This window comes from Zea mays, chromosome 6, assembly GCF_902167145.1.
Source record: "Zea mays cultivar B73 chromosome 6, Zm-B73-REFERENCE-NAM-5.0, whole genome shotgun sequence".
In the NCBI taxonomy this organism is placed as follows: domain Eukaryota; kingdom Viridiplantae; phylum Streptophyta; class Magnoliopsida; order Poales; family Poaceae; genus Zea; species Zea mays.
In genome coordinates, this window is record NC_050101.1 from 100,708,588 (window position 1) to 100,852,766 (window position 144,179).

At 44.8% G+C, this 144,179-nt stretch overlaps 2 protein-coding genes across 6 annotated transcripts; one reads left to right on the top strand and one right to left on the bottom strand.

Moving 5' to 3' along the window:
- Positions 1-6,315: 6,315 nt before the first annotated feature.
- On the top strand, positions 6,316-100,125 carry LOC103629638 (BEACH domain-containing protein B). Of its 5 annotated transcripts, none has more exons than XM_020539319.2 (40): positions 6,316-6,725; positions 6,876-6,939; positions 7,556-7,760; positions 9,177-9,353; positions 9,855-10,175; positions 10,869-11,088; positions 11,716-11,769; positions 11,928-12,332; positions 12,824-13,142; positions 13,318-13,764; positions 13,840-13,998; positions 14,105-14,254; positions 14,330-14,485; positions 14,588-14,629; positions 14,727-15,071; positions 17,216-17,389; positions 18,290-18,450; positions 47,229-47,517; positions 70,370-70,787; positions 70,877-71,213; positions 71,402-71,590; positions 83,836-84,097; positions 84,202-84,405; positions 84,479-84,700; positions 84,797-84,973; positions 85,101-85,213; positions 87,991-88,431; positions 88,503-88,710; positions 93,918-94,139; positions 94,256-94,714; positions 94,794-95,084; positions 95,154-95,606; positions 95,693-95,739; positions 95,821-95,914; positions 96,103-96,309; positions 96,736-96,861; positions 96,943-97,314; positions 97,405-97,636; positions 98,294-99,047; positions 99,758-100,125. In XM_020539319.2, exons 1-39 carry the CDS (start codon positions 6,586-6,588, stop codon positions 98,989-98,991), a joined length of 9,600 nt encoding a protein of 3,199 aa, XP_020394908.1. In that variant the 5' UTR covers positions 6,316-6,585; the 3' UTR covers positions 98,992-99,047; positions 99,758-100,125. The 5 variants fall into 5 exon arrangements, with proteins under 5 accessions (XP_020394908.1, XP_020394910.1, XP_020394909.1 ...); XM_020539321.3 differs by having other exon boundaries at positions 96,947-97,314; XM_020539320.2 differs by having other exon boundaries at positions 71,003-71,213.
- On the bottom strand, positions 91,925-93,867 carry LOC103629637 (uncharacterized). The gene is made up of 2 exons (XM_020539322.2): positions 93,121-93,867; positions 91,925-92,174 (listed from the first exon to the last, which is right to left on the bottom strand). The coding sequence occupies exons 1-2, from the start codon at positions 93,560-93,562 to the stop codon at positions 92,110-92,112; spliced, it is 507 nt and encodes a 168-aa protein (XP_020394911.1). The 5' UTR covers positions 93,563-93,867; the 3' UTR covers positions 91,925-92,109.
- Positions 100,126-144,179: the final 44,054 nt, after the last annotated feature.

Consider the following 144,179-nt stretch of genomic DNA (forward strand, 5'->3'; position numbering starts at 1 on the left):
AGAGGGTAGTTTTCCTTTATAACTTATCATGCATGTGTGCGGACCAACAGGCCGGGTTTATGGGGGCAGACCCCACCGGGTTGGCGTACACGTATGCGCTACCTAGTTACAAAAGGGAAACAACTCGACCCCTCAGACCTGCTTTATAGATAGAACTTACAGAGATGATCCAGCTCCGGGGGAGGTACTCCTTCAGTCGTAGCTAGACATTCGCCCTCGGGTCGGAGTATTCCCGTTACCTTGAAGGGTTCTTCCCAGCTGGGGAGTGTTGCGGAGCCCTGATTTGATTTGGTACTTCCGTAAGATTAGGTCCCGACCCCAGGTTTCCATCTGCGTTTGACGAAGGAGCCCCCGTCCTTGGCCTTGGTCACTCCTGGATAAACCTGTCAGAAGTCTGGACCCGTGGGGGACCCAGAATGGTTTCCGGAGGAAGGCAGGCTTCAGCTTCGTAGGCCGGGGGACATGGGGTCCCGCCGGTGGTTCATCTAGTCGCCATCGGAGTGGGAGTCTCTAGTGAAGACGTCCGTCTCTAGTGAAGACGTCCTTTAGGTCCCCCTCGGGTGACTGGTATCCGAGGTCTCGCTCAGCCACGGCTACCTCACCGTCGTCGACCTTTTCCTTGCCAGGGCGACGACGAGGTGGGGAGCCGTCCTTGGAAGACTGCTCACACCGCTCGCTGATGCGTTTCGCGAGATCAATGATCTCGCGGCACTCCGCGGCGCTGTGGCGACCATTGGGGTGTACAGGGCACGAGCCGCCGCTACCCCTTTGCGGCCGTGGGCGTTTGTTGTGGTCGCCCTGGCCCCCGGTCATAGCTGCAATGACCAGAGCGGTGGATCGCGGCTTCTGGTAGTCGCGATCCTTCTTCTTTTTCTTCTTCTCGTCCCGGGGGGCGGCACTCGAGCCGCCCGGCTGGGCAGCCCCGGTTTGTGGGGCCAAGTGCCATGCACGGCCCTCGGCGGCTCTGGCGCACTTGTCAGCTAGAGCAAAGAGCGTGGGGACAGTTTCCACGTCATGTGTGGGCAACTTCTCCAGCATTTTCTTGTCGCGTACCCCCTCCCGGAAGGCCGTGATGATGGAGGCATCAGAGATACGAGGTATAGTACCTCGCACCTTGGTGAAGCGTGAGATGAACTTCCGGAGAGTCTCCCTAGGCTCCTGCCTCACCGCATGGAGGTGGGCCTCCACACCGTGTTGTTGGTAAGCGCTGGCGAAGTTCGCGACGAACCGCACGCAGAGCTCTTCTCAGGTGTAGATGGATCCTGGGGCGAGGTTCATGAGCCAAGTCCGGGCAGGTCCAGATAAGGCGACATGAAAATGCGTTGCCATCACAGCGGTGTTTCCACCTGCTGCCGTGATGGCGGTGACGTACACCTGCAGGAACTCCGACGGGTTTGATGTCCCATCGTATTTTTCCGGCAGGTGCGGCCGGAACTTGGGCGGCCATGATGCCGCGCGAAGATGGTCTGCGAGGGCAGTGCAGCCCACGTCGGCCAAGGGGACACCCGTTTGGGACCGGGTGCCCATTGGTGTCTGCGGTGTTGCCGCAGCAATGTCTTGATCGAGGTTGCGACCCTCGATGTTTTGGCGGCGCTCGCACGCCCTTTCCAGGGAGATTCAGGCGTTCTCTCCCATACGCCTACAGTTGAGCTCTGCCCGGAGGTCATCAGTCTGTGCACCCCTTACGGAAGGCGAGAGCACAGACGCCGTGGCTTCGCGTTGGCGCCGGGATGACCGGGGCCTGGATCTGGTCGAGGTAGAATGTGCCATACCGAGTAGCTGGTCAACGTCGTCACGCCACTGCTTCATGGCCCCTGGTGAAGCCGTGGAGCCAGGGGGTGGCGTAGCAACTCCCTGGCGGCAGATAATGTCGTAGGTGTTGCCCTCGATGGAGTCCGGGACACTTGCGCAGGCGTGTGCTGTTGCACAACGTGTACAGCAGCAGCCCTAGACTCAGGACGGTCGGGTACTCGCGGCACAGAGGACGCAACTTATTGCTCCATCGCCAAATCTTCTGAAGTTTCGGCGCGGTGCTCGATGATTCGCACCATCATGCTGAGCGAGGGAACAAGTAAAAACTTCAAGCCTAGCCCCCTACCTGGCGCGCCAAATATCGGAGGGTAAATCTCTCCGGCCGGGTGGCAGATTGCACCCGCCCTAATTCCTAAAATGAGGAGGGGCCTAAGCGTCTTGCTTGTTACGAGATTGGTGGATGAACACACGAGAGCACACGAGGGTTTAGAGTGGTTCGGGCCGCCGGGGCGTAACACCCTACTCCACTGTGTAAAGTATTGTGAGCCTGAGTCTGGCTCCCTCGTAACGCTGCATGCCTCCCCTTTTATAGTTGAAGGGGGGCATGCACAAAGGCACTGAGCCCCGACATGTGGGCCCAGGGTCATAATGAATATAGCGCTCGGGACTATAAATATTTGCTGCTGGGGCAATCTCCTTGTACCCTGTCATCCGAGATCTGTGTATCTTCGGCGTGCAGGGGAAGCTTCTTGTAGAAGGGATAACACAGTGCGCTGCTTGGCACGGGCGCACTGTTCGCCAGCAGACCCAGTAGGCGCGCCGCCTGCTGGATGACCTTGACGCCGCCTGCCAGCGAATGGGACGAGACGCATTAAATGCTGAGAGGGCACGTCGCCCGTCAGCGCAGTGGCAGGCGGTGCGTCCTCTCCTCAATAAATGCAGGGGCTGCACGGCTTTACGTTAGGCTCGGCCCGATGGCTTATGTCATGGGCCACAAGCAGCGGGTCTCCGTCTGAGCGGGAAGTGAAGGGCAAGGCCTGGACACGTGTCAGCACCGGACCCCTACTCACGCCAGGGTCCTCCTCGTTTCGGGACCTTGCTGAGGTTCAGACCTTACTCGGAGGCTCCAGACTTATACGTATAGGGGTCCGGTGTCCTTCTGTGGAGGTTCGGACCCCACGATACATACTGGGATGTGTTGTCTTTTCTTGCCACGTGGTGCCCTTTGGCCTGCCCATGCGGTGGGGTCAGGCGCCGTCCTCCGCGTGGCCTGGAGACGTCGCATGGGTGCGGCGTCTTCATGCTGTAGAAGAGGGTACCCTTGATTTAGGGTACCGACAAGATGGTTTTCTGAAATGTGCATTGAGCCATTAGAAAACACAAGTGGGATGTAGTGATAACAAATCTTTTTAGTCACAAAGAATTTTTTTCTTGGAACCATTAATAGTTGGCTAACAGCTACAATGATACAAGCGTTTGTTTTAATATGTTGTGAATTGCAATGGTTACAAGTGCCTTTGTTTTTTGTTTTGCAAAAAACCAACCACTTATCTGGTCTCAAGGTTCTTCATGGCCATGACTCTCAAAGATCAAAGTATTCTTGTCAATGGGGATATTAATGAAGGTAAAGTTTCCACCCCTTTCTTTTTTCTCAACCTACCCATTTTCTCTAAAAGACGATAAAAAGCTTTTGAATTATTGAGTTTGGAAACATGCAATTCACATAACAAATGGAATTTGTCCTAAATTTGAAGAATTTTGTAATCTTCTCTTGCAGGCTTGCTTGGCCTTGTCACAAGCTTCATCGTTTAAGGAAAGAATATGCATACACATTTGAAAGCACAAGCTTATCTTATCAGTGTTCCGAGGTTACCATAATCCTGCAAGGTAGGGGCACCACAGTTAGCATTAAACCCACTGAACGAATATGCATAACTACATTTGCTTTAAACAGAAGATTGGACCAAATGAGCTACAACATAAGATTTTATTTGATAGAAGGGTCTAATGAAAACATTAGACCATGAGAGTGCAGAGGCAGGGCCATTGCTACTGCAAGTCGCCCCTAAGCCTCGTACTGAGAGTTGTAGGAGGCAAAAATTCACAGTTATCTTTGCCTACATGCTATTCTCTGAACACAATATTTACGAGCTTGATAGGCCTATTTTGGAATACAAATTATGAGTCTGATAGGTAAATAATTTATGCAATGATTCTTAGACCTTTGACTCTTACTGCTTCAAGGATTAATGTGCGAAGGTTTAGCCTTCAATCCAAGCTGTATGGCACTAACCTCAAAAATTGTTCCTATGCAATATTTACTTAACAATTTATAGATCTGTTGTTCCATAGAGATATTTTTTCATGTATTAGGTTATAAGGTTGTTCATGTCATATAGAGGTTTGTTGGTCATAACTTATACTTATGAAGATTATGGGAGTCAGCCCTAAATTCATATTTTCTGCAGTCTACAAATTCTTGTAAAAAGTTCAATCTACATCAACATTTCCTCAAAATGTCTAACAGACTTGTTTTCTTCAGGCCAGGGACCCAGGGGCTACACATCTTATAACTAAAAAACACATGAGCAGTATGCGGTTAACACTTTTTTTCTTGTTTGCGTTTTATAGATAGAGGCATAGAATATGGAGACGAACAATATTTAAACCATTAGAGACCCATGTAACAAAAAACAGATTGTTTAGCTATTATGCTCACTTAATATGGAGATCCTCAAGTATCTTAGAATCAGTTGGACAAACACAAATTTACAGTCATAGTTTTCTTTGATGGTTTTTACAAATACTTGGTTTGCACTATTGATAAAAACATGGTATTGTTCCAAGCCAACCTTGAGTATTCATCGGAGAAGTTTGAAAATGTTACTATCCTTTATGCTCTTAGTGAAATAGTTATTGGACTGTTACAGAATGATCAAATATTGACCTATGCTAATCAAGAGTTGAACGAAACAAGTGAAGATTCTTCTATGTGCAAACAACCAAAATTTTTATTCAATTGCTTCAAGATTGCTAATACATTTGTTGACTTACACTTCTAAATGGGACACATGTATCTGTCCTGCCTAAGTGCCCATGAGGATGACCCCAGTCTATTTTAGTAATCTATAAGCTTTTTATGATATGCAGGTTTATGAGGCTGTCAGGTTTTCATTTCAATGCAAATCGAGCTAGACAACACCATGTCACAAGCAGGTATTTAAGCATATTTACAAAATCTCAAAAGATTTAGACGATTTTAATGGAAGTAAGGTGCTATTAGTTGTGTACTGGAGTTTACATCTCAGTTTTTAACTTGGTTATGCTTCATGTTTTTTCTACTTTATCTAATTTTGTTGGGCATCTCGCATTAAAGGAAGATGTTATTCTTTTCGAGGTTTGTGCCATACTCATAGTACAAAGTAAAAATACAGTTGTTCATGTTTCTAAGGGCATCAACTTCATTTAGCACGAGATGCCTTCCCTGCTCCATGACAATAGTTGCACACATTATTTTTACCTTCTGCTGATCGACCGACACAAAAAATTGTCTCTTGCATCGAACAACATTGCTACAATATTTATTTCATTGATTTCAGTGTGCTTCTAGCTACAATTTAGTCTCTCAATATCTTGAAAGTAGACTTAAATGTCTTGGTGTCATGGAATCAATGAAACATGAAGTTAGAAGCACACTGAGATCCAGTGGCTTGTGACCCCTTGACCCTTTAGAGGAAGCGCGCTAGAGTCGTTCGCAAGAAGAAGAGGATCGCCAAGAAGAAGTCTGAGGCTGCCGACTACCAAAAGCTTCTTGCCTAGAGGCTGAAGGAACAGAGAGACCGCGAGAGCTTGGCCAAAAGGAGGTCCAAGCTTTCTCTACCAAGGCTTTTGTTATCACGTCCGCTTAAGAATGTTCGATGCTTTGAGATGTTTTTAAGACCTATCTTGCTATAGCTTAAATACCTTATGTTACTCTGGTTGTGTTACAACTTGCAACTGCCCCTGTACTTGACAAATTTGTATTAGATGCTCATGCTACATAGAATAGGTTCCTAATTGTGACCAAATGACCATATACTAAATTATATATATGTTGCTAAGTTACAATACATACAAAATAAGTTTACCCCGACCAACTTGTAGAAAAACGTGTTATAGTGACTAAGCATATCTAAATTGCTCCTATGTTACTTTTATATTCATGCTTGTAATTCCATTTACTTCCATGTGAATATTGTGTATAGTAGCCATGACATGATGATAGATTGTAGGGGTCACTCATAAACATTACGTGACGTCAAAACGCACGGGCACTCTACTAATTAGTTATTATGTACATATTTTTTTCGCTCGGACTCATAAGCTAAACAAGTCAGCTCGAGCTCGTAAACGAGTCGAACTGATTCTGTAGCTCGTTAACTTAACGAGCCGAGTCGAGCTGACTCATTAGCTTAACGAGCTAGCTCGAACTCGGATGAACTGAGCCGAACTGGTTCATTATTCACCTCTACCTGTGGGCGTCGAAAAGGCGCCAAGCGTGGAAGAGAAGGAAACAGTTTCAAAATAGTTAACGGGCGGATTAGTTGGATCTTTTTTTTTTTTTTTGCAAAGCACCTCTCTTGTTCCTTCGTCCTCGTGTCTCGCTCCTCGCCCATTCCGCGCTCTAAACAATAGGCCTGCCATCGCTCGCGGAAGTCTCCATTCCTGCGCGCGAATCTCCCTCCCCTCCCAAGCGATCCCCATTGTCGAGGCCCGATTCGGATCACCTAGGTTTTCTCTTCGCGACCGGGCAGGCGGTGGCGAGGATGCGGCGCTAGGCTCGGCTCTGTGGTGATGAACATCGTGCGGGGAGTCGCCGACCTTCTCCGCAAGGCGCCGCCACCTCCCCCCGCACCGGACGCTGGTGCGGCGCCTACCGCCTCCTTCTCCGCCGGTGACTTCGACGACGCGCCCACCCCGCGCGTCGTCTTCAGGTATGGCATCGCATTGAAAGTCACATTAATCTATATGCTGATCTTGATTCTATAAACAAATATGTCATCAGATATTTTAGCCTTTTCTTTTTGGTGCTTGACTTGATTGCGTGTGAATGTTTCTCCCCATGATCTGTTGTCTGGTTCCAGTGGTAGTCTGGAGGAGGGAGCTCTGAATGCACTCTGGAAGAATTACGAGAATGCGCTTGATAAGGTACTTTTCTGAAAGCCTGGTAGTTTCATTCTAGTTCTGCTTACAGTTAAGATATTAAACTAGACACATATTGCCAATCTAAAAAATTTGCTAGATGTTTCAATATTTCGATGTAATTTAAGAGCCTAGTGGACTAGCCATACATTTTAGTGTCCATTTGACCGTTATCCATGGCATGGCTTAGTAATGTGTCATCCAAGCATACCTTAGGAGATGACAGGAACACAAATTGTTTGAACAAACAAACATCTTTAACAATCATAGGCTAAGTCTAATGATTTAAATAGTCTGTGTTAATGCCTGTTAAGCATTTTGGGCACCATGATTAGAGTTTGTTTGTGTGCAGCAAATATTAACCTTTGCGGAGCAATATATGTTTATCTGAAAGTTGAAGTTTGGTTCAACTTTAACCCAAAACTAGCCTTAACATGATGATGATTCATTTTTTCTTCTTCCAAAAATGTAAAAGTCAATGCTTTGAATGCAACAACTCGGTATTTTCTTAATGGTAATTAGCATCGATGTTTTTGCTTCATGATAACCTAACCTGCTGCAGTAGGGTTTATGCGTCTACTTTATACAGTTATATGCTGCATTACACCTTGTGCTCTTACAGGTCGAGAAGGAAAAATCTCTTCAAATTTTTGTCTTGCAATTTGTAGAGACATTCAGAGATTGGGATCCAAACCCAATTGAGCAATTGGTTGATCAAGAATTGGGAAACAATGAAACAGTTGTAGGATGCTCTTGCGGGCATCCTTCTGAGGTCATTCTTATTTTGATTCAGGAGATTTCTCTAATTACATCAACTTTTACTGAAAGTAAGCGGCTTTACTCTATAGTGACTATTTATTGTCGGATATTCCTCCAATATTATTTGTTTATAGTTTTGATGTTTGTTAGTTCTACTTTGCATGTGGTAAGTCTCCCCAACTTTTGTTCTATGTTCACGAAACAACTCTTTCTTGAGCATGGATACAATGCTCTTCTTGGACAAATTTGGCTTCTTAAAATCATTTTTTGTGTGGAATTTGCTTCCTACAAACCTGTTTTTGCTAGTGGACAATACATATTTGTGCCAATTTGCATATGGACACTGCAGGCGCTAAAAGTTTGGAGTAATATATACTGCTCATAGGGTTGTGACTTGTGAGAAGAATGATGAAATGACAAAATTACCCCTACTTAAATTTGGCCACCAGCATAAGGGCTATAATTACAAACATTTGAGTTGACACTATTTTATTTTAATGCTCATCAAACATGAATTTCGCATAATATTGCTGTGTCCAACATCCCCACAGAGAAGACAGAAGACCACAAAGCTTGAAGCCCTTAACCCGAATTTTCCATCTTTTTATGCCCTTCAGGGCTTCAGGCCTTAATATATAATATGCTGATCGCTGAGAAACAAAACATGGTTGAACTTTCAGTGGCATAAGAGTGATCATAGCTTTGCTTAGTTGAAGAGGTCAAATCAGATTGGAATCACCGCAATAGATGCGTGTTTGATGGACAGACTCCCAGTCTCCCCTCTATCCTTCGGCAGGCTGATGATGAGAGAAGACTTTGGGAATTAGCTGGGGCCAAGGGTCTCTCCTTCTTGGCAGCTTCTTTGACAAATGGCTGAACCCTACTGTTTCTATTTTAGTAGTTTTTTGAGTCTGGCATTCTTAGACTCTTTCACTTATGTGCGGTACTGGCCTCCGTAAGGAGTTAAATGTTGTAACCCTGGTCTACTATAGACCTTTTTCCTCTTCTTAATATATTTTAAGGCGCAGTTCCCCTGCGCTTTCGAAAAAAAAGAGGTCAAATCAGATTTACTTCTTTTTACCATATTCCTTTTAAAGTTTTAAGTAGTTGAATAAGGAGGACGTTGTTCCGAGAATATTGCTAAAATGCCGAACTTTTGTTCAATTTGTTGAATGCCTAACACGCTGTGTTGTTGCATTGTGGAATGCAGTTCATTAGAGATAACCTTTACCGATTTTAAAATAAGTTAGCTTTTATGCCTCTGAAAAGATCAAAAGATGCTTGAGCAAGTTGACCATTGATCAATGTGATTTAGTGCAAAAGGACATTATTAGAATTTATTTTCTAAATGAACAATATCTAGCATAATGCTCACTTTGTGAACGAGAAATAGATTATCGATGATTGTGTCATTATATGGATTTTGCTTTTGACAGCTATTCTTATAATTTAAGTCATATTTGTTCTTGTCATTGCATTATTAGGTGGCAACAGTCCTGTATCTCCTACAAATCATTATTCAGGGCAACAAAATAACCTGGGTTTAAGCTCACAAATATTGCAAGTTCTGGAGTGTTTGGAAATTCTGACTCGCTCCTTGCATAACTGTAGAGTATTCAGCTACTATGGTGGTGTACAGAAGATTACTTCTCTACTAAAAGGTAGGAGTCAGTCAGCTGCTGGTCACCCATTCTGAGAACTGTGTGGGCACTGGATTCTTGTCTTGTCCTTTTAACCATTCTTCTTTAATGGAATGACTCACAGCTCTCCTGCATATTCAAGTTAACAATTACGCATCTCGTATTTTTTAAGCAACAGTTCACATCATGTATTCGCCCTCACTTTGAACAGTTGATTAACCCTAAACCCTCTTATGTACGCCCTTAGAACTTCAAGTTGCTAATTTCTTAACTAATGAACATACTTGAGAGCAGTTTTCTGCCACCCTCTCAGAAGCTCAGGCTTCATGTTTCAAATCCACCATGTTTTGTTTTATTTGTTTCGTTGGGATTTGAGCTTCTCACAACCTCATTGTATATATACCTCTTTGCTGTTCAGTGAAATGTACATCATTACATATAGCTTATCATTTCTCTAACTAACATCCGCGAGTTTTTTTTAATGGATTATATCTCATTAGCTTCCTTTTTTGGCATATTCAGCTGCTGTTGCTCAGCTCAAAAACTTGAACTGTTTGCTGGCTGCAGAAGACCAATCTGCAGATGAAGCAGTGAAAAATTCTAGGGTGATGCTAAATATACTTGTATGCATAATCACCATAATTTCAAACTTCATGAAGTTGGACATAACTGTTGGAAGGATTCCCCATATTACCGATACCACAAAGCATACCCCATCATGCAACCATTTGGCTGCAGTCACGTCTAGCTCTCCTGATAGAACCATTTCTGATACACTTCGACATTGGCAGCAGAAAGCAACTGTTCTTGTGATGGAAGCCAGATGTGTCAACTGGTTAGTAGGTAAGTTATCTTCAGTTTTCTTTTGGATTTATGTACTGTGATTCTTGGTGTTTCTTTTAGATCATCATTGTGATAATCATTTCTTGGGTATATTGTGCTGATGCTATAGTACCTACTGGATTGTCATATAGGCCTGTTTACTGGAAAATGAAAAGATTCACTACGGGTGTAGTAAAACTAGGACCATTTCTTTGCCTCTTTTCAGTAAATTTCTAGTCTACATATTTTTTTTTAAGAAACCGCAGGAGAACTGCGCATCTTATATATTAGAGAGGAAAAGAAAAAACATTACAATAGAGGAGAAGTTGCAGAGCAACTCTCCCAAAAACCCTTATAAACCCTAAGGTGATTACAGATTGTTGCTGAAACTTGACCCGACCACGCCCAGGGCAGCAACTGAGCCCAAGCTCCCAAACTTCTTAGCTCCTGCCATTACCCAGCAAACGTACTCATCCGAGAAACACCAGAAAATCCTGGGTAATGAGGGAGACTCCCCATGGAAAACTGCTCTGTTTCTCTGAAGCCATAGACACCAAGCCCCCAGGATGATCAGAGAGAAAAATACTAATAAAGAGGTTGTGCAATTAATAGTGCCACTTATTGCCCATTATTTTTTACAGAAAATCATATGTGCTATCATTGAATATTTGAATTTATACCATATTTTTTTAATCATCTCTAATGATACTGCAGAACTATTACACACCGTTCAAAGGTTGAATTTGAAAGAGCAATGCATTGACCTCTCACTCCATTTTATTACTTTGTGCATTCTGCGATCGACTGTTTCTGGTACTCGTGCTCAGAATCATCTCAGAAGCATTGGTGGGCTGGAAATTCTATTGGATGGACTTGGACTTCCTTCTAGTAAATTTTCAGTTCCGAGGCAATCTTCTATCTCAAAAAATGAAAGGTGCATTTTTGCATTTGTACTTTATACCCAAATGTTACTAGTCTGATATTATTTATTATTTAATTTGAATTGGTACACAAAAATTATTTATGCATCATAGCTAAATTTGGATTTTGAATGTGACATTCCCATTTTGGAATTTCAGCTTAAAAAATTTAGGTTCTTTGCTTTTATTCACATAATTGATATCTCTTATGGTGCAGAATGGCTGAAAGTTTTGAGTCTTCTTAGAATCCTTTTCTTCTTAATATAATGATATTATGATACACAACTCTCCTGCGTGTTCAAGAAAAAAGAAAGTTTGAACGATACTCTTTTGATACTGCACATATAGTTTCTCTTTTATACATTGGTTTTACTGTTTAGGTTGGTGTTTATTTACTTATAGAGGAGTCCATCCCTCCCATTTGTTTTCGACTTTTGACATCTATGCAAACTAACTGTATGGTAGTACGTTAACTTTGTAATGCACATTTTATCTTTTTTCTTATAGAAAGCTCCACAGATATATAAGAATCACAATCCTTTAGGGCCTTATGGTTGTTTTCAACTTTATTTAGTGCGATAGGTTTTACCTCCTTATTTCCCGCGCAGCTTTTATGTTCTAACATTTCTGTACTCTTATAGGGATGAAATACTTCTGCTCCAGATACAGTATTTGCAAACTCTGAGTGAGGCAGTGTATCCTTTGTTTTGAATTACTTTTATGTGGATTAGCATATGAGTTCCAACTTTCAGAATATTAATAGACTCTGTTATATAGTTCAGGTAGATTCTTGGACATGTCATATGAGGCATTGATGTACTAACTAATTGTTGAGTCCTTGACTTCTATTTAGATTTGGCAACGTCAACAATTTGCAAATTTTATTTGAAAATGGACGGGTACACAAATTTGCAAACTGCATTTGTTGGCCTGCATTTATGATTCAGATGTTCCATTGGCAAAATGACAGTACCAAAGCTTCACTTACACTAGATTCTGTCTCTGGTCCAACTTATTCTCTTGATAGAACTGAATGGATTGACTACTCTATAAAATTGAGCAATGCCTTTTGTTCTTTTGTTCTTCCTTCGGAGGATATCGGATACTGTTCCGATGAAATAGCTGTCAGCCAAATTGTATTATCCATCCCACTGGCATACCTGGAGCAATCTGTGAGATGGATCATAAGGATTCTTATGACTGTCTTTCTATGTATCAGAGCGTGTACCAAGGAAACTGAGCTGCCACACCACATCAAGTGAGCCTTTTCTTAATGTATTCACGAATCTTCCTTTGAACCAGAATAATTAATTGTCACACTTCATATTAAGATGCTTTGTTTCACCACAAATAAGATATACATTTTGGAATTTGACACATTTTCCCATCATAACGTTTTCTGAACAGTCAGTCTTTCATCAATGGTAGGTCAACATATTAATTAGTTATATTTATTAGGTGGACTGGTGCAGTGGTGAGAGTTGTCTCACCAAGTCACCAGGCCATGGATTCAAAGCTTCCTCCGTATTTGCGAGGGAAAGCTTGCCTCGGCTTATTCTTTCCCTAGGCCCCATTTAAGTGAGAGCCTCTAGCATTGGGTCTATCCTTTTTGTATATTTATTAGATGGCTATTAATCTTCTGAACCCTGTAGTCAACGGCAACTGCTTTCTGTGCAATAGATTAGTATATTACCCGATAGCAGTTACTACTGTACAAAGTACAAACCAACTCCTGAATTCATTCTGCAGGATTTTTGCAAAGACCCTACAATATTATGTGATTCGTATGTTCAAAAGAGTTCTTATTTCAACACCAGCTCTACTCCCAGCTTTTCGAGAGGAAGGTGTATGGGACCTGTTATTCTCAGGGAATTTTTTCTACTTTGGTTCATCTATAGAAGACACTTGTTTTCATACTGTTACGGATATTCAAAATGGTAATGTTAGCAGTAACCGAATATCTATTCATTCTGAAAGCTTGTATCGTACCGATGTTAAAATTCTTCAAGTGGAAGCTATTTCCTTCTTGGAGTTTGCTGCAACACTCCATGAAAACACATATAACATGGTAAGACTTTTGTCTTTCATTTTTTTGTTTTTCTCTCGAACACGCAGGAGAACTGTGTCTAATAATGTAATTTTGTAGCCTCAGTGTCTAATCACTAGTATTTTGTTGTTTATTTCTCGAACACACCAGTATTTTGTTCTGAATTTCTTGTACTTTGTTTTTGTTTTCATTGTAGCCAGAATGCTCAGCACTGCTAGATGCACTTGAGCATTGCATTTCTGATCCTTTGCTAGTCAGCACTCTTCTCAAAAGCTTCCGTGTTATTCTACAACTCGCGACAGAACATACTCTAGCTTCATTTGAATCATTGGATGTAATTACAAGAGTCCTTAAGGCTGCTTGCCGTCAGGCACAAGAGCTACGGAACTTCAGCAATTTTCTTTGTTCTAATGTCAGCATCAGTCAAGATAGTTCTCAATTTAAAAATATTGAAGGCAGAACTGAGGACACTCTTATATGTACAGAGTTAGCTTTGAGCCTCTTTATGGAATATGTCACTATATCGATAGATGGAAGGATTCTCGTTTTACACAATGCTGATTGTATTGATTGTTTATTTGACTTGTTCCATGAACAGAACATTCGAGAACATGTGCTGGAGCAAGTTCTTGCCTTATTTAGGGTATATCTATGCTTGTCTTTTGTTCTAAAAAAGTTTATGTTTACCATATGCTAAAATATGGTTCCCTGTAACCAGTTGCCTTCATCGTCAGCAGAAGATCATACAGCAAAGTTGCAGTTATGTTCAAAGTATTTAGAGAACTTAGCACGGGCAAATGAAAAAGAAAAGGTCAACACAGAGTTATTAATTGATCTTCTGGTCAACATGAGAGAGATCATAATGATGGATCACATGGTAGGTTCCATCATGGTTTTGTATGTAGTAGTTAGAATTACAATTGTTTTGCCATACCAGTAATGCATAATTGTTGACAAATGTGCTTCTATACTTCACTTCCTAGTACTATCAAAATCTATTCCGCGACGAAGGGTGCTTTCTGCATATTATTTCATTATTGAATGGAAATTTCAATAAGGTGACTGATGAGCGGCTTGTCCTTAACGTCCTTCAGACCTTAACTTTATTACTTGAAGGGAATGATGCATCTAAGGTAATTGTATTGACACATGCTTCATGGAATAACTCTGTTTGGTGTGTAACAACAATCTTGGTTCGTTTTGTCTAGGGTGCCTTTAGATTACTAGTTGGTGCAGGTTATCAAACATTACAGAGCCTGATACTGGATTTCTACAAATGGTCGCCAAGTGGGAGACTCTTGGATGCATTGCTTAGCATGCTGGTTGATTGCAAGTTTAAGTTAGATGAGAAAACAACTATAAAGGCTAGTAGTTATTAATCTTTCGAAAACTTAATACAATATAAGTGTTTCTGGGTTCATTTAATTAGCTTGACTAATGTAATGCTTCCCCTATTATTATTTCAGAATGAAGATGCTGTTGTATTACTTCTAAATATTTTGCAGAAGGTCTTTTCTCTTACACACAGAGATGATAGTACCATTTCCTCTTATAATTCCCATTTATATGCTTTTTTCTTGACGTCAACCAATTTCTAATTGGCAGAGCAGCACGTCACTTCAGCACTATGGGCTTGTAATCTTACAGCAGTTGCTCAAACAATCCATTACAAATAGAACATCTTGTTTCAGAGCCGGCTTGCTAAGTTTTCTTCTTGATTGGTTTTCGGTAGAGGAAAGGGATGATACAGTTATTGCAATCACAGAGTTAATACAAATACTTGGTGCACACAGTATATGTGGCAAGGACATCAGGAAAATCTTTGCCCTTTTGCGCTGTGAGAAGATTGGTGCCAAACACAAGCACACATCTTTGCTTCTGACAAGTCTCAGTCACATGCTGAAGGAAAAGGGGCCAGAAGCTTTCTTTGAGTTCAGTGGCCATGATTCTGTGCGTGTTGTCCTATTTATTTAGCAATTTAAAATGTCATCTGTTGTGATTCATAGTTTATTTCCAAAGATTATGCGCATAAAACAAATTTGAGACTGAGTTCAATGGTACTTTTGTGACCGCCTCATTGGTACGTGGCCTGAACTAGGTTTAAACTAGAACAAACTAGGAGGAACTAGGTGTCATATTATTTAGAAGAAATTAGGTGTCCAAATTTGACTCTATGATGACTTGAACCTAGGTGGTTTGGGTATACATCTACAACAACTGAGCTAGGCCATCAAGATAAAAATCCTGAATTACCACTAAATTTAGTGTGAAGTGTTGAAATGTATATGTGGATTGACTACCTTCTCCCATCAGCTTAGGTTTTTGGATTGAATTGGTTAGTGCGTCCACTATAACATGAAGTACTTAATTATTCTGTAAAAATGTGCATTTATTCAACACTAATGGTTCTTTAAATTAAAGAACAAAAGTTGTGAGGGTGTTGTTAGAGCATGCCCCTGAGATTTAGAACTATCTTTATATGCTCTTCTTGTAAAGTATTACTTTTTTTTGTATCTCATACTTTCTTTTGATGGTCTTTGGAAGTTCCTAGGCAGTAGGTACAACAACACCTTTTTGTTTTATTCTTCACTAGCAAAGTGTTTGTGCGTTGCAACGTTTATTTCTTTGACTGAAAAAGGTGAACTCACTACTCAAATGATAGTCACTGTATCCTGCAACAATGTTTATTATTCTTGGATACACTTATTTTAAAACACGTTTTAGCAACTCTTAATATAAGAAATTCATTTATTGCTAAAGATCAGCAATACACATGCACACATATAGGCATATTACATTTAAGAATTTTATGGCGGCTCTCCATCTAGAGCAACCTTAACCACACTGCAGTATGGATGGCACTTCCATAGATCCTTCATAAACTTAGACCAATCCACCCACCTAATTCGTCTAACTGGTCAAAAGGAAACTGGAAACCTGAACATGTTGTACATTCAGATGTAGTGTTTGAATCAGTACATAACAAAAACAACTTTGTATATCGGGATGTAGTCAACTTGTTACTCCACTAAAATCCATGAGCAGTTCAGAATGTGAAAGTACTCATCTCACTTATCCTGCTACAATGAAGCATATATATAGTTTGTTCGAGAAAAAAACATATATAGTGTCTCATCAAGCTGTACTTTGACCGCTTCTTGTCTCATTACATAAATGGGTCAATGCTAAAAGGCAAAGGTGTCGGCAAGAGTAGTCGGAAGCTATTCAGACTTGCGGAGCGCAAGAGAGTACAGGTGCTTTTAAAAGCAACATAAGAAGAAAATTAGGCTTTTTAATGTTAGGATAGATTCTATTTCAGCATGAACCTTTTAAGGCTTTTGATATATATATTCTGCCACCTAGAGATTTAGTCTTGAATAAGAGTGCATGGAGAACAACTATCCACATGGCTGAACTTTGACTTGTGGTTTCTGTTGAATTTCAACTCTAGCCTACTCCAACTTGCTTGAGACTAAAAGCCTTTGCTGTTGTTGAAGAATTTGATCCACCCTTATATAGGTTTTTCTTGAACACAAGGTTTTAGTATATATAACTAGTATGCTGTGAAGAGGACAGGAAGAGGCAATAAAAAGAGACATGGAAGGATGGAATATACCCGAAGATTTAGCCTTGAATAAGAGCGAATGAAAATAGCTATCCACGTGTCTGAACTGATTTGTGAGTTTTGTTGGGTTTCAACTTTAGCCTACCTAAATTTGCTTGGGACTAAAAGGCCTTATTGATCTAATTTTTTTTCCACTTAATGTGCTCCTTTGATATTTTATATACTGAGGAGTTGAGATTTTGGAGTTCCGCTGGGGCTCGAGGTGTCTGATCTCCTTGCCCTTGTGCCAATTGGCATTTAAAGTTTGGTCAGGGTCGTTTTTTCTTTGTTTACGAGCCGCTTGAGTCTTATTTTATTCTAGTGCTAGGTGTCTGTGTGTGTGATCAGTATGGAGGCTCTAACCACCTTCTTTTCTTCTTAATATAATGATACATAACTCTCCTACATGTTCAAGAAAAAACTTCCCTAGTTCTGCTTTTATAATATTTGATTTGTTGACTGACTGACATTCTTTCTTTTTTCTTGACAGGGTATAGATATAAAATCACCCTTTCTATGGCCTTACAATAGAGGGATATCTTTTTCTTGCTGGTTAAGGGTTGAAAACTTCCCAGACAGTGGTATGATGGGCCTTTTCTCCTTTTTTAAAGAAGACGGGAAGGGGTGCTCAGCTGTTCTTAACAGAAGTGCTTTAGTATATGAGGTATTGTGATTTTCTTCCCTATTTTTCGAATCAAATCAAGTTATTTAGTTTAGAAATATTTATTGGATGTGTATTTACTTTGCAACAAATAGGTGTGCCATTAATTAACTAGTGTATGCTAGTATATAAACATTATTTACCTTTAATGGAGCCACTCTTTAATTAAACTAGTTTGAATCAGATGGGTTTTGACAGAAATTGATGATTTGGTCTTCACAACTCAGCTTCTTGTGTAATATATTTTGGGTGTAGATGCTGATACTTTTTTGCTAAACTTGGTTGAAGTTAGATGAGTTTGACTTAAGATAAAACTAAAATGACTTAACAATTTGAAACGGAGGGAGTAGATGAGACCTTGGCTGCATCTGATCATTGATCTTGGTTACATCAGTTGACCATATTCCACCATTTATTGGTTTCCAGCTTGCTTGACAAATAAATGGAAGTTGAGATAACAAAAGCTCAGTAGGAACATACTTGTTTTGTAAGTAAATTTAAGAAATGGGTTGAATCCAATGGAACCATTTTGTGGGAAAAAGGTGCATCTAGGCCATATGGATCCATTTGTAATGTTACATGATTTTGATGTCTTTGCAATATGCATTTGACTCATGATGTAGTAATGTTGATTCCCGTTTGAAGAAATTTCAGTTATTTTTTGTAGTTTCATATGATATTTATGGGTTAAGACTGATTGTTTATAGGTTTTCAAACAAATCTCTAGCTGAGCTTAGAGACATTTTTTCCTTTAATATGGACTTTTGAGTCTCTAGAGTATAAAGTACTTCATGTTTGTTTTTCCCATAGGAGTTGTCAGTACCTTACTCTACACAACTTGAATTTGTAACTTTCGCAGGGATAACAAACCCATGCTAAACTCTGGTCTTTCCCTGTTGGCAGTCTATCTATCAAAAACATCAGTGTGTTCTGTTACCACTCAAGCTCCCACCAAAGCAATGGAGATTCCTTTCTATTACTCATACAATTGGGAGGGCTTTCTCCGGAGGAAGCCAGTTGAGGTGTTATGTAGATGGGGAGCTAGTATCATCCGAGAAGTGTGGGTGAGCAAATTCATCTATATTTTCAATTTCAAACAATTTTAAATTTGTTTGAAAATATTGTGAGCTCCATTCTCCATTTTAGGTGTATATAGTGCATGAATTATAGTCTTATGGGCCTTTTTAGTTTTTTTATCGAACACGCAGGAGAACTGCGTATCATTGTATTAAGAAGAAAAGGGGAAAGACCCCAGAACTAACATTACAAAGAGAAGACACCCACACACACATGCACACAAGAAAAACCCCACCCAGCCAAGCCAGAGTGCCTGTCAGCTGGCAGACACCCCAACAATAATAACAACAGAGAAACTATCCTACACGGCTTTGATCATGGAGGAAGGAAACCCCCTTAGCTCCGGCCAATGACCACATAATTGCTTCCTCCCTGGCCAGCCGAACGACCACCACCAGACTTGGGGAGGAACCATCGAAGACCACACCATATCTATGCTTCCACAACATCCAAGCACCTAGAGCGACCAAAGAGTCAAAGCCCTTCTTAATCAGCCCATCAAGCCGAGCACTATTGGAACGCCACCAGAGATCAAAATCGTCAATATCTTGTCCTGGAATAAAGCCCTGCAGTCCAAAAGGCCTGAACAATTCGAACCAGAAAAGACGTGCAAATGAGCAACCCACCAGCAAGTGATTAATCGATTCGTCATGTTGGTCACAAAGTGGGAAAATAAGCGCTTGAGTCAAGCCTCTTTTAGCCAACCTATATGCTGTCCAACATTTGTTGTGAGCCACCAGCCATAGAAAGAACCGACATGTGCTAGGGGCCCAAGTCTTCCAAATTCGACTGCCTGCTTGAAAAACACCGAGCCACAAAACATAGGACTAGGCCAACCTAGGCAGTGTTTATATATACCGCCCGAGAGGTTCAATGCAATACATCCATGTATTATACATAATCCTTCTGCGATTGTAATGATGGCTCACTGTAGGCATTGATGGGCTGCTGCACTACACGTCATCATCGTTAACTCATCCTTGAATTTTCCAATAGCAATGCCGATGTTCGTAGTCAAGCCATCTTCTCGGTCACTACCTACCCATATGATGGCGCCACCCATGCTACCGACCCTTGTCAAGCTGGCTCTAGATTCAAGTCCATGACCATTGACCCTAAGGGACATTGCCACTAATGTTGCTGATAGATGACACATGAGCTCTTGTTGATACATTTGAGAAGCCCCATTTATCTTGGTTGTTTGGTCATCTCAGCGTCCTGCTACAGTTCATCGGCTAGAAGCTAGTGATTATGTTTACTCGTGTATCTCTGTTGATTCTTTTGGACCCGCGCCTCCTTCCACGTCTTTGATCATGTCCAATTTGACCTCGGCTATTTCGGTGACAAAAAGGGCAAGTTTGACCATTTGCTTGCTCTCATTATGACTGTCTGGTGATGTTAGAGTATATTTGGCCCGTTAGGATTGTAAATTCAATGTCGCCATATGTATCCCAGGAGATGTTTTGCCCCCCTAAGTTTCTATACTCTATGTACCACTCGAGGCTTTTGAACGCAAACCACTCTAGGCTTAGTGCAATACATCAATCCTTCCTGCTTACAGAGGACTAGGTGGCTTTATATATTAAGTAGAAAATATGCACCAACATTTTCCTTGACGAGTATTTAACCTTAGGTGTGTTGAAGTGTATAAGTGGATTGGCTACCTTCTCCCATCATCTTAAGCTTTTGGGTTGAACTGGTTAGGGCGTCCACTCTAACATGGTATCAAAGCCAGAGGTCTCGAGTTCGAATCCTGGCAGATGCTTTATTTGTGCTTCCACCCATTTATTTCCACGTTTGCGTCTTTCTCTCTAGCTGCACGTGAGTGGGGGGGAGGTGAAGTGTAAAAGTGGATTGGCTACCTTCTCCCATCAGCTTAAACTTTTGGGTTGAACTGGTTAGTGCGTCCACTCTAACAAGGTGGTCTAGGCATACATCCATGCTTTCAACAAAGTGAGGTATGCTCTGAAATAGCCTATATAATCCTAGCAAACCACTTCACAAAATATTATTTGACAAATTAATGTAACCAAAGTTTTTCAAGAAGATGAAAATCTATCTGTATTGATTGAATCTACAAGGTTATAGAGTACAATTATAGAAGATAACTAGAGCTAGGATAGGAGAGACTAGAATAAAGAGAGTGGCAGCTAGGAGAGGAACCCAAGTTACACCAAACACTGAAGGCAATAATACACAAAGGGATAGTTCCTAGGAGGTTGCGGACAAGCAGTAAAGACAGTTGTAGACAGTGTAGGATGCAACATGTTATGGAAGGAGGGGCTTACTTCTTTCTCTCCTTTCTTGTCGTAGAGGAAATTCTCCGGCCGGGTGGCGGAACGCACCCGCCCTAAATCCTAAGATGAGGAGGGGGCCTAAGCGTTTTGCCTGCTAGATGGAATCGGGAAGAACACAAGAACACACAAGGGTTTAGAGTGGTTCGGGCCGCCGGAGCGTAATACCCTACTCCACTGTGTGCTGTATTGAGCTTGAGAGCTTGTATGAACTTGTGAGTTTGAGTGAGTGTGGGTGAATCTGCCTTGTAACGTCGTGTGCCGTCCCTTTTATAGCTCAAGGGGGGCACATACAAGGGTGCTGAGCCCCGACATGTGGGCCCAGAGGCAAAATGGAGGGAATACACTACAGAAGTATCTCATGCCAGCAACGGCTGGGCAATCTTCCGGCGCCATAATGTCCGTAGTCCATATAGTATTGATGTGTCGTGGCTGCCTCCTCGGTAACGCGCGAGTCATGATGAGCATAGTGTACGCCGCAACACGGGCGTACTGCTTGCCAACGGAATGGACAGGCACGCCGCCTGCAAGATGGCCTGGTCGCCGTCCGTCAGCGGAGTGGACAAGGCACATTAAATGCTGAGGCGGCACATCGCCTGTCAGTGGAGTGGACATGGCTCATTAAATGCTGAGGCGACACATCACCTGCCAGTGGAATGGACAGGCGACGCGCCTTATCCGCAATAAATGCAGAGGCCGCGCGGCCCAGGGGCCTTACGTCAGGCTCCGCCCGCTGGCTTACATCACGGGCAGTAGGCCACGTGGCAGCATCGGGTCTCCGCCTGAGCGGGGAGCGGAAGTGTATGTGGTATGATCTCTACTCCTTAGGTTGTATGAGTGGTGGGGGGTACAGCGCAGGCTGGAAGAACGGGGGCGAGAGGACGCCGTGCTGTCGCACGGCTGGGCACAATGAGAGGCAAGGAAATAATCTCTTCTTTAGATTAATTTCTCGCTGACCATCCTGGTTACAGAGATAAGACTTATATAGTCCCTGATCGAAACAAACTCCCCTAACAACTCCTTATTTCTAGGACTTATCTAATCTGTAACAAACTCCCTATCCTAACAAACTCCCTCTAACAGCTCCTTACTTCTAGGACTTATCTAATCTGTTTGCAACAGAAATTGCTAATAACTCTCTATGCTTTATCTGCGCCGTCCCTTACAATGGGCCGGCCAGTCGGCCTTTTAGACCTCCGGCTGTACACATTGCCGGTCATAACATCTCTCCCTCCCTCGACGAACAGCTCGTCCTCGAGCTGAAATTGAGGGTATGAAGCTGTGAACTGCTGCAGGGGCTCCCATGTTGCATCTTCTGGCTTTGCTTCACTCCACTGCACTAGCACGTGCCATTGTCCTCTCTTCAATCGGGCTCTAATAATCTTCTCTGGAGATGGCAGCAGTCGACCGTTTTCCATCGGTGGCATGGCTGGAGGCAGTAAGGGGGGACTACCCCGAAATGGCTTGAGGAGTCCCACATGGAAGACGTCGTGAATGCGTGTCCCTTTTGGCAGCTCCAGTCTGTACGCCACAGTGCCCACCCTTTCAATCACACGGAATGGTCCTGCATATCGTGGTCCCAGCTTCCCTTTAGGGTGGTCGACTAGTGACTGGGCATTTCGATGTAGGAGACGGAGCCAAACCCAATCATCAATGCTGAACTCGAGCTCACGGTGTCGCCCATCATAAAACCTGCGTGCGTGTTCTTGAGCTTGTAGTAGCCTGTCTCTGACCTCCCCAAGGAACAGGTCACGTTCCTGAAGCATCTGGTCCACAATTTGAGTTTCAGCAGTCCTAGGTTGATATGGAACAAGTGGTGGAGGATCTCTTCCATAAACTACACGAAACGGAGTTGTTTTCAGTGCTGAATGGTATGATGTATTGTAGCAATACTCAGCCCAGGCTAGCCAGTCCACCCAAGCCCTAGGTCGATCCCCCGTGATGCATCTCAAATACATGGCAATGGTTTTGTTGACTACTTCAGACTGACCATCTGTTTGGGGATGAAATGCTGTACTCATCTTCAATTTCACCCCTGCAAGTTTGAAGAGATCTTTCCAAACGTTTCCTGTAAACACCGGATCCCGATCACTGACTATGGAACTTGGGAAACCGTGTAGTCTTACTATGCCCTCAAAGAAGGCTCGAGCTACTGTGGCTGCGGTGTATGGGTGATTCATGACAATGAAGTGTGCATATTTAGAGAACCGATCAACCACTGTCAATATTACCGATTTTCCATGGACCTTTGGCAGACCCTCAATGAAGTCCATTGCAATATCTGCCCATACTTGTCGTGGTACTTCTAAAGGCTGAAGCAGGCCTGCTGGTTGAAGAGCCTCAGTTTTATTCTTTTGGCAGATGACACAGGAGCACACCCAATCCTTTACTAGTGCCTTGTCTTTGTGCATGAAGAAGTCTGATCTGAGCCTATGTAGTGTCTTTTGTACTCCACCGTGTCCTGCAGAATGTGCGGCCTCTAGTATTGCTGGAATGAGTGTGGAGGAGGCTGGTACAAACACCCGGCTGCCATGCATTATTAGTCCCTCCTGTGTATGCCATGGATCCCCCAAGCTTCCTTCTTTGATTTGTGCACTGAGCTGCTGCCCTTCCTCGCTGTGTGCACATTCTTCTTCTAGATCTTTGTACAGTTGGAAAGTGGGTGCTGTCAGAGCATAAATTGATTCATTGGTTGTATCACGGCGCGATAATGCATCTGCCACTGTGTTAAGTCTTCCTGCCCTATATTCTACCTTGAAGTCAAATCCAAACAGTTTACTAATCCACTGATGTTGTGGTACTGTTGACAATCGTTGGTCCAGCATATATTTGAGGCTAAAATGGTCGGTACGCACCACAAACTGTCTACCCCATAACTACGGACGCCAATGGCGTACTGCTTGTACCAATCCAATGAGCTCTCTTTCATAGGCTGCTAGCTTTATATGGCGTGCTGCAAAGGGTCGGCTGAAGAAGGCTATAGGTCCCTGGTCTTGGTGTAGGACAGCACCAAATCCTGACCCTGACGCGTCGCAGTCCACTATGAAAGGGCACTCGAAATCTGGGAGCTGCAGTACTGGCGCTGAGGAGAGTGCCTGTTTAAGTGTTTGGAATGCTGAGTCTGCGTCGGTTGACCACTTGAAGCCTTCTTTCTTGAGGAGCTTTGTTAATGGAGCAGCGATTACTCCAAAATCCTTGATGAATTTCCGGTAATAGCCTGCTAGTCCCAAAAATCCTCGCAGACCCCGTGGTGATTTTGGGATTGGCCATGATGTCACTGCCTCAATCTTGCTACTGTCCATGGCCACCCCTTTGGCTGATATTATGTGTCCCAAATAAGCAACAGATGTAGCCCCGAAGTTACACTTGGACTCTTTGACAAAGAGCTTGTTGGTGTGTAGCGTTTCTAGGACTGCCTTGACATGTATTAGATGTTCTGTCCATGTTGCACTGTGTATGAGAATGTCATCAAAGAATACGAGGACAAAACGACGGAGAAACCCTCCCAATACTTCATTCATTAAAGCCTGAAATGTTGCTGGGGCATTTGAGAGGCCAAATGGCATAACCAAAAACTCAAAGTGCCCATGGTGCGTCCGGAAGGCAGTTTTGTGGACATCATCTGGGTGAACCCGAACCTGATGATAACCAGAACGGAGGTCCAACTTAGTGAAAAATTTTGCCCCTTGAAGCTCATCGAGTAGTTCATCGACCACTGGTATAGGGAATTTATCCTTGACTGTTTTCTCATTGAGTGCCCTGTAGTCAATGCAGAAACGCTATGAATTATCTGGTTTCTTTACTAGAAGGACAGGTGCTGAAAAAGCTGAGGTGCTATATCTGATAATGCCTTGCTCTAACATGGTCATGCACTGTGCCTCAAGCTCATCCTTTTGAAGCTGTGGGTACCTATATGGCCGAACTGCTACTGGTACTGTTCCTGGCAGAAGATGGATCCTGTGATCACACCTTCTAGCTGGGGGAAGGCCACTAGGTGTGGTAAACACTTCCTGGAACTGTTGTAGCAAGCGGTCCATCATAGGTTTTGAATCTTCACTTGCTGCATTGACTGTTCGAACTGCCGGGTGCATGTGAATGTCATCTCGTGAGGAGCCCATGCCTTTCCATAGAATCCGCTTGCCTCGTCTCCAGAAGGCAAGACACAAGTCTTCCAGATCCCAAAGGGTTGGCCCCAGGGTGCGCAAAAACTGGACTCCGAGGATAATATCGAAGGAGTCCAGTGGAATGGCATATGCGTCCATTAGGAAGTCCTCGAGGCCGATAGTCATGCTAATGCTGTTTGGGAACTTGCAGCAGGAGACCTTGTCACCGTTTGCCACCGTAGCATGGAGACCTTGGCTGGGATTGTACTCCAGTTTAAGAGTGCTTGCAGTGCCTAAGTTGATAAAGTTGTGAGTAGAACCCGTGTCCAGTAGTGCTGTGAGAGCATGTCCTCTGATAGATACCTCTAGCTGCATTGTGCCCTCAGATTGAATACCAGTCAAAGCATGCAGTGATATCACTGGTTCTGGTTCCTCAAGATCGGTCTCCATGGCTTCCCCCTCCTCAAAATCAGTGACCTCTAGATAGAACAGCCGAGGGCATCGGTGTCCTCTGACATACTGCTCGTCACAATTGTAACAGAGCCCCTGACGTCGACGCTCGGCCATCTCAGCCGGTGTCAGCTTCTTGAATGGTCGTTGCGGCGCTGTACTAACTGCTGTTGGAATTTGTGGCTGTAGTGCCGGGACAGGTACTGATGGGCGATGGGGCTGTCGCAGAGCCTTGCTGGGTGTTGCTGCTGGATGGATGTCCAGGGCCTGGGATCTCCTTTCATATGCTCGCGCTAAGCTCAGCGCTTGATTAAGGTCTCGTGGCGCCATAAGCTCCACATCGATCTTGATCCGATCCGGTAGTCCTGCAGTGAATAGTTGCACCTGCTGCTCCTGGGAGAGAGGTGCTGTTTGGGCTAGCAGATCCCAAAATCTTTCCTGATAATCATCCACTGTCGTGCGAAAGGGTAGTCGTGCCAGTTCACCCAATGGATTGCTGCGAAGTGGCGGTCCAAACCTTTGCTGGCAGAGCTGTTTGAAATGAGACCATGATAATGGCGGTGCATCACGCTGGAGCTGTCCATACCAGGTTCGGGCGACCCCTGTCATGTGATATGAGGCCAGCCAGACCTTCTCCTCTTCTATCGTGCGTTGGCCATCGAAAAACTGGTCACACCGGTTTAACCACTGGATGGGGTCCTCCTTGCCATCAAACGTGGCGAATTCCAGTCGGTGGAAACTGGGAACGCCGACCATGGATGGTGGGAATGGGTTGCTGGGCATGTGTTGTGGAATGTTTGGCATTTGTGGCAGAGGTGATGGCGAGTGCGGCAAGGGCAGTAGGTGGATTGGCAGGGGTGTGGTGGTGGTTGTGTATGCGGCGGCGGAGGTGTGGATGGGCTACGGGGGTAAGGATCCCTCAGGGACTAGTGTGGTTGGCGGCAGGCCGCCGTACCCTGGCATGCCGTAGGGGCAGCCAGATGGAGGTGTATCAGCTGAGGTTCCTGGATTTTTTTCCATGGCCGTGACGCGAGATGAGATGGAGGACATCTGGGAGTTGAACTCCCCCAGCTGGCGCTGCATGTCGGCGAGCATCGTGGTGATCGACTCCAACGATGGCGGCACCGTGGCGGAGGCCAAACTATCGCCGGTGTTGGACCCTGGCATTTCCGATACCAGATTGGTATGATCTCTACTCCTTAGGTTGTATGAGTGGTGGGGGGTACAGCGCAGGCTGGAAGAACGGGGGCGAGAGGACGCCGTGCTGTCGCACGGCTGGGCACAATGAGAGGCAAGGAAATAATCTCTTCTTTAGATTAATTTCTCGCTGACCATCCTGGTTACAGAGATAAGACTTATATAGTCCCTGATCGAAACAAACTCCCCTAACAACTCCTTATTTCTAGGACTTATCTAATCTGTAACAAACTCCCTATCCTAACAAACTCCCTCTAACAGCTCCTTACTTCTAGGACTTATCTAATCTGTTTGCAACAGAAATTGCTAATAACTCTCTATGCTTTATCTGCGCCGTCCCTTACAATGGGCCGGCCAGTCGGCCTTTTAGACCTCCGGCTGTACACATTGCCGGTCATAACAGTATGTGTCATGGTCCGGACACGTGTCGGCTCCGGACCCCGCCTGGCCTTGATTAAGGCCTGGGTATTCTTCGTCCCAGAATCCCGGGACCCTGCTGTGAGTGGCCCGGACCCCACACAGAGGGGTCCGGAACCCATCCTAGGTGTCTGGTTTGCGCCCGTGGAGGTCCCGGACCTCTCCCGGAGGTCCGGCCTGCATATACATGGGTCCGACACTCCCATGGGGGTCCGGACTTACTGTTGATACCTTGGAGTATATCCTCTGGCCACGTGGCGGCCCCGGAGCTGTCCACGTGGTGGGTTCGGGTGCTGTTTTACCACGCGACTAGAGATAGCCGCGTGGGCACCGCGTCTTCATACTGTAGTAAGGGGTACCCCTGTTTCAGGGTACCGACACTTCTCCTTTCTTCCCTCCTTTTCCTTCTTCCACAAAAATGAAGGAGGGGCTCAAGAGGGCTCCACTGCACGGAAGGAGCAGGAGGGCTCGAGCTCTACCCACCCCACCGATGGATCTACCGTTAGAGGCTGCTATTGAGCAGTAAAGACAATAGAGGTTGTCGTTGAGCAGAGTGGACTGCCCATCCAGGTACCAAAAAATGCTCGAGTTCTCTTTAATTTGGCTGTTCAAACAACAGTGTGGGATGGTAAAAATACTTTGTTCTTGGTTGATAGATGGATGGAGGGCAAGACAATCCAAGAGATGGCTGCTAACCTCTTTAAAAACCATTCCCAAGAGAATAATTAAGCACCGAACTCTGTCCCAGGCGCTGCTAAACATGGGATGGGTGGCTGACATTAAAGGCACCCTTACCATTCATGTTCTTAGTGAGTATCTTATGATGTGGGACTTGCTGGCACCTACAGCAAGGGGTCGCTGATCAACACCTCTGGAATCTCTCTGAGAATGGGTCCTACTCCACCAAATCGGCTTACGACGCTTTCTTTGTAGGAACAATCCATTTTGCTCCTTATAAGAGGGTATGGAGATCTTGGGCTCCTCCCAAATGCAAACTTATTATTTGGTTGGCGTTGCGAAAGGGCCTCTAGCCGAGTTGGTTAGGTGGGTCTGAGTAGCACTCCTTAGGTCCTGGGTTCGACTCCCCGTGGGAGCGAATTTCAGACTGTGGTTAAAAAATCCCCTCGTCTGTCCCACGCTAAAGCACGGGTCTAAGGCTCAGCCTCGGTCCGGTTGTTCTCACATGGGCTTCGATGCCGCTGTGTATGGGTGGGACAGGGGTTCGGGGGTTTTCTCGACCTGTGTGAGAAGGTCTTCTTCTTAATACAATACTCTCGGGGGTTGTCTTACCCCCCGCAGGTCGAGTATTTGGTTGGCGTTGAAAAATAAGGTGTGGACTGCAGAACGGCTTGCAAAGCGAGGCCTCCCACACCCTGCATCTTGCCCGCTCTGCGACCAAGAGGCGGAGAATATACAACACCTATTGTTCTCCTGCGTGTTTACCAAACAAGTGTGGTTTCTAATCCTGCAGGGCCTTGGACTTTCCTCTCTACCTCAACCTGAGGAAAGAAGCTTTATGGGTTGGTGGAGTAGCGTTGTTTGTTTGGCACCTAAGAATATAAAGGACTCAACAGTCTCTTTATCCTAGTGGCTTGGGAGGTTTGGAAGCACCAGAATGCCTGTGTGTTTGATAGAGCTATTCTAGAGGTCTTAATGGTTCTTCAAAATATTGCCAACGAAGACTCTTTGTGGTGTGCAGCGGGAGCAATGGACCTTCGGTTCCTGCTAGAGGGGGCACGACGTAGGCTGGAAATCCTGGCTAATCTGCTAGTGGCATGGTCTTGTTTTAACCGCAGGCTTGTGAGGCTGGAGGTGGAAGAAGAGACAAATTCCTTATTGCTATAACCGTGCAGCATAGCTGGGTATATATGGCCGTCGGCCACCTACAAATGGAGCAAGTCTCCTTGATTTTCTCTAGCCTGATTGATTGCTTCTTTCCTATTCTTATCCCTCTTTCCTAATCTCAGCCCCTGCTATCTGTGGCTGATTTGCAGCACCTGATTTTAGCCCTCTTTCCTAATCTCAGCCACTTGCCATTGGTGGCTGATTTGCAGCATGCGCTGCTGCCTGCTCTGCGGCCGCGCGCTCGGTTGCTCGCCGGACATCACGCGCGCGCCTGCGCCTAGTGAATGTATTACCGTACATGACATCTCTCCCGGCCTCGAAAACCAGCTCGTCCTCGAGCTGGAACTGTGGAAAGCTGGCCGTGAAGTCTTCAAGCTCCTCCCAAGTCGCTGCCGTCGCTGGTTCACCCTGCCACTGAACCAGGACCTGTTTAACGCCGCGAGCTAGGCGGCCAGCCAAGACCCGTGCAGGTGCAGACACGGCGGCGCCGTTGAGCGTGGCTGGCAGCGCCGGCGGTTCGGATGGTGGCGATCCCACAAACTTTCTGAGAACCCCCACGTGGAAGACGTCGTGGAGTCTGGCGCCGGCCGGAAGCTGTAGGCGGACTGCCACGTCGTTGATGACTTCCTTGACGCGGTAGGGCCCGACATAGCGCGGCTTGAGCTTGCCTGCTGCCGAGCGTGGCAGTGTCGCGGACGGCCGCTGCCGTAAGCGAAGAAGGGCCCAGTCGCCCACCTGGTAGATGACTCGCCGGTGGTGTTGATCGTAGGCGCGGCGCTGGGACTCTTGAGCCTGGTGGAGACGGTAGCGGACGTCGTCGAGGAAAGCAGCGCGCTCCTCCATCTCTTGCGCCACCGCGGGAATGCGTGCATCGCCCGGCTCATAGGATCGGATGGTTGGCGGGTCGCGGCCGTACACCACCCGGAATGGCGTGTCGCGGAGTGATGACTGGAAGGCAGTGTTGTAGGTGTACTCCGCCCACGGAAGCCACCGGAGCCACTGTCGAGGGCGGTCGCCGGTGAAGCAGCGAAGGTACATGGCGATGACGCGGTTGGCTGCCTCCGACTGGCCGTCTGTCTGGGGGTGGAAGGCGGAGGACATGAAGAGCTTGGTGCCCGTGAGCTCCATCAGCTCTGTCCAGAAGGCCGAAGTGAACACGGCGTCGCGGTCCGAGACGATGGACTGCGGAACGCCGTGCAGCCGCACCACTTCGGCGAAGAACGCCTGCGCCACCGATTCTGCCGTGTACGGGTGCGCCAGCGGGATGAAATGGCAGTACTTGCTGAAGCGGTCGACGACGGTGAGGATGACCGTCTTGCCTTGGGCGCTGGGCAGCGCCTCGATGAAATCGATGCCGATGTCGGCCCACACCGCCGAGGGGATCGGCAAGGGCTGTAGAAGACCGGCCGGCCGCAAGTGATCAGACTTGTATTTTTGGCACGTGCCGCATGCCTTGACGAAATCCTGCACAACACGGCGCATGTTTGGAAAATGGAAGTCGCGCTTCAGCCGATGTAGGGTGCGTAGGACGCCTTCGTGGCCATCGTCGTGTATGGCAGCCACTATTTCCTGCAGGAGAGGGGACGATGCCGGGATGTAGAGGCGCCCATGCATGGCGACCATCCCGCCCATGATGGACCACGGCGCCGTACGTGTGCCCGCGCGAATTTCCTCGCAGATGGCGACGAGGGCCGGGTCCGTAGCTTGGGCTTGGCGTAGCCGCGTGATGAAGTCGAAGCGGGGTGCGGATATAGCCATCAGCGCGCCCTCCTCGGTGTCTTTTCGGGACAGGGCGTCGGCGACGGTGTTCGTGGCACCCGAGCGGTACTCCACCTCGAAGTCGAAGCCCAGGAGCTTTCCCACCCAATGGTGTTGAGGGATGGTGGCCAGCCGCTGGTCGAGGAGGTACTTGAGACTGAAATGGTCAGTCTTGACGGTGAAGTGCCGACCCCACAAGTATGGCCGCCAATGGCGAACGGCCTGGACCAAGCCGATAAGTTCGCGCTCATAGGCGGCGAGGGCGCGATGCCGGGGAGCGATTGGCCGGCTGAAGAACGCGACCGGGTGTCCCTCCTGGACAAGCACCCCGCCGAACCCTGTGGCGGACGCGTCGCACTCCACCACGAACGGCTTGCTGAAGTCCGGCATGGCGAGCACCGGGGCGGAGGACACGGCTGCCTTGAGTGCTGCGAACGCTGTCATAGCCGCGTCGTCCCAGACGAAGCCATCCTTCTTGAGGAGGGCCGTCAACGGGGCAGCCACGGTGCCGTAGTTGTGGACGAAGCGGCGGTAGTACCCGGCAAGGCCGAGGAAACCGCGAACTGCCCGGACCGAGCGAGGTGGCGGCCAGTCGCGGATGGCGGCCACCTTGGCCGGATCCATAGCCACCCCGGCTGCCGAGATAATGTGGCCGAGGTAGGAGACGGCCGGCGCGCCGAAAGAGCACTTCGAGCGCTTGACGAAGAGCCGGTGGCGCTGCAGCTCGTCGAGAACCGCCCGGAGATGGCGGAGGTGATCGGCCCAGGTTTTGCTGTAAATTAGAATGTCGTCAAAGAATACCAGGACGAAACGGCGGAGGAATGGTCGGAGCACGTCGTTCATCAGCGCCTGGAACGTAGCCGGAGCGTTGCAGAGTCCGAACGCCATCACGAGGAACTCGTACAGGCCATCGTGCGTGCGGAAGGCGGTCTTGTGCACATCCTCCGGCCGCATCCGCACCTGATGGTAGCCGGACCGAAGGTCGAGCTTAGTGAAGAACTTGGCGCCGTGGAGCTCGTCGAGCAGCTCCTCTACCACCGGGATCGGGAACGCGTCTTTGATGGTGAGGGCGTTCAGGGCTCTGTAGTCGACGCAGAAACGCCAGGAGCCATCGGGCTTCTTGACCAAGAGAACCGGTGACGAAAACGGGGAGTCGCTGCGGCGCACGATCCCTTGCTCGATCATCGCGGCGCACTGACGCTCCAGCTCGTCCTTGTGGGCAGCCGGGTAGCGGTACGGGCGGACAGCCACCGGCGATGCGTCGGGCTTGAGGAGGATGCGATGGTCGTGGGCGCGCTTGGGAGGCAAGCCCGAAGGAGCGGCGAAGAGCCCCCCAAACGAGTCCAGGAGAGCCTCCATCAACGCATCCCCCCCTGTCATGGTGCGCACCGCCGGCTGCGCTGCGCGTGGGGTACCCGTCCAGGAGACCGAGCGCCCTGGGCGCTGAAACGTCATGCGGCGGGTGGCGAGGTCCCACACGATCGGTCCCAGGGCCCCCAGCCAACGCGTGCCGAGGACGACGTCGTACCCGGCCAACGGCATGACGAAGAGATCGGCCGGGTATGGTTCGCCCTCGACGAGGAGCGGCGCGTTGCGGAGGACGCCGGCACAGGAGATCCGCTCGCCGTTAGCCACCATGGCCGTGAGACGTGGACGGCGCTGGATGGGGAGGCCCGACCGGTGTGCTGCCGTCGCGGAGATGAAGTTGTGTGTACTGCCCGAGTCGAGCAGCGCCACCAGGGAGGCCGGACCGAGGGTGACCGCGATCTGCATGGTGTCAGTCGGCGCCACCCCGGCCACCGCCTGCAGGGAGAAGAGCGGGGCGTTGGGCTCGGCCGCGCCCGTGTCCCCGTCGACCCCGGTGTCATCGATCTCCACCCCATCCACAAAAAAGAGACGCCTGCAAAAACGATTGTGGCCCCGAGAGTACTTCTCGTTACAATTGAAACATAAGCCTTGCCGACGACGATCCGCCATCTCCTCGGGTGACAGGCGGCGAGCGCCCTCGCCGCGCGCGTGTGCTGCACCCACCGGCGGCGCTGGCAGGGCCAAGGGAGGAGGTGGCGCCGGTAGTGTCGGAGCGGCTGGTCGTGGAGGGGGCGCCGGCAGAATACCCCGCGCTGCCGGTCTTGTCGCCGCCTGGACGCGGGCGATCTCCAGCTGTTCCACCTCCCGCGCCAGGCTCATCGCGGCGCTGAGAGTGTCGGGGTGTAGGATGCGCACCGAGTGACTGAGCGGCGGCAGCAACCCCCCCGTGTAGAGCTGGACGCGCTGCGCCTCCTCCATCGGACCGGCGTGGGGTAGGAGTTCCTGGAAACGGTTGGAGTACTCTTCGACCGAGCCGGTGCGGCGGCATTCGGTGAGCTCGAAGAAAGGCGCGGACCGGCTGGTCGGCCCGAAGCGCAGGTTGAGCTGCTCCTTGAACCGGCGCCAGGACGGGGTGCCGTCATCCTCTTGCAGCTGCATGTACCATAGTTGCGCGGTGCCTTCGAGACTGTATGAGGCCATCCACACTTGCTCCTCTGGCGAGGAACGATGTTGGCGAAAGTATGACTCACACTTGTTGATGAAGAGGAGAGGATCGGTCTTGCCATCAAACCGAGGGAAGTCCCATTTCTGGAACTTAGGCAGGCGGTCGGTGTCGCGAGGGCGTTCCTGCATGGTGCCGCCGGCGGACGACGACGCGGACTTCTCTTTGAGGCCGGAGATGTCGGCCTGCATCTCCTGCATCATCTTCACGACGTCGGCAAGGGTGTACTCCGACATGGTGCTGGGGGCAGAGGAGCGGGTGGGAGATGGTGGTGTTGTGCGGCTGGTGGGGGGTTCGGTGGACTGGGAATTGCTGGACGAAGATCGCCGGACTCGTGATACCAAGCTGTCAAGGACCTGGAATCCCCGACTTGCCGGACCACGGCTACGTAGCTCGTAGCCGTCGGCCGTCCTCTCCGGTTGGGGTTATGCCCCCCTAACCGCAGGCTTGTGAGGCTGGAGGTGGAAGAAGAGACAAATTCCTTATTGCTATAACCGTGCAGCATAGCTGGGTATATATGGCCGTCGGCCACCTACAAATGGAGCAAGTCTCCTTGATTTTCTCTAGCCTGATTGATTGCTTCTTTCCTATTCTTATCCCTCTTTCCTAATCTCAGCCCCTGCTATCTGTGGCTGATTTGCAGCACCTGATTTTAGCCCTCTTTCCTAATCTCAGCCACTTGCCATTGGTGGCTGATTTGCAGCATGCGCTGCTGCCTGCTCTGCGGCCGCGCGCTCGGTTGCTCGCCGGACATCACGCGCGCGCCTGCGCCTAGTGAATGTATTACCGTACATGACATGGGTGTTTTTTTTCATTTTCCTGTAATAGGGCATATGTTGTAAGTCTTGTGGGGTAAGCCCCATCTATTTCTTCTTAATGAAATGATACACATTTCTCCTGCATTTTTTTTCTCGAAAAAAGACAATAGTAAAGCATGGTGTTAATGGTGATAGGAAGTATTGCTAACACCCCCGTAGTCAAAATGTTGGCGACCCAGACGTTGAGGCTGAACCGAAACTCTATGAAGACTGAGGTCAGAAGCCCTTTGGTGAAGATGTTAGCGAACTGGGAGGTGGTCGAATACAAAGAACATGAACAACATCGATGGCAACCTTGTCTCAAGCGAAGTGGATATCAATTTCAACAGGCTTCATACACTGATGTTTAACTAGGTTGGTGGAGAGGTAAGCAACACTAACATTGTCACAGTAGACAAGAGTGTTGTGAGGAAGCGGTCGGTGAAGTTCTTGAAGAAGTTGACGCAACCACCAAGCTTCAACAACATCATTTGCTATTGCCTGATATTCAAATTCAGCATTGGTGTGGGAAGCAGTGGGCTGTTGTTTAGATGACCAGGAGATAAGACTGTCGCTAAGGAAAACAACACAACTGGAGGTAGATTTGTTGGTGTTTGTACAACCAACCCCAATCAGCAATCGACATTCGTGTAGACTATGAGCTTAGAGGCAATAGTCGGCTGAAGAAGAAACCTATGGGAGAGAGTGCCTTGGAGATAGCCTAGATTACAACAGACAGGTGGGGCTCCTAGGGACATGCATATGTAAGCGGACTTGTTGAACAACATGGACGACGTCGGGCCTAGTGAAATTGAGCTACTAAAGGGCCCCAACAAGGCTACGATCTTGTGTAGGATCTGTGACCGGAGTTCCGTCAATCATAGATAGTTTGGCATGAGTGTCACCACGTAGACCATGCTAGTCCATTGAATTATATTCATTGGATACTGCTTCCGGGCTAAGAACAGTCAATTGGATTTTCTCTCAACAGATATGCCGAAAAATGGTGCTGAGGACTGCAGTTTTTTATGGAAAATTCTTGCTAGAAGGTGGAGATGGTGCAACAGAGGCGAGAGGCACTCAGTGACTTCGAGCCACTGAGTATAATAGTAGAGAGACTGAGAGCACCTAGAGGGGGGGGGGGGGGTGAATAGGTGATCCTGTAAAACTTAAACTTATAGCCACAAAAACTTGTTAAGTGTTAGCACAATTATTGCCAAGTGTCTAGAGAGGAGTCTCAACAAAACACAATACCACAAGAGATCAAACACAGAGAGGACACAGTGGTTTATCCCGTGGTTCGGCCAAGACCAACGCTTGCCTACTCCACGTTGTGGCGTCCCAACGGACGAGGGTTGCAATCGACCCCTCTCAAGTGGTCCAAAGACCCACTTGAATACCACAGTGTTTTGCTTTGCCTTTCAATATCCCGTTTGCGAGGAATCTCCACAACTTGGAGTCTCTCGCCCTTACACTTAAGATTCACAAAGAAATACGGAGTAAGGGAGGGAATGAGCAACGCACACAAGACTTCAAAAGATCAGAGCAACACGCACACAAGCAGCAATAAGAGCTCGCAACACAACTCAAAGAGTACACAACTCCACAAGAGCTCTATATGCTATCACAATGAATCGAATGCGCGAGATCAATGTCTTGGTGCTTAGAAAGGTTGTAGGAATGCTTGGTGTTCTCCTCCATGCGCCTAGGGGTCCCTTTTATAGCCCCAAGGCAGCTAGGAGCCGTTGAGAACAAATCTGGAAGGCCATCCTTGCCTTCTGTCGTCGGGCGCACCGGACAGTCCGGTGCACACCGGACACTGTCCGGTGCCCGATTTATTTCCATAAACAGCGCAGCTGACCGTTGCAGACCGTTGGAGATCTGGGAGCCGATGGCGCACCGGACAGTCCGGTGCACATCGGACAGTCCGGTGCCCCCTTCCGACCGTTGGCTCGGCCACGTGTCTCGCGCAGATTGCGCGGCCGACCGTTGGCCCGGCCGACCGTTGGCTCACCGGACAGTCCGGTGCACACCGGACAGTCCGGTGAATTTTAGCCGTACGTCGTCGGCAAATTCCCGAGAGCGGCGTCTTCAGGTCGAGGCAGCCTGGCGCACCGGACACTGTCCGGTGCACCACCGGACAGTCCGGTGCCCCAGACCGAAACAGCCTGTTGGCTGTACACAGCCAACATTCTCCTTTTCTTCTTCTCTCTGTTTCTAACCCTTAGACAAATATATTAGTACACAAAACCAATGTACTAAGGCTTAGAAACATACCTTTACTTGTGATTTGCACTTTGTTCATCCATGGGCATAGATTCACATTTAAGCACTTGTGTTGGCACTCAATCACCAAAATACTTAGAAATGGCCCAAAGGCACATTTCCCTTTCAATCTCCCCCTTTTTGGTGATTTATGCCAACACAACATAAAGCAACTAGAACAAGTGCAAAATCACTTCAAATAGAACTCAAATCTATTTTGATTCATTTTTGGCATATATGGATCATCTTTTGCCACCACTTGGTTTGTTTTTGCAAATCAAACTCAAATCTCTATCTCTAAGTCAAACACACATGTTGAAGCATAAAGAGAGTCATTCCAAAAGAGATTGATCAAAGATTTCAAAAACTCCCCTTATTTCCCATAATCAACACTTCTCCCCACAAGAGGCCAACTTTTGACAAAAGAGACAATAAGAGAGTTTTGCCAAACCAAAAGCTCTACTCTACTATTTTCAAATTTTCTCACAAGTGGTAGCTGATCCATTTATTGCTTTGGCCACAAGTGGTAGCTGATCCATTTATTGCTTTGGCCTTTATTTTCTCCCCCTTTGGCATCAAGCACCAAAACGGGATCAATTTTGGCCCTTTAACCCCATTGCCTCACCAAAATCTTCAATTAAGATCAAATGGCAATAAGAGTTCATGAGATGCACTTGGAATAAGTTACCCTCTCATCGGAGTGCAGTGGAAGTCTTGCATGGTCCAAGTCCACCTTTTCCCTTTCAATTCCTTCGAGACTAAATCAAGCAAACTCAAGCATATGGTTAGTCTCAAAAGGGTCAAGTTGTAACACATCTCCCCCTAAACATGTGCATCACTTTGCAACGGACTTGTGAGGTCCAGGGAGTGTTTGTACAACTTGAGCACCACAATAAGCAACAAAATGCAGAATGAACATGATCAAAGGCATAAACACATGTATGCTACAATTCAATCCAAGTTCCACGAATCTAAGACATTTAGCTCACTACGCAGCCTGCAAAAGGTCTTCTCATCTAGAGGCTTGGTAAAGATATCGGCTAGCTGGTTCTCGGTGCTAACATGAAACACTTCGATATCTCCCTTTTGCTGGTGGTCTCTCAAAAAGTGATGCCGGATGTCTATGTGCTTTGTGCGGCTGTGCTCAACAGGATTTTCCGCCATGCGGATAGCACTCTCATTATCACATAGGAGTGGGACTTTGCTCAGATTGTAGCCAAAGTCCCTGAGGGTTTGCCTCATCCAAAGTAGTTGCGCGCAACACTGTCCTGCGGCAACATACTCGACCTCAGCGGTGGATAGGGCAACAGAGGTTTGTTTCTTAGAGTTCCACGACACCAGGGACCTTCCTAAGAATTGACACGTCCCAGATGTACTCTTCCTATCTACCTTACATCCAGCATAGTCGGAGTCTGAGTATCCAACCAAGTCAAAGGTAGACCCCTTTGGATACCAGAGCCCGAAGCAAGGCGTAGCAACCAAATATCTAAGAATTCGCTTCACCGCCACTAAGTGACACTCCTTAGGATCGGATTGAAATCTAGCACACATGCATACGCTAAGCATAATATCCGGTCTACTAGCACATAAATAAAGCAAAGAACCTATCATTGACCGGTATGCTTTTTGATCAACGGACTTACCTCCTTTGTTGAGGTCGGTGTGTCCGTCGGTTCCCATCGGAGTCTTTGCGGGCTTGGCGTCCTTCATCCCAAACCGCTTTAGCAGATCTTGCGTGTACTTCGTTTGGGAGATGAAGGTGCCGTCCTTGAGTTGCTTCACTTGGAACCCAAGGAAGTAGTTCAACTCGCCCATCATTGACATCTCGAATTTCTGCGTCATCACCCTGCTAAACTCTTCACAATACTTTTGGTTAGTAGAACCAAATATTATGTCATCGACATAAATTTGGCACACAAACAAATCACCATCGCATGTCTTTGTAAAAAGAGTTGGATCAGCTTTCCCAACCTTGAAAGCATTAACAATTAAAAAGTCTCTAAGGCATTCATACCATGCTCTTCGGGCTTGCTTAAGTCCATAGAGCGCCTTAGAGAGCTTACACACATGGTCGGGGTACCGTTCATCCTCGAAGCCTGGGGGTTGCTCTACGTACACCTCCTCCTTGATTGGCCCGTTGAGGAAAGCGCTCTTCACATCCATTTGGTACAACCTGAAAGAGTGATGAGCGGCATATGCTAGCAAGATACGAATTGATTCTAGCCTAGCCACAGGAGCAAAGGTCTCCTCGAAATCCAAACCTGCGACTTGGGCATAACCTTTTGCCACAAGTCGAGCCTTGTTTCTCGTCACCACCCCGTGCTCGTCCTGTTTGTTGCGGAACACCCACTTGGTTCCCACAACATTTTGCTTCAGACGAGGCACCAGCGTCCAAACTTCATTTCTTTTGAAGTTGTTGAGCTCCTCTTGCATGGCCAACACCCAGTCCGGATCTAGCAAGGCCTCTTCTACCCTGAAAGGCTCAATAGAAGAGACAAAAGAGTAATGTTCACAAAAATTAACTAATCGAGACCGAGTAGTTACTCCCTTGCTAATGTCACCCAGAATTTGGTCGACGGGATGATCCCTTTGAATCATCGCTCGAACTTGGGTTGGAGGTGCCGGTTGCGCTTCTTCCTCCATCACATGATCATCTTGTGCTCCCCCTTGATCACACGCCTCCTGTTGATGAACCTGTTCATCGTCTTGAGTTGGGGGATGCACCATAGTTGAGGAGGAAGGTTGATCTTGCTCCAAGTGTTCCTGTGGTCGCACATCACCAATCGCCATGGTGCGCATAGCGGCCGTTGGAACACCTTCTTCATCTACATCATCAAGATCAACAACTTGCTCTCTTGGAGAGCCATTAGTCTCATCAAATACAACGTCGCTAGAGACTTCAACCAAACCCGATGATTTGTTGAAGACTCTATACGCCTTTGTATTTGAGTCATAACCTAATAAAAACCCTTCTACTGCCTTGGGAGCAAACTTAGAATTTCTACCTTTCTTCACTAGAATGTAGCACTTGCTCCCAAATACACGAAAGTAAGATACATTGGGTTTGTTACCGGTTAGCAGCTCATACGAAGTCTTCTTGAGGAGGCGGTGAAGGTAGACCCTGTTGATGGCATGGCAAGCCGTGTTCACGGCTTCCGACCAAAAACGCTCGGGGGTCTTGAACTCTCCTAGCATAGTCCTCGCCATATCGATGAGCGTCCTGTTCTTCCTCTCTACCACACCATTTTGCTGTGGTGTGTAGCGAGCGGAGAACTCGTGCTTGATCCCTTCCTCCTCAAGGAATTCCTCCACTTGAAGGTTCTTGAACTCGGACCCGTTGTCGCTCCTTATCTTCTTCACCTTGAGCTCAAACTCATTTTGAGCCCTCCTGAGGAAGCGCTTGAGGGTCCCTTGGGTTTCAGACTTATCCTGCAAAAAGAACACCCAAGTGAAGCGGGAAAAATCATCTACAATAACTAGACCATACTTACTCCCTCCTATGCTCAGATAGGCTACGGGTCCGAAGAGGTCCATATGCAGCAGCTCCAGGGGTCTTGAAGTGGTCATCACATTCTTGCTGTGATGTGCTCCTCCCACTTGTTTACCTGCTTGACAAGCTGCACAAGGTATATCTTTTTCGAATTGAACGTTAGTCAGACCTATCACGTGTTCTCCCTTTAGAAGCTTGTGAAGGTTCTTCATCCCCACATGTGCTAAGCGGCGATGCCACAGCCAGCCCATGCTAGTCTTAGCTATTAAGCATGCATCTAGACCGGCCTCTTCTTTTGCAAAATCAACTAAATAAAGTTTGCCGTCTAATACACCCTTAAAAGCTAGTGAACCATCACTTCTTCTAAAGACAGACACATCTACATTTGTAAAAAGACAATTATATCCCATATTGCATAATTGACTTACAGATAATAAATTATATCCCAAAGACTCAACTAAAAACACATTAGAAATTGAGTGCTCATTAGAAATTGCAATTTTACCTAACCCTTTTACCTTGCCTTGATTCCCATCACCGAATATGATTGAATCTTGGGAATCCTTATTCTTGACGTAGGAGGTGAACATCTTCTTCTCCCCCGTCATATGGTTTGTGCATCCGCTGTCGATAATCCAGCTTGAACCCCCGGATGCATAAACCTGCAAGGCAAATTTAGGCTTGGGACTTAGGTACCCAACTCATGTTGGGTCCTACAAGGTTAGTGCAAATATCCTTAGGGACCCAAATGCAAGTTTTGTCTCCCTTGCATTTTGCCCCTAACTTCCTAGCAACAATTTTCTTATCCTTTCTACAAATAGCAAAGGAAGCATTTAAAGCACAATAAATTGTAGAAGGTTCATTCACTACTTTCCTAGGAGCATGAGTAATATTCTTTCTAGGCATAGCATTTTTCCTAGACATATTTCCATCATGCATAAAGGAAGAACTAGAAGCAAACATGGCATGAGAGTTAAAATCATCATATGCATTATAACTCCTATAAGCATTTCTAGTTTGTCTCCTATCATGATATATAAAAGCATGATTCCTTTTAGTACTACTTGCCATAGGGGCCTTCCCTTTCTCCTTGGCGGAGATGGGAGCCTTATGGCTTGTTAAGTTTTTGGCTTCCCTCTTGAAGCCAAGCCCATCCTTAATTGAGGGGTGTCTACCGATCGTATAGGCATCCCTTGCAAATTTTAGTTTATCAAATTCATTCTTGCTAGTCTTAAGTTGGGCATTAAGACTAGCCAAATCCTCAGTTAATTTGGAAATTGAAACTAAGTGATCACTACAAGCATCAACATCGAAATCTTTACACCTAGTGCAAATCTTAACATGTTCTACACAAGAATTAGATTTACTAGCTACTTCTAGTTTAGCATTTAAGTCATCATTAACACTCTTTAAAGTAGCAATGGTTTTATGACAAGAAGATAGTTCACTAGAAAGCACTTCATTTCTTTTAACTTCTAAAGCATAAGACTTTTGTGCTTCTACAAATTTGTCATGCTCTTCATACAAAAGGTCCTCTTGTTTTTCTAAGAGTCTATCTTTTTCATTCAAGGCATCAATCAATTCATTAATTTTATCTACTTTAGTTCTATCCAATCCCTTGAACAAACTAGAGTAATCTATTTCATCATCACTAGACTCATCATCACTGGAAGAATCATAAGTGACATTGTTTTGATTGCATACCTTCTTCTCCCTTGCCATAAGGCATGTGTGACGCTCGTTGGGGAAGAGGGATGACTTGTTGAAGGCAGTGGCGGCGAGTCCTTCATTGTCGGAGTCAGAGGAGGAGCAATCCGAATCCCACTCCTTTCCGATATGTGCCTCGCCCTTGGCCTTCTTGTAATGCTTCTTCTTTTCCCTCTTGCTCCCGTGTTCCTGGTCACTATCATTGTCGGGACAGTTAGCAATAAAATGACCAAGCTTACCGTATTTGAAGCATGATCGTTTTCCCTTGGTCTTAGTCTTGCTTGGCTGTCCCTTGCGACCTTTTAGTGCCGTCTTGAATCTTTTGATGATGAGAGTCATCTCTTCATCATTAAGACCGGCCGCCTCAATTTGCGCCACCTTGCTGGGCAGCGCCTCCTTGCTCCTTGTTGCCTTGAGAGCAATGGGTTGAGGCTCATGGATTGGGCCATTCAACGCGTCGTCCACGTACCTCGCCTCCTTGATCATCATCCGCCCGCTTACAAATTTTCCAAGAATTTCCTCGGGCGACATCTTGATGTACCTAGGATTTTCACGAATATTGTTCACCAAGTGAGGATCAAGAACGGTAAATGACCTTAGCATTAGGCGGACGACGTCGTGATCCGTCCATCGCGTGCTTCCGTAGCTCCTTATTTTGTTGATAAGGATCTTGAGCCGGTTGTATGTTTGTGTCGGCTCCTCGCCCCTTATCATCGCGAATCGTCCGAGCTCGCCCTCCACCAACTCCATCTTGGTGAGTAAGGTGACATCATTCCCCTCATGAGAGATCTTGAGGGTGTCCCAAATCTGCTTGGCATTGTCCAAGCCGCTCACCTTGTGATACTCGTCCCTGCACAAAGAGGCTAGCAACACAGTAGTAGCTTGTGCATTTTTATGAATCTGTTCATTAATAAATGAAGGACTATCCGAGCTATCAAACTTCATTCCACTTTCCACAATCTCCCAAATGCTTGGATGGAGAGAAAATAGGTGAGTACGCATTTTGTGACTCCAAAATCCGTAGTCCTCTCCATCAAAGTGAGGAGGCTTGCCAAGTGGAATGGGGAGCAAATGAGCATTTGAACTATGCGGAATGCGCGAATAATCAAAAGAAAAGTTTGAGTTAACCGTCTTTTGTTTGTCATAGTCGTTGTCGTCGTTGTCCTTTTGGGAAGAGGAAGATTCGTCGCTGTCGTCGTAGTAGACGATCTCCTTGATGCGCCTTGTCTTCTTCTTCTTCCCTTCCTTCCGTCTATGGCCCGAGCCGGAGTCGGTAGGCTTGTCTTCTTTGGGTTCGTTGACGAAGGACTCCTTCTCCTTATCGTTGATCACGATTCCCTTCCCCTTAGGATCCATCTCTTCGGGCGGTTAGTCCCTTTCTTGAAGAGAACGGCTCCGATACCAATTGAGAGCACCTAGAGGGGGGGGTGAATAGGTGATCCTGTAAAACTTAAACTTATAGCCACAAAAACTTGTTAAGTGTTAGCACAATTATTGCCAAGTGGCTAGAGAGGAGTCTCAACAAAACACAATACCACAAGAGATCAAACACAGAGAGGACACAGTGGTTTATCCCGTGGTTCGGCCAAGACCAACGCTTGCCTACTCCACGTTGTGGCGTCCCAACGGACGAGGGTTGCAATCGACCCCTCTCAAGTGGTCCAAAGACCCACTTGAATACCACGGTGTTTTGCTTTGCCTTTCAATATCCCGTTTGCGAGGAATCTCCACAACTTGGAGTCTCTCGCCCTTACACTTAAGATTCACAAAGAAATACGGAGTAAGGGAGGGAATGAGCAACGCACACAAGACTTCAAAAGATCAGAGCAACACGCACACAAGCAGCAATAAGAGCTCGCAACACAACTCAAAGAGTACACAACTCCACAAGAGCTCTATATGCTATCACAATGAATCGAATGCGCGAGATCAATGTCTTGGTGCTTAGAAAGGTTGTAGGAATGCTTGGTGTTCTCCTCCATGCGCCTAGGGGTCCCTTTTATAGCCCCAAGGCAGCTAGGAGCCGTTGAGAACAAATCTGGAAGGCCATCCTTGCCTTCTGTCGTCGGGCGCACCGGACAGTCCGGTGCACACCGGACACTGTCCGGTGCCCGATTTATTTCCATAAACAGCGCAGCTGACCGTTGCAGACCGTTGGAGATCTGGGAGCCGATGGCGCAACGGACAGTCCGGTGCACACCGGACAGTCCGGTGCCCCCTTCCGACCGTTGGCTCGGCCACGTGTCTCGCGCAGATTGCGCGGCCGACCGTTGGCCCGGCCGACCGTTGGCTCACCGGACAGTCCGGTGCACACCGGACAGTCCGGTGAATTTTAGCCGTACGCCGTCGGCAAATTCCCGAGAGCGGCGTCTTCAGGTCGAGGCAGCCTGGCGCACCGGACACTGTCCGGTGCACCACCGGACAGTCCGGTGCCCCAGACCGAAACAGCCTATTGGCTGTACACAGCCAACATTCTCCTTTTCTTCTTCTCTCTGTTTCTAACCCTTAGACAAATATATTAGTACACAAAACCAATGTACTAAGGCTTAGAAACATACCTTTACTTGTGATTTGCACTTTGTTCATCCATGGGCATAGATTCACATTTAAGCACTTGTGTTGGCACTCAATCACCAAAATACTTAGAAATGGCCCAAAGGCACATTTCCCTTTCAGAGACTTGCTTCAGTGACTTCAAGCCGAGAAGGTATGCACCAAAACAACTATACATACCATGCTCAAGAGGCTTATTTGAGGTTGTAGAGAGACTTGTTGAGGTGGCAAGTATGATCGAGCAGGCCAGAATCAACAAAACCAGTGGGCTGACTATAGTACACTGTCTCTATTAGGATCTCGTGAAGAAACATGTTCTTAACAGCCAGCTGATAAACATGCCACTATTGAGAGAGCTAGAGTGAGAATTGTTCAAATTTATAGTGATCCAAAGAGCAGAATAGGAAAAAGATACTTGATGTGGTATATGGCGGGGTGTCAAAAATCGAAGTTTTCCTCAGGTGGCCATTGGATGATGATTGGTCATCGGAGAAATAGGAACACCCGGTAGTAGAGGGGCTGGTCCTGAGAACCAAGAGTAGGTGAGGCTTGAGACACAGCTTGTTGAGAATTGTGACTCTTTAGGTGTAGGACGGTGATCCGTATAAACCTAGGTACTGTTGATACTGCTGCATTTGAAGGTGTAGCTTGTTGACTCTTTAGGTGTAGCTTGTTGAGAATTGTGACTTGGAGGTGCATTTGGTGGTGAGAAAACAACACCTGATACTGGTGCATTTAGAGCTAAGGCAGCTGCGCCAGAGGAAAACCAGGTGGTGGTATGGGGAGGCCGTACGGATGAGGAACAAGAAATGCATGCTGAGGAAAGCGGTGCCATCCCTGCTATCCACCTTGTTGTTGACGGTGTTGCTGACACTGCCCTCTCGAATTGGGACACATTGGAATGGACCTAGCCTGGGGGTGTGGAGGCATGGCCATTGCGCGCCTCCCTTGTTACCATTGTCATTGTTGCCAGTGTTGGTGCTACCATTGCCGTGGTGCGGCGACAAGTGCCATTAGTGTTGGGAGGAGCAAGTCCAGTGGAGCCGCTGGCGATGGCAGTTGCAAGTTGATATCTCTGGCATCATCATCAGAGGAGCCTAGGGCTAGATCAAGGTTTTAAAGTCGACTAGTCGTCTCTAGTCGCCCGAGCACTGATAAGGTGACTAATCACGATTAGTTGTCGATTTGCTCGATTAGTCGAGCCTAGTTGACTCCTAGTCGTCCTATAGTCGTCCACCTATAACTAGACCATATATATATAGCTGTAGTAGGACTACAATTGCTTTATCTTTGATGGAAGAACCAGCTGCAACATCAGATGAAGTTGATGCAACTGATTCACGTGTGGCATGAATTGTACCAGTGCCACTGCCACGTTCTAGGGCTGGGGTAACACAAATTTTGCGAAGATGACTTGAACATCATTACTCCGCCTCGTATTCTCATTTGCAGCGACACAACAATTAAGCGAAGCGCAACTCAAGAGGAGGCCAAGGCGGGCCCAATATTGCTCAATAAGTGAACATTGTTTCACTGAAAAACCAAAATAACAGAGCAATTACTGTCTATATAGGTGCTCATCTCGGTCTCTGAATTCTGAATAGAGGAGTGGTCGCCTGTTTGGGGTTGAACAGAGGAGGACGAGCATGCGCTGGAGCGGGCCTCTGCAGACTGCAGCGGTTGCGCGACAGAGGGGGTGCAGCTGACGCTCGAGCAGATGGCCGTCGGAGCACAGCAGGGCGGTAGGAGAGGAGGGTGGCGGCGATGGAGAAGGGTGGCGGCGCTAGAGAAGGGCTCACGCGCGAGCGCGACTGTGCACTGCGTAATGCGTGTACCGTATTGGTACAAGTAGGGCAAAACAATGTTTGTGTTGTACCGGTGGTGGGTCAGCCCATGTAACAGAGACCGGATTAGTGGCCCAAAACAGGCATAACCAGTCGACCATTACACCTAGTCGAACGACTAATCGCGATTAGTCGACGACTAGGACGACTAATCGCTTTCCAGTCGCTCTAGTCGAGTCGGAGATCCTAATCGAGCTCCCTCTAGTGATAAGGCCGACTAATCGTGACTAATCGCGATTAGTCGGACGACTTTAAAACCTTGGACAAGGTTTTAAAGTCGGCTAGTCGACTCTAGTCGCCTGAGCACCGATAAGGTGAATAATCGCAATTAGTCATCGATTTGCTCGATTAGTCGAGTCTAGTCGACTCCTAGTCGTCCTATAGTCGTCCACCTATAACAGGACCATATGTATGTGTGTATATATCAATATATATGAATATATATAGTTGTAGTTGTCTAGCTGGACTACAACTACAGGACTGCATGAACTGTACCAGTGCCACTGCCATCGTTCTAGGGCTGGAGCAACACAGATTCTGGGAAGATGACTTCAACATTATTACGCCGCCTCCTATTCTCATCTGCAGTGGCACAACAATCAAGTGAAGCACAACTCAAGAGGAGGCCAAGGCATGCACAATACTGCTCAGTAAGTGAACAGAGAACATTGAACAACCAAAATATCAGAGCAATTACCGTCTGAAGAGGTCCTCAATCCTCATCTCGGTCTATGAATTCTAAACAGAGGAGTGGTCGCCTACTCGCCTGTTCAGCCGCTGAACAGACAACAGAGGACAGAAGCATGTTGAAAGGGGCCCTCTGCAAACTACAACCGCCGCGCGATGGAGGGGGTGCAGCTGCTGCTCGAGCAGAGGGTCGCCAGAGCACAACAGGGTGGCAGGAGAGGAGGGCGACAACGATGGAGAAGGGGCGACGACACTAGAGAAGGGGTGGTTGCGCTGCAGAAGAGCGCACACGCAATAGTGCGTACCGTATTTGTACATGCAGGGGCGTAGGGCAAAACAATGTTTATGTTGTGTACAGATGGTGGGCCGACCCACATAATAGAGGTCGGATTAGTGTCCCAAAATAGGCATAACTAGTCGATCATAACCCCTAGTCGGACGACTAATCGCTACCTAGTCGCTCTAGTCGAGTCGGAGACCTTAATCGAGCTCGGACTTGTGACTAATCGCGATTAGTCGGACGACTTTAAAACATTTGTTAGAAACTTCATTTATACCATAATCACATCTTAGGAATCCTAATAGTGTTTGGTCTTTTATGTATTAATTCAAAATATTTTTATTAAAAAATGAGAAAATACACCGATCTAGATTGCTACACATCGGATACATACTGAATACTAGCATCTAATGTACCAGGTTCTTATTTTGTGAAGTTGCCTTTCATTGAGAATTATCTGTGTTTTATGCATATCTTATGATTTTTAAGTTTTCATTTAACACTATTTGTAGCTTGTGATACTGAAAATTTGTCCTTGGTATTTTAAGGTATCCAAAATTCAACGAAGCAATGACTTACTGCACCATTGGCACAAAATTGATACCTGTTGGTGATGGACCTATCTCAATTGGTTTCGAAAAAACTTCTGCCTTCACAGGTCAAATGGGCCCAGTCTATGTATTTTCTGATGCACTTTCTTCAGAGCAAGTAAAGGGCATATATTTTCTGGGACCAAGTTACATGTACTCTTTCCATGGCGATGATTCACTCTACAGGGGAATTGTTGATGCTAGAGATGGCCTTTCATCAAAGATAATTTTTGGTTTCAATGCACAGGTTCAAATTCTTTTCACCGATGTACATGATATATAACTTTTTCTCGAACACGTGGGGGAACCACGTATCATATATTAAGAAGTCAGAAAAAGGTCTAGAAAAGACCAAATACAAGGTGCCTAGAAAGCACCCACGAAAAGGAAAAAAGAAAGAAAAAACGATAATACACACCCAAATCTAATGAAAAAACACAACCAAAAAGCTAAACTATTGCCAAACACTCCTAAGAGCAGCAACCCCAGCAAGGCCCCATAATAAGGCATCTTCATGGATGGACAACAAGATTGCGTGGATGTTTGGGGAAGCATTTTCAAACACACAAGCATTTCTATGCTTCCAAATTTTCCATGCTACTAAACTCACAATAGAGTTAAAACCTTTTTTCTTTTGCTTAGGCACATTTCTTTCGGCCTCTCCCCACCATTCCTAGAACACTGCTGCATCATATGTGGGAGTAAGATGTTGCAGTTCCAACCTGCTTAGAGTTCTAAACCATACATCCCTCGTGAAGACACAAGCCACCAGAATGTGTTGCACTGTCTCATCCTGCTGGTCACATAGGGGACATCTATCCGTGTGACCCATTCCACGATGAGCCAGCCGATCAGTCGTCCAACATCGGTTGAGAGATGCCAGCCAAATGAAATACTTGCATCGCGGAGGAGTCCAAGTCTTCCATATTCTTTTGGCCGAATACAGCCCCGAGGAAGAAGGCAACCACCGGTGCTGGTCCTCAACATTTGGCTGCAGCGCACCTCTTGGATTAAATCCCAGACCAACAAAAACTCAAACAGCACCTGCGTCGGAAGGCTCCCAGAGAGATCATTCACCCATCCATTTGTTGCTAAGGCTCCTTGAAATGATCTGCTCTTCCTAGTTCTCTTGGAAACACGATTTGTTAGAGCAGGAGCAATCTGTAACAAAGATTGGCCATGTATCCATTTATCTGTCCAGAAGAGAGTGTTTGCCCCATTTCCAACAATAGAACAAACAGAAGCTACGAAGAGGGTTGTAGCAAATCTGTGCACCTTTATTTCAAAATCAGCCCAAGGCCTATCTGGTTCAGTTTTCTGGAGCCAAAACCATCTCAAATTTAAAGACCATCCCATCACTTCTAAATTATGAATTCCCAACCCACCAAGGGAGATGGGTCGACAGACCTTGGACCACCCAACAACACAATGACCTCCTCTTATATCAGTTATTCCTTTCCAAAGAAAACCCCTTCGAATCTTATCTATTGCCCTGATCACCCATCTTGGACATTGCAATGCTATGAGGTGATAAATGGGGTTAGCAGTGAGAAAACTTTAACCAAAGTTGCCCTAGTTGGTACTAGCCCTCATCGTCGTGACTCTTAGCGCCTTTGGGAGGTAGACTGGCTTTGTCTTCCTTTCGCCGCATGTGTCGGTCTTGTTGCTTCCGTTTTGGTTGCGTCGATTTTGTCTTTTGCTCAGTGGCGTCATCGTTTGGGTCATATTTGTGGCTCCAGGTTATCCACTTTGATTAGTCGTGGTCTTTTAGTTTCGGTTTCAAGTCATGAGTCTCTACATAAGTGTTACAGTTGTAGGTTAGGAAAGTAGATACAACTTTACCATTCTAGTGAGTCTGTTTCTCAACGTCCTTTTGATCTTGTACACTCAGATATATGCGGCCCTGCTCTTTTTGTTTCTAAAGGGGGACATTGATATTATATTATTATTATAGATGATTTTTTCTGTCACACATGGATTTAATTTCATGAAACATTGGAGGGAAGCTTTATCCATTTATAAAGCTTTTTCTGTCATGGTCCGCACTCGTTTTGACACTCCTATTTATGTCTTTCGTGCTGACTCTTTAGGTGAGTATCTTTCTGATGCTCTTCGCTAGGTTATTTCTGTGCAAGGTACTCTTGCCCAGTTTTTGTGTCCTGACGCTTATGCTCAGAATGGTGTTGCTGAGCGTAAGCATCATCGTCTTCTTGAGACTGCTTGTGCTCTTATGCTCGCTTCCTCTGTGCCCCCTCATTTTTTGGGTTGAGGCTGTTTGCACAACAAATATTTTGATTAACATTCAGCCTTCTTCAACTCTTCAGGGTAGGATTCCTTTTGAGTGTCTTTATGGTAAGACGCCTAAGTATTTTAGTCTTCGTTTCTTTGGTTGTGTGCTACGTGTTGCTTTCATCATGTGAGTGAACCAAATTCACAGCTCAGTTTGTTGAGTGCGTTTTCTTGGGTACAATGCTGAGCATAAGGGGTATCATTGTTGGGATCCAGTCGCTCGTCAGAACAGGGCTTCTTGGGATGTGATTTTTGATGAGGCTCATCCTTTCTATCCTCGTCCCCATCTGATGCTTCTTCAGCATAGTTGGTTGACCCCACCTCCTTTCTGTTCTTTCCTGATGCCCCTGCTTCTATTGTACTGGTTTCACACTCGTTGTAGTCTTCTTCTGTATCTTTTTGGAGCTTTCTTCTTTGCTTCCTGATTATTCCATGAAGCCTTCCGTAACACAAGTTTACACACACTACACGATGATTCCTTTTGATGCGCCATCTTCGTCTGATGAGCTATCTTATTCTGTTGATCCATCTTCTCCTGATGTGTTGGCGTCTCCTAGTGCGCCTTCTATTCCTATTGACTTGTCCTCTCGCATTGAGCCGGTTTCCTATCCTGTTTCTACATTAGAGCCGTCTCTTAGATGTAGCCAGTGTCTTCGTCAGCCTATTGATCGGTACTCTCCTTTAGCTTTTGTGACTACTGTTCTTTCTAAGTCAGCCTCTTATCATGATGCTATTCTTTATCAGGAATGCCAGCATAGGATATTGCTGCACTATAGCGCACTGGCACATGGGACTTGTTGTTTGTACCTTGTCCACCACATGTTTGTCCTAGACCTGCTCTGATGGTTTTCTTGAGTGTTATAAGACTTGTCTTGTTGCCTGTTGTTTTCAATAGGAATATGGACATGATTATGACGAGACTTTTTTCTCTTGTTGATTAGATGACCACTTTTCGCATCCTCCTTCTGGCTTCTGTTCGTGAGTGGTCCATCTCTCAACTTGATGTCAAAAATGCCTTTCTTATGGTGAGTTGCTTGAGGAGGTTTATATGCAGCCACCACCTGAGTATCCTATTCCTGAGGGCATGGTTTGTCGCCTTTGTCCCTCCCTTTATGGTCTCAAGCTGGCTCCTCGGGCTTGGTTTCAGCGTTTCGCTTCTATGGTCACTATTGCTGGTTTTTCTGTTAGTAGTCTTGATCCTGCTTTGCTTGTGCACACATCATCTCGTGGTAGGACTCTTCTCCTTTGTGTTGATGCCATGCTTATTACAGGAAATGATCCTTAATACATTGCCTTTGTGAAGGCATGTCTAAGTGAGCAGTTTCTTATGTCTAGTCTGGGTCCTCTTCGTTATTTTCTTGGGATTGAGGTTTTCTCTACTCCAGAGGGCTTCTATCTCTCTCAGTTGAAATATATTCCGGGGCTTCTTGATCGGGTTATCTTACTGATCACCACACTGTTGAGACTCCCATGGAGCTCAACATTTGTCTTCGTGCCACTAATGATGTGCCTCTTTTGGATCCTACTCGATACCATCACGTTGTTGGTAGCCTGGTCTACCTTGGTGTTACTCTCCTAGATATTTTATATCATGTGCATATTCTGAGTCATTTTGTATCTACTCCAACTCAATTTCATTACGGTCATCTTCTTCGTGTTCTATGTTATCTTTGTGAGACTATCTCTTACCATTTGTTCTTTCTTCATTCTAGCTCCTTGCACTTTATGCCTACTAAGATGCGACTTGGGCTAGTGATTCCTCAGATCGTCGGTCTCTTTCTGCCTATTGTGTTTTTATTGGTGGTTCTCTTATTGCCTGGAAGACTAAGAAGTAGTTAACAGTTTCCCGTTCGAGTATGGAGTGTTGGATTGTGACAAAACCTAACCCTAACCAGGGTTGTTGTTGTATTGATAGATTAGAGTACTTGGGCCTGGCCCATTACAAAGGGATAGTCTAACACCCCCCCGCAGTCACAACTCTATCCTGTACAGATGTTGAGACTGGATCGAAAGTCTAAAAATACACTCGTCGGTAGTCCCTTTGTGAAGATGTCGGCGAACTGGAGCGTGGTGGGGACGCTGAGAACCCGAACGTCACCGGCAGCGACACGCTCGCGGACGAAGTGCAGGTCGATCTCCACGTGCTTCGTGCGCTGATGCTGCACGGGATTGGTGGAGAGGTAGACCGCGCTGACGTTGTCGCAGTAAACGAGGGTGGCGCGCTGAAGGGGACTGTGGAGCTCGTGGAGGAGCTGGCATAGCCAGGAGGCCTCTGCCACGCCGTTGGCCACGACGCGGTACTCGGCATCAGCGCTGGAGCGGGAGACGACGGGTTGTCGCTTGGCAGCCCAAGAAACGAGGTTGGCGCCCAGGAACACGGCGTAGCCGGAGGTGGACTGGCGCGTATCGTAACAGCCAGCCCAGTTAGCGTCGGTGTAGACCACGAGCTCCAACGTCGGGGATGGTCGGAGTAGGAGACCGTGGTCGAGGGAGCCGCGGAGGTAGCGCATGATCCGCTTGAGAGCGGTAAAGTGGGGCTCCCGCGGAGTGTGCATATGCAGGCACACCTGCTGGACGGCGTAGGCGATGTCTGGCCTGGAGAAGGTGAGGTACTGGAGGGCGCCGGTCAGGCTGCGGTAGGACGTCGCGTCGGCGACCGGAGGCCCGTCGTCCTCAGAGAGCTTAGCCTGAGTGTCGACAGGCGTGGAGCATGGCTTGCAGTCAGGCATGCCAGCCCACTCCAGGATGTCGATGGCGTACTGGCGCTGGTGGAGGAAGAGACCCTAAGGCCGGCGCTCGGCGGTGATGCCGAGGAAGTGGTGGAGGGGCCCCAGGTCCTTCATCGCGAACTCCCGCTGAAGGGCGACGATCGTGCGCTGTAGAAGGTCGGCGTTTGAGGCCGTGAGCACAATGTCGTCGACGTAGAGTAGGAGGTAGACGGTGTCGTTGTCGCGCCGGTAGATGAACAGGGACGTGTCCGACTTGGCCTCGACGAAGCCGATGGAGGCCAAGTAGGAGGCGAAGCGGTTGTACCATGCCCGCGGCGCCTGCTTGAGGCCGTACAGGGACCGGTTCAGCCGGCAGACCAGATCCGGACGATCGACATCGACTAAACCGGTGGGCTGGCAGCAGTAGACAGTCTCCGTCAGAGTGCCGTGGAGGAATGCATTCTTGACGTCGAGCTGATGGATCGCCCAGGCGCGGGAGAGGGCGAGGGAGAGGACAGCGCAGACGGTGGCGAACTTGACGACGGGGCTGAAGGTCTCGTCGTAGTCCACCCCGGGGCGCTGAGTGAAACCCCGAAGGACCCAACGGGCCTTGTAGCGGTCGAGGGAGCCGTCCGAGGTCAGCTTGTGGCGAAATAGCCACTTGCCAGTGACCACGTTGGTGCCTGGTGGACACGACACCAGGTCCCAGGTGTGGTTGGTCAAGAGGGCCGCGTACTCCTCCTCCATAGCACGACGCCAATGTGGGTCAACGAGGGCAGTGCGAACGGAGGAGGGCACCGGGGATGCGTCGGGTGGAGTGGTGGATGTATCAGCAACGAGGATCAGCCGGTCGATGGGGCGAAGTACGCCAGCGGCGCACAGAGTCACCATCGGGTGAACGTGCCCGGGGTCGCGGTGGATGGCGACCGGGTGGTACACAGATGGCTCGGGGCGGACTGCCGGGACATCAGGGGGAGCGGGCAGGGCCGGCTCGCGGCGGTGATAGACGACAGCGAGGTCGGTGAAGCGGGCCGCGCGTGGCGACAGGTCCAAGTCAGCAGGCGCTGAGGTAGTGGCGTGGTCGCGACGGTGGTAGACGAGCGCAGGGTCGGCGAAGCGAGCCGAGGTCGACGGGGTCGCGCGTGGCGCAGGAGTAGTCGACGGGGCCGCGCGTGGCGCAGGCAGGGTCGACGGAGTCGCGCAAGGCGCGAGAGGGGTCGACGGGGCCGTGCGAGGCGCAGGCAGGGACGACGGGGCCGCGGGAGGCGCGGAAACGAGCGCAAACGGTGGGGTCGTGGCCGCACGAGGTGCAGGCAACGGCGCAAGACGAGGCACTGGGGGTGGGGGGGAGTAACCGGATCGGACTCGAGGAGGGAGTCGAGATCGGTTGGTGAGGTGGAGCCAGCAAGGGGAAACACGTCTTCGTCGAAGACAACGTGACGAGAGATGATGATGCGGTGGGAGGTGAGGTCCAGACACCGATACCCCTTGTGGTCAGGGGAGTAGCCGAGAAAGAGGCAGCGAGTGGAGCGAGGAGAAAGCTTGTGAGGGGTGGTAGCAGAAGTGTTAGGGTAGCAGGCACAGCCGAACACGCGGAGGTGGTCATAGGAAGGGGTTGTGCCGTGCAGGGCGAAGTGGGGGGTAGGGTGGCTCGTCGCCTTCGAGGGAAGACGGTTGAGGAGATGTGTGGCGGTATGCAGGGCCTCTGCCCAGTAGGTGGCAGGGAGGGACGCCTGGAAAAGAAGGCAGCAGATCATATTAGTGGTGGTGCGGATCATGCATTCGGCACGACCGTTCTGTGCGGAGGTGTAGGGGCACGAGAGACGCAACTGGACGCCGTGAGTGAGAAAAAAAGAACGAGCGGCGTGGTTGTCGAACTCGCGGCCATTGTCACACTGTAGGGTACATACCGAGCGACGAAACTGGGTGGAAACCCAAGCGAAGAATTGGGTGAGGGTGGGGAGCGTATCAGACTTCAACCAAAGAGGAAAAGTCCAAAGAAAATGGGAATAATCATCCAAAATCACCAAATAGTATTTGTATCCAGAAATGCTGAGTACAGGGGAGGTCCAGAGATCACAATGGATCAAATCAAAAGCCTGCTCAGCGCGAGAACTAGAAATACTAAATGGGAGACGAGTATGGCGGCCTAACTGACAAGCATGACAGAGACCCTCAAAACGTCCCCTACTACATGAAGGGTGTCAACTGCTGGTGAGCTTGGTCATGACGTCGGGTCCTGGATGGCCGAGACGACGATGCCACGTGGTGGAGGAGGTGGTGGAGACCAGGACGGGAGGTGGAGAGGCGCCGGTGGAAGAAGGCTGAAACGTGTAGAGCGGCCCCGAGCTGTCACAGCGGGCGAGAGGGGTCCTGGTGGCCAGATCCTTCACAGAAAAACCAGAGGGGTCAAACTCGATGGAACAAGAGTTGTCGGTGGTGAACCGACGAACAGAGAGAAGATTATGAGTAATGTGAGGAGCTACGAGAACGTCGTTGAGGTAGAATGGCCCAGGGAGAACCGGGACACCTACTGAGGTGACTGGCAGAGTGGAGCCGTTCCCAACAACGATCGAGGAGGGATGAGGGGAACAAAGGGGATAGGAGTGAGAGAGCGTGCCTGCGGAGGGAGTGGTGTGGTAGGAGGCACCAAAGTCGATCACCCAGTCGGAGGGAGGGGTCATCGCCATGGTGCTGAAAGTGGCGGCGAGGGAGGCGTTGTCCCAGCCTCCAGCCAGCGGGGACCAAGACGTCAAGGTGGGGTTCCCCTGGGGCAGGAGCTGGGGTGGAGCCGGAGGTGCAGCGGTGTCACACCCGGTTTTAGAAGGTAAACCGAATGCGAACCATGTACGTGCCAGGATCAGTTATTCACGTACACAGCGATTACATAAATGACTCATCATAGCACAATGCTTCGAATTACAATAAAGAGTAAGTAATAATATTACAGACTAGAGCCATTTACATAATATAAATCAAAGTACACAGAATCGAAACGTAGCCAATGTAAACAACCCACCACAGGCAGCTGACTGGGGGAGGTCGCTAGCCTAATCCTCGGACTCGTCGACGTCCTGGAACTCCTGGAGATCCGCCTCGACGCCTTCTTTACCTGAGCATAGATTGCACCAAAGGCAACCTGGTGTTTTGTGAAAGCAAGGGTGAGTACACATCAACGTACTCAGCAAATGTCCCGTTTGGCTGAGGTGGACTAGCTTTATGTGGAGTTAAGCTCAAGCAGTTGCTTTTAGTTGGTCAGGTATTTATTATTAGTGGAAGCCAAGTTTTAGTAATAGCCCACCCGTGAACAGCTTCCTCCTCGAGGAACATCATGATCATCATCGAACCAAAACATTAATAGAACCATTGAGTCTCAAACCAGTTGTATCTCTAATCAAAGAGGATCCCAAGGCCGCTCATAACCGTGAGCACGGCTGATATATCAGTTTCTAATCCTCTGCAGAGGTCGCACACTTTACCCATGAGCCGTGATTCCCGTTTTGCCCGGGGATCATGACTCCCCATTGATCACTTCCTAGGTGGTCCGGCAAGGTATCACTACGTAGCCTTTACAAAGATTTCCCAGAGGTCATAGCTGCCCGTTAGGTTTCTCCAGTTTGATAAACACAGTACATCTCCCCAAAGGAAGGGTGACTAACAAAACCAAATCAAGAACCTCTGCAACCAGCCTCGGCAGAGCAAGTACTGTGCCTGGACCCCATTGACGGCACGACGGCGAAGCAACTACACCTCTAGTTCCTCTAATTAATTAGCTAAGGGCACCCCATTCCACCCTCATGGTTGCACTGTTATCCCGGGTGGTCTCTCAACGAACAGGTCCTTACGGAGAGGTACTCGGGAAACAGCCCGAGTCCCCTTAAATGCCACAAAAATATCATCATATCCAGAATAAAACCATAGTATCATCATTGTATCTCATCATGTTCATTGATTAAAGTAAAGCGCTAGCATGAAGCTAACCATAGTAACCCGAAAGGTAAACAAGGATAAGGTAAATAGAAAGCTAGTAAATCCTTAGGTTGTTCATAGTATGCGGGACAGTGTATTATAAAGTAAATGGGACATAATGGGACAGAGGACACTTGCCTTCACCAATCAGATGCTCAGGGTCTTCAGCCTCGTAGAACTCGAAGAGCTTGATCACTTGGTCATTGAAGCCTGACCGTCGGTTCCTCGAAGCTCGGAAACAGATCGCGATCTAATCGCAACGCGAAGCGAAGACAAACAGGAACAAACAAACAAACATATATATACGCATAAGAACATTACACCATACAAGATAAAATGTAATAAAACATGCAATATGAAAACGGAACGCGTTACTACGGTCACGCGAGGAAAAAGAAACGCGACAGTCGAAGCTACGGTCGAGAAGATATCACGTTTACACTAAATAAATATTAACTATAACATTTAATTCGACATTATCAAATATAAAAATTATACACCGTTTAGTTCGATTAATCTGCTACACTAACAAATGTCAGTTAATTAAGTAATTTAATTAAAATGGGAGATTCTAAGCGAGACAAATTTATGACGCGCGAAACACCACGACAGCGTGCAAACGACACGCGGACAAGCGCGACATAGCACGCTGACGACTCACGAATCGGCACGCGACCACGAGCACATCGCGCACAAACAACTCGCAGACAGCACGTGCACGACGTGCGAAACAGCACGCCACCGCGCGCGGAACAACACACGCGATAGGCAAAGAAGAACTGATTAGATGTCGTGTTTTAAACTATACAAGTATCAAATAAATAAAAAGTATTTAAGTCAATATTAACCATGTTAATATTTATTCATAAAAATGCAGGTTGACAATTATATATTTGATTTAATTGGAATTCTAATCTAATAATCATTAGTCGAGCAACCATTAAATAAATTAATTAGAATGTGTGACCTAATAAGTTAATGTTATTAACATGAGTGATTATAAGCAAGAACAATTTATTATTGCGAGACGACGTCGTGCGACCAGCGTTATCGACACGCAAGATACGTGCGAACGATGCGTAGCAAGGCGAGCGACATGTGTAAGTGGCACACGCGACGTATGCAAACAACGTGTGACAACGCGTGCGAACCGAACACGTGACACGCGCGAACGGCGCGAACGCGTGCACGCGCAGGGGGGGTAGACAGGTGTAGATGGAGGTCGTCCAGGGGTAGACGAACGTCGTCCAGGGGGGGTAGACGGACGTCGTCGGGGCCCTGACGACGCGCTGCGCACAAGACACGCAACACGCTAAACACGGTGCGCGGAATGGCGCACGCGACAGCGCGCGTCGACACCCGAGGATCACTAACAGATGTCATGATTATACTAAGTAAATATTAATTCGAAACATTTAAGCATGTGATTAATCATGTTAATGTAAATTTATAAATGCGCACCTAATACTATAACCTAGTCTTAATCAAAAACCTATTTTAATTCCCAATAGATAAGCAAATAATTAATTAGAACATGCGTTGCGACAAAGAATAATGTTACTAACGTGTAATCAACGTTAATGTAAGCTGACGCGAGTGAAGCACATCGAGACAGGTCTATGGCGCAAAATTCATTGAATAACCAACGATTCATGGATTAAATGACATGGCACAATTCTATTGGACGAAAACGAGGCTATACCGGGAGTCGTAGAGGGCACAACCACAGAAGACCTGGATGGTGAGATTTCCTGTGCTCTTCTTCAATGAACACGCAGGAACGAACCTTCGCAGGGAGAACGAAATCGCGCACAAAGCGCTTGACGGTCCGCCGCGCAGGGAAAGCTTGCCTGTGCGCGGACAGGGGCTGGATTTGGCCACGTCTGGCGCTGGCAGGCCACGCCACCGCGTGCACAGGGGCGCGGGCAGCGAAACGACCACGTGCGCTCCCCGACACGGGCACGCTACGCCATAGCGCAGCCTCGCGCGGCGAGCGGGCGCGGGCACGGGCCGACCCCGGCAGCCGTGCACCCCGGCGCGGGCGAGCTCGGCCACAGGCGAGGCCACACGCGAGCGGGCGCGGGCCGACCCCGGCAGCCGTGCACCCCGGCGCGGGCGAGCTCAGCCACAGGCGAGGCTGCACGGCCAAGCGCCGCCACAGCGTGGGCGCGGCGAGCCCCGTCGCGGGCGGGTAGCCAGAGCCTCGCGGGCTAGTTCGCGGTTGGTTGAAGAAGACATGGGCGCGGTTGAAGAAGATGAGCAGGGGACCGGCTGACCGGTGGGCCCGGCGGCTGGGCGGCCGAATCGTGGGAGCGGTTGAGCGCCTGCGCTCCCGCGCGTGCATGCAGACGGCGGCTGGGGTTGGGCGGCGCTAGGGTTGGGGCGCGCTGGGCCTCGGATGGGCCGCGTGCGGCTGGTGGTCCGAGCGGGAGGGAAGGAGGTGGGCCGGGAAGCTGGGCCGCGGGAGGGGCTGCGCGCGCTGCTGGCCTGGGTGCGCGGCAGGCTGGGCGAGCAGGTGTGTGGGCCTGGCGGCTGAGCGGCCCAGGAAGGGGGGCATGGCGCTGGGCCGGCCAAGGGAAAGGGAGGGGGAAGAAGGAGTGTTGGGCCAGCTAGGGTCTTGGGCTTCTTTCTCTCTTGTCCTTTTTCTATATAACACTCATCCAATTTATATAAGAAAGAACCACCTAACAAATGGATACACTCCCAAGCAAAACATCAAACCAAAACAAACATATTCCAATAGCCCGCACCAATCATTATTTCCCATAGGGTTTTATTAACAACTATATTTTGACGTAAAATTCTCTATCGTCTAGAAGGAAATGAATAAAGAAGCGAAAAGGAAGAGGAACAAGGAGGTAACACCTGAATTTGCTGGTTATTTGAAAATAAATTTTATACCCCCAAATTCAGGGTGTTACAAGCGGGCACGCCATATGAAGGCGTCGGAGACACGCCATAGGGAGGCGCGGTAAGGAGGGCCGGCGCCGAGGGGCGAGAGGCATTCGGGGTCTGGCCCGACCACATGGTGATGGTCCCGGTCCAGGGATTGTAGAAAGATGACCACGCCTGGCCGCCACCCCGGCCGGAGGGACCACCACGTGAGGAGCCGCCACCCCCACGGCTGCCCTTGCGGGAGCGACGACCTTCGTCGGCGGCGGGCGTCTGACGAGGGGCCGCGGGGATGACAGGTGTGGTGCGGGTAGAGGCCCCGGTCGACGGGAGGCGAGTGGCCTGGCCCCCCGGGGGGCGCAGTAGAGCGCCGGGGCTGGAGCTTCAGACGCCATGGTGAGCTCCTCGAGGAGGAGCTCGTTCCTCGCGGCCTGGAAAGTGGGAAAGGGGACGATCCTCTTGATGAGAGCCTTCAGGTGGCCATAGCGAGGGCTGAGACCACGCAGAAGGTTCAACACCAGGGTCCGGTCGGCGACAGGCTCGCCGAGGTCGTGGAGAGTCCGCCATGCCCTTCATCTGGCGGCAGTACTCGTCCACGGAGAGGTCTCCCTGAGAAAACAGGTGGAACTGGGCGTCGAGGTGGAGTGCCCGCGCATTCCGGTTCCCGAGGAACTGGTCCTCGAGAGCGAGCCACGCCTGACGAGCAGTGTCCGCCTGGTCACGGATGATGTCCTGGAGCTCGACGGTAATGGTCCCGTGAAGCCACGAGAGGACCACGGTGTCCATCTGAGCCCACGATGGTGACGGCGGGGTGACGAGGTCGTCGAGGACATGGTCGGCGAGGGCGAACTGTCGTAGCGTGAGGAGCACCTGCCCGCGCCAGCGAGAGTAGTGGGAGGACGCCGGGTCCAACAGAACGGACACGAAGGACCGTATGTTGTGAACCCCAGCGGCCTGGGCGTGAAGGGCGGCGATGGTGTCGCCGTCAAGACCGGAGGCATGAGGAGACTCAGGTAGCGCCGGAGACGGCGCGACCGGGGGTGGCGATGGGTCACGACCGAGAAGGAGACGCTGGACGTTGGCCAACTAAGTGGTCAGGGCATGACCCATAGCGCGCTCCTGCTCCCAGGCGAGGGACACAGCATGCTGGTGCTCCAGAGAAGCGGCCACAACGGCCTGGATGGTCGCGAGGACGGAGACCAACGCGGAGTCGGTGGAAGGCGCCGTGGGGGCCCAGGTGACATTGGCGACGGGCTGGCGATTTGTGGGGAAGCCAGGGGCGGTTGCCGGGAGAAGCGGGCCGGTGAGAGCAGGCTGGACTCCACGGTGGTGGTGAGCGCGCCGGTGCACATCGGGTATCCCGGCAGGCCGAGCCCGTAGGGGAGAGGGCCGGCGGTGGTGCGAGCCGCAGCGGTGGCACTGGTCTGCGTGGCCGTGTCGAGAACACTGGCCGGTCCGGTGGCAGCAACCGCGGCGGCCTGCAGGGCAGCTGCAGTAGCGGTGGTGGGGTCCATCGCAGGGGTGCCGGCGGCGCCGGGGAGCCGACGGCAGGACACCGCCGCGCGCAGAGGACGACCGGCGACGAGCTGGGCTGGCTGGCGGCCGGACTGGTGAGCAAAGAGGATGCGGCGGCGGCCAGGGGCTGGCGGGCCGGCGGCGGCCGGAGGAAAGGGCAGCGGCGGCGGCGCGTCCAGGGGCTGGCTGGGCGGTCATCGGCCGGAGGGAAGGGGAGGGAGGGAGGGAGCACCGGCGACCGGCTTGGGGAGGGAGGGAACAGCGGCGGCCGGCGGGGGAGGGAGGGAGCAGAGGCGGCGGCCAGGGGTGGGTGGCGGCCGGCTGGGGGGAGGGAGAGAGTTTAGGGTTTAGGATGGCTCTGGTACCATGTTGGATTGTGACAAAACCTAACCCTAACCAGGGTTGGAGTTGTATTGATAGATTAGAGTACTTGGGCCTGGCCCATTACAAAGGGATAGTCTAACATGGAGGATGAGTTGCATGCTATGGCTCTTGCGACGGCAGAGACGACCTGGCTACGGTGGTTGTTTGCTGATTTTGATGTTTTTGTGTCTATGCCCACTCCTCTTTTGTCTGACAGTACCAGTGTTATTAGTATTGCTTGTGATCCGGTAAAGCATGAACTTTATCAGAAGGGACTGTCTCTGGCGCAGTAACAGTGAAACTGCACGCCGAAATCCTCTGGTTGCCTGGGACAAAGTGTGCTGCCCTAGGAATAGAGGGGGCTTGGGTGTCCTCAATTTGAAGATTTAGAACACAGCCCTCTTGCTCAAATACATTCACAAATTCTAACATGGAGGATGAGTTGCATGCTATGGCTCCCCTGAAACAGGTTCTTTCTGGTGGAAGGATGTTATCAGGCTGGTTGACTATTTCAGAGGCCAAGTTATGCCTTGGGCTGGGGATGGCAAGACAATCCTTCTGTGGCAAGATGTTTGGAACAATATCTCCCCCCGATTCACTTTTCCTTGTCTCTTTTCTTTCGCCAGGGAAAAAATATTGTTCGATTCAAGAATTTTTAGCCAACATGGATCTGGAACACAACTTCCATACTCCTTTATCTCCTCAGGCTGCTCAGGAATATCATGCTTTTCATGAGCTTGTCAGTAACCTTCAGAATTCTAGAGCTGTAAAGACAAATGGACCTATCCGTGGGGCGCTCATCCAAGTTCTACAACCTTACTTTTCAGTCAATTCAGCCCCCTGCTGCCTTTAACTGGATTTGCAGTCTAAGGTTGGTAAGAAATTCAAGATTTTTGTATGGCTGGTCTTCAGAGATAGAATTAACTCAAAGAACATCCTCAGAAGAAAGGGTTTTCTGGCACCTGACAGCAATCTTGGCTGCACCCTGTGTGACCCGCACTATGAGGAGACGACTTATCATCTGCTGTTTTGCTGTCCTTTTAGTACAGACTGCTGGAGTTATGTGGGTTTCCATTGGAATCATGATCTTGACTTCTTCTCGATGATTCAAGATGCCAAGGATGCCTTTTGCCAAAGTTTTTCATGGAAATTTTGGCCCTGGTGGTATGGTGCATTTCGAAGCAGAGGAATGATTTCATCTTTAGGAATGAGGCTCATTCTTTTACTTCTTGGTGATGCTACTTGCCTGCTTCAACGATATGTTGAAGTTGCAAACGCTGAGATTTAACATCTCTTAAAGCTAGACTGTTGTTTTGGCTAAATTCTCGATAGCCTTTTTTCTCGTTTTCTTTGACTCCGCCTGTAATTTTTCTTTTTCAAAAAAGTTTCAATAAAATCGTGCTGTAGGGGTTTCCCCTACAACCTTTTCCCCTAAAAAACTTACTAAACATATTGGTGTTGATGCTTCTTATACATGAGCACATGTTTAGGATGATGTCATTAATCTTCGGTATGTATCTTTAGAGCTTCAATTGGCTGATTTCTTCACCAAGGCACAGACCAGAGCTCAGCATCGGTTCTTTCTCTCCAAACTCAGTGTGGTTCATCCACCTTGAGTTTGAGAGGGGTGTTGATGTATATTTACACTTTCCTGTATATCCCCGTTGTGTAAGGGGTCTAGTGCATATTGACCCTCATGTATCTGTGTATATATACTGACCTTAGGGTCTTACATTGAATACAAGCCCTATTCATATCAGTTCACACCTACAAGGCAAGCGTACCCCCCTAATTTGCTCTAGCTTCGGCTTCGCCCTTGAACCCAAGTGAGTTGCTATATGTGTCCATATCTGCCCTCTTTGAAGCTGGATCTTGAATTTTTTTGAGCCCTCAGGTGTTGTTCTTGCATCAAGAGACAATATCTTAAGTTATGGATTGAGAAGATTGCAGACCGTCTGCCTAACTGGAAGGCTCGGCTTGCTGCTCAACCTGGGTGGGCGGACTGCGCTGGTGAAGTTTTTTCTATCAGCCATTCCGACCTATCTTCTTATTGCAATCAATGTCCCTCAGTGGGTTATTAAATCAATTGATAAAATTCGGAGAGGATTTCTTTGGAGAGGAAGAAAGGAGGTTAATGGTGGTAGCTGTCTTGTTCCATGGGAAGTTGTCACGAGGCCTCTGAAGTTTGGCGGGCTTGGAATCCCTAACCTTAAATTCAAAAGTTGGGCATTGCAGGCAAAATGGTTATGGTTGGAAAAGACGGATCTGAGCAGACCTTGGCATGGGCTGTCCCTCCCAGTGCAACGACAGGTTAGACAGTTTTTTGACTTGTCGGTTTTTACCATTTTAGGGAATGGGGCTACTACTCTCTTCTGGTCGGATAGATGGATTCATGGGAATACTATCTAGGACATTGCCCCTGAGGTGGTGGGTATGGTTGGCCGCAAGGCGTATTCTTCCAGAACGGTAGCACAGGCTCTGGATAATTGGCATTGAGTCAGTGACATTCGTGGCCCTCTTTCCTTGAGAGGGTTGCAGCAATATCGGTTGTTATGGGATACTTTGGGAGAAGTTTTGCTTTCTCAATATGCTGACAAACATGTTTGAATGCACTCTTCTTCTGGGATGTTCTCCTCGAAGTCTTGCTATAAGGCTTTTTTCATGGGATCCATTTCATTTGAGCCATGGAAACGTTTGTGGAAATCTTGGGCTCCCCCAAAATGCAAGTTCTTCCTCTGGTTGGCGATAAGGAATAAGTGTTGGACTGCTGATAGACTAAGAAGGAGAGGGATGCAACACCCGGTTGTTTGTGTTCTATGTGACCAAGAGCAGGAAACAGCGCAACATCTTTTGTGTACTTGCAGTTTTGCCAGGCAATTTTGGCATGCTATCCTTTTTCCCTTGAGTCTAGGGGCTCTCATTCCTGCTGTTGATGAAATCTCCTTTGCTGAATGGTGGAGGAAGGTGCTTAAGAAGGTGCACAAAAACAGAAAGAAAGGCTTCAACGGCCTCATTATTCTGGGGTCATGGTGCTTATGGCTGACTAGAAACAAAGTTGTTAGTGCTCCCGCTATGTGCTTCCCAGCCCCTACCCTCCCCTCCCTCCCTGGCGCCCCACCCTCACCACCCCACAGCCCCACGTCGGTGCCTACTCCAGGCCCGGCGGCCATTCCCTCCTCTCCCTTGGCGCCGGAGACTGCCTCTACCCCGTTGGCCGCTGGCCGTTCCAAGGCCCTTAGGTGGCGCGACGACAGAAGCCCAGCGTTCTCTCCCGTTGTTTCTCCGGGACTCCATCGACGTAGGCCATCATACAAGGAGGCTCTTCTTCTGCCCAGGGCTGCTCCCTGTCTAGGCCGGGAGGTCGACAATGGCGCTGGCTGGGTGAAGGTTGAAGGAAGACAAGCTCGTCGACGTCGTCTACGCCCTCTCAAGTCCCCTCCTCTTCTCCCCAGGGCCGTTCCATCCGACCTTAGGGGGAAGTGTTTTAACTGTCTTTCCTCCTCCCACCGAGCTGCTGTTTGTCGTCGGCTGGTGAGGTGCTTCTGTTGCCGGCTGCCTGGGCACCGTGCTTACGTGTGCCCGCGCCGACGATCAGGCGTACCCCAGCCACGACGAGGCCTGGTGTGGAGGCCTGTCTCCCAGTCTTCTGGGATGGCCGGCTCTGGGGATAATTCTGCTGGCGGAGTTGAGGTTGGTGGAGATGATGGCGATGGAAGATTGAAGAAGCGCACCCGCCGTGGTCAGAGGAGAAGATCCGGAAACCAGAGGGATAGCGAAGATCAGGAAGCAGCAGTCGAGGTGCCTGCCCAGCATTGTGCCGAACAAGGCCTTGATCATGCAACGGGTAGGCCCAAGCGGATCATCAAATACTCTAGGAGGATTCTCCAGGAAGAAGATAATCTTCGGCGGGCTCTGATCATCACTGTCATTGATCAGACGAATTCTGGCTGCGCCGCGGATGTGTCTGAGGCGCTCGCTGTGAGGTTTAACCTCGATGCGCAGACGCTCGACCTCCGTCGTGCTGCGCCGAATTCCTACGTCGTGTTCCTTCCCAATGAGGAGATTGCCTGCCGGGTCCTCAACGGCGGTATGCCTTTTGTCTCTCCCACTGTTCGCCTTCACATCAAAAGCTGGTCCAGACAAGCCATGGCCGTCGGCGGGAGAGCGTTGCCAGTACCAGTTGACATTGAGCTGCGAGGAATCCCTGCTCACCTCTGGGGGTTGGAAACAGCCTCGCAACTTCTTGATGAGCACTGCCTCATCCGTGATGTGCACCCAGCGTTCGCGGAAGGGGTCGATCTTTCAGTCTTCAAGTTGAGTGCATGGTGCGATGAGCCAGAGCTTGTGCCGGCGGAGTTGGATCTTCTTGCGGAGGAGCCGCAGTCGCGTGCCTTTGACTTTGGCCCCAGTCCTCGCACACTGGTATTCCCAATCTCCGTGCGAGTGTTCCGTTCAGACGGGATCCTGGACAGCAGCCCCTTGCCACCGCCGCCGCCTCCCTACTCCGGCGACGATCGCGAGCAAGACCATGACAAGCGGCGGAAGAATCCACATTCAAGTCCTACGGCGACTGTTCGCGGGCCTGTGCACGCGCGCCTCGAGCCTAGTGCCCGTGCCGGCTCCGCGCGCCTCGGGCCTTGTGTCCGCGCCGACTCTGCGCCTGATGGGACGGTCGCGCTCCCGGTCCCCTTGGGGGAAGAGTCTGCCGCTTCGAAATCTCTTCCTCTGGCGCGCGGCTCTGCGTCTGGAAGGGCATCTGCGACGGTTGAGTTCCCGGGCGCCTCGGAAGCAGAGGATATCGTGGGAACAGGGGTGGACGCTTCGGGCTCTCCAATTCCGACGTTTATCCCTTCGGTTTCTCCAGAGCCAGAGCCGGTGCCCATCCCTCCTGGGCCTGCCTCATTGATTGATCCTCCCCACGACGCCGCATTTCAAACGACGGTTATGGAGGAGTTGGGCGGTTACCACAGGATTGGACAGAACTCAGATAGTCTCTGTATTGTTCATTTAGATCGGGCCTCTGTGTCAAGCATGCAAGACCCGAGGGTCCCAATCGCCAATGTTGCGCAGGTCAGGGACCCCTGGCAAATTATCTAGTATAGTCTGCAAGTAAAACCACCTTGTTTGATGGTGTACTCTAGAAGAAGAGATGCCACACCGGTTCACTCCCAGGCAGTGTCCTCGGCAGCATCGCCCCCCTTGCAAGAATTTAGTCAGCACATTTCCAAGGCCATTAATGGTTTGTTGAGCCCACCGCCAGTCCCTAAACGCAGAAAGAAGACCCTTACAAGAAATTTCAAGCCTAGGAGATCCAGAAGGGTGGCCAAGTTTCCGCCTGAGTTAGGCTCTGAAGCAGCAGCCTCTGTTTGCAAGAAATTGGGACTCTGTGATGATCATGGCAATATCTCTCTGGAAGATGCTAGCAGATATGCTGCTCTATACAATTCACCCCTCTCCAGAGAGCACATCGCTGCCTTGGCAGCTCTGTTTGGATGGGATGCATCTGAGCTCGCGTAAGCTTGGATCGTTTGGTCTGGTCGTGTTTCCTTGTTCTCAATGGACTAGTGCAGCTTTCTAATTTGGAATGTAAGAGGATTGAATAGTAGGGCTAGGAAAGATAATGTCAAGACCTTAGTCCTGGACATCAAACCTTCAGTTATCTGTTTGCAAGAAACCAAAATGAGCAACATCTCCGATTTTGATATCCTTTCCATTCTTGGTGCTGGTTACAATAATTTTGTTTTCAGTCCAGCACAGGGGACAAGAGGGGGCATTTTAGTGGCTTGGAGAGATGGAGTTTTCACCCACAGCATTCATGTGATCAGGGAGTTCTCGGTCTCTATTCAACTGCAGGAGGCTTCAGGCCCACTATGGTGGTTCACAGGGGTTTACGGGCCACATCAAGATAATCTTAAACAGGCTTTTCTACAAGAGTTAAGTGAGGTCAGGGCAGGCTGTGATGGACCTTGGATCTTGGCAGGTGATTTTAATCAGATTTCCAGGTCTGAGGACAAGAACAACTCCTATATCAACAGGGCCCTGTTGGGAAGATTCAGAAGATGGATAGATGAATTGGAGCTGAAAGAAATTCCTTTGATAGGAAGAAGATACACCTGGTCTAACCAGAGACATGCCCCCACTCTTGTTAAATTAGATCATGTCTTCTGCACTTTGAGCTGGGAAGGGTTGTTCCCAGCTTCTACTTTATTCAGCAAGGCCTCAGAAGATTCTGATCATTGCCCTTTGATTTTAAAGCTGTGTGAAGAAGAAGGTACGGGGAAAAGGAGATTTCATTTCGAGAGTTTCTGGACCAAAATGCCAGGCTTTCGTGAGTTGGTGGCAGATTCCTGGAACCAGCCACTTCAAATTTGTGGTCATCTGGAGAGGATCTCTCTGAAGCTCAAGAGGCTAACCAGAGCCCTGCAGTCTTGGGGGCACAAAACAGTGGGCAACATTAAAATTCAACTGGGTTTAGCAAGAGAGATTTTACACAGGCTGGAAATGGCTCAAGACAGCAGGGTGTTATCCCCAGATGAGTTATGGCTGTTAAGAAAACTCAAGCAACAGTGCCTGGTCCTTGCTTCCCTGGAGAGAACTGTTGCAAGACTCAGATCTCGAGTTCAGTATCTGAAAGATGGAGATGCCAACACTTCCTTCTTCCATATGCAGGCCTGCTGCCGCAGGAAAAGAAATCATATATGTAGCTTACTGGATGGGAAGAGAGTGGTCACATCTCATGAGCAAAAACAGGAGGTGCTGCATGATTTTTACTCTAATCTGTTGGGGTGTGCCCTCCACCTTGGTAATTCACAAAAGTTTGGGCCTCTAAACACAACATATATTACTTTGATCCCCAAGAAGGCAGACCCCATATCTGCTGGTGATTACAGGCCCATCAGCCTCATTCACAGCTTTGCTAAGCTGTCCACAAAGGTCCTTGCCAATAGGCTTGCTCCTCTCCTCAACAAGTTGGTTGAGGCTAATCAGAGTGCTTTTATTAGGGGCAGATCTATTCATGACAATTATATGTTGGTCCAGCACTCAATTAAGTCCTTGCACAGGAGAAAAGTGGCCAGCCTTTTCTGAAACTGGACTTAACAAAGGCATTTGATTCTGTTTCCTGGGCATTCCTTCTTGAGGTTTTATCCTACCTTGGTTTTGGTAATAGGTGGAGGAATCTTATTTCTAATTTGCTGGCTACTTCCTCGACTCAAATATTATTAAATGGATTTCCTGGGGAGCTGATTAGACATCGCAGAGGTTTGAGGCAAGGGGATCCCCTCTCCCCAATGCTCTTTGTCCTGGTGATGGATGTGCTCAGCAGCCTTTTCAGAGTGCCAGAAGAAAAACAATTGTTGTCTAGTCTGGAAGGTGCCATTGTGAAGTCCAGATTATCTCTATATGCAGATGATGTAGTCTTGTTTGTCAAGCCCAGGGTGGAAGAGCTAAACTGTGTCAAACTCATTCTTGACTGTTTTGGAGAAGCTTCTGGCCTAGTAACTAATTTGCACAAGAGTTGTGCCATCCCAATAAGATGTGAGGATGATTTGCTGCAGGAAGGGTGTAACATTCTGCAGTGCACCCCTTCTTCCTTCCCTTGCACTTGGGGCTGCCTATCTCAGATAAGAAGCTTAGCAGGAATATTTTGATGACTTGGGTTGACAAGATTGCGGATAGGCTACCAAATTGGAAAGCTAGGCTCCTCAACCTTGCTGGTAGGACAGCCCTTGTGCGCTTTGTTCTCTTAGCCATCCCATTTTTTCTATTCCTTGCAATGAATGCCCCTAAGTGGGTGATTCACAAAATTGATAAAATCAGAAAAGGATTTGTGTGGAGAGGGAGAAAAGAGGTGAATGGAGGCAGCTGCCTTGTGGCCTGGGATTCAGTCACAAGACCTTTGAAGTATGGTGGGCTTGGGATCCCTAATTTACAACACATGTGTTGGGCCCTTCAAGCCAAATGGCTTTGGCTTCAAAAAACAGATCGGGACAGGCCTTGGCATGGCTTGTCCATCCCCATTCAGCAGCATGTTAAAGACCTTTTTGCAGCATCTCTGATTTCTCATGTGGGAAATGGCTCTAATACCTTGTTCTGGACAGATAAGTGGCTTAATGGATGCTCCATCAGAGATCTTGCTTCAGAAGTGGTGTCCAAGGTGGCTAAGCGAGCTCTTAGCTCTATGACAGTGGATCAGGCTCTTGAAAACAGGCAATGGATTGCACATATCAACCCCCCCTCCCATCCTTGATTGGAATTCAGCAATTTCTTTTCTTATGGGATACTTTAGGAGATGTGCAGCTTTCTCAGGAGGAAGACCGCCATGTTTGGAGACATGAGGCATCAGGGTTGTTCTCCTCTAAATCCTGCTACAAAGTCCTTTTATTAGGTTCTACTGTCTTTGAGCCTTGGAAGAGATTGTGGAAGACCTGGGCTCCTCCTAAATGCAAGTTTTTCCTTTGGTTGGCAATAAGGAACAAATGTTGGACAACTGACAGATTACAGTTGAGGGGAATGCCACACCCAGATGTTTGCCCAATGTGTGATCAAGCCCAAGAGACAATTCAGCACCTCCTTATTGCGTGCATTTTTGCCCGGCAATTTTGGCATACAATTCTTGCTGCTATTGGCTTGGGGCATCTCACTCCGACTGCTGATGAGGAGAACTTTGCAGACTGGTGGGGAAAGGTGAGCCTTAGGGTTATCAAGACCAGGAAAAAAGGACTTAACTCTCTGATCATCCTGGGGGCTTGGTGCCTATGGCTCCAGAGAAACAGAGCAGTGTTTCATGGGGAGTCTCCTTCCTTGCCCAGGATTTTTAGGTGTTTCTCAGATGAGTGTGTTTGCTGGGTTTTAGCAGGAGCTAAGGAGATCGGTAGTATGGGCTTAGTTGCTGCCCTGGGCGAGGTCGGGTCTAGTTTCAGTGCTACTATGTAATTCCCTTCGGGATAATGTGGGTCTTTGGATTTGCTCTGCAACATCTCCTCTTTTGTAATGTTTCCTTTCCTCTTTAATATATAAGATGCGCAGTTCTCCTGCGCGTTCTCAAAAAAAAAACAAAGCTGTTTTCGATGGTGTAAACCCTTCCCTGAGCTCTGTTAAAAGTTTGTTTTTGAATGAGTTAAGTTGCTGGGATAGGGCTGGGGCTAAGCAGCTAGCAGAGTTTTGGTCTTCCTGCTATTATGAGTAGGGTCTAGATTGTGGTCAAGTGTTCGGTTTGCCCTATGGGCATTGTATTTTGGTCCTCTTGGACCTTTTCCTCTCTTAATATAATGACGTGCAGTCCTCCTGAGCGTTCGAGAAAAAAAAGACAATATCTTCAGATTTACTAATAAAATATATTTTGTATTTTCCCCTTGTCCCTAGGCTAGTGAAGGTCGTAGTTTGTTCAGTGTGTCATCAGCACTCGATAATGCCGACAAAAATACATTTCAAGCAACAATTATGGGGGGGACAAAGTTATGCTCACGACACTTGCCTCAGGATATTATTTACTGTGTTGGTGGTGTCTCCGTATTTTTCCCACTCTTCACTCAATTTTTTGATGCTGCAAGTGATATTGAGAAATGTTGCCATACATCTGTTGTCAATGATAAATTGGTGGCTGAGGTCATTGAGCTAGTTGCTACTGTTCTGGATGGAAATGTGTCAAATCAGCAACAGATGTATCTTCTTTCTGGGTTATCTATTCTAGGCTTCTTGCTTCAATCAGCTACCCCACAGCTCTTAACCACCAAAACTCTTTCTGCACTGAAGTATATGTTTGACATTCTGAGGAACTGCAGTAATCTCTCTCTCCCTCCCTCCCCTCTCTCTTTTAGTTCGCATGCATGCAATAAGATGGACATTACTTATACTTTTCTGCATATCCAGGCATGTCAAAAGTCCTCCTCAAAGATGCTATCTCACAAATTTATTTGAATCCACAAATATGGGTATATGCAAGCTATGAAGTACAAAGAGATCTCTATATGTTTGTGATAAACTATTTTGAAACAGATGGAAGGCTTTTACCACTTCTATGTGGACTTCCTTGGGTTATTGATATTGTGTGCCGATATTACTGGGAAAAGGCAGATTCTAGGCATGTTGTTGCTTCCAAGCCTTTGTTTCATTCAGTTACCAAACAAGTTATTGGAGAGAGACCTGAGGTAGTTGAAATTCGCAAGCTTCGTCTTCTCCTCCTGAGTTTAGCAGAAATGAGCTTAAAGTAAGCACTTCCACATCCTACAAAGCCTTTTCCATTCCATAAGTAGTAACCTTTTGTTTTGATCCCATCTATAGAGTTTGGATATCTTTTAATATCAATTTTTTCACACATCACATTTTACATTTTCATATGTTTTCTTATCATTCTGTAGGCATTTTCTATTCTTAATATGACATATTGGTTCACAGGATAAAAGTTTCTCCTGATGACATAAGAGCGCTTGTAGCTTTTATTGAGAGGAGTCAAGACATAGCATGTATCAGCGATGTACTGGACATGATCATCCGTGCTCTTTCACAGGGAGAAGTTTTTTCATCATTTGTTGGGAACGTAAATTACCTTGGTGGTTGTTGCATTTTCATTAATCTTCTCAAGAGGTAATATATTCTTAATTTTCTCAACCTAAAGCTAATTTCTACTATGCTGTTTGAAACTAAGTTTCTTGATAATGTAAATTGTGAGCTGCTTGACAATCTGCAATACAACACATTAATTTCAAGTTGTTATTCTCTTTGCTATAATGAGTGTACTAGTGTTTATCCTAACCTCTAAGGAAAAGGGAAAATGCTGAAGTTGTAATGAACTTAGATCATTTCGTTGGTTGAATAGGCTCCTCTCCCATGCTAGGTGCTGGACACCTGACCAACTTACACGCTGAGGACTTAATTCATGCCAGCTGCCTCTTCCGAGACCAAGCCCTGAAGTCTATTTTTTTTTTCTTGAATGCACAGGAGAGCTGTGCATCATTATATTAAGAGAGGAAAAAGGTCGAAAGTGGACCACAGATTAAAAACCTTAAACATCAGGACTAGCCAATACCCTATTAATAGCAGCAGCAAGGCCAAGACTCGCTATATGCTTAGCACCAACCCTATCCCAGCAACTCAACTCATTTAAAAACAAACTTTTCCATTTAACTATCTATCCAACCAGAAGAGAGTATTATCACCATTTCTATCACAATGTACATAGACAACACAAAGAACTGCCTGACTTGACGCTGCACCGGGAGAAACAGCCTATGCCAAGGTCTGGACGGTTCTGTTTTTTCTAACCACAACCATTTCGCCTGTAATGCCCAACTTTTAAATTGCAAGTTAGGAACCCCAAGCCCTTCATAACTTAGAGGCCTTGTAATAATCTCCCAAGACACAAGACAATTTCCATCCGTTAGTGGATAAGGTTGCTGATCGTTTACCGGGATGGAAAGCGGCCTTAATGCATCCTGCGGGACGTGCAACCCTTGTCAAGGCAGTTCTCACAGCAGTGCCTGTTTACCATTTCATTGCCTTACAATGCTCCAAATGGGTGATTAAGGCAATTGACAAGATAAGGAGAGGCTTCCTATGGAAGAGAAGGAAAGATATTAAAGGGGGTCACTGTCTAATGAATTGGAACCAAGTTTGCAGACCCCTAGAGCTAGGTGGTTTGGCCATTCACAATCTGGAGTCTCTAGGTTGGGTGTTGGACATGAGGTGGCTTTGGTTGAAAAAAACTCAACATGATCGGCCTTGGTCTGGGTTAGATATTCAGGTGCATCCAAATGTTGCTGCTATGTTTGCAATCTCGGTGGTGACTTCGGTTGGGAATGGGGAAAGTACTCTTTTCTGGACGGACAAATGGCTGCACGGGGGCTCCGTGGACCAATTGGCTCCGGATCTCTCCCTGCTCATCCCAAAGAGGGTTTCAAAGAAAGGACAGTCAAGGATGCCTTGCTAAATAGCTAGTGGATCAAGGATATTAGAGGGGGTCTACATGTGCAAGCCTTTTTTTTGAACTACGCAGGAAAACTGTATGTCATTTCATTAAGGAAGAAAAAAGTTACAAATACAAGGAGGCGGTTAACATCCCCCAGGAACACTAGAGCACTTTACACAACAACTGAACACGACCTCAACGACCACACCCAGCCTAAGGAGCCTTCCTTTGAAAGACCTTCTTAAGGTTAGAAGCCCCAGCCAAGTCCCACATGTGGGATTCAACAGCCACTTGAGCAAAGATCACTTGAGGCTGAGGTTGAACTCCATCGAACACGCACACATTTCTATGCAAGCCTTGATTGAGTTTCTCTTGCTCTGGGATGTTTTGCTTGGCATTCAATCATGCCTGGGGTGCCAGAACACCATCTCTGGATACCGGCACCCTCAGGAATTTACTCCTCCAAATTAGCCTACAAAAGGTTTTTTGAAGGTTCTGTTGGGTTTGAACCCTGCCAGAGAATATGGAAATGTTGGGCACCACCAAGGTGTAAATTCTTTATCTGGCTTGCCACTCATAATAGGTGCTGGACGGCTGATCGTCTGGCACGATGAGGGCTTGACCATCCTGAGAGGTGTCCTCTTTGTGACCAGGAAGAGGAGATGATGCAACACCTTTTAGTGTCTTGTGTATTTGCTAGACAAATCTGGTGGCATGTCTTTTCCCCAATGGGCTAGCAAGTCTTGACTCCTATATCTCATGATCATGTTTTCCAGGACTGGTGGAGGAATGCAGAGCAGCAGGTGGATAAAAGTCAGCGCAAAGGCTTCAATTCTGCTGTCATCTTAGTCGCTTGGTGGCTGTGGAAACATCGGAACACTTGTGTCTTTGAGGGGCAGCCTTCGTGTGCCCAGCAGCTGTTGCGGTTCATCCGGGATGACACCGTTAATTGGTCTCTAGCAGGAGCTGCTGGGTTGGCAGGCATTTGGCCTGAGTAGTAGTAGTTGTAGGATAGTTCTTTCTTATGGCAGTTTTTATGTTTCTTTGTTTTCGTCCCCCGTAAGGAGGCTTGTATTGTGTTGATGACTGTTGGTCTATTTCGGACCGCTCTTCTTCTTAATATAATGGTGTGCAGCTCTCTTGCATGTTCGAGAAAAAAAACAAGACAATTTCCACCATTAACATCCTCCCTTTCCAAAGAAACACCCATCGAATTTTGTTAATCGATTTAACTACCTACAGTCGGGCCGCCACCCCCTTGGTGGCGCTCTGCGTCGTGATCTGGATGCAGTGTCAAGTGAGCAAGGATCGGGTCGTTGCTTCCTTAGTGACGCGCTACATCGGTGCCCGGGTGTAGTGACAATGTGCAAGGGTCTTCGCATCTGTCTCAACGGGTGCGAGGGGTAAGGAAGCTAGTTGAGCCGACTACGATCCATGTAGGTAGTTGGAACATAGGGTCCCTTTCAGGTAAGCTAAGAGAGTTAGTCAATGCAGTGAGTAGGAGGCGTGTTAATATCCTATGTGTACAGAAGACAAAATGGAAGGGGCAAAAAGCGAAGGAGGTGGAGAACACTGGTTCCAACTTTGGTACTCAGGAACAGTGGCAAACAAAAATGGAGTAGGTATCCTGATTGATAAGACCCTCAAGGATTGAGTGGTGGATGCCAAAAGGCAGGGAGATAGGATTATCCTAGTCAAACTAGTTTTGGAGGATGTAGTCTTGAACATTATAAGTGCGTATGCCCCTCAGGTTGGTCTCAGTGAGAGTGAGAAGAGGAAGTTCTGGGAAGACTTAGATGACAATGGTCAGAGGAGTACCCACCAATGAGAAGCTTTTCATAGGAGATCTTTTTTCCTCGAACGCGCAGGAGAACTGCGCATCATTATATTAAGAAGAAAAAAAGGGTCCAAAATAGACCCCAGTGCACGAATGCCCTCCTAAGGAGGTTTAAAACAAAGAAAAAGGAAACTATCCATGATTCTAGAAGAAACAATTACACCTCTACAACGAGCAGCTAAGAAACACGAGTGGTGGCTGCAAGAAAGGAGACCCTTAGCTCCCGCCATTTCCCACAACTGTTGTTACTCCCTTGCCTGACAGAGAGCTGCGGAAACACTAGGAGAGAATCCATCAAAGACAATTCTATTCCGGTGATTCCAAAGAATCCAGGCGCCCAAGGCAATAAGGGAATTGAGACCCCTCATAGCCATATATCCAGAACTTTTGTCAATCTTCTCCCACCATCCCATAAAAGACTCAGTACCAGGAATAGGAGCAAGACTATGCAATCTAAATTGGCGCATCAACAGGAACCAAAATTCCCTCGCGAAAACACAAGAAACCAGACTGTGATCCGAAGTTTCTGAATCCTAATCACATAAAGGACACCTCTCTAGGTGGTCCAGTCCTCTCTTTGCCAACCTATCAGCTGTCCAGCACCTATTTAGCGCCCTCAGCCAAAGGAAGAAGTGGCATTTGGAGGGGGCCCAAGTTTTCCAAACTCTTTCATAGTGACCGAAATGGACAGACCCAGTGAACATCCCTTCATATGCAGCCTTGGCAGAATAAGCCTCATTTGCAGCAATACTAAATATATGTTTATCTTACACAGGGGTGGTCTCATTAAAGTTCCTGGAAAGAATGGCCAAGATGGCTCGCGCCTCCTCGGGTCCTGCGCGCGACCCTTCGTCTCCCGCGCGCGACCCCTCCACTGCCCACAGCACCGCGCCTCCCAACAGTCCGGTTGCCTACCACCCAACTCCGGCCGCCGTACACTCCATAAACGGCGGCGCCGCAGCCCCCCTCCGCCCGAAATCGTCAACCTCCGCCGCCCAGGCACGTTCGGTTGGCCGCCATCCCGCTCCGGCCACCATCCACACCATATACGACGCCGCCACTGCTTCTCTCCGCCAGGTCGCCTCACCATCTGCCCCTTCCTCCCCTTTCCCGGAATCGTCAACCTCTGCCACCCAGGGGCGGTCCAAGTTCCAGAGATGGAATGAGAGTGCGGCAGGTTCCCCAGACGACGGTCTACAACCACGTTCTTGGGCTGGCCGGCCTCTGTTCCGTGATACTCTGCTTCACCCGCGGGTTCCTCTTGTTCCAGCACTGACTGCTTCGTCTCCAAGGGAGCCCTCCCCACTTGAGACCGGGACGTTGAACCCTCATCACGAGCATCAACATCGCTGGTTTCGTGGGTTGGAGAGTGCGCCGGAGACAACACTTGGTGGTTGGACCAGAGTTGAATCAAGGAAGGCGAAGAAGCGTCGCCTTCGTGCACTGCGGGCACGTCGCCCGGTGCCAAATGACTTGAAAGGTCGCTGTTTCAATTGCTTCGCGGATAATCACCTCGCTGCTTTCTGCCACCTTGAGCCAAGGTGTTTTCGTTGCAAGACAGTTGGTCATCGCTCCTACTACTGCCCCGGGCCTGTGAAAGCTGACAGGAAGGTTCCTGTACATCGACGACTGTTGAGAGGAACGGTTTGGAACAGACTTTCGACAGTTGAGCCAACGATCGCTGATCGTGTTCCGCAGTATCAGTTGCCTCGGGTCCCGGTCTGGAAGAGACTCCAGCCTTTTGTGCCCCTTTCATGCAAGAAGGTATGTATCTGGCGTAGAATCTCCCCTCCAGGCATTGAGAAGGGTCCAGCACATCACATGATGATAGCAGGGGGAGTGGATGCACATGTTTCTGATTCTCCACCCAGGGAGGTTGGAGCTGCGGCTAGGTCGGCTTCGCTGGGCACCCTCCCGCCTCGCCCGCGACGCAGGCGCCAACGGAAGCGCAAGTCATCTTCTAGGGGTGGTTCTGATCCGGGTTGGATGCAATCTGATCAACCCGGAAATGACGAGGCCCCTCTGACTGAAACTGGGTCAACGCATCATCAGCAACCTTGTGTGATTGGTTGGAACAGTTTGATGGAAAAAGCAGAGGAGGACTTGAAGTTCGCAGTATCTATCTTTGTGGTCAGTGATGTGCCTGTGTCAGATGTTGATATTGCAGATGCGGTTGCTCAAAAGCTTGAAGTCAGTTCTGATTCGCTAATTCTGAGGAAACTGGCCCATGGACATTTCCTGCTCATGCTTCCCTCCCTGCAGTTTGCTGACCAGTTGACAGTGAGATGGAACACTATTCGTGCAGGCGCTTTTTCCCTGCATTGTAAAAAGTGGTCCAAGTTCTTTGGGTCTTCGAGTGCAAGTTTGCCTATCCCTGTGGAATTCGAGCTACGTGGCATTCCAATACATGCCTGGGAACTGACCACTGTCCAACAACTTTTAAATCCTTTTGCTTGGGTCCAGGAGGTGCATGATGATACTTTACAACTCAAGAATTTGGATGTCTTTCGTTGTTACGGTTGGTGTTATGACTTGGCTTTAATCCCTCAGACTAGAGACCTCTGGATTACCGACCCTCTGGGAATTGGACCAGGTGTTGGTAGGCTAGCTCTTGTCTATCATGTTCAGATTAAAGTGTTGGTGGGACAACGTGCTGTACCAGATCCCACCCAGGTCCCATCTGATTTGGATGATTCTGCATGGCGGAGGAGGCGCTTCTGTTCACGTTCGCCACCTGGGGACCGTGATGGTAGGAGGGGCTCTGCAGATGACGGTGTGCATAAGGGCAGACGATCTGCTCTTCAACGTCTAGGCCCAGGGTCTGCGGTTCAGCCTAGGGAAGAAGACTTGGCTGCTGTTCGGGCATATTCAGTGCTTGGTTCCTCCCCACCTCAGGCGAGCGCGGACCAGCACCTTGCGGTTCTTCAGGCCTTGGATGTGGAAGTCCCATGGACTCCGTCTGAGGCCTTATTATTGTCTCCTCCGGTTGAGGCTGTCATGTCTACTACTGCTATGTTGGGGGCCATGGCTCCGGGCCCTGAGCGTATCCAGGGGACCCTGTTGATGAGCCAGGGACCGTGGAGCAGCTGGCGCCCAGTACTGAGGATTCTATAGCTGTCACCTTTATTCCTTCCGCGAATTTACCTCTGCTTACTTGGGAAGAGGATAGACTTGGTGCTGCTGTGGTTCCAGACATTGTGTCTAACCAGGGTATTCCTCACCCTGTTGAGAGGCATAGGTCTGTTGAGCCGCAGGATGCTGCCATTAATCGCAGAGGTGGCCTCCCTTCCAACCTTCAGGTATATTTTAGGCGAAAGCGTCACTCTAAGAAATGTTCTGCGCCGGATGCGCCTGCTGTTTCTTTCAATGACCTGGAGAAAATCATCAAGCCAGTGGTACAGCTGCTGCCCATGCCGGTTGCCAAGATTAGAAGCAGTAAGACTGTTGTTGCTGTGCCTCGTCGGAGTAGGAGGGTGGCTGGTGTCAAGCCTTGTTCTCCAGGTCCGATCATCACTGAAGCCCAAAAGAAAGTCATCAGGAGTTTGGGTCTCGCAGCCACGGAAGAAGCCATTGATCAAAAAGCTCAAGACAACTATTTTAAGCTGTTCGAGGGGCGCCTGACGGACTCTCATCTTGCTGCACTTGCTGCTATTTTTGGCTGGCAGGCTGAGCGATTTGATGATTCCAGCAGCCCAGTTCTCCTGGCAGGCTGTTAATTCCTGCTGTCCTTGGTCGTGTTTATTTGTTTTTCAATGAATCTATCAAACATTCTTGTATGGAATGCCCGTGGCCTTAATAATAAGGCTAGGCGAGATTATGTAAGAGACACAATTCTATCCTCCAAAGCTGATATTATTTGCCTCCAAGAGACTAAAGTGGCGTCGTTTTCTTCCCATCTGCTCCTATCTGTGTGTGGTTCAGATTTTGATAAGTTCTTGACCCTGCCTGCTGTTGGTACTCGTGGTGGCATTCTAATTGCATGGAAGGGAGCAGTTTGTCAAGTCATCTCCTCTCGTATTGATAATTTCTCGGTTTCAGTTCAGTTTGCTGGGATGGATGGTATGAATTGGTGGTTCACTGGTGTTTATGGCCCGCAGGAAGATGATAGGAAAATTCAATTCCTCCAGGAGCTTCTTGATTTCAGAACCCTCTGCAGTGGTCCTTGGCTGTTGTCTGGGGATTTTAACATGATCTATCAAGATGCTGACAAAAATAATGCTAACCTGAATAGAGCTTTGATGGGCAGATTTCGAAGGTTTCTTGATGACTGCCTTCTTAAGGAAATTCCACTGCATGGTCGCAAATTTACATGGTCAAATGAAAGGTCTTCTCCAACTCTTGTACGACTTGATAGGGTGTTCTGTTGCAATGATTGGGAAGATTTCTTTCCTAATTCGCTCTTGCAAAGTGCATCCTCGGGGGTGTCGGACCATTGTCCTCTTATTCTCAGCCTTAATGTCCAAACCCATAAGAAGAGGCGTTTTCACTTTGAAAGTTATTGGCCCAAATTGCCGGGTTTCCTTGAGGCTGTCAGCCATAGCTGGAATGCTCCGGTCTCCACTGCTTGCCCTGTTGAGGGTATATTCTTAAAACTGCAGCGACTTAGCAAGGGGCTGCAAAAATGGAGCCATCACAAGGTTGGTAATGTAAAGCTGCAACTTGCTACTGCTAAGGAAATTCTACACCGCCTTGAGATTGCCAGGGACAATAGAGTGCTTTCACCCGGGGAGGAATGGCTTAGAAAAAAATTGAAACTGCATTGCCTCGGTTTGGCATCATTGGAGCGCACTATTGCGAGGCTTCGCTCTCGCATTTTGTATCTACAAGAGGGTGATGCAAATACTTCTTTCTTCCATCAGCAAGCCCGCTACCGCAAGAAAAAGAACTTTATTGCAAAATTCCAGGTTGAGGAACGTATTGTCACCTCACAGGAAGAAAAACAGCAAGCAGCCTTGGATTTTTATGATAACCTGCTAGGTACAGCTGAACATAGGGACTACACCCTGGACCTGCACAGCCTGGGCATTCAACAACATGATTTGGGGGATCTTGAGCTTATTTTTTCTATGGAGGAGGTTTGGTCAGTTGTAAAAGATCTGCCTTTGGACAAGGCTCCTGGGCCAGATGGTTTCACAGGTCGTTTTTATAAGGTTTGCTGGGATATCATCAAGAAGGATATGATGGGTGCTTTGCTTGCTGTGCAATGTGGGCATGTCTCCAAACTCAAACTCCTCAACACGGCTTTTATCACCCTCCTGCCTAAGAAGGTGGATGCCCTGCTGGTCAAGGATTACAGGCCAATAAGCCTTGTTCACAGCTTTGCTAAGTTGGTGACCAAAGTGCTAGCAGCTCGGTTGGCACCCCACCTGCCAAGTATGGTCTCTATCAACCAAAGTGCCTTTATCAAAGGAAGGAGTATACAAGACAATTTCCTACTGGTGCAGCAACTTACCAGATCATTACACCACTCAAAAGAGCCTCACATCCTGCTGAAGTTGGATATTTCCAAGGCCTTTGACTCGATATCCTGGCCATTCCTGCTTGACATGTTACAACACTTGGGTTTTGGTCGAAGCTGGTGCAACCTTATTAGTCTGTTGCTTTGCACTTCCTCTACACGGATCCTTGTCAATGGCGAGCCTGGGGAATACATTCTGCATCATAGGGGTCTTCGGCAAGGCGATCCTTTGTCCCCCATGCTGTTTATCCTTGTCATGGAGGCTTTGAATGCTATGGTCAGTTATGCTTTCAGGGAACATATGCTGCAGCCGATTGCAAATCAACATGTCAAACATTGTATCTCCTTCTATGCTGATGATGTTGTTTTGTTCATGCGGCCCTCTCATCAGGATATCTCAGCAATTATCAGCATTTTAGACATCTTTGGTCATGCTACTGGGTTAAAAACGAACATCTCCAAAAGTTCTGTTACACCCATTCAATGTGGAGCGAATGAGCTGACCACCATTTCTGCCTTGTTACCATGTGCTACAAAAAACTTTCCCTGCACTTACTTGGGGATTCCTCTATCAATCCGTAGGCTTGCTAACTCTGATCTCCTGCCGCTTGTTGATAAAGTTGCTGATAAACTTCCAGGATGGAAAGCTAATCTTCTCAGCCGGGCTGGTCGTCTTGTCATGGTTAAGACAGTGTTGTCTTCTGTCCCTATCTATCTTATGCTTGCTTTAGAACTCCCTAAATGGGTTTTTAAGGCAATCGATAAGAGGAGACGAGGCTTTCTTTGGAAGGGGCAAGGTGATGCAAATGGAGGTAACTGTCTCGTGTCCTGGGAAGCTGTCTAGCGGCCTCTCAAGTATGGTGGTCTGGGTATTCTCAACCTGGAGATGTTTGGATGGGCCCTACGTGCCAGGTGGCTTTGGTTACAAAAGACTGACGCGTCAAGGCCATGGGCTGGTCTCCCTATCCGAGTGCACCGTAATGCAAAGGCCCTCGTTGATGTGGCTATTACCTCAGTGGTAGGCAGTGGTGAATCTGTGAAGTTCTGGTCTGATCGTTGGCTCCTTGGTAAAACTGTGGCTGAACACTGTCCAACCCTTATCCAAGTGATTTCTAGAAGGGCTTTAAAGCGAAGAACAGTAGCTGAGGGGCTCACAAATCGTCAATGGGTGTCAGATATTCGGGGAGGATTGTCTGTAACGGTCCTAGTAGAGTATCTGCAGCTATGGAACTTGGTTGATGGGGTAGTTCTGCAACCTGACATCGCAGACCAACACATCTGGCGCCTCTCTGCTCATGGTACTTATTGTAGCAAATCGGCCTATGATGCTCTCTTTGTTGGCTCTATCCCTTTTGGCCCTTGGCGACGTGTCTGGAAGACCTGGGCCCCCTTACGATGCAAATTCTTTGTATGGTTGGCAATCAAAAACAGGGTTTGGACAGCTGATCGACTTGCAAAAAGAGGTCTGCCCCATCCAGTTGCTTGCCCTCTGTGTGATCAGGCCAAGGAAACCATCCAGCATATTCTTGTCTCCTGCGTGTTCGCTCGGCAGATATGGACATCCATGCTACACAATTTAGGCCTCCTTGCCATTGTGCCTCAGCATGGATGCACTCGTTTCTCAAATTGGTGGTGCCAAAGTATCAAGAAAGTGGAGAAGAGTCTAAGAAAAGGCCTTAATTCCTTGATTATTTTGGTTGCTTGGGAGATTTGGAAGCACCGTAATGCTTGTGTTTTTGAGGGGGTTGTGCCCTGCACCCAGCGAGTTCAGAGTGCTGTGATTGAGGAGGGCAACGTCTGGTGTTTGGCTGGTGCATCAGCTCTGCAGGACCTCCTGCTGCGCCAGCTCCCTAGGGGACCTTAGCAGTTTTCCTGCTGGTAGTCGTTTTTGGTCGGGTTGTTACCTTGTGTGTGTGTGTGGTGCGTTGTGTTATTGCCGGAGGGGTCTCGGCCTAGGGGCCTTTGTAATTAGGGGTTGACAAGTCTTGTCTCTCCTATGTTCTTTTTTTCTTCTTAATATAATGACACGCAACTCTCCTGCGTTTGTTCAAAAAAAATGTTTATCTTACATATCTGGTAGCAGCTCAAAATCTGAAATCAGATTCCAGAGATGAAGATAATCCACTAAGACACCCACAGAAAGAGTTCCTGTGATATCTAAGATCCATCTTCTATTTGTCAACGCCCCCTGAACCATTCTTCTGTTAGTGATTCTTTTCGGAATGACATCAAATAATCTAGGAACCAGATCTGCAATTTTCTGCCCATGAATCCATTTATCAGACCAAAACAAAGTACTAGCCCCATTACCAACCTTTCAAGTCAACACCATCGAGAAGAAAGCCCTTGCTTTGTCCGGCACTTGGATAGGTAGGTTGCACCATGGTCGGCTAGGCTCAGTCTTTTGGAGCCAAAGCCACCGCATGCGCAGGGCCCAAATAAGCTCCTTAAGACTAGAAATGCCAAGACCGCCCAGCTGGAGGGGTCTACAAACTCTTGCCCCAAGCAACCAGACAGTGCCCTCCTCTGACCTCCTTGCGCCCCCTCCATAAGAAACCTCTTCTAATTTTGTCGATAGCCTTGATAGCCCAAGGGGGGATATTTACCGCCATAGCGAGATATATAAGCATTCCAGTAAGCACATATTGGACTTGCACTTTTCTGCGAGCTCTTGTCATCAAATCTGCTTTCCATCCTGGGAGTTGATCAGCAATTCTATCCACAATAGGAGATCTCAATGGTCATGTAGGTTCAACAAATGCAGGTTATGAGCTGGCTCATGGAGGTTTCGGGTATGGTAGCAGGAATCGAGAGTATATTTTGGATTTTGCTGTAGCCTACAACCTAGAGATTTCATGGAGGTTTCGTGCTGTTGGTCCAGGTCGTGACTCCTCTTTGAGTAGTCCCATGTTGGGTGTGTGTTGTGTTTCGTGTGGAGCGTTTCTGCCTACCCGATGTACTTATTTTTTTCTTAAATGAAATGACACGCAGTTCTCTTGTGTGGTTCTAGAAAAAAAAATCATGTTTCAATATTTTTTTTTCTTGAATACGCAGGAGGTCTGCGTATTTTTATATTAAGAAGAAAAAGGGGGTGGAACCCCAAAACAGAAACAGCAGTTTTACAAACTCACACCACCATTAACGCCTAAGACAACTCCTCTAAATGGAAGAAAGAGAGAGTTTTAGCGCCAGCCAAACGCCAGCACATCAATTCCTCCCTAGCTGTCGAAAGGGCGACCTCAACATTCGGGCTACAACCATCAAACACACATCTATTCCTGTGTTTCCAGATCGACCACGCACCCAATATGACCAGCGAGTTGAAACCATCCGACAAAGGCTTGCCCACCACCTCGGCACTCTTCTCCCACCAAGAGTCAAAGCAGCCATCACCTGTAGAATGTTTCAATATTATATGTGCTATGTATTGTAGAAGAGATATTCGTCTGTTTGTTTCTTGTAAATTGTTCTGTGAGGCCTTCTGCTTACCTTTACTTTTTTTAATATGAATTATGCCTCTAGATTTTGCATATTGTTGTCAGTAAAAAATGATTTAAAAATGCATCATATATATTTAATGTAGGCAGTTATTTTTTTGGTAAAGTATCTGACACTAGTTTTTCCTTCAGGGAATTTGAGCCAGTCCGTTTGTTGGGGCTTCAGCTCCTTGGAAAACTTTTGACTGGGATTCCATCTGAGAAGAAAGAAACGAAACTATTTGCCCTACCCTTAGGGCAGTCTAGACCCATCTCTGAAAACTTAACAAAAGAAATAACAGCGGCACCTCAGTTTTTCTTGAATACAATGTCTGAAAGGCTATTCAAATTTCCACTATCAGATAACTTATGTGCAGCACTTTTCAGTGTTCTTAGTGGAACCAGTGCACAACAGGTTATTGTACATTTGTACTAACTTTATGTCATATTGCTTTTATCTTCTTTTTTCTGTTTCACCAGTATCAACCGCATATGTGATCTGCTGTTTTCTCTCTATAGGTTCCCCAGGAAAATTCTGAGCCTGATCCATCAAGGGATAGAAATTGCAATATTTTAAGCTTGCCACCCTTTTCCCTTCCTCAGATTTTGATATGCATCTTTAGATTTATGCATTCTTGTAAAGATTCCTCAGCACGCACAAGAATCTTAAATCTTCTTCTTGGTTTGCTGGATTCAAACTCTTCAAACATCGAGGCATTAATGGTACTTGCTATTTTATTGGGTCTATACTTGTTACTTATTGTGTGTTCTGTGTTGATGCTGGAATTTTTATCAGGAGCACAGTTGGAACTCTTGGCTTGAAACATCCACAAAACTTGAGGTATTCAAGGACTACAAATCAGTTTCTAAAGGCGACCCTGACGATGTGAAGGCAGATGAAATAAGTCTTGTTAGGAACTTGTATTCTTTGGTCCTTTCATACTACCTGCGCTTTGTTAGAGGTGGCTGGCATCAACTTGATGATACTGCTAATTATTTTCTCTTAAAAACTGACCAGGTTGGATGCTGTTTCATCCGTTATTTTTTTTTATATGATAAGCTTGGTGGTGTATGTTATTTTGCACTAATGATATTGGGATTCATTACCATGTAGGGACAACTATCATGTTCTGATTTGCTTAGGGACATACTTGATGATATTGCTGGGAGCCTGCTTCACAAATCTGTGGAAGATAATATTTTCCTTTTACAGCCTTGCTGTGATAATGTTTTACATTTTTTGAACCTTATACAGGAGCTGCTTATCAGTCAAATGGGAATTAGGCTATTGGTATGCTTCTAAACATACTTGTATTGACTGAATAGAAAAAATACATATTAATAGATACATGATCTATATCTTCTTTTTGTCCTCGAAAGGACCATACATGAGCAATATCTGTTCCTTTCTTCTGCAGTTTCTCTCTCCCAGTATTTCGGAGGAATCTTCACATGATAACATATGGAAAGAAGATATTAAGTCAACAGTAAATGATATTTTAAATACCGAGAGCCATGGTCAATTTACAAGGTACTGGTTTAAATCTGCATTCCCTGTTTCTTTTTTTTTGAACGAAATGCATTCCCTGTTTCTAAATATGTGTCCAAACATTTTGTAATAGCTACATTCAAAATGGATCCTAAGCTAGGGTCAATATTGCTGGAGCTATTTGTTGTTTCCTTTATGAATTAGGCTGTTGGGTCATGGCTGGGGCAAAGCACCTTGGCAGCCTTGGTCTTTCCGATCACAATCCATGAGAAGTGGCACCAGCTGATTTCAGATGAGACCTTTCAATGACAGTCATGGCTATTAGTCACAACTCACAGCATGAAACACTAGGGTGAGTGATGTATCTCAAAGAAAGGGTTTCAACAGCGCTGTCATTCTAGGAGGCTGGACCTTATGAGGACAAAAGAAACATTTGTGTCTTTGAGTGAGCTCTTCCATCAGTCCAAAATTCAAGGTGCCTCTTCTTGGAGGATCTGGAACTTCGGGAATTTGCTGGAGCCGTAAACTCCAGAACCTAGGTCTTGGTAGGGTTGAGGGGTTAGTTTAAGTAACCTTTCTCTGGTTGTGTTCTTTTTATTACCGGTGATTGTATTTTTTTTTTCTAAACCTCAATTGCAGTTGCAGTCCCTTCGTTCTACTAAAGTGAGACGAAGTGGGGTTTTGTTCTCTCTCATTTATACAATGATATGCAACTCTCCTTGTTCGAGATAAAAAGGAACACGGGTGACAAATTAATGATTGTGTCCTTGCATTCACTTTTTTTAGCAGTAATACAGCAGGGGAGCCCCCCACTGTAAGTTTTATTAAACAAAAAGGAAACAAGAACAGCATTGTACATTTATCATTTGTTCATTGCATTCAGTAGCCTAGGTACTATACCATTTGTTCATTGTTTCTCTTGTAAAATGTACATTTTTTCTCATGACGTAGTGCTCTCTATGATGTATGATCCAAATGCTGGCCGTTTTATACTTTTTTTCTCGAATATGCAGGAGAGCTGCGCATCATTTCATTAATAGGAGAAAGAAATGAAATTTACAAGAACAGAACGCACACCACACACACACCACAAACACTTCCGAAGGCATTTGGCTACAAATGTGCCGGTTAACTGAACAAACCGAGCAGCAGCAGCGACCCTGTCAATGGAAACCCTCCTGCTCAACAGTCGAGAGAGCAGAAAAACCTTATGCACCAGCCAAGTTCCATTTCCAAAACACTCCTCCTTAGCCATCACAAGAGTTTTGAACAGATTAAGAGAGGCATTGTTGAAAACACTAACACAGTCGTTTCTGTGGCCCATAGGGTACAAGCCCCAAGGATGATCAGAGAGTTAAGCCTTCTTCTAACAAGACTGCTAGCCAAGTCTGAAATTCTACTCCACCATGAATCAAAGAGCTGGTCCGAAGGTTGCGGCGCCATGGCCACTAAACCAACTCTTTGCAGCATGGCAAACCAAAATTGCCTAGCAAAAACACAACCCACGAGCAGGTGATTGATAGTTTCCTTCTCCTGATCGCAAAGAAGGCAAAGAGGAGCATGAGGAAGATTTCTCTTCTCAAGACGATCAGCAGTCCAGCATCTGTCATGAGTTGCCAACCAAAGAAAAAAATGCACATTTTGGTGGTGACCATGTTTTCCAAATGCGCTCCCAAGTACCAAATTGGACAGCCCCCATAAACAGAGCATCATACTCTGACTTTGCGGAGTACTATCCAGAACTGGATAATCTGTAAATGTGTCCATCAGCAGTCTCTGGCTGAAGGTGGACTATTGTCAACACATCCCATAGCTGAAGGAATTCATGAATAACCTGCCATGTCACCGTTCCACACAGATCCTTGATCCATCTTGAATCTGTTAGGGCCTCCCTCACTGTCCTCCTATTCTTAATCCTCGTTGGAACCCTAACAAAAAGGCTGGGTACAAGCTGCTCCAAGTTCTGGCCATGCAGCCATCGATCTTTCCAGAATAATGTTGAGGCTCCATCCCCTATCTCTGAAACTACTGCAATGGAGAACAGGTTATCGACGACCTTACTAACCTGCAAGGGGAAAGCAGCCCATGGCTTATCCGGATCAACCTTTCTAAGCCATAGCCATCTGACCCGAAGTGCCCAGTTCAGATTTTGTAGGTCAGAAATACCTAAGCCTCCTAATTCTTTCGGCCTTGTAACCTTTGGCCAAGAAACCAGGCAATGCCCGCCCTTAGCCTCTCTTCGACCCCTCCACAGGAAGCCACAACGGATCTTGTCCATGGCCTTGATTGCCCATTGAGGAATATCTAGCGCCATTGCATGATAAATTATAGACGAGGTCATCACAAACTGAACTTGGACCGATCTCCCTACCTTTGTCATAAGGTCTGCTTCCATTCAGGCAGCTGGTTCGCAAGCTTATCAATAAGAGGCTGCAACTGGGCTCTTGTAAGCTTCCTTGAGGACAAAGGTAAACCATGATATTTAATAGGAAAGGCTTCAATTCGACAAGGTAGCTGTGAATAAGGATTAAAGAAGCATAGCAAATGAGCCTAGTGCCCTTCAACTAAAACATATTGCATTAATTTAAACACATATGGTATTCTTAGTTAAACTTTCAACATTGATACTCAAAATGAAGCTACCAATTTAATCAACGTGTTAAAGTTCAGTTGGTGCAAATCTGTATATGAACAGACACCATTTTTGTACCCTTCCATTTGTTTTTAGTTTTGTGAAGTTCTCAAACTAGAATTAGTTGGGCACTGGCATGTCAGTTAATTACTGTGTTAATTCCCAGTTTGCTTCGGACTGTTTGCAGATTTTCTGATGTAAATGAAGTCAGTGATGATTGGTGGAGTTTCTTTGACAAGGTGTGGAGTATTATACGTAATTTGAACGGAAAAGGACCAAGCAAATTTATACCAAAGGATCCAAATGTTGAGGTTGCATCTTTGGGGCAAAGGGCGCGTGGACTGGTGGAGTCTATGAATGTCCCTGCTGCCGAAAAGGTAGCTGTTGTATCTGGAGGCGGAGGTATTGGTACTGCATTAGGTATAAAAGTGAACAGATTTGCTGAGAAAGCGACAACGTCGAGGGAAGAGATAATCCCAAGAATTTTCTTCCACCTTGTGATTCTGTACCTCTGCAAAGCTGGATTGGAGAATGCATCCAAGTGTGTTATACAGTTCATGTCGTTGCTTCCGATTCTTCTTATTTCAGAAGATGACCAAAGCAAAAATAAGTTGCACTTTTTGATATGGTACGTTTGATATTCTGAGCTGTCCCTCTTAAAGTGTATGAAACATTACCCTTATACTTTCTTTTATACAGGTCTCTACTAATTGTAAGATCTCAGTATGGGCAACTTGACGATAGCGCTCGTTTCCATGTTTTCTCGCACTTGATTCTTGAAACTATTATATATGGGAAGTCCATGTTGGTCACTAATATCTTAGAGAGAGATGATTCGGTGGACGTCAACAACAAGGAGACTGGATTCATCCTTAGCTTTATACAGAAGAATCGTGTTCTTGCTGCGGTTTGTATCTTTGCCCCCTCCCCCTATCTTTGTCTGGAATTATTTTGTTGACGCGTACAAAATGAGAAGGGTGTGTTTGAAGTTTTGTGCATTTAATCAATTACTCGATCTATTCCAACTGATGATTGTTATGAATAAAAAACTTAACCTACGAGGAGTAAGATTAAGATATCCTCCGATCGAGAAAAATACCCCACGAGAAAAATACCCCACGTGGGTCAAAAAAAACCCCGAACTTCTGTTCTACTCATATACAGCAACATCATAACACATATGAGAATGGCTGCGATCAAGATTGGGTCTTGAACCTATGTTTTGTTGTGGGACATACGAAAGGTTTTTTGACCCTAGCCTTAGGGTCTAAAGAATACTAATCCGATCACCTAACCAACTTAGATAAAGACCCTTTTTCTTGGCTCAAAGAAGGTGATGCTAATACAAAATTATTTCATATGCATGCCCGTCACCGGAAAAGAAAAAAATTTGTGGCAAGATTGGTTGCTGACAACTAGGTTTTCACTGGACATAATGAGAAGGCCATTTTGATGGATCAATTCTATTCCAATCTGCTGGGTGTCAGCAATGACAGAGATTGCTCTGTCAATCTTGAAGTTGTGGGAGTTCCGACCTTTGATCTGGCTGCTCTGGACTTGCCTTTCTTGGAGAAAGAAGTGTGGGAAACAATTAAATTGCTGCCTTCAGATAAGGCTCCGGGTCCTGATGGTTTCACATGAGGATTTTATAAGGCCTGCTGGTCTATAATTAAAGTGGATATAATGGCAGCAGTTTGGAGTAGGAGATTTGCGCAGTTCGATAGGCTGAACACAGCATACATCACATTGATCCCAAAGGAGGGGGCTGATCAAGTAAAAGACTTCAGACCAATTAGCCTGGTGCATAGCTTCGCAAAATTGATCACCAAGCTGCTAGCTAATCGCCTTGCTGGGAGGTTAAATGAGATGATTTCACCTATTCAAAGTGCTTTTTATAAAAGGTTGTTTTATTCAGGATAACTACATGTTAGTTCAGCAAACTGCAAGGTTCCTTCAACGACGAAGACATGCCCATTTGCTTCTAAAATTGGATATCACAAAAGCCTTTGATTCTGTCTCCTGGCCTTTTCTCATAGAGGTATTGCAAAGGATGGGATTTGGACAGATTTGGAGGGATATTCTATGTGGGCTGCTTGCAACCTCTTCCACTCAAGTGATGGTAAATGGGTTTTCGGGCAAACATATTGTTCATCGTCAAGGACTACGACAGGGTGACCCCCTCTCACTGATTCTTCATTCTACTCATGGATGTGCTTGGGCGAATGGTCACTGCAGCTGAGAGGCATGATTTCTTCAACCCCTTGCTACAAGATTTGTACATCACCAAGTCTCTATGTATGCTGATGATGTAGTCCTCTTCTTGCGACCAGCTGTCGAAGATATAGCAACCATAGTGGATATTCTTCACCTATTCGTCGTGGCTTCCGGGCTGCATAATAATGTCCAGAAGTCTAATGTATATCCCATTCGTTGCGACGAGAGTGACATTGCAGTTGTGCAAGGTTTGCTGCCGTGTGGAATTTCGTCCTTCCCTTGTAAATATCTTGGACTTCCATTAACGGTGCGGAAGATAACCAAGGAACAGGCGCAGCCAATTATCGACAAATTTGCAAATCAGCTTCCTGGATGGAAGGCAGACTTGATGACAAGGGTTGGGCGAATAGTTCAAGTGCGGTTTGTGCTTACTGGGATGTTCATCTACTTAGCAATGGCAATTGATCTCCCAACTTATATCACAAAAGCAATCGATAAAAATCCGAAGAGGCTTTCTTTGGAGAGGTCGCAAAGAGATAAATGGGGGGCATTGCCTTGTTTCTTGGAGCAAAGTTTGTCGACCTCTTGATTTGGGTGGTCTTGGTATTTCAAGCATTAAGGAGCTGAGTTGGACGCTGCGGATGCGTTGGTTATGGCTACAAAAAACGGAGCCTAACCGACCTTGGTCATCCTTGACTATCCAAGTTCCTGACAAGGTTCAGGCCTTCTTCAGTATGGTGATGCAAACGGAAGTCGAAAACGGTGCTAATACTCTTTTTTGAAAGGATCGATGGATTCAAGGACAGAGGGTGGCTGATATTGCGCCAAGACTTCTTAAAGTTGTTCTGAAAAGAAAATTCAATACAAGGACAGTACAAGAAGCTATAACTGGAAGAGCATGGATGTCGGATATTTGAGGGGCCCTATCTGTGGGGGCAATTGTTGATTATCTTCACCTCTAAAACTTATTGTTAACTGCTGAATTAAGGTAGAATGTTGAAGATAAGCACATTTTTAGGCTGGCTACCAATGGAAAATATTCAGCGAAATCTGCCTACGAGGGGCTTTTCATTGGCTCGATTCCTTTTGAACCGTATGAGAGGATATGGAAAACCTGACCGCCTCCTAAATGTCGGTTTTTTCTGCGGTTAGTTGCTCAAAAAGGTGTTGGACAACTGATCGTCTAGCAAAAAGAGGATTGGATCACCCTGATAGCTGCCCTCTTTGTGAACAAGAAAGTGAAACAATAGACCATCTACTGGTCTCTTGTGTTTTCTCAAGGGAGTGTTGGTTCCTTTTGTTGAGACAATTTGGACTGCATACTCTGTCCCCCTCAACCAGAAAATGATAGTTTCCTGGACTGGTGGAGGACAATAAGTGAAATGGCAGCTGGACAAATGAAGATGAGGATTAACTCCCTTGTTTTGCTTGGTGCTTGGACCTTATGGAAGCACAATAATCAGTGTGTCTTCAAGGGCAGCAATCCGAGTATTGCTGCTGTTCTGGAGCAGGTTGGAGAAGAGCGAAGGTTGTGGGAGATGGCAGGGGCTAAAGGGCTTATTTTCCTAGCAGCTAATCTTCCTCACGGCTAATTTCTGTTTTTTTCCTAAGGCAGTTCAAGGTTTGTTTACTGTTTTGAGGGGTTTAAACCTCAATGTCATGGCTTGTAAGGGCTTCGGCCCAACTTTCTTCTTAAATATAATGATATGCAGCTCTCCTGCATATTTGAGAAAAAAAAATGATGATTGTAACAAATAAAAAAGACCCAATTGGATAATAGTATTGATACCAAATAAGGACTATGTAAAGAGTAATGAGGGATACATGAGACACAACCTAGATTAGAATATTACACTGATATCCTTGACAATTATTATACTTTAACACCCTCTCTCAAATGCAACATGAATGCAATGTCATTGTATTTGGAGAGTTGATACTATACACTAGACTTAAAAAAATATAAAAGAAACGAAGTACATCCAAAATCAAAGATGCCGTTGAACCATATAACTCTTAAAAAAATGTTGATGTAGAAAATGATCTCTACAAGAAGGTAATGATTTCACGACACAGTACTTCAGCAAATACCTCAAACCTTCATAGAATAGTACTTCAAGTCTTCAACTATGAACTTTGCTTTGAAAACTCTGGCCTCTACAAGAATAAAGATATGTATCAAATCAAGTTAAAGGAAGAACAGAGATATCACTCCTGCAAGACAACATGCAGTGATATAGAGCCTATTTGGTTCAGCTTTTTATAACAATTTTTTTAGAATCTAGATTCCTAGAGAATCTAGGTGTGGGGAGAATTTGAATATCGTGAGGTTTACGTGCGGAGGAAGATGAAGTGGTCTATAAGGTTTAGAGTTTAGAAAGGGACGTATTCCTTCCATCGTGCGACAGATTCTAGGTTCATGTTGATTAAACGATTTTCACCAAAGCGATTCTCACATAAGCGGACTGAGTGGAGCGTTTAGCTGCCAAAAGCTGCTTCTGGCGGCTAGAATCCAATTTTAAGCTGAAACAAACTCTCTCATAGAATGGTGATGACGATAAATAGACGGTCGTTGTAACAAAATAGCTAGGAAAGAGACAAGAGGACGTAGGACCTGTTTGGATCTACGGTGCTAAAGTTTTGTAGTACACTTTTAGTAAACTTTAGCACTTAGAGATCCAAACGAGAATGCTAATAGGTGCTAAAAGTAAAAGGTACTAGAAATGAAGTCATAAAACCTAAACCCGACCCGTAATCACATCAATAATGATTATTTAAATAGATGAGCTCAGCTAACCAAAGAAAAAGAATAAAAGTTAACTGCTTTGACAATAAATTTATAGACTCCGCTCCGCATGGACAAACTGTAGCGTGTAGAACTGGAATGGACTGATGCAATGAAATTAAATAAAAAAAGAGCCTCAATAGGATGAGCGAAAGAGACGACACAAGAGAGAAATCCACCAGAGGTGCATAGTTAAACAGGAGAAACCACCACCCACACGGAGGATCCCAAGTGGTCTAGTCGAACAGCATAGCAGACCACCAGCCATAGGCCATAGCAGCAGGTGGCAGAAAACACAGAGCACCAATGTGTGCACACCTCTGACCGCACAGATGGGGATTGCGGTGGTCGGACGTCCATTCCGCTCCTGAAGATGGATGGAGACGGACGGTCGGTCGGTACCTTCCCTCCTTCCGCCCCTGAATTCGGACAGGGCGACAGACAACAGCTCCGCCGGCCGCGTGTACGGGTGACGGCCCTGCGGACAGCAGGGACTAGCGGGGATGGGTGCGGAGATGGGCAGACGAGCGCCGCGACGACGCTCAGATCCCGAACAAGCAAACACATGTTCGCGCGAAGACGACAAAGACGAAGACATACGGCTCTGCGTCGATTCCAATGGGAACTGTGACGACAGGCTCCCACGACGGACGGTGCGCGCCGTGGACGGCACGCGAACTCCTCTAACCGGCGGCGCGGAGATTCCCCTTCGTCTGACGGACGGGTGCGCGGACGACGAATTCCCGTGTGCGGACTCCATGACACCAGCTTGACTGCTCCTGCATAACGACTAGACGCGACTGAAAACAAAAGTCGAAGATTGACGAGGCCGCCCCTAGGACCAGAGTTTGATCTTCCCGGGGGCAGAGCAGCAGAGGGAAGGGTCGGGAAAAATTAACCTTTTGCCAGTGACATATAAAATACAATGTCAGTGATTGAGCTGTCAATGACTGATGGTTAAGTGAATTTCGTAAAGTTGGCAAAAATTAAGACCCCCCCAATAGGACCATATATAGAGTATACGAGGGATACAGGAGAAAAACCCTAGCCCAGAAGATTACACAAGCACCCTTAACTATTATACCTTCACAATGATCAGCTTTATTGGTGTACAGGCTGCTAATGAGGTTAAGCACATGAAGGCTGTTCAGGCTGATCGTTTAAAGAAGCTGCAGGATCTTCGCATGAAGCTTAACGAGTGTTCTGCTACGGAGATAAAGCTAGCGCAGGCCATTGAAGATGAGATACATTTAACTATTACTGCTGTGCTTTCAGCGGATGACAATAGAAAGACAGCTTGTCAACTTGCTTTCCGCGAGGATCAGCAAATTATCAGGGTAACCGAGTCTTTCTTTAATTCAACCAACGCAAATGCTTGTTAAGGAGAAAATTTGTCATGCAGTAACTACTTGCTTTTCTTAGGGGGGAGATAACTATTTGCTTTCTGTATCAGGATAAGTGGATACATATTTCCCGTGCTCTGATGGATGAGAGAGGACCATGGTCTGCTAACCCTTTTCCAAATGATGTTGTGACTCACTGGAAACTTGACAAGACAGAGGATAGATGGAGGCGGCGGTTCAAGTTCAAACGTAATTACAAATTTGATGAACGATTATGTCAGCCTTCACAGTCAAGGAATGAAAGTACAGCAACTTTAGCTGACCAGCTGTACATTAGTGCCAAAATTACTCAGAAAATGAAGCAATTCCTTGTTAAAGGAGTGCGGGGAATCACAGAGGATAGTAGTTACGAACAATTTGAAGACACTAATGACGCGAGTGAATCTTCCCAGAGTAATCCTTCAGAGAGCCAAAACCTTAATAATGCTGCAGATACCTCTGATCATCATGCTTCTGCACATTATAAGAAAGAGCCATCATCTACTAATGGAGATAATGATTATACAAAGGTAAAGAAAAAGCTTTAGTATACATTTCATCTGAAAGCAGAAAACGATTGTTGATTTCTGGTCATTGTCCATTTTGCAGGTGCTATGTTCAGTTCGTTGTGTTTTTGTTACCCCAAAGCGAAAATTAGCAGGACAACTGGATATCACACGAACTGTCATGCATTTTTCTTTTGAATTTTTGGTTGAAGGAACTGGAGGATCATCTGTTTTTAGCAAGTTTAAAGACAAAAAAGATTCAGACTGCAAGAACGAGCTGGGAGGTGTGGACAGACTTGACGGATGCCGAGACAGTATGATTGAAACCAATGGTGTTTTGATGCAAAACCAGTCTAACAAGATCAAACGTCACAAAAGGTGGAACATAACTAAGGTATCTCTCTCCCCTAGTCTTTCCTCTCACTTGCTCACTCTCTTAATCTCCTTCCATACATGTTTACAGATAAAAGGAGTTCATTGGACACGCTACCTACTGCAATATACTGCAATGGAGATCTTCTTTGATGATTCAACTGCACCTATATTTTTAAACTTTTCTTCCCAAAAGGATACTAAAAATGCTGGGACTTTGTTAGTTTCTCTTAGGAATGAAGCTTTGTTCCCTAAAGGAAGTACCAAAGACAAAAATAATATCATTTCATTCGTGGACAGGCGAGTTGGACTTGAAATGGCTGAGAATGCCAGGGAAAGATGGAAAAGGAGGGAAATCAGTAACTTTGAGTATCTTGTGATTTTAAATACCCTTGCTGGAAGATCTTACAATGACTTAACTCAGTATCCTATATTTCCATGGGTATTGGCTGATTACACCTCTGAAAAGCTTGATTTCAACAAGTCATCGACTTTCAGGGATCTTTCAAAACCAGTTGGTGCGTTGGATGAAAACCGCTTCAAGGTGCAGCTACTATTGTGTACTTATTTGTAATTGTAGGCTATCATCACCTTATCATAACTTCACGTTAGTAATGCATTATTGGGCAGGTTTTTGAAGATAGATATCTTAGTTTCTGTGACCCTGATATACCAAGGTTGAACCTTTATTCATTTGTTAGTGTTCTCCTTTTTTAGTTTACTCTTTTTGCAATAACAGCCATGTTTGTTTCCTGCAGTTTTTATTACGGATCTCACTACTCTAGCATGGGAATCGTTCTTCATTACATGCTTAGGCTTGAGCCATTTACAACTCTGCATCTAAATTTTCAGGTTGTCACTTAACTCATTATGGAAATATTTATCATTGCTTCCTTAAAATTCAAGCACATAGCTATTATTTTCAAAACACTATTCACGAATTTGTCGATACATAATTTCTCTTGTCGTATTTCACCACAGTTCAAAATAAGGGATCTTGTCATATTATTTACATTTATGCCTGTCTGACACTTGTGCAGGGTGGCAAGTTTGACCATGCAGATCGTTTGTTCCAAAGCATTGAGAGCGCTTACATAAATAGCTTATCAAATACAAGTGACGTCAAAGAGCTTATTCCAGAATTCTTTTACATGCCTGAGTTTCTTGAAAATTCAAATTCATATCATCTTGGTGTCAAGCAGGATGGGGAACCTATAGGCGATGTTGCTCTCCCTCCATGGGCAAAGGTAATAGTTCCTCTTGTTGTTAGTTATATTTGTCATAATTCTTTTATTGAGAATGGATTGACCAGGATAGTTCTGTTGCTTTTCTAATGACACTTAATTTAGCGGTGCAACTGTGTTAGTAAAAACATGTACTGTTCTCAGATACAGAGGGTATATCTAGCTTTCTGAATATAAAATAGATTCTCAAACATCCCCGGCTAATTTGCTTCACATAATGTTTTCTTTATATTCTGGCTTTGGCCATCTTTAGTTCGCAAATTCAATCCTAATAAGTTTACCATTGCAAAGAATAACTTTTGCAAACTGTTATATAGCCCAGCTTCATAGCTTGAAGGTGATGATGTGCTAGCTTTCACAACATGTTACATTTCGTATCTCATCTCAAATTTTCCTTCTGCTATATGATTAATACATACAAAACTGTAGGGATCGCCTGAAGAATTCATCCACATCAACAGAGAAGCCCTTGAAAGTGAATATGTGAGCTCTAATCTGCATAACTGGATTGACCTCATATTTGGTTACAAGCAGCGTGGACAACCAGCTGTTGAGGTGCAACTGTGTTGCTATTTCCATCATCATTGAAACACTGTCAATAGAATACTACCTAACTCATGCATACATTTTGGATAGGCAGCAAACATATTTTACTACGTGACATATGAAGGTGCAGTTGATCTGGAAAATATGGATGACATGTTACATAAATCTGCTATTGAGGATCAGATAGCAAATTTTGGACAGACACCAATCCAGATTTTCCGGACGAAGCATCCAAGAAGAGGGCCTCCCATCCCAATTGCTCATCCACTGTATTTTGCACCACAGTCGCTAACATTAACATCAAGTGTTTGTAGTACGGCCAGCCACATGTGTGCTATACTATTTATAAGTTTGTTGGAGAACACTGTTGTATTGATGAATGAGGGACTCATATTGTCAGTAAAGCTGTGGTTGACAACACACCTGCAGTCAGGTGGAAATTTCACATATTCCGGACCACAGGTTCTTCTTGACTAAAGGCACTGCTAAATGTTAAAGAAGGCATCGGTATCCCAGTAACTTTTGTTTATTACATTTTCTTTTTTTTTGTAGGAACATTCCTTTGGAATTGGTTCAGATGTTATCTCTCCTCGTAAAATTGGCACTTTCCTTGCTGAAAACGTTAAGTTTGGAAGACAATTCTTAGCAACGATGCAAAATAGTCGTGATAATTATTTGATTTTATGTGGAAACTGGGAGAACAGTTTTCAAATAATTTCTCTTAGTGATGGAAGAATTATGCAGAGCATCAGGCAACACAAGGATGTTGTTAGCTGTGTTGCAGGTATTTATAAGACTTTTGATGTGTTTATGCTTATTCATTCTCTTTCAAATTTTCCTGAATTAAGCTACTAGATTTTTACTGTCAGAAAAAATAACTGTATTCAAATAAAGAGATTCCAATTAATATACAGAGCCTTTTTCAGGATTAAGCCCCTAAAAAATGACAGTAGTGAGTTGATGTCTCATTATGGTTTTGGCGTGCAGTAACCTATGAGAACTTCTAATACTGAATATAGTCTATTGGCCACTGCATAACATAGTGCACCAACACCAAGACCATTTGTATATTTTCAGTTCGGTAATGATGTCTATATAGATATTACCTGGATACAAGTGTCGTTAGTCTTTCTCTCTAAGGGTGGTTTCCTTTAGTTTTTACCTTATGGAATGTTTCTTGTATGCTTGTTTTTGGCCCCCGTAAGGAGTGCTTTGTATGGTTTGGGCTGTCTTTTGGCCCTATAAAACTTTTTCTGCTTAATGATAATGATGCGCAGTTCTCATGCGCTTTCGAGAAAAAAAGGCAGCTCAGCTAGGCTGCCTTTTTTCTGTCTTCGTTATGTTTCCTGCATTTTGTAAAAAAAACTGTGAATGGTACTCCGTATCACATTGTTTCGTCATTGTATGAAATTCTGCCGTATTTTCCATTTCTATGCTGCAGTTTCGTCTGACGGGAACGTGGTTGCAACTGGTAGTTATGACACAACTGTTATGATCTGGCATGCATTTCGTGGAAGACCAATTGATAAGAAAATCAGGGGTGCCAATTTTGAACTTTCAGAAAAGGAACAAGTTATAGTGGAAAGGCCTGTTCATATCTTATGTGGGCATGATGACATCATAACATGCTTATTTGTTAGCACGGAACTTGACATTGTAATCAGTGGTTCAAAAGATGGGACTTGTATTTTTCATACACTGCGTGAAGGGAGATATGTTCGGTCCATCCAGCATCCTTCTGGTGTTGGTTTATCAAAATTGGTAGCATCGCAGCATGGGAGGGTGGTATTGTATTCTGAGAATGACCTCTCTTTGCACATGTACTCCATCAATGGACGGCATATTGCTTCTTCAGCTACCCTTGGACGTCTCAATTGCATAGAACTTAGTTGTTCTGGCGATTTCATTGTTTGCGCTGGTGAGCTTGGACAGATAGTCTTACGCTCAATGCATTCTCTTGGTATTGTTTGGAGGTACGATGGAAATGGCAAGACAATTACTTCCCTAGCTGTGACCCCTGAGGAGTGCATCCTAGCAGGAACCAAGAATGGCAGCCTCTTGGTGTTTTCAACAGAAACTTCTCTTCTTCGAAGGGGGAGCATGCAACGAAATAAAATAAAACCCTCCACATCTGGTTAAGTCATTGGCTGCAAGATATCCAACGAATGTAAAACAAATGACTGCTTCATGCTGAGGTGTGTCGAGTTTTAAACTTAGCTGTTTTTCTTATTGTTTTGAAGAGCAGGGCCTTTTCTAGTTTTTCCTTTGATTCCATAAATTTTGTAAACCATAATTATGTTTATGTTTATTTGATTTACCTTGTTATGTTTAGTGTTCTGTGGTCATCTCATGCACCTGCATGATGAACTGCACTCACTGTTAACTGTTTATAATGGGCCAGGGCAAATATTTAGATCCCTTTGCCTGTTTTATCCGGAACTATTAAGATTGTAGTAACCAAATGTTGCCTTCTTTGTCTGTCCGATGATTCCTACAAGAATGTAGTTTTTGCCTGTAGGGTGTCCTGCACTAGATTGAACTTACACGCTAAGCACGAGCATGCATGCCAAATTATTATATGACCTAGCTATACTCTTGTGACACGTTGAACAAGAAAAAAACATTTAGTTAGAATTATTGATGTTTTAATAATAATACATAGTAAACTAGATCTGTGTAACAGTGTTACGTTTGGTAATTCAGAAAGGTAAATCTATCAGATCCAAAAATGTCATGTCAGGTTTGGTTCTAGGCTTTCTGTAAAACATTTTTTTTGGTCCTAGTCACTAGTAATCTGCCAAGTCCATCTTGTAGACTTGGATAATTTAGCTCAAGAAAACTGCTGTTACCTTTTCTTCTGTTTGCTGAAGTACTAAGTGCTTAATTTCCTTGAAACTCTGTGCAGGTCATTACCAGCTTATAGAACTGTTCTCACGACCATGTAGTCTGTACATAATGAAACACACTTTTGTCATTTGTTTTCACTACCAAAAGTGAAGCTGGCATTCAGGAATGAGGGTTGTCAAGATATTCAGCTGGTGATAATCCTTGAGCACCCAATCTGACGAAGGAACACTGGTTAGCCCTAGATCCAAGCATCTTCACTTAGCCTTCACTTGGTAGGCATTGACATCTATCACAATGTTATTGTAGCATTTGACTTCGTTGGTGTTCTGTGCGACAGTTTGTGTTTGTGTAGTATTTATATTAGATTCCAGTGCTTTTGTAAATGTGCCATTTTTGTGATCTAAAGTGTTAGAAAGCATCTTCATATATCATATGCCCTCATCTATCTATTGATAATGGCGTTCTGTATTTTCCAAATCATTATGGACTTTCGAGTCACAGGTACTTCGGTTGATTGGCTCAAATTAGGGTAATGCACGCTGTCCTCTGCCTTCTGCTAGCTGCTTGAGCAGAAGCACCCATGAAAGCGTCGCCTGGTGCCAGGATTTGGCACGAGCCAGCTTAGTGCTTTTTTTTTGTAAGGGTATGTTTAGGATAGCTTTATCAACTCTTTTTTTTAATAATGGAAACCAGGTTCTGGCTTTGTCCTCCATCAAAAAGGGTACAGCCTTACATACAAACTGACATCAAAAGATCAACATTCCCAACATAGTGTGCAATCTTACACCATAAATATTAAAATAAACACGACACCCAACAGACATATTATAACCTTAAAACGTAATCCTATTCGTAAAACTCCAACCTAAATAAGAAAAAATTTACATATATGCGGCTTCAATCTGTCGACACGTCTCCTTGATTATCTCATGGTCTTCAACTCTCTGCAAATGTCCCCAAAACCTAAGCCAATGGGTCGTCCGAAACAGAACCTGCAAATAAGTAACCATTGGGGTTTTGTTAAACACTAAGTCATTCTGACTCATCCAGATAACCTAACATAAAGCTGCAACACCTGTAATAATCAGATTTTTAACTTTGAGATGCACCCATGCAACCAAGATCCAAAAATATGTTTAAGTGATCTTAGGGTACTTAAACCAAAACAACAATATAAAAGTCTCCAAAAGAATCTAGCGTAATGACATTTAAAAAACAAGTGTTATATAGATTCATTCGAATCACCGAACACACATTTTTACTTCCCTGCCATCTAAGCTTAGCTAGATTGTCTTTCGTGAGTGCCACACCTCTAATTATATGCCACATAAAGATCTTAATTTTTAGAGGTATTTTCATCTTTCATAGCGGTTTGAAATAGAAAATCTTGGCATTATTAATAAGAGCATTGTACATCGAACGACCGTAAAAAGCCTCGAGGTTGACAAATTCCATTTGAACTCATCTCTTCCAGTGGATAGATGAGTATGAGCAATACTCAAGACCAATCTATTCCAACATAAAAGATTACCACCCACCAGCGCTCTACGGAAAGAGATGTTTAGAGGAATCCTATTAAAAACATTCGCCACCGTATCGCTTTTTTTACGAGCTATATTATATAAGGACAGAAATTTCAGCATTAGAGGCTGGTTACCCGTCCACGTGTCCTCCCAAAATCTAATCTGCTTCCCATCTTTAAGAATAAAGGAACTAAGACCAAAAAATTGGTCTTTAACTTTTAGTAGCCCAGACAAAAAATGATAGTCACCAGGTTTTCTACCTACCTTTGACAAGGTACAAGATTTGAGGTATTTGTTCCTAAGTAAATTATGCCATAGACTGTCCTGATTAATCAATTTAAATAACTATTTACCAAGCAAACACTTATTTTGAACCTCTATGTTCTGGATACCTAGACCCCCTTGGTCTTTAGGTTGCCAAAGAATATCCCATCGTGCAAGTCTATACTTTTTTATGATGATCTCCTTGCCAGAAGAACCTAGAGCGATAGTAGTCTATTTTTTCCAATACACCCTTAGGCACTTCAAAAAAGACAACATAAACATAACTAAGCTTGTGAGAACAGAATTAATCAAGACTAACCGGCCACCTACCGACATAAGTTTTCCCTTCCAGCTGCTCAATTTCTTTTTAAACTTTATCTCTATGGTTTTTCCAATCACTATTACTTAACTTTCTATAATGTATTGGGATCCCCAAGTATCTGAAAGGAAAGCCGCCTTTTTAGCATCTAAATAGAGAGATATAGTGTTTCTTCCTCCTCAGTCAGACCAAAACCAAAAAGCTCACTTTTATGAAAATTTATCTTTAACCCTAAAACTTGTTCGAAGGTTATCAATAAGAGCTTTAAATTTGCTGCTTTCGCTAAGTCATGCTACAAAAAAGGACGGTGTCATCTGCATATTGCAGAATGGATAAACCCCCATCCACTAAATGTGGGATGAGTCCTTCGAATTGACCCTCCTCATTTGCTCTATTTACCAAAATAGCAAGCATGTCTACAACTATATTGAATAAAATAGGAGAAAGAGGGTCCCCCTGGCGTAAACCGTTATAAGTCTAGAAATTTGAACCTAAATGGTCATTCACTTTAATGCCAACATGACCACATGTTGTGACTGAATTAATCCAGGAACACCACTTTTCGAAAAAACCTTTCATACGTAACGTTTGTTGTACAGAAGGTCATTTGATCTTATCATAAGTTTTCTCAAAGTCAAGCTTCAAAATCACCCCACAATCTTTTTTTCTACGCAGCTCGTGAATAGTTTCATGTAGAACCACTAGGGGTGTAATCGGATCGAATACAGACGGATATCAATGAAATCATATTTGTTTTCATATTTTTAGTCAGATTCGAATTCGAATACGGATAGCTTCGAATACGAATACAAATACGGATGTTCTCGAATACAAATACGGAGTCGTGGATCAAATACGGAGCTAATCGGACACAGATAGCGTCGGTAACGAATATTTTTGTCGGATATCGTGTAAGACACCATTCCACACATATCATAGTTGTAATCATTTAGCCCCTCTTTAGTCCAAACATTTTTGAGGATTATATGTGCACATATGCTACACCTCCATAAAATTCCATGAATTTCTAAGGCTATTTTGAGTATTATTAATTAATTTATGTAAAAAATCATTAAAATGCAATTAAATTCATAAAATATTGATAACTATGATATGTGGTTTCACGTGTTATTATGATATGTGGTTTCACTTATTATTATGGTGGTTTCACATGTAATCATTACGAGTTTCACAAATAAGTGGAAATGAAATGAAATAATTGATGACATCTTGTGGTTTTTATGGTTCAAACATTTTTTAGGATGCTATATGGACATATGTTACTCATACGCCAAATTTCGTGAATTTCTAAGACTATTTGTGTATTTTTAATTTCTTTTTGTAGAAAATCATCAAAATGCATTTAAATCCATAAAATATTATAGTATTGAAAGTTGCCTAGAGGGGGGGTGAATAGGCAAGTTAAAACTTTTTCAACAAAAACTAGAAGCAAACTGGGTAAAACTGAATTGATCTCAAAATTCACCCAGTTAACTTTGGAAATGAGATGTTCTAAATGATCCACAGGGTTCAAAGCAGTAGATCTGAGAAGGGCACTACTCAAAATCCACACACCAAAAAGATATAAACAAATCTTCCACACAATGGTGAGAGAACGAAGAACACAAACACACAATGAACAAGAACACAAGAGACACACGATTTATCCCGAGGTTCGGTCACACCACCAAGGTGCCCTACTTCCTCGTTGAGGCGCCCACAAAGAGTCGGGTCTCTTTCAACCCTAATCCTCCCTTTGCCGACCACAAAGGTCAAGCCCACACAATAATCTTTGCTCAAACGAGCGGGTAATACAAACTTTCTTGTGGTCTTCCACAAGATTTGGAGACTCACAAGAGACACCTAGTCGTCTAGGAGCTAGAAGCTCCAAGAGTAATCCACAAAGAACTCGATGTAGTACCAAAGCTCGAATGAAGAAGAGCAAGAGAGATTTGGAGATGAATCACAAAAACCGCAGCTCTCAAACTCACTCAAAGATTTCTCTCCAAACATTTGAAATGGGAGAGGCAAGAGGTGTGTGAGAGAGAGTGGGAGGTGTTCTTCAAGTTAGAAATGGGGTTTGGGTCGTGCTCTTGTGTGTGGGGAGAGAGGTAGGAGTGAGTATATATAGGTGGAGCTCAAAACTAGCCGTTGGGTAGATTTTTCTGTCTGAGACCGGTTGAACCGCCCCCTAGGGCGGTTCAACCGCCCCTCGCAGGTCAGGCGGACTGTCTGCCAGTCTGACTGTCAGACTGACCTGCAGACTGGTCAAGTTGACCAAGACCGGTTGAACCGCCCCTAAGACCGATTCAACTGCCTAGGGCAGGATGACAGACAGTCTACCAGTCAGACTGGCAGACTGCAAGTCAGACTGCAAAAACAGGTCCTGACATCGGTTGAACCGCCCCTAGGGCCGGTTCAACTGCCTGGGGGTCAGACTGGCAGTCAGTCTGCCAGTCAGGAGGTCAGACCGGTCAGGTGACCCTGACATCGGTTGAACCTCCCCTAGGACCGGTTCAACTGGTTTTGACTAGTGAGGTCCGGGGAAAATACCCCGGCTGAACTTTCCCTGGACACCGGTTGAACCTCTCTGGACCTCGGTTGAACTTGCCCTGGACCCCGGTTGAACCTGTCTAGACCCCGGTTGAACTTGAAGTTCAGCTGGAGTTGAGAAAGCTCAACACAGCTGAAGTTCAGCTCAACTGCAGCTCAAGAAGCTCAACTCAGCTGAAAAGCTCAGCTGCATTTGAAGAAGTTCAGCTGCTTTTGAACAAGAACACTCTAGGTTTCTCAAACCTAACCGCGGTCAACCATAGAACGTTCAAGAGATTTTTGGTTTTCAAAAATAGCTTTTGAATATAGAGGCTTGAGCTTTGGCAAACAACAACCTTCTTTTTAGATCCCCCTTGATAGTACGACGATTCCTATACTCAAGTTAAATAAAATATAATTAAGTAAACTCCTTGAGTAATTGGTGTCTCATGTGTGATTTTTCCATGGTGTTGCTTCATAAGGATCATAAACATCTTTGTCTCACCTTTTGAAGCAAACACAAATCAAACCATGTGACTTGTACCATATCACCATGTATGAGTTCAAATCATGGCTTCAAGTCACCTTACTGATGCATCAACATGTTATAACTCTTCATAGTTGATTAGTTCATCGACTTAGTGCAAGTACTCTCTTCTTCACCTTAGCCATGGTACCTCGGTCCACAAGCCGTCGCTTGGCCTTCACCTTCGCTTAGTTCCTCGAAGCCCTTTCCTTGCTATCTTCACCCTATCAAGCCATTCTTGAGTCACATCATATTGAGCAGCCATTGAGAGAATCATTTCTTCAATATTGTGAACCTTGCTTGAATGTCTTCTAGGTATAACTGTTAAGATTAATCAAGCTCTAGTTTGATTCTCATAGAAGCATATATGGACTTATAGTAATATGGTCAAGCCAATTCACGATTCCTCATATCTTATTCACTTTGGCTTGACCAATCCTCTTAATCACTTCATCCTCTATTCTGATCATATGTATATAGTGATTTCTCAGGTCTTGTCCATATATTCAAACCAATATAGAGATCTATTATATCCATTTGCATTGTCTCACTGGTTATTTAACCTTGTGTTGAACCTTTGTTCACTGTCATTATACACTATTCAAGTATATTCATCATACCGAATTTCATGTTCAACACTTAGCAAACTTGTTAGTCTTTTAAATGTGTTGTCATCCAAATCACCAAAACTCACAAAAGGGATGAATGCACTTTCAATCTCCCCCTTTTTGGTGATTGATGACAACACATTTAAAGCTTACATAAGATTTGATAAGTAAGATTTTGAATCCTATGATATAGTTTCCTCCCCCTAAATATGTGCATTTCAGGAAATAACACTTTTGTACTCAAATGCCAAAAGCACATATTTGGGTCAAAGTATGGAGACAACTTATATCATACTATTCATGGGGTGCAGTGTGTCATAAAATAAATGTGATGCTCATGACATAGTATGCACTCATCAATTTTCTACATCTTATGTTTTTCTTATGACTTCCCCTTTTGTTAATTATTTCTCCCCTTTTAAAGTCTTCTAACACTTAGTTACATAAGACTAAAGGTAAGCTTTAATGCAAAATTTCTCCCCCTTTGTCATAAATCTCCAAAAAGGATACAAAGAATATAAAGGGTAGAATTTATGATTAAGCAAGATGGGAACACACTATTATGAAAGGGGTCCTGTAAATCCCTAAAATTCGTATAAGGTACAAATAATAAAATAAATAAATACATGTATTTCTCGTGAAAGTGTTTTTGGAATTATTTAAATTCCTTGTTGTGCATACTCACTTAAGAGAAGTAAAGTAGACAAATAGCAAATAAATAAATATTTATTTCATACTACAACATCTCTTTTGTTTGAGGAAACTCAAAATTAAATTTTGGTTGAAATTGGGATTTGCAAATTAAAATTTAAAACAGAAAACTAAAGACTAAACAAAAGAAACAAAGAATAAAAAGGAAAAAAGAAATAAAGATTTACGTGTGTTGTTGTCGCTCGGCCCAGCTCTAGTGTTAAGTGTAGCCCACGGTTCCTTTTTATTTTTTTTCTTTTTACTTTCTAGCCGATGAGAAAATCATTCTTTATTCGATGAGGTCACCATGACATCGTGGCTGATGTCATCCTTAACCCAATGACGTGTGGGTCCTTGCCGGTTCAGCCATGTATCTCGTATCTGCCTGAGCGGACTCCGTTGGCGATGCTGCCGTGATTCTCGGTCAAATCCGCAACAGCATGAGAAAATTAAGATCTGGCCGCGGGGTATAAGACCCTCCCCATCCCCGTCTGCTCCTAGTCTCCAGGGATCGTCGTGCGGCTGAGAAAATCACCCAAGCCGCCTGGTGGTCGACCGCTCATGCTCCCATCCCCCACCAGCGCCGAGCTCCACCAATTGCACCTCCTTCCCATGGCGTGAGCCCTGTGTTGGCGCGCACCTCTGCTCGGTCTCCATCTCCCCAGTCGTCGGACCGGCCTCCTCCCAGCCATGGCGCAGGGCCCTGCTCCTCTTCGGCTTCCCCTTCGCGTAGGCTCGCCTTCGGCCGTCGTGAAGACACCAGCAGGCTCCAGATCCGAACGATCGTGCTTCGACTCTGGCTGGCCACCATCTCTAGGCGCCGCTGCCCCAAGCCCGACCTCGCGCGCTGCCAACGTTGTCTTCTCCGACCACCTCTCCATTCCGGTGAGCACTCCTCGTCTCATCTTCTCTGTTTGCCGCTCGCGCCTGCCGGTTACAGTGTCACGCGCCCCACACCTTGCACGGACGCGCGCTGCTGCCCGCTAGGCCCCACTTCGCCGGGGCACTAGCCTTGCTCGCACCCCTCCGGTGCTAAGTCTGGTGATGCCTCGCCGCGGCCGCGCTTGCTGCTGGGGCGGAATCTGGGCACGCCACGCAGTCATGGTTGCTGCCAGACCTGCAGCTGGCGAGCCGGTCGTGTCTTCTCCGATGGGGCTGCTCCTCCGTGAGACCCCTCCCCAACAGTCGGCCTGAGCCTTTCTTTTTCCCTGATATTTCTCCTAGAGAAACGCTGTGACTTGAAGTAATCGCGCATGTCTGTTAAAAATGAAAGAAAACTATTCATGGGTCCCACCTGACATGCGGCATCTAATCTCCATCTCTGGTTACATCCGACCAGCACCTATCGATAGAATCATTTGCACTCATGTCCCGTGTGGACTTTGGTGTGGCATGGTTGCAGCCAACCATATTGCGCCATCTCACCTACAAGCCATGGAATGTTGGGTATTCAATATATATTACGTTGCAAATCCATTTTTATGTCGCAAAGGTTGTGTTATCCCCGTAATAATAGTGCCTACATTTTAGTAACATTATCTATCATGTAACATAGTTTCAAAATAAACTAATTTATTCCACCTATGGCTGTTGGAATAACCTTTCTAGTCTACGTTAGTGTAGCACTTTTTTTATAATTTAATTGATCTACAATTTAACTAAGTTATGATCTCTAATCAAGTTATAGTTAATATTAAGTTAGTTATATCTTGCTTACATGATCTATATTAACTAAAATCAACATGGAACCTTATTTTAGTGTTGAATCACGTAAACTCTCCTGGAATTGTATCTTTTAACCGTAGCTTCGAATTTAATGATTCTTTTTCCTACGAACTCGTCACGACACATAGATTATTATTACGTAACTTATTTTTATGTTTGGTGTGATGTTAATTTTGTCTATACATGTTTGTTTGTATTGCTACGACTAGCGCGAGGTTACTAGTCATCTGAAGAATCACCCTGGTAACTGGAATCTCAAGTGCCAGGCAAGTTGTGCCCTTGATCACTTCTTTTTACCTACTCATGTTCTGATTAATCATAATGATCTGCATAAGTTAATTTTGATGGGACCCAATAGGTTACCCTAGTTTGATTATCTTTATACCTTGTTTACCACTGAACTTTTTGGGTAGTACTTGCTAGTGCTTTATGTGGTTTTGGGTATGAAGATACATTATTCACGATTATACTTTTATTATCTGTTTATTATCACTGTTCATGATAAGATCATTATGTTAATTGGAACATGGAGCGACCACCCGGGAAAACAGTGCTACCACAAGGGTTTATGGACGCCCTTGGCTGATTAATTAGGAAAGCTAGTGGAGGACTACCTTACCCGAAAGGGGCAAGGGCAGTAGGGGAGTGGTCAGTGTAGGGAGGTACTTGGTTGATTTTGCTGCGATGGCGGTCAGGCAAGAACCCTGCATTGGAGCTTCCTATAAACTGTAGCGGGTTTTCTGAAGCTAGTGGAACTTTGTAAAGGCCTCGTAGTGTTACCCTGCCTCGCCTCCTCGGTAGAGGTGTATGGGAAGTCGCGATCCCTTGGCAGATGGGTAACATGACTTGTGGGTAAAGATGCGCAACCTCTGCAGAGTGTAAAACTGGTATACTAGCCGTGCTCACGGTCATGAGCAGCTCGGACCCTCACATGATTAATTTATGGAACTTAAATTCAATTTGTCATATGCATTGCATCGCAGGTGATGTTGTTACTTCTGTTCTACTACTTAATTGGGTTGGTATTTACTTATACTTAGTAATTGCTAATAAAATTTTGACCAACTTTAAAAGCAATGCTCAGCTTCAACCATCTCCGTTGGTAAGCCCTACATTTCACGTGAGCTCCCACCTTTGGCGAGTTCATGCACATTATTCCCCACAACTTGTTGAGCGATGAACGTATGTGAGCTCACTCTTGCTGTCTCACACCCCCCACAGGTCAAGAACAGGTATCGCAGGATGAGGCGCTTGGAGGATGTTGTGACAAGTTCGTGAGAGGTCTAGGCCGTCGTCTCCCAGTCAACTTTGGGTTGCTGGACCGTTGTCTCCTTATAATGTACTTATTTATTTATTTATTTTGTATAGAACTTCTGTTATGTAGTAAAGATGTGACATTCGATCCTGTGCCATTATTCATCATATGTGTGAGACTTGGTCCCAGCACACCTGATGATTATGTTCGCGCCCGGGTCTTGGTGCCCTAAAACCCGGGTGTGACAGAAGTGGTATCAGAGGAATGTTGACTATAGGACGAAACCTAGATAGAACTGGACAACCATTAAATACTTATCTTACTCTGATTCTTTTTTAAACTTATCTTAATCTTTTCTCATCTATTTCTGCTTTACTCTGATTATCCTTACCTTTTCCTTCTAAAGACAAACTTGGATTTCACACTTTGAAATCCTGTGCCTAAAGTGATCTTTAGGAATAGGAGACCTACTCTTAGGAATAAAGACAAAACTATTTTTTTTTATCTATGCACTTGAATGTTGGTTCTTATGATACTTGCCTGATTTGGATCTTTGATTGAGTGTGATGAGTTGTGGAGTAATGTCCACAATTACATCTGCATATACACATAGGTATATATATATATATATATATATATATATATATATATTTATAAAATAACTATACAACCTAGATTATCCCCATTAGAATACATCTAGCTTAAGAGATTTATCTTATCCTAAAAGATCCCATTCTAACTAATTCATCTTATCTTAGAAGACTCTCTCTTATCCTAATTGATTCATCTTATCATGAAAGATTTGTTTTATCCTAACCACTATATTGATCTGATCCTAAAGTAACCACCAAGACCTAATCCAAAATAATGAGATCTTAACTAGTTTAATCTAGTCGTACCAACCTAATCTAGATTCTATCTAATCTATTATGATCTAATCTAGAGTAAGTTACTTAATGCTGGTACGAAGGATAAAGTTATACTCCAAATCCACTTAAACTTAAACTAGTGACCTAGATCAACTCGGTCATACCCAACAACTTGACCTACATAACAGATGTATCTTAGCCTCTTGTCCCAAACCCGGATGAAGACACCAAAGACCAAGACTGGAGAAGAAAATATCAACATCAAATCAAGGAAGGATAAGATTCAAGCGAGATCTTCAAAAGAATCAAGAGCCACAATCTTGGATGGAGTCTTTTCTTATCCTACTCTTTCTTACCCAAACCTATAAATGCTTTAAAGATATCATTTATCCTGCATAATAAAGTGGCTATACTCATATATACCCATGCTTTTCTAATCACCTGATAATTTGCGATATAAAAAAGAAGAGTTTTGGTATTAAAATCAATTAGAAACTAACCCATGGACTACCAACAATTTCTTCTACATCCTCTTACAAATCTCGAGGACAAGATTTCTGTTAAGGGGGTAGGATTTGTAAAGCCCTAAAATTCGTATAAGGTACAAATAATAAAATAAATAAATACATGTATTTTTCGTGAAAGTGTTTTTGGAATTATTTAAATTCCTTGTTGTGCATACTCACTTAAGAGAAGTAAAGTAGACAAATAGCAAATAAATAAATATTTATTTCATACTACAACATCTCTTTTGTTTGAGGAAACTCAAAATTAAATTTTGGTTGAAATTGGGCTTTGCAAATTAAAAATTAAAACAGAAAACTAAAGACTAAACAAAAGAAACAAAGAATAAAAAGGAAAAAAGAAAAGAAGATTTACGTGTGTTGTTGTCGCTCGGCCCAGCTCTAGTGTTAAGTGTAGCCCACGGTTCCTTTTTATTTTTTTCTTTTTACTTTCTAGCCGATGAGAAAATCATTCTTTATTCGATGAGGTCACCATGACATCGTGGCTGATGTCATCCTTAACCCAATGACGTGTGGGTCCTTGCCGGTTCAGCCATGTATCTCGTATCTGCCTGAGCGGACTCCGTTGGCGATGCTACCGTGATTCTCAGTCAAATCCACAACAGCATGAGAAGATTAAGATCTGGCCACGGGGTATAAGACCCTCCCCATCCCCGTCTGCTCCTAGTCTCCAGGGATCGTCGTTGCGGCTGAGAAAATCACCCAAGCCGCCTGGTGGTCGACCGCTCATGCTCCCATCCCCCACCAGCGCCGAGCTCCACCAATTGCACCTCCTTCCCATGGCGTGAGCCCTGTGTTGGCGCGCACCTCTGCTCGGTCTCCATCTCCCCAGTCGTCGGACCGGCCTCCTCCCAGCCATGGCGCAGGGCCCTGCTCCTCTTCGGCTTCCCCTTCGCGTAGGCTCGCCTTCGACCGTCGTGAGGACACCAGCATGCTCCAGATCCGAACGATCGTGCTCCGACTCTGGCTGGCCACCATCTCTAGGCGCCACTGCCCCAAGCCCGACCTCGCGCGCTGCCAACGTTGTCTTCTCCGACCACCTCTCCATTCTGGTGAGCACTCCTCGTCTCATCTTCTCTGTTTGCCGCTCGCGCCTGCCGGTTACATTGTCACGCGCCCCACACCTTGCACGGACGCGCGCTGCTGCCCGCTGGGCCCCACTTCGCCGGGGCACTGGCCTTGCTCGCGCCCCTCCGGTGCTGAGTCTGGTGATGCCTCGCCGCGGCCGCGCTTGCTGCTGGGGCGGAATCTGGGCACGCCACGCAGCCATGGTTGCTGCCCAGACCTGCAGCTGGCGAGTCGGTCGTGTCTTCTCCGATGGGGCTGCTCCTCCGTGAGACCCCTCCCCAACAGTCGGCCTGAGCCTTTCTTTTTCCCTGATATTTCTCCTAGAGAAACGCTGTGACTTGAAGTAATCGCGCATGTCTGTTAAAAATGAAAGAAAACTATTCATGGGTCCCACCTGACATGCGGCATCTAATCTCCATCTCTGGTTACATCCGACCAGCACCTATCGATAGAATCATTTGCACTCATGTCCCGTGTGGACTTTGGTGTGGCATGGTTGCAGCCAACCATATTGCGCCATCTCACCTACAAGCCATGGAATGTTGGGTATTCAATATATATTACGTTGCAAATCCATTTTTGTGTCGCAAAGGTTGTGTTATCCCCGTAATAATAGTGCCTACATTTTAGTAACATTATCTATCATGTAACATAGTTTCAAAATAAACTAATTTATTCCACCTATGGCTGTTGGAATAACCTTTCTAGTCTACGTTAGTGTAGCACTTTTTTTATAATTTAATTGATCTACAATTTAACTAAGTTATGATCTCTAATCAATTTATAGTTAATATTAAGTTAGTTATATCTTGCTTACATGATCTATATTAACTAAAATCAACATGGAACCTTATTTTAGTGTTGAATCACGTAAACTCCCCTGGAATTGTATCTTTTAACCGTAGCTTCGAATTTAATGATTCTTTTTCCTACGAACTCGTCACGACACATAGATTATTATTACGTAACTTATTTTTATGTTTGGTGTGATGTTAATTTTGTCTATACATGTTTGTTTGTATTGCTACGACTAGCGTGAGGTTACTAGTCATCTGAAGAATCACCCTGGTAACTGGAATCTCAAGTGCCAGGCAAGTTGTGCCCTTGATCACTTTTTTTTACCTACTCATGTTCTGATTAATCATAATGATCTGCATAGGTTAATTTTGATGGGACCCAATAGGTTACCCTAGTTTGATTATCTTTATACCTTGTTTACCACTGAACTTTTTGGGTAGTACTTGCTAGTGCTTTATGTGGTTTTGGGTATGAAGATACATTATTCACAATTATACTTTTATTATTTGTTTATTATCACTGTTCATGATAAGATCATTATGTTAATTGGAACATGGAGCGACCACCCGGGAAAACAGTGCTACCACAAGGGTTTATGGACGCCCTTGGCTGATTAATTAGGAAAGCTAGTGGAGGACTACCTTACCCGAAAGGGGCAAGGGCAGTAGGGGAGTGGTCAGTGTAGGGAGGTCCTTGGTTGATTTTGCTGCGATGGCGGTCAGGCAAGAACCCTGCATTGGAGCTTCCTATAAACTGTAGCGGGTTTTCTGAAGCTAGTGGAACTTTGTAAAGGCCTCGTAGTGTTACCCTGCCTCGCCTCCTCGGTAGAGGTGTATGGGAAGTCGCGATCCCTTGGCAGATGGGTAACATGACTTGTGGGTAAAGATGCGCAACCTCTGCAGAGTGTAAAACTGGTATACTAGCCGTGCTCACGGTCATGAGCAGCTCGGACCCTCACATGATTAATTTATGGAACTTAAATTCAATTTGTCATATGCATTGCATCGCAGGTGATGTTGTTACTTCTGTTCTACTACTTAATTGGGTTGGTATTTACTTATACTTAGTAATTGCTAATAAAATTTTGACCAACTTTAAAAGCAATGCTCAGCTTCAACCATCTCCGTTGGTAAGCCCTACACTTCACGTGAGCTCCCACCTTTGGCGAGTTCATGCACATTATTCCCCACAACTTGTTGAGCGATGAACGTATGTGAGCTCACTCTTGTTGTCTCACACCCCCCCACAGGTCAAGAACAGGTACCGCAGGATGAGGCGCTTGGAGGATGTTGTGACAAGTTCGTGAGAGGTCTAAGTCGTCGTCTTCCAGTCAACTTTGGGTTGCTGGACCGTTGTCTCCTTATAATGTACTTATTTATTTATTTATTTTGTATAGAACTTCTGTTATGTAGTAAAGATGTGACATTCGATCCTGTGCCATTATTCATCATATGTGTGAGACTTGGTCCCAGCACACCTGGTGATTATGTTCGCGCCCGGGTCTTGGTGTCCTAAAACCCGGGTGTGACAGGTCCTTAGATGGCACAAAGGTAATGGAGAAGTGACATGAAGTGATGTACCTTTGCATTTTTACCTTTTCAAGGGGAGTTCCAAACTTGTGTTGGATTTACAATTCATTTGCAAGCTCTTGTTGGTATAGTTGTGACATAGGTCCAAGATATTGAGTGAAGATTGTCATACTAAATCAAAGGTGAAACTTGATACCTAGAGTCTAGATGTCACCTAGCATTTTCTTATCACAACAAGAGGCAACATGAAAATTGCACAAGTATGGATTATGCAACTAGTGATCATGTATGAAAAATATCAATTGAAAAACACCAATTGATACAATTTGATAGATAAGCAGATCACTAATAGCATATTACACTAAGTTCTCCTCAAGTTTTAGTGCACACATATATATGAATTCAATTGATATTTGTTGAGAGTACTTATTTGCAACTTAAAGTACCATTGGCATAAAAGGAGTATCAATTGAACATAATCATGCAACATAAGAAACATGTGCACTATTTAATCAATTAAGTTCTAGACAGGAGAATTTATAAGCTATGCTACTTTAGACATTTGCAATCCAAAAGGATGTGATACATGTTTACCAATTTTAGATGATGTTGGAGTAGCATATAAAAGAGAAACTCATTCCCTTATGAAATGTATAAAAGATACATTTATTGGAGCAAAGAATTTTTGATACCCATCAAAATTTACAGTGGAAGCGATTGTCTTTGCCCGAAGGTTCCTTTCTAATTTGAGACTACACACATTATAGACTTGAAAATGAAGTTAGTCTCAAAGATTCAAATTATAAACCATTCTCCCCCTAAATGTGTGCATACAAGTGATGAATACTTGTTTAGCTTATGCAATTGGACTTATGAGGCTAGGGGATTAAGTTCTACAATTTGAACCTTGGTACAAATAAAGTATGAAAATGTGAAATTGTACCAATTGAAGGAATTACTCATAATCAAAAGGTATACTAATAGACATGATATGCAATATTTTAAGCCAAGATTCTTGAGAAGTTAGCATGTTTGACTCATACCTCACTAAGATGACTTAAGACTAACTTATGATATCACCACAAGAGGTATTAATCAAATATCTAGAGATTCTTTAATCGTCACCACAAGTGCAATCTTATGATGTGACTTAAGATATTGCATATACATGCACACACTAGCATGTAAGAGCCTAGATACACAAATGTAATACAATAGTTCATGGAGTGACACACCTTTGTTCTACGCCACATGGTCTCCATTATAATCATGAATTTTCATCTTAGCTTTTGATAGGCTTGACATTTCAAAGAGAAACTTATCCTCTTCAAACGATTAGGAGAAACTCAATTTCTTGATAAGTTCAACAGAAACTCATTTTCATTTCTATGGAACCATTCATCCTCATTTGATGTTCTCTAAGGTGTGAGACTACACAACATGAACTAGAATGAAATCATTAGTCTCACAAGATATAGGCTAAACTCTCCCTCAATTTGTGCATGCAACAGTACACAAAGTACACTTATGCACATCAACAATACGAGGTTAAAGGAGATGTTTCCACTATATCTTGGTTTAACATAACATGCTTTACATAGATGATGAAAATTAAACCAATTGAAAGTTTAAGAACTGAAAGTATATCAATTGAAATCCTGAAGGGTAAAGCATGCTAATATGAACCTTAAACCTCATAATGAAGGATATCATATAAATATGTCACTACATCTTCATTATTTGGTTGACAAAAAAAATAACTCCCTTCTTGAATCGATGTGATATATTTTCTCTTTACGATTTCATCCAACCAAGTGATCTTGAACTTCTTTCATCTTTTCTTGATTTGATCATACTTGATATGAGACCTATTGAAACTCAATGATTGAAAGAACCAAGACTCTTATATTTGTAGATTTTGAATTCATCTTCAAAGAACTTGGGAGGACCTTGTTGAAACACTTAGAAAAGAGAGCATTAGAAACACAAGAGAGGGTTTCACAAATGATGATCCTTATATGTGGATGGCAAATGAATCATCATTATTGAAACCCAAAAGGATAGACTAAATTCCTTTAAATTAGTGCACACATATAGTTGATGTCAAAGTTATATGTACTATTGAACATTTTATATTGCAAGGAATTTAACCTATACTATGGTACATCCCACTAAGGATAAAATACTAAAACAACCGAAGGAGAGGAAGTTTTCATACCTTGGCCTCTGATCAACTTCTTCTTACTTTAGTTGAATAGTATACTTTAATCTTGTGATTTATCCAATTTAAAACAAGCACCATCTCTTAACATAGAATTTCTATGGATAAACTCAACACAAGAGATGAATTAGTAGCACAAGCACTAGTTTCTTATTTAGCAACCCTTTATATGTGGAAGACAAGCGAGTTGCTAAAATAGAGAAACCTCATAGTATGGATTAAATTTACCTTGAGCCCTCATGCACAATATATTTTGAATGACATGGATAATATGCATGGTTGTTCAATGAAGTCTAAAGGGCTGACTTTATCCATATTATGGTGAGTGTCTAATATAGAAGAATCAAATCCAAATAACTAGATAGAGAATACATCACATAATTTTGGATTGTTCACCATATGATAATATTCATTCATCTTCCAATTGGACCTTCATTTCATAATCAACAACTGATGTATATCCTCAAATGCTTCTTTTTCCTTAGTGGCTACACAAGTCACAAAATAGATAAGATTTGAAAATACTATGCACTTGAGATTCAGTTGTTACCACCCTTGCTACTATCTCCAAATATGATTCATACATTCATTATCGAGCACCCAACTTGATTCATTGAAGGAGTGATCATCATTGTGTTGCCTTCTTGATGATGAACCTAGCTTGACCTTGGCTGCACCTAGCTTATCAAGGTTAGTCGCACAAGCATTCATATCATAAAGACAAGTTATGCATGGAATTTATAACTTAGTGATCCAATTCAAAGTGAAGCATATGGATACCGACTGAAGTAGATTTCTAAGATATCAAAATAAGGGTTTCCAAAATTTAGAGAGTATGGATCACTAATTGTACCTTTTACAGTTTAAAATCATATCCATGTTAGTGCATATGTATGCGATGAATACCAACAAAAAGATTCTTATGCACTTTTAGATTTAACGATAAGGGAATTTTAAACTGTATCAAGAGTAGCTATTTAGAAAACAAAGATTACAATCCATATGAATGAGATACAAATTTACCATTTTGGATTGTCTTAGTATAGCTTACTCAAGGGAAACTTATTCTCTACGACACAAGATATATAATGTTCTCCCACTAGATATGTGCATCAAGTATTTGAATGACTTACCACATGCACTTTCAATTCAGTTAAGAGTCTCATGAGGAGTACATTACATATCATGGTCAAGGCATGACAAATTTGCAATGAATTAACTTATGCCTAAGAATACTTACCACCATATAGAACGTACCATTTGTTATACCAATTTGATAGATCTTACTATCTGTGGTGGTGTCACCTTAGTATTCTTCTTTTCATCATTTGTGGAGGCTTCCTTCTTTGTTATCTCTTTTCCTTTTAAAACTAGTCGATAAAACACTTTGAAAAGAGGTATTAGTAGTACAAGGAAGTATTTAATGAATGATGATATCTATATATGAATGGCAAACAAATCATCATTTATGAGGCATAAAGGCATAAATTAAATTCCTTTTAAATTAATGCACATGGATGAGTGAATTAATAATATGCACCAATTTACAAATTTAAGCCAAAAGGAATTTAACCTTCATATTGGCAGTTCTTTCCATAAAATAGATTATTACCAATTGAAAGAATGCCACTTGAAAGGAACTATTATTGGTCACATACCAAATGAAACAACTAGTTCCATATCTTTGCCTTGAGCATTCCTAATATTTCTTTTAGGTGAAGATTAACCTTTAATGCTTGTGATTTTACCAAATGAAAGAGCACAATCTCTACTTATGAATTTCCATGAAATGGCTTAAAAGAGATTGCATTAGAAACACAAGCAATAGTTTCCTATTTAGAAACCTCTAGTATATGAATGACAATAAGGTCACTAAAACAAGGAAACCTCATGATATGAACTAAATTACCCTTACAAACATCATGCATAACACTGATTTAAACATGGTGAAAATAGCATGATTATTTAATTATGTTTACATGGCAAGTTTAATTCATAGCATGTTGAGTGATTAATTTAGAAGACTCAAAACCAATTTAAACAAGAATGAATACATCACATAGTATTGGTTCGATCTTCTTTGAATGTTGAATGGCACACTCCATTTGGGAAACACATTCTCATGTTGTGAGACTACATAAACACTTAGATAGAAACATTAGTCTCACAACTCTAGTCATATAGAGAATTCCCCTTTTGGTAAGTGCTATAAGAATTTGAATTTCTTACTTAGCACTCTATTCATTTAAGAACATGGGATAATCCTCTTTATGTCTAGGTCATGGCAATAATACGATAATTAATTTGAAATATGCCACAAGATACATACAACCAAGTTAAAGCATGTAGATTGTCACAATATAAAAATATAAACTTGCAATCTACCATATAATTGGATCCTTTCCAAAGCAAGGTAATATATTTTAAGTTCATTCTCATGTGCTTCATTTTTCCAATGTGGCTACAAAAGACACAAAGGAATATAATAATTAAAAGCAATGTGCACCTAAGATTTAATTTTTACCATCCTTTGGATATCCCTTAGTTGTAGGCTTTTTGCTTGATTCCCACAAAGGTTAATCCTTATACACTACAACACAAGTTCTTACTAGAGATGAATATGAAGTTAGTGATATAACAGCTAAATTCATCTTTGGGTCAATCTTAAAGGATAGACAATGTAAGATTGATAGCTTGAGATAAGGATTGAGTTAAACTGCTCAAGCACCCCAAAGCTTCATATCATCTCTAGGTACCTGCAAAACTTATTAAGTACATTTTGGTACCCATCTCATGATGGGTCCATTAAGGTTAGCCAATAAGGACTTAGGCACCCAAACAGCCTTGGTCCTAGAATGTGGTGAACTCATCACCTTTCTAGCACAAGAGTCACATTTGGGTCTCCTAAGCATATTTGAATGTATTGACAAGTTAGGCTTAGGAGTTTTACCCTTTGGACAAACCTTGAATAGATGACCTTTTTCATGGCAATTGTAGCAAATGCGGTGCTTATCCTTGCAATGCATTTGCCTTTTGCTTTCATCCTTTTTGATGGTCATCTTTCTTGATCGTGCAAGATCTTGGTTCTTCATGTGTGGGCATGCATCAATTTCATGACCCTTCTCTTTGCATCCATAGCACCTTCTATCGCTTCTCTTTGATCTTTCTTTGTTGAAGCACATAGGTACATTGTTAGAGCAAATAGTATGAGCATTAATTTTCTTACCATGAATTTTGCTCATGCCCTTCTTGGAAAGATTGGTATTCTTTTGAAGGGGTTTTGTGCATGCTACGGTTGTCCCCTTCTCAAGCTTTTTCACCATATTATCACGGTTATCTTGAGAAGGTTGAGCATGACACTTTCCCTTCAAAAGGGTTAAGCTCCTTCTTAGCCCTCCAACTTCTTCCTTGAGCTCTTTATTTTCTTGTGTGAGATAAATATCACTAATTTCTGAAATTTCTAGCTCAATGGAAGATTGGCTTTCTTGAGAGCAACATTTGTTAGCACATGATAATATAGTTTCTACTTGAGTACATGTGCATATGTGAGGTTGGTATGATTTCAAATTAGTTAACACAACCTCATGAGCCATTTCTAACATAATATGTGAATCCATAAATTTATTATGAGAGCACACAAGCATATCATGTTTTTCTTGCAAAGCTAGATTTTCAATATTTTGCCTTTCTATCGTGTTCTTGAACATAGCATTTTTATTTTCTAATTGAGCAATATATGATGAATGATTAACACCTTTAATTTGCTCAATTGAAATGTCTTCATACCTTTGGACCAAATCATCATGAGAGCACTTTAGCTTCTCATGCTCTTTGGTCAACTTCTCTAAGTCTTCGATTTTTCTGACGAGGAAGTCTTCTTGCTTATGAAGCATTTTTTTTTGTTCTTCCGCTCTTTTCATGAGTTTGAGCAAGCTCATCCGATGTTTCTTGCTTAGCTGAGCGAAGAATTGTTGAAGATCATCCTCATCTTCACTATCACTTTCTTGCTCCTCCTCATCCTCACTTTCGCTTTCACTGTCACTCCCATTAGCAATAAAACACATATGAGAAGTGGATTTGAAAGACGAACCTTGTGAAGAGGTGGATTCGTCGTTTGGACTCCATCGATCATTTTCTTCTTCAATTTTGTTCTTCGCCTCATCTTCCTTCATTTTGAGGAACATCCTTTCGGCAATTCTCATGGCAAGATCTATTGCCCTAAGATCAACATCTGCACCAAAAGATAAAGTCGAGGCAACCTCAACTTTTTCAAGCTTAGAAGCACTTTCGTTTCTTAGTCCCCCCGACATGATCTTTTCCTCACGCGGTTAAGCGTTAGAACGAGGATTAGGCTCCGATACCAATTGAAAGTTGCCTAGAGGGGGGGTGAATAGGCAAGTTAAAACTTTTTCAACAAAAACTAGAAGCAAACTGGGTAAAACTGAATTGATCTCAAAATTCACCCAGTTAACTTTGGAAATGAGATGTTCTAAATGATCCACAGGGTTCAAAGCAGTAGATCTGAGAAGGGCACTACTCAAAATCCACACACCAAAAAGATATAAACAAATCTTCCACACAATGGTGAGAGAACGAAGAACACAAACACACAATGAGCAAGAACACAAGAGACACACGATTTATCCCGAGGTTCGGTCACACCACCAAGGTGCCCTACTTCCTCGTTGAGGCGCCCACAAAGAGTCGGTTCTCTTTCAACCCTAATCCTCCCTTTGCCGACCACAAAGGTCAAGCCCACACAATAATCTTTGCTCAAACGAGCGGGTAATACAAACTTTCTTGTGGTCTTCCACAAGATTTGGAGACTCACAAGAGACACCTAGTCGTCTAGGAGCTAGAAGCTCCAAGAGTAATGAATCCACAAAGAACTCGATGTAGTACCAAAGCTCGAATGAAGAAGAGCAAGAGAGATTTGGAGATGAATCACAAAAACCGCAGCTCTCAAACTCACTCAAAGATTTCTCTCCAAAGATTTGAAATGGGAGAGGCAAGAGGTGTGTGAGAGAGAGTGGGAGGTGTTCTTCAAGTTAGAAATGGGGTTTGGGTCGTGCTCTTGTGTGTGGGGAGAGAGGTAGGAGTGAGTATATATAGGTGGAGCTCAAAACTAGCCGTTGGGTAGATTTTTCTGTCTGAGACCGGTTGAACCGCCCCCTAGGGCGGTTGAACCGCCCCTTGCAGGTCAGGCAGACTGTCTGCCAGTCTGACTGTCAGACTAATTGGCAGACTGACCTGCAGACTGGTCAAGTTGACCAAGACCGGTTGAACCGCCCTTAAGACCGATTCAACTGCCTAGGGCAGGATGATAGACAGTCTGCCAGTCAGACTGGCAGACTGCAGGTCAGACTGCAAAAACAGGTCCTGACACCGGTTGAACCGCCCCTAGGGCCGGTTCAACTGCCTGGGGGTCAAACTGGCAGTCAGTCTGCCAGTCAGGAGGTCAGACCGGTCAGGTGACCCTGACACCGGTTGAACCTCCCCTAGGACCGGTTCAACTGGTTTTGACTAGTGAGGTCTGGGGAAAATACCCTGGCTGAACTTTCCCTGGACACCGGTTGAACCTCTCTGGACCCCGATTGAACTTGCCCTGGACCCTGGTTGAACCTGTCTAGACCCTGGTTGAACTTGAAGTTCAGCTGGAGTTGAGAAAGCTCAACACAACTGAAGTTCAGCTCAGATGCAGCTCAAGAAGCTCAACTCAGCTGAAGTTCAGCTCAGCTGCAGTTGAAGAAGTTCAGCTGTTTTTGAACAAGAACACTCTAGGTTTCTCAAACCTAACCGCGGTTAACCATAGAACGTTCAAGAGATTTTTGGTTTTCAAAAATATATTTTGAATATAGAGGCTTGAGCTTTGGCAAACACCAACCTTCTTTTTAGATCCCCCTTGATAGTACGACGATTCCTATACTCAAGTTAAATAAAATATAATTAAGTAAACTCCTTGAGTAATTGGTGTCTCATGTGTGATTTTTCCATGGCGTTGCTTCATAAGGATCATAAACATCTTTGTCTCACCTTTTGAAGCAAACACAAATCAAACCATGTGACTTGTACCATATCACCATGTATGAGTTCAAATCATGGCTTCAAGTCACCTTACTGATGCATCAACATGTTATAACTCTTCATAGTTGATTAGTTCATCGACTTAGTGCAAGTACTCTCTTCTTCACCTTAGCCATGGTACCTCGGTCCACAAGCCGTCGCTTGGCCTTCACCTTCGCTTAGTTCCTTGAAGCCCTTTCCTTGCTATCTTCACCCTATCAAGCCATTCTTGAGTCACATCATATTGAGCATCCATTGAGAGAATCATTTCTTCAATATTGTGAACCTTGCTTGAATGTCTTCTAGGTATAACTGTTAAGATTAATCAAGCTCTAGTTTGATTCTCATAGAAGCATATATGGACTTATAGTAATATGGTCAAGCCAATTCACGATTCCTCATATCTTATTCACTTTGGCTTGACCAATCCTCTTAATCACTTCATCCTCTATTCTGATCATATGTATATAGTGATTTCTCAGGTCTTGTCCATATATTCAAACCAATATAGAGATCTATTATATCCATTTGCATTGTCTCACTGGTTATTTAACCTTGTGTTGAACCTTTGTTCACTGTCATTATACACTATTCAAGTATGTTCATCATACCGAATTTCCTGTTCAACACTTAGCAAACTTGTTAGTCTTTTAAATCTGTTGTCATCCAAATCACCAAAACTCACAAAAGGGATGAATGCACTTTCAAGTATCGACCAAAAATTGCAAATAAGTTATCAAGACTAATAAACATTCCATAAGAAGATAACCTCAAGTCCCTACATGAAAATGAGAAAGTGAAGTAAATGTTATGTTGAAACTTGGATACTTAAGTTGATTTCACGTGTAACTCACACAACAAGTGTAATAAAATGAAAAGAATCACTGGCATCTTATGGACTTTATGGCCCAAACATTTTTTAGAATTTTATGTAGACAAATGTTAACCCTCCGTCAAATTTTATGAATTTCTAAGGCTATTTGTGTATTATTAATTTCTTTCTATAAAAAATCATCAAAATGTAATTAACATCATAAAATAATCTAGTGTCTACCAAAAATTGCAAATAAGTTACCAGGACTAATAAATATTCTATTAAAGATAATATGAAGTCCCTATGTGAAAATGATAAAGTGAAGTATTGATTATGTTGAAACTTGGATAACTATGGTGATTTTACATGTAACTCATGCAATAAGTGGAAATGAAAGAATCCCTAGCACATTATGGAATTTATGGTCCAAACATTTTTTAGAATTCAATGTGTACATATGTTACCCCTCTATCAAATTTCATGATTTTTTAGGCTATTTGTGTATTATTATTTTCTTTCTATAGAAAATCATTAAAATGCAATTAAATCCATAAAATATTATAATGTCGACCGAAAATGGCAAATAATTACCAAAACTAATAAACATCATATAAAAAGATAACCTCAAATCCTCGTGTGAAAATGATAAAGTGAAGTATTGATTATGTTAAAATTTAGATGGTTAAGGTGATATCACATGTAACTCACGTAACAAGTGAAAGTGAATTGAAAGAAACACTGGCAATCTTTAGATTTTATGGCCCAAACATTTTTGAGGATGCTATATGGGCATATATTGCTCCTCCGTCAAATTTCATGATTTTTTGAGACTATTTGTGTATTATTATAATTTTTTCTATAGAAAATTATCAAAATGCATTTAAATTCATAAAATATTCCACTATCGACCAAAAATTACAAATATGTTACTAGGATCAATAGACATTATATAAGAACATAACCTCAAATCCTCATATGAAAATGATAAAGTGAAGTATTGATTATGTTGAAACTTTGGTATTTAGGGCGATTTCACATGTAACTATCTGAAATCTGGTAAGATATCTGGGTAGATGTCCGGATATCCGAAATATGAAATCCGGACAGTTATCCGAGAAGATATCCGGATATCCGAAATTCGACGGATATCAGTCATCTCATATCCGTATCCGATATTCGAACTGTACTATCCGAATTCGAATCCAAAATCCGAAAATTATGCGGATATCCAAAAAAAACTATCCAGCCGAATAATTAGCCTCTTCGGATGGCCGGATAATATCCGTACCGTTTACACCCCTAAGAACCACTACCCCTTCCATGATATTCCTGCCTGGTATAAAAGCTGTCTGGGAAGGGCCTATTACCTTACTTGCTACCCCCGATACTCGATTTGTAAGTACTTTGGTAAAGATCTTAAAACTAACATTTAGTAAATAAATAGGTCTATAATGTTGTATAAACATAGCATCTTTACTTTTAGGCACGAGAATAATGTAGCCAAAATTAAGACTAAAAAGAGGTAACTCCCCTTTATGGAAAGCATAAAAAAAGCCAACAAATCATCTTTTATAACATTCCAAAACACCTCATAAAATTCCGCCGGAAAGCCATATGGCCCCGGGGCCTTATTGTGTTCCATCTGGAAAATTGCTTCTCTAATGTCGTTTTCAGTTAACACTGACGTTAGATATGAATTCTCATCCGGAGATACTTGTGGGATATCATTCATTACAGACGAGTCAAAAGACGCTCTAGATGCTTCCGATGGACCAAAAAGACCTTTATATTAGGAAGTGATATGCTCTTTCAAAGGTGCATCACCTTCTATAACCTGGTCCCCATTTTTAAGGTGATAAATTCTCAGCTTTCTATGTTTACCACTTGCCACTAAGTGAAAATATTTTGTATTAGCATCACCTTGTAACAAAACCTTAGTCTTGGCTCTTTGATACCATTTTACCTCCTTTTCTCTTAGTAATTCTGCAAGTCTACTTTGCAAGTATTGTTTTAAGTCAAGCTCTTGCGCTGACAAAACAGATACTTCTACTTTTTTATCCAACACATCCAAACTGTTCAAAATTCCTTTCTTTTCTTTTTTGTACGCCCCACTTACATTTTTTGCCACCCTCTTAAGTGTTGCCTAAGCTTCCTAATTTTAGCCTGCCAATTCTCCATAGGTGACTGACCCCAGACTCGTATGACCAAACTTATCAAACCATATCGTAGAACCCGTCCCTCAGATGCCAACCTAGCTCAAACTTAAAAGAATGTTGGGAGGAACTAGAGTTTGATTCCCTAGAATTCAATAATAGAGGAGTATGGTAGGAAATGTCATGGCTTAGGGCCCTTACAGAAGACAAAGGATATTTTTGATCCCACTCTGTGGTTACTAGGATTCTATCCAACTTTTCATACGTAGGTCTTTCGAGGTTATTTGCCCAAGTGAATTTACAATCAGTCATCTTAGTTCCTTAAGACATAGACCATCAATAACGGTATTAAAAAGAAATGGCCACCGATGATCAAAATTGTCTTTATTTTTTCGCTAGAGAATCTTAAGATATTAAAATCACCACCAATCACAAGAGGTGGTGTTTCATGGTTGCCCATGCGAACCAATTCAGATAAGAACATCTCTTTTTTGTCTAATTGAGCCAGGCCATAGACCAATGACAAAGCCCACTTGAAGCAATCATTTTTATTGCACAAAGTGAATTTAACAAAAAAATCTCCTTCTATAGCCCCAATATCATAAACGTCCAAATCAACACTCAATAACAAACCACCAGAGCGGCGCTCAGGTTGTTTACAGTGCCACAAAAAAAATTTATGTCCACATAAATTACGAAGGGAAGGTTCGGTGAACGATTTATGTACTGTCTCCGAAATCGCAATAAAAGAGAAAACAAGTTTTACTTTTTGAAAAGTTAGTCGAATAGTTCACATCTACGAAATCTATATTCACTAAACTGGTGGATCTAGTGGTCAGATTCAACATTTTGGTGAAGCTCCTTAAGTCGTGCTTCAACAACTGACCACCATGCCCTTCTCTCTCTCACCTCTCTTCTTCCCTTTGCCTCACTCTAGTCGATCGCACTTCTCTCCCTCCCTCCTTCCCCTTCCCTCTGGTGCCTATCTAACAGCTAATATTCACAATGACAATAAACTAGCATTAACACTTGTCAGACGTCCGGTGCAGCTCTCCGATAAGTGAACTGCACTCGTTGTTACCTATTAAATAGGTTGTGCCTATCGGACCGGGTCACGACACTATTAAATGGAGGCGCCTTTCGGTCTGGACATCGACACTATTGGGTCGAGTCTGCCGTGCCGGGTCGCGACACTATTTAATATATCGTGCCTGCCGGGTCGAGCTGAGGCACTATTAAATTGGTTGTGCCTTGGGACGGCCTAACAAGCATGGCTCTTTTGATCATTTAAGTTCGGTACCTTCTCCCTCATCGTCCCTGATCTCACGAGCGTAGATAAAAAGCGAGAGAAAACTTCATCTTGTCTCACCCCACACCACATACCTCACTAACTGTCATCTTCACCTCTCTCCTTGTCACATCGTTGTCCGGCATCTCTACGGCAAAATACTAGGTGCACCGGGAGGCGCAACTGAATTCATGCGATCTAACCCCCAAAATGTGCTGCCACATGTTTAGATCTGCATGAGGCGCACCGCGCATGCCTAGCTCTGCATTGATTTGGCTTCATCTAGAATCTATAGTTTTAGATTGTGTTTTAATAAATATCTAATTTAAACAAGGTCTACCTATATGATATATTGTGACGGAACCTCCCAAGTTATTAGGCCCACCTACAGTTGTCCTTGTCCAACGGACCTTGGACAACCCTGTAGATGCACATAATCACTCGACAAGTTCAGTATCTGTATCCTTATTTCCTCGCCCAAGAGTGTTTCACCCGTCACGCAGATATTACAACACATCAGAGGAACGAATAAGCGGAAGCGAATTACAATAACTTAATTTACATTCATCAAAATATAGAGAGAGTGTTAATATTACATTACCAGGTTATAAGAGTGCATAGAGTACTATTATTACAGACTCGGGAGGCAAAAACCCCTCCCACATTAAAGTATATTGTTTTTCAAGTGGGAGGCCAACATCCTCTCGCGGCTTCACTGCTGAGGTTCTTCTTTGGGCACCATCTTAGAACAAAAACAACAAAAGTCTGTTGTTTCCTCACCTACAACATGGGTTCGAAAACCCTGAGTACGAAGTGTACTTTCGCAAGTCTTACCAGTCTAAAGAAACAGACTCTCAAGGATATGCTGGCTTGAGGAAATCAAGGTAAGGCTATTCAAGAATTAAAAACTCTGTTTGCAGAAAAGCTTACTATGAGTGGATCCTTAAAAATCTAATTTTATTGTCAGATTAAGTAAAATTACCTGCATCTAGGATTCTTTCTACCCTAGTTCAAGCACTTGACCTGCACTAGCCGTCTTTTATCAACCCTTTTAGTTCACTGGAATGCTACGTGTGAGTCAGTGACCAAATCTTCATGTCCGAGAAGTAACGGGATCCGAATCGATTAATACCCAACAGGGGATCTCCAATCACACGACATATGTAGCACTTAAACCTTGCATATGTCAACTCGCCACCGGGTTTCTTAAGACCAGACCGGTTTCACGCCAACCGAGAGCATAGGTACACCACCGTCCAGCCTCTTGCGACGGAGGGTACATGCTACTCTCGCCATCTCTTGACTCCCATTGCGTGTTGGCCTTTCTGGTATTAGTTTGCCCGAGGCAAAGCTTAACCATGATGAGGCATGTGACCAGTTAAAAGGTCCTCGATCATTAGGCCTACATCGGTACGATCCTTAATCGACTCAGACGAAGACACTACACCGAGACTCTCTTCTCATGCAGGTCACCCGCCCGGTCTCAGCTTTATCATTTAAAACCCAAAGTTTGGTATCTGACAGAGGTACATCTTGTCCGATGTTGAACCCATCACGACCATGATGGATCCACCATCAAGTTTTATTTTTGAAGCATCACCTTTTATTTTAAAACAAAATATTTGTTTTTCTAAAGCAGGACTAAGCATTAGAAAACCTTTTTAATAAAACAGGTAATCAAGGAATGGTAAACAGTTCCAAGGAAGGAAATGCAGCAATTGGTTTAGCACACAACTCCTATCACTTAATGCATCAAATAAGGTGATAAAGAATTTAAAACAGCAAGGAGGTGGCAAATGCACCGGGGCTTGCCTTGTGTTGTAGGGGAGTCGGGCTCTGTTCCACAGATATCAAAATAAAAACAGTTCCCGGCAGGTGGATTTTCTGTTGATGCAGCAGTCTCCTCTTCTTCAAGAGTTACTTCTTCTTCGTTTTCTATACATAACCATATATAACAATGAATGCTCATGTGATGCTTATGAATATGCAATGATAGTAGATATACATCAAGTTGTATCTTGAATACAATTTTCCTTCACGGTGCACCAAAGAAACTAGGGTCTTATAGATCCATACCCTAGTAGGGTTAGACAGTTTTACCTTAAGGAGCTAGGGTTTTGGGTTTGGGAATCAAACAATGTCCAAACCATATCAAACTTTACCCATGGGTTCTAAGTACCAAAATAAGTTTACCCAAAAAGTTTTATGATTTTTGGAGCTATCTAGTAATTTATAAAATTCAAAAAGACTAGGTTTAGGCCTTCTTAATTAGTACATAATTCCTGGTTTGGGCTAAAAACCTTGGAACTATTTTTATTAAATACTACATGAATTTAGGAGCCTTACAAAATTGGTATCATTTTTTAATCATTTTTCCATAATTTCCTATAAATTTCCTAAGTCTGGTAGAAAAAGAAAAAGAGAAAGCATAAACAGTAACGGGCTTAATCTAGCCCGAGTCGGCCCACGACAGGCGAAACGCGCCCGCGCGCGCGCCCGCGTTGCCAGGTTTGCACAGAGGACCCTAGCAATTTGAAAAACCCTTAAAGAGTCTGTAGCACTATTTCCTTGTCTCACTGACATTTGCACCACGACCCCTCGCACTTCTATTTCTTCGCAGTGCGAGGTCCACGAAGGTGGACGACGACGAGCACGTCTCCGGTGAACACATACTGGCCAGAAAACGCAATGGCTAGGTCCCTCCTTTGTTTGACACCTAATTCTACCCTGGGCGACACGAATCCCTCAACAAATTGCACAATTCTGGGTTGAGAACTCTCTGTCCACGGTGATGGCGCATACCGAGGACAATCCAAGGTGTTCCCGGTGATCTACCCAGGTCTAGTTCAATTGGCTGGGCCGATGAGCATCTACAGCACACAGGGGTATTGAAACGAGAGCGAGGAGGGCATGAACGGACCTGTAGAGAGCTGGCCACAGTGAGCTCACACACGATGGTGTTCTTGACTGATTTGGGGGAAAACTCTAAATTAGAGCTCTCTGGTGGACAATCCGAGGCACAGGCTGGTGCGTTGGGTGTGTGATTACTTAGTGGAGCTTACTGGGGTGGCAATTTATAGGTTCCATCGGTGGTGACGGCTAATTTTGAGAAGACGCGCGGCGGTCGGAGCGAGAGAAGAGTCACTGGCGGCGATCTATCGTGGCAATTGCGGGGTAATAAGCTACGACGGTCACTAGGTAACGACCATGACTTACGACGACGTGGTAAGATAGCCAAAGGCGTGGCGTGACCGAGGAAAACGGTGGTAGCCACGGCAATGGCCGTGCGGCCACGTTGCCGACAAGTGAATGGGTGACAGAGCGGCTACAGGGTTCTGAGTTCATCCAAGGTGAAGATTTTTCCAAGGTCGATCATAATCCACGCCACAGAGGGCACGAATCGTGGCGCCGGCGTGAATCCGAGCGCGTGGGTCACCGGCGGCGAGGGGGATGAACCTGAAAATCTTTCTGCGTACTGTACCATGGGATTCTTATTCAGAGTGCCTGACCAAGCATTTTGCTAGGCTTGGATCTCTGATTTATATATAACAACTTGTTAATCCACCTGTAACAAAGTTGTTGGTCTATAATCCAACTTTGATCTTGCTATAGCAACCATACTTAAATTCTCACTGAATCATACTCAAAATAGCTCTTAAACTTGGTCCTAGTTCACTGTCAGTCCAATTTCAGAGTTACACTCGACTGACAAACCAACTTCAAGTCTGTTTTTCTTCAAATTTTGTATGTTACCAAGGTTTAGTCACTTAAGCAAAGTTGCACTCCTATCATAGCTCTTCAGACTTGATGTGTTGACCTAGGGCAAATTCCTTATGAATTGGGAGATACAGTGCTCCAAAGTTGACCTCAATCAACTGAAATTCAGAACTTCACCACATTGTATTCATGGGGTATTTTGCATTTAAGTCCAAACTTCATCATTCAACTTGGAAATCCTCAAATGTGAAAAGTACTTGATTTGTAGTGTTCTATTACTTTGATATTTGCACTTTGGTCCAAAAGTTCCTAGAATTTACATTTAACCCCATAGGGTTTCAATTAGGGTTTCTAGGGTTTGTTTTTAGGGTTTTAGGCACATTAGGATTTTGGTGCCACAAAAGTCCATCCACTTTGATACCTTGTGAACATTTTTAATGTCTCTTGAGATTTTTACTCATTTGGACTTCACTTACATCTCTAAGCCCTACTCCAGGGTTAAGTATCCTATCCTAGGGTTAACCACACATCAAATCATAACATCACAACTTGTTTGAAATTTTTACCTAGTGATGCATTCTAGGTGTAACAAACACATGATATGCCAATGCTCATGATGTTATGCTCAAGTTTTAGTGACAGTAACACCAGAGGTGTTACATCCTTCCCCCATAAAAGAATCTCGTCCCAAGATTTAAAGTCCTAGGGTAAGTAATGGAAAAGGAAACGCGTCATATTTTTATTTCCTTATTACTCATACAAAGCAGGGGGTGGTATGGGGTCTATTTCATCTTTACAATCCAATGTACATATATCACAAGTTACATGAAGCTAAAAGCCTAGGAAAATTTCTTTCCAAGAAGTCTTGAGTTTCCTAGGTAGCTTCATCTTCCGCATGCTGGTTCCATTGTACCTTATAGAATTTAAGAGTCCTTTTTCGGGTGATCTTGTCCTTCTGATCCAAGATTCGAATAGGATGTTCTGAATAGGTCAAGTATGGTTCTAGGACAACTGTAAGTGCAATCAACCCTAATTGAGGGTTTTGGTGATTAAATGACAAAACAAACAGAGATTCTAACATGTTTGCTCCTAGCATGTTCACAGTTATTCTACAGACAGGAGAAGCACAGCGGATTAAAAATTCTACATCTTATAGCATGCTCCAAGTTCTTGGAAACAACGACTGTATTCATTTTATAATTCTTGAGTTATAGGAATCGTCGTTCAAATAAGAGGGATCTGCAATGGTTAAGTAAGTTATGCAATGAGCTAAGTTCAAATTCCTTCAAAATCATCTAAGAAAACACTTTTCTAGATCATGAATGCCCTTTGAGAAACCACTTTTACTCCCCACAAGAGTTCCAACTTTGTTCACTTCAGATTTGTCAAAACTTGCTCTTCAGTCTCAAAAACCGGTTCAACAGGACCTGAAACCGGTTCAACCGGTTTCTGGACTATTTCTTCTGCCACCTCTGCCCTGCCAGTCTGACAGTCAAAAGCTGTCAGAAAAGTCGTGTGCAGATATTTTTTTAAAACCGGTTCAACCGGATTTTTTCCCGGCTCAACCGATTTTGAATCTGGTCGAGTCTCCGGCTAAGTAGATCAGTGAACCAAGATCTTCCTGATGGAAACCGGTTCAACCGGTTTACAAACCAGTTCAACCGGTTTACAAACCGGTTCAAACGGTTTTTGGTCCTTTTCTCCCAACGGTTGCCAGCATTTGGGGGATCCTTTAAATACCCCCACACTCTCTCTCTTCATTACTCCTGCTATCTCCACGATTTCTCAGCTGACCAAACTCCAAACAAGGGCATTCAATTCACATCTCACACCCGAAATCGCATCTCCTTCAATCACTTGAAGGATCCTTAGTGTGAGGTGAAGTCGATCTACGCGCTGTCAATTTCATCTTGATTCTCCCATTCTCTTTGTTCTTGAGCTCGTTGCAAACTTAACCTTGTGCGGATTTGTTACTCTTGGAACCTTGTGTTCCTTGACGGTTAGAGGTTGCTTGGGAGTCTTCAAATTTTGTGGACGACCCCAAGAAGTTTGTATTACCCGCTCTTTGAGCAAATTTGAGAAAAGATTGCCTTGACCTTGGTGGTCGGCTTGTGGAGGATTAGGGTTGGAAAAGACCCGGCCCTTTGTGGGCTCCTCAACGAGGAGTAGGACACCTTTGTGGTGGTTGCCGAACTATTTATCTAATCTAAATTGAGCAGGTTCAAACTTGTTCAGTTGTAAACAAAATCAACTGAATCGGTTTGCACCAGTGCAACTTGAATTTGACACTATCTCGAAGTTTTTAGTGGAAAATTTCAGGTGTAGCCTATTCACCCCCCCCTCTAGGCTACTTTCAATTGGTATCAGAGTTTTGTACCTCGTTTTACGTTTAACTGCGTGAGGAAACGATCATGTCTACTCAAAAGGACCATGTGGATCCTCTCCTCGAGGAAATCCCCATCACATCTTCCGGCGAGGAAATAGACCCCAAGGTCCTCGACCTCGCCATGAAGATTGTCGAGAAGATGTTCCTCAAAATGAAAGAGGAAGATGCTAAGAAAAGGGAAGAAGAAGAAGAATCAAGGAGAAAGGCGGAAGAAGATAAAGGAAAGGGAAAAATTGAATACAATGACGACCTAGTGGAACTTTTAGTGTCAAGGGTGATGAGCAAGGTAAGTCTCAACACCAAAGGGTCATCTACCAAAAGTAAAGGTAACGAATTCAAGGTGTTGTTTGGTTCAAAAAATGTAACGCAAATGGTAATGGTAATGGTTTCGGCTCGATTACTGGCGGTAACAAATTTGAATAGGCTGGTATCAAATTTTAGTGTGGTATCTGATTACGGTTGGACTAAAACAAACATGATTTAACGTTATCTGTTACCCATTACGTTACAAATATGCGAACCAAACGACACCAAAGTTCAATTTGATTACTCTAGAAATTTTATCCCCAACTTCTCTTCCGCCCCACTTGGAAAGTTACCAACTCTTAGTGAGTTGAACTATGACGAGTGGGTCGATAAGATGAAGTCGCATTTAATCGGTGTACATCCTAGTCTTTGGGAGATTGTCAATGTAGGTATGTATAAGCCCGCCCAAGGAGAAGAGATGACTCCGGAAATGATGCAAGAAGTTCACCGCAATGCTCAAGCGGTGAGCATAATAAAAGGAAGTCTTTGTCCGGAAGAATACCGGAAAGTCCAAGGAAGAGAAGATGCTCATGACATTTGGAACATTCTTAAAATGTCACATGAAGGAGACCCCAAAGCTAAGAGACATAGAATTGAAGCTTTGGAGAGTGAGCTTGCTAGATATGATTGGACTAAGGGTGAGTCACTTCAATCACTCTTTGATCGGTTAATGGTGTTGGTAAACAAAATAAGAGTGCTTGGAAGTGAAGATTGGAGTGACTCCAAGGTTACTAGACTATTCATGAGAGCATACAAAGAAAAGGACAAGAGTCTAGCAAGGATGATAAGAGACCGTGACGACTATGAGGAAATGACGCCTCACCAACTATTTGCAAAGATTCAACAACATGAATCTGAAGAAGCCCCAATCAAGACAAGAGACTCTCATGCCTTGATCTCAAATGAACAAGACACCCCCAAGAAGAACAAAGACCACAAGGCAAAGAAAGTGGTCGAGACATCAAGTGATGAAGATAGCTCAAGTGAAGAAGACACAACTATGTTCATCAAAACATTCAAGAAGTTTGTAAGGAAAAATGATAAGTTTCAAAGGAAAGGAAAGGAAAGGAGAGGGCATGCTATGAATGTGGCCAAACCGGTCATTTCATAGCGGATTGTCCTAACAAAAAGGAACAAGAAGCCAAGAAGGAATACAAGAAGGACAAGTTCAAAAAGGGAGGCAAGAACAAGGGATACTTCAAGAATAAGAAATATGGTCAAGCCCATATTGGTGAAGAATGGAACTCCGATGAAGAGAGTTCTAGCTCCGAATAAGAGGAAGTGGTGGCAAACGTTGCCATCCAATCTACTTCAAGCTCGCAACTCTTCACCAACCTCCAAGACGACTCCTACAATCCAACTTGCCTCATGGCAAAAGGAGATAAGGTAACTTTATTTAGTGATGATTTCTCAAATGATGATGATGAACAAATTGCCATGAAAAACAAAATGATTAAAGAATTTGGCTTGAATGGATATAATGTTATCACTAAATTAATGGAGAAGCTAGATAAAAGAAAAGCAACTCTTGATGCTCAAGAAGACTTGCTCATCCTTGAAAAGGAGAGAAACCTAGAGCTTCAAGAATTGCTACTCAATAAAAATGAAATGCTAGAAGCCTTTACTAAGGAAGTATCTTTAGTCAAGATAACTATAGAGGATAAAGAAAAAGAAGTAACAAATATGAAAACCTCTATAGCTAATCTTGCAAATGAAAAGGATGCACTTGAATCAAGCATGTTAAGCTTGACTGTCCAAAATCAAGAACTTCAAGTGCAACTTGAAAATTGCAAGAACATCAATGCCTCATCTTTATTGATTGAATCTAAGTCAAGCTCCTCAAATAATACCTTTTGCAAACATTGTGTCAAATACCATGCTTCTTGTTGTTTGACTAACCATGCAAGGAAGAAAAGCCCACAGGTGAAGGTCAAAGAAATATTGAAGAGATGCTCTAGCAATGATGGGTTAAAGAAAGTTTTACCCAAGTACAAGTCCTTAAAGCCCAACAATGGAAAAAGGGGGCTTGGGTTCAACTCAGTTAAGGAAAACCCTAGCATAGTGCATAAGGGGTGAGGATCCCCCAAGTTCATAGAGGGAACCACCCTATATGATGCCTTGGGGAGGATTCACTCCTCAAATGACAAGTCAACTCAAGTAAAGGTAAACTTGAGTTCCACAAAGAGAAAGATGAAGGAAGCGGGATCCACAAGTGGAGAAAAATTTAATGCTCCCATTTCTCACTCTTATCTTTGTGATTATATGTTGACTTGGAATTTAGGGAAATTGGTTGTTAAATATGTGGGTGCCTACACTAAAAGAAAAGTCATGAAAAGAAGTGTGTGGGTACCCAAGGCTATAACTAACACTACAGGACCCAATTCAATTTGGGTACCTAAAAGCATAGCCTAAATTTGTTTTGCAGATCTACTCCTCTAGTGGGTCAAGTTGGGTGCTTGATAGTGGATGTACAAATCACATGACCGGGGAGAAAGACATGTTTCATTCCTTGCAACTAACTCAAGAAGCACAAGAAATTGTGTTTGGAGATAGTGGCAAGAGTAAGGTGATTGGTATTGGTAAAATTCCTATCTCTGACCAACAATCACTTTCAAATGTTTTACTAGTAGATTCTTTAAGCTACAATTTGATGTCTATTTCACAACTTTGTGGAATGGGTTATAATTGTTTATTTTCTGATGTGGATGTGAAGATCCTTAGAAGGGAGGATTCCTCAGTTGCCTTTACGGGTCGCTTGAAGGGCAAACTTTATCTTGTTGATTTCACAACAAGTAAGGTGACGCCTGAGACTTGTTTAGTGGCAAAGTCCGACAAGGGTTGGCTATGGCATCGCCGGCTAGCTCATGTCGGTATAAGGAATTTGGCCAAACTTCAAAAGGATAGTCACATCATTGGACTAACAAATGTTGTATTTGAGAAAGATAGGGTTTGTGGCGCATGCCAAGCAGGAAAGCAACATGGAGTCCCACATCAATCAAAGAATGTGGTCACAACAAAGAGGCCATTGGAGCTTCTTCACATGGACCTCTTCGGACCCGTGGCTTACATCTGTATTGGTGGTAGTAAGTATGGCTTAGTTATTGTTGATGATTTTTCTCGCTTCACCTTGGTTTTCTTTTTGAGTGACAAAGGTGAAACCCAAGAGACCTTGAAGAAATTCATGAGAAGAGCTCAAAATGAGTTTGATCTTAAAATCAAGAAAGTGAGAAGTGACAATGGGACATAATTCAAGAACACAGGTGTCGAAGAATTCTTAGGCGAAGAAGGAATCAAACATGAGTTCTCGGTTCCCTACACTCCACAACAAAATGGTGTTGTGGAAAGGAAGAACCAAACTCTAATTGAAGCCGCTAGAACCATGTTGGATGAGTACAAGACCCCTGACAATTTTTGGGCAGAGGCGGTCAACACCGCCTGTCATGCAATCAACCGCCTTTATCTTCACAAGATCTACAAGAAGACTGCATATGAGCTTCTCACTGTTAACAAACCTAAAGTTGATTACTTTAGAGTATTTGGTTGTAAATGCTTTATTCTTAACAAGAAAGTCAAGAGCTCAAAGTTTGCTCCTAGAGTGGACGAGGGCTTCTTGCTTGGTTATGCATCAAATGTGCATGGATATCGTCTTTTCAACAATACCACCAGTCTTGTTGAAATAGCGATAGATGTGACATTTGATGAGTCTAATGGCTCGCAAGGGCATGTTTCTAATGACATTGCAGGAAATGAAGAACCACCTTGTGAGGCCATAAAGAAGCTTGCAATAGGTGAAGTGAGACCTCAAGAAAAGGATGATGAGGAAGGAACCTTGTGGATGACCAATGAGGTTTTTGATGTTGGTGCAAAGGTGGTGGGTGATAAATCCTCCACCCAAGCAAACCCATCAACCTCAAGTCATCCAAGTCTTGAAGAAGGTCATCAACCCCAAAGGATGCCAACCGTGGTAGAAGATGAACATGAGAGTGTTGATGGTGAAGTGCCTCTTGATCAAGTGGATGAGGAGGAGGAGCAAATTCAAAGACAACTATCAGTGCCCCATCCTCGAGTCCATCATATCATTCAAAGAGATCATCCGGTGGACAACATCCTGTGTAGCATCAGGAGAGGGGTAACAACTCGATCCCGTTTAGCAATTTTTTGTGAATTTTACTCGTTTGTCTCCTATCTTGAGCCACTTAAGGTTGAAGAAGCGCTGGGTGATCCGGATTGGATAATTGCCATGCAAGAGGAGTTGAACAACTTCACCCGGAATAAAGTCTGGTCCTTGGTTCAAAGACCCAAGCAAAATGTGATTGGGACAAAATGGGTCTTTAGGAACAAACAAGATGAACATGGCGTTGTTACAAGAAACAAAGCACGGTTGGTTGCCCAAGGCTACACTCAAGTGGAGGGACTTGATTTTGGTGAAACATATGCGCCGGTAGCAAGGTTAGAGTCAATTAGAATATTAATTGCCTATGCTACTAACCATGATTTCAAGTTATATCAAATGGACGTCAAGAGCACATTTTTAAATGGACCACTACAAGAGAGGGTATATGTGGAGCAACCACCGGGCTTTGAAGATCCAAGGAAGCCAAACCATGTTTATCTACTTCACAAAGCACTCTACGGGCTTAAACAAGCCCCTAGAGCTTGGTATGATTGTCTTAAAGATTTTTTAATTAAGAATGGATTTACAATAGGAAAAGCTGACTCTACATTATTCACTCGCAAAGTTGATAATGAGTTATTTGTGTGCCAAATATATGTCGATGACATTATATTTGGTAGTACTAATGAAAACTTTTGTGAAGAATTTAGCAAAGTAATGACGAACAGGTTTGAGATGTCTATGATGGGCGAGCTCAAATACTTCCTAGGATTTCAAGTCAAACAAACTCAAGGAAGGTATCTTTTTATGCCAAACCAAATATACACAAGATATGCTCAAGAAGTTTGGCATGGAAAAGGCAAAGCACGCCAAGATTCCAATGTCATCAAATGGACATCTTGACCTAAATGAAGAAGGTAAACCGGTAGACCAAAAATTATATAGATCAATGATAGGGTCACTGCTTTACTTATGTGCATCTAGGTCTGACATCATGTTAAGTGTTTGCATGTGTGCATGTTTTCAAGCTAATCCTAAAGATTTCCATCTTGTTGCCGTTAAGAGAATCCTAAGATACTTAGTCCACACCCAAAACCTAGGATTATGGTATCCTAAAGGCTCCCTTTTCGATTTACTTGGCTACTCTGACTCAGACTATGCCGGTTGCAAAGTAGATCGAAAAAACACTACTGGGACTTGCCAATTCCTTGGGCGGTCCTTAGTGTCATGGAGTTCCAAGAAACAAAATTGTGTTGCACTTTCCACTGCAAAAGCTGAGTACATAGCAGCTGGTGCATGTTGTGCACAGTTGTTATGGATGAAGCAAACCCTTAGAGACTTTGGTTGTGAGTTTAATAAGATTCCACTATTGTGTAATAATGAGAGTGCCATAAAACATACAAACAATCCTGTGCAACACTCTAGAACCAAACACATTGATATTAGACATCACTTCTTGAGAGACCATGAAGCCAAAGGATATATCAAATTATTTCATGTGAGCACTGAAAATCAACTAGTCGATATCTTCACAAAACCCCTTGATGAGACTAGGTTTTGTTTTCTTAGGAGTGAACTAAACATCTTGGATTCTCAAAACGTGTCATAAAACTAAAATTTGAATCATGATTGTTTGATATAAAATTGCTTTATGCACAAAATGACGTGTGAAATCCTATTTTTATTGCCAAAGTTACTCATGTCAAAAATATTGATGGTATTTTAAGCCTTACCGGGCTATATCTATAATCTGGTTGAGTAAATCGGCTGAGTAGGCCACTCAACCGGTTTTCCTCTGGTGAAAACCGGTTGAACCGGTATAAAAACCAGTTGAACCGGTTTTTGTCGCCTCTGCGTCCGTGCTGTCTATCAGCCCCGCAGTCTGCGCCGTCAGTCTCGCAGTCTGCGCTGTCAGTGTGGCAGGTTTTCCATGCAGTCAATGTCGTTTTCTGCGCGCTTTAACTGTTCACACTGCAGCAAAACTGGTTGAACCGGTTTTAGAACCGGTTGAACCGGTTTTGGTCCGCTGACCAGCCGCTGCCTCCTCCTTTTTCTCCTCCCCTTCTTTCTTTCACTCTTTACCCGTTCATTTCTTACTGCCACTGTCGCCTTCACTTTTCCTCTCTCTCTCTCACTCACACCACTCTCCAAATCCCTTTCGAGCCATCAAATCCTTGGGAGTTTGTTGGAGATTTGTTCCTCTCGGCCTCCTCCATCAACTCCCTCATTTTCGTTGGGATTTCTGTGGTTCAATCGTCAGATCGAGGTATTGCCTTATTTCCTCATGTTTTTACTCGATCTCACACCATTCTTGATTATCTTGTGTATCGTTTCAAGGATACTATGTAGTTTAGGTGCTTGCAACACTTAAATTGTCTTCTTTTGTCTCGAACATTGTTTGAGTTTATTAGTTTGGTATTGTTCGTTGTAGTTGAACCGCTCGCATGAACGGTTGAAGTGCATGCTCAATATCATACGCGTCTTTACTCAAATGTGTTTGTTAAAATCCTTGAACATCGATCTCCTCGCTCACCATAGGTTCTCCTTTTTATCTTAAGGATGGTGCGTCGGAGGTACCTGTCAGTAGTTGAATCTGACTCCGATGATGATCAAGAAATTCGTGAAGAAACTCCTCCGTGTTCCAGATCCAAGCGCGGGAGAGGATCCAGAAATGTGATGCAAGGTGGTGAGGCCTCAGGGTCTCATGGTGCTCGCGGCCGAACGACTCGGAATCCCTCCGGTCGGTCTCGACCCACGGCCAATCCACAGGCATGGGAGCCAACTAGCGATGATGATGGAGGCAAGGATGATGAAGTTGACCTCCCCTCTGCCAACGCACCCATTATCTGGGGGTTGGTTCTTCACAAGGCGGAGGCTCGTCGATCTGCAAATGAGCCTGTCACAGATTTCACTGCCAGCGGAGGGTCCGCCCTTCTCCAGGACATCCGATTCCAAAACCCTACATTGCGTATTCGTGATGCTAGGATCGATGGTAATCGGTTCTGGACCCTCCAACATGTCGATTTTTACAATTCTGTGATTCTTCCCAAGAAGCATCAGCCTATCCTGCATCAGAGATACATCAACTGGGAAGGATGTGAAGCAATTGGTGATCCAGAGATGACACAGGCTTTGAGGGCCTGTGAAAGGAAGAGGATGAAGAACATTATGACATTCCAATATGATTGGAATGATGAAGTTATTGCTCAGTTCTATTCTACCCTTTGGATCAAAATGGCTGATGAGGAAAGTCCTTATAACTTTCCTTATCTTAATTTCTATATTGAAGGCAGCTGGTACAAGGTGAGCTACCGGAGGTTTGCTCACATACTTGGATTTTCTGATGAAGATATTTCTGGGGACAAGATTAAAATTCATGACTTTTGTCAACCCACCAAGGATGAAGCCCGGGATCTTCATATATCTGAGACTGGTAAATTTTGGGAGTCCACCAATCTGCATAAGTTTTACAGATATATTAATTCTCTCTGTCGAATGACCCTCATTCCCAAAGGGGGTAATCAAATGAACATCCTGGGAGAGAGCAAAGTCTTGCTCTCATTTATGAAGCCAAATAGCTCTGAAAGCATCAATGTTTTTGACATGATTTGGCAAGAAATTATCCATGCTGCCTGCTTCCCTCTCAAGGGATGTCTTCATGCCCCCTTCATCATGAAGATGATTGAAGTGGTGACTCAGTTTCGCTATGAGAAAGGCACAAGACATCTATCTTACACCCCCCCTTCTGGATTGATTCAAACAATCCAGCAGGGCATCTGAGGAAAGCCCCCTCCAGCTCTCATGGACATGCTGCTGCCGGACCCTCGCGTCCATTTCCTGGTCGCAGATCTCCCACACCACGTGGTCGTGGTCGTGGTCGAGGTCATGGTCGCGGGATGGGTGCTCATTTGGCCCATGGTATTGCAGCATTCTTTTCCATGTGCAGAAATATATCTTCAGATGTGCATGAGCTGGCTCGGCGGCAGCGGGAGACTGACGACAATCTTCGTCGTCAAGCTTCCTCTATGGGTATGCCATTTGCTCCCCGTTCGCCTGATGTGCCTCTTCATCCTCCTCCACTAGAAATCAATGAGTGGCACCAGCATGCATATGGGGTGCCTTTCATGACTCCAGAAGATGAAGAAGAAGATGAAGAATACTTCGATGATCGTGAGCAGTTTGCCCCGCCTCCCCACCAGGGGGATCCGGGTCAATCCTCTTCTTATCCTCCGCCCAGGATCCTTCGGGCAGCTATCCTCCCCTAGCTCAGTCTGGGGAAGAACACTTTGCAACTCACCTGGCGCATCAGTTCTTTGATCCTCCTCCTCCTCAGTGGTGATTCGTGGTTGGTGGTTCTCTCCATTTTTGGTGTTTGTTGCCAAAAAGGGGGAGAAGGATTGCTTAGCCCTCAGGGCTTTTAATTTCTGTAATGAACACCTAGTCTGTAATAATTTTTATTCGACTTTGCTTGTTGTGATGCATGCGGTGATGGCCTAGAGCCACAAACATTTTATGATGTGATGACCTTATTGTAATAGCCAGTGCCATTTCATATCTTATGCTATACAATGATGGATCTGTTAGTGTAATGCTATTTTTATATCATCACATCTTGTATAATTTTATTGCATCACTCAGTGTTTGTGTATTGTGTTTGTTTCTTTTTACTCTCTCCAAATATGTTGCAAATTGACATATCAAGTCAATATGAATATCACAAAATTCATGCACATATTTAGGGGGGGCTGCATATACACAAGTATTTACATCCTGCCAGTGATTTTACTTTTATTTTATATCTACTCTAGTTTGTTTTGGCATCAATCACCAAAAAGGGGGAGATTGTAAGTGCAATCAACCCTAATTGAGGGTTTTGGTGATTAAATGACAAAACAAACAGAGATTCTAAAAAGTTTGCTCCTAGCATGTTCACAGTTATTCCACAGACAGGAGAAGCACAGCGGATTAAAAATTCTACATCCTATAGCGTGCTCCAAGTGCTTGGAAACAACGGCTGTATTCATTTTATGATTCTTGAGTTATAGGAATCGTCGTTCAATTAAGAGGGATCCGCAATGGTTAAGTAAGTTATGCAATGAGCTAAGTTCAAATTCCTTCAAAATCATCTAAGAAAACACTTTTCTAGATCATGAATGCCCTTTGAGAAACCACTTTTACTCCCCACAAGAGTTCCACCTTTGTTCACTTCAGATTTGTCAAAACTTGCTCTTCAGTCTCAAAAACCGGTTCAACCGGACCTAAAACCGGTTCAACCGGTTTCTGGACTGTTTCTTCTGCCACCTCTGTCCTGCCAGTCTGACAGTCAAAAGCTATCAGAAAAGTCGTGTGCGGATATTTTTTGAAAACCGGTTCAACTGGATTTTTTCCTGGCTCAACCGATTTTGAATCCGGTCGAGTCTCTGGCCGAGTAGATCAGTGAACCGAGATCTTCGTGGTGGAAACCGGTTCAACCGGATTACAAACGGTTCAACCGGTTTTTGGTTCTTTTCTCCCAATGGCTGCCAGCTTTTGGGGGATCCTTTAAATACCCCCCGACACTCTCTCTCTTCATTACTCCTGCTGTCTCCACAATTTCTCAGCTGACCAAACTCCAAACAAGGGCATTCAATTCACATCTCACACCCGAAATCGCATCTCCTTCAATCGCTTGAAGGATCCTTGGTGTGAGGTGAAGTCGATCCAACGCGCTGTCAATTTCATCTTGATTCTCTCATTCTCTTTGTTCTTGATCTCATTGCAAACTTAACCTTGTGTGGATTTGTTACTCTTGGAACCTTGTGTTCCTTGATGGTTAGAGGTTGCTTGGGAGTCTCCAAATTTTGTGGACGACCCCAAGAAGTTTGTATTACCCGCTCTTTGAGCAAATTTGAGAAAAGATTGCCTTGACCTTGGTGGTCGGCTTGTGGAGGATTAGGGTTGGAAAAGACCCGGCCCTTTATGGGCTCCTCAATAAGGAGTAGGACACCTTTGTGGCGGTTGCCGAACCTCGGGATAAATATCGTGTTCTTGTGTGTTCTTGTTGAGTGCTTTAATTTGTTGGTTGGTTCATATTCATCTATTCGAGTGGATTTTCTCTAGGGCAAGACTTTAGCATAATCTCTAAATACTTTGCCACATTTGTTTAACTATTTATCTAATCTAAGTTGAGCAGGTTCAAACTTGTTCAGTTGTAAACAAAATCAACTGAACCGGTTTGCACCAGTGCAACTTGAATTTGACACTATCTCGAAGTTTTTAGTGGAAAATTTCAGGTGTAGCCTATTCACCCCCCCCCCCCCCTCTAGGCTACTTTCAACAACATCGACCACATCAATGCTTCGATCCGAAACTTGAAGGCACTTCTTCAATTGAGATATATGGAACACACTATGCACTGCAGACAATGCTTTGGGTAGTTGGAGTCGGTATGCCACTGGTCTGTATCGTTCAAGAATAAGAAACGGGCCAATATACCGAGGTGCCAGTTTCCCTTTTATCCCAAAACGGTTCACACCCTTCATTGGTGGGACTTTCAGGTATACATGATCATTGACTTGAAAGACCAGAGGCAGTCGTCTCTTATTCGCATAATTCTTTTGCCGAGCTTGTGCCTCTTTCAAGTTGTGTATGATTCGTTGGACTTTTTCTTCTATCTCTTTAACCATGTCAGGCCTGAAAAACCACCTTTCTCCCTGTTCTAACCAATTTAAGGGTGTCCGACACCGTCGCCCATACAAGGCTTCAAATGGTGCCATCTTAATACTTTCTTGATAACTATTATTATATGAAAACTCTACCAATGGTAAACATTCATCCCATTTTTGTGGAAATTCCAGGACACATGTCTGCAACATGTCTTTGAGTATTTGATTTACTCTTTCAGTCTGTCCACTTGTTTGAGGATGATAGGTCGAACTGTGGAGCAACTTAGTACCCAGAGCTTTGTGGAGTTCTCCCCAGAATTTGGATACAAATTGCGGTCCGTGGTCCAACACTATGGTCTTTGGAATTCCGTGCAAACTGAGGATACAGGCAATATATATCTGGGCATAGATGAGGACCGGATAGGATGTCTTGACCGGTAGAAAATGGGCTATTTTTGTAAGTCGGTCAATTATAACCCAGATGGAGTCAAAACCTTTAACTGTCCTGGGTAATCCCAAAATGAAGTCCATGCTAATGTCCTCC

Excerpts from the sequence above, each read along its gene's own strand:
- LOC103629638 (XM_020539319.2), top strand. The coding sequence starts at position 6,586 with ATGAACATCGTGCGGGGAGTCGCCGACCTTCTCCGCAAGGCGCCGCCA. Across the intron at positions 6,940-7,555 it reads ACGAGAATGCGCTTGATAAG|GTCGAGAAGGAAAAATCTCT; the intron begins GTACTTTTCTGA and ends GTGCTCTTACAG. Across the intron at positions 71,214-71,401 it reads TTAGCAGAAATGAGCTTAAA|GATAAAAGTTTCTCCTGATG; the intron begins GTAAGCACTTCC and ends ATTGGTTCACAG.
- LOC103629637 (XM_020539322.2), bottom strand. The coding sequence starts at position 93,562 with ATGGAGTCCGCACACGGGAATTCGTCGTCCGCGCACCCGTCCGTCAGA. Across the intron at positions 92,175-93,120 it reads CCCCATCTGTGCGGTCAGAG|AGGCCAGAGTTTTCAAAGCA; the intron begins GTGTGCACACAT and ends TTATTCTTGTAG.